The sequence below is a fragment of the Cricetulus griseus genome, chromosome 2 (assembly GCF_003668045.3).
Source record: "Cricetulus griseus strain 17A/GY chromosome 2, alternate assembly CriGri-PICRH-1.0, whole genome shotgun sequence".
Taxonomy (NCBI): domain Eukaryota; kingdom Metazoa; phylum Chordata; class Mammalia; order Rodentia; family Cricetidae; genus Cricetulus; species Cricetulus griseus.
Genome location: NC_048595.1, coordinates 118,949,517 through 119,093,695, shown reverse-complemented (window position 1 = coordinate 119,093,695; position 144,179 = coordinate 118,949,517). Strand labels below are relative to the sequence as shown.

The window sequence follows — 144,179 nt, the reverse complement described above, 5'->3', positions numbered from 1 at the left end:
TTCATCCCAGCATTTGGGAGGGGAATGTGAAAGGAACAGAAATTCAGGGTTGTATGGAGGGACCTTCCATGCTCTGGGATAGGCAGAATTACTATCGGAAAAATGGTCTTATCTACAGGTTCAATTCAATTCCCGTTAAAATTCCAATGACATTATTCACAAAACAAAACAACAACAACAACAACAACAAATCAATAAACCCCAACAATTTAAAAACTCACATAGGAACACAGAAGGCTACCCTTAACCAAAGTTATTCTGAACTGAAACAAAAGTGTTAGAGGTATCATAACACCTAACCTCGGATTACACCAAGCAGTCCGGCATGTCATGTTCGAGTTGGATTTGACTCAAGCCTACAACCTTTGCTTCACATGCTAGTCTCTGCCCCATTCTGTAGCAACTAAAGTGTCAGGGTCATCATCATTCAAACTGTAAAGACTTGTCAGCGCTTGCAGGGAGAGGGGTACATCGGGAGACCGTCCGTAAACAGTAGCTAAATGCTCTCCAGGGCTTTGTGTCTCGTCTTCATGGATTAATAGCCATTCTTCCTCCTTTGCCATGCAGGTTGTATAGTGAACTTAACTAGAAAGAAGTATCTGGAACTATTGTGTTCCAGGAGTAGCTAAGTTAACAGAGTCCGGCGCTAGGTGGTTGAGCTTCTTGATTGAACTAGACCAATGATTCATTGTACATCACTGTTTATGTTCCTTATTGTCTATGTCTCACGACAACCTCCTCACACCAGAGCTGGTGACGTCAGTCCAAAGCATAAGCAGCCTTTCCACAGTGCCTGCTTCTCTTTCAGCTGTTTTCTCCCTGGCAGTGGACTCATAAGAATGCCTGTCATGACTGTTTGCTTTCCTAGGATCAGTGAGTGTTCAGCCACACAATTTGCTCTCTGGAACCTCTCAGTCAGGCCACTGTGCATCTCTGCATTTCTGAGATGCAGGAACAGTAGAGTTGAACTGGAACGGAGTCACCCACTATTAGAACATAGGGGCTTTGATGCCTTCAGTGTCTCAGTTTTATTATCCAATTATAAAAATGGGGGACAATAGTTACATCAACAAGGGAGTGTGTATTTCTTTTCCTCATCCAAGTTTATGAAAACAGATGCTTTTTTGTTTCCATCACAGGATGATAGTGTAGAGTTTTTTCATTCTCATTTCCCCTTTCTGGTCTTTTACACTTTCTACTGTTGAGCTATCTCTGTGGTTCTGAAATGAATCTATCATTTCTTCTTTAATACTTAAAGCTAAAGTGATGTTGACCTTATCATTTTCTTACCAGTTTTGTGTCAGCTCTTTAGGGTGTCCGGTCTGAAGTGTGTGCTCACTTGGTTGGATGGATGAAGGCGTCAAACAAGGAACACAGACAGCTCCTTTCTTTATCTATGTCTTGAACCAATTTATATGGCATAGAAACAATTCATTCCTGGAAAGCTTGAAATAAATTGTTTGCAGAGCCATCTGGACCCTGCACATTTTTGAGGAGTACCTCTACAACTTTATTTTTTTCCATGAAAATTGATTTATTTAGGTTCTCTACCTCTTGAAGGTCCAATTTTAGTAATTTATAATTTCCTAGACTACTGTTCATTTTGGGGGTTTTTACTAATATAGATGTATGCAAAGTAATTTATTGGAGTTATTTTAATATCTTATCTGCTCCCTTTTAAGTTCCAGCTTTGAAGCCAGTGTAATTACAACAGCATAATTTGTTCTTCTATGATAGAAGTCAGGTAACGCTTAGGTGAATTCTTTTCATCCTATACATTCAACACTCCAAATTAGAGGTCAGATCCATTCATGCGGTAACAATACTATGACAATAGTAAAAGTAAATACAAGGAAAGTACAGAGCATACTTGGGAACTAGAGATGAATAAATACATAGATGAAATATTTAGAATAAAGTGCAGTTTTTAAATATTCTCCTCAAAGGGTTTTTCTCTCTGTAATTAGACTATGTAAGATTCCTCAAAAATGAATTCAGAAAGTTTTGATTAGAATGGCTTATTTGTTTCATTTTTCTGAAAGATTCATTGAAGTAAATAGAAGCTGTTCTGCTTTGAATATTTCTACTATACAAAACTATTAAGTCTTGGATGTGAGTTATTTTATGCTATTTCCATATGGGTGATCCTAGGATGTAATGGGTAGAGAAGAGTCTAGAGATTGGCAGGGCACAGCACCCTCTGTGTCATGTATGTATTTATAGTGCCATCTATAAAATTTGGGGCCAGCATCTGTAGATTGTAGGAAGCTCTTTAAGAGCTACACTCATTTGTGAAGCTAGATCATGGTGCATCAGTAGTGTCCAGTGGTGACAGCACAATAGGGTGTGGCTTAGAAAAGCGGAGCATGAAGTCAAGGATCCGAGTTACTGCAGTGTTGATACATTACATTTATTTATGCTGTGGAATATTTGTTTAATGGTGCAAAGATGTGTGGCTTTTTTCTATGTTGCTATTGTTTAACTCTATAAAGCTGTGTTACTTTGCTGTCTAAAATACTTGGTTGGTCTAATAAAGAATGGAATGGCCAATAGTTAGGCAGGAGAGAGAAAGAGGCAGGACTGGCAGGCAGAGATAATTAACAGGAGGAGGAATCTTGGGAAGAGAACCAGGAGCCAGAAAAAAAGGAGAGAAGGATGCCAGGGGCCAGCTACATAGCCAGCCATGGAGTAAGAAGGAAAGAAAAATAAAAGAAAGGTAAAATACCAGAGGCAAAATGTAGCTAAAGAAAAACAGGATAATTTAAATGAGAAAAGCTGGCTAGAAACAAGCCAACCTAAGTCTGGGCATTCATAAGCTAGAATAAGGCTCTGTGTATTTATTTGGTAGCTGGGTAGTGAGCTCCCAAGGGCTGAAGAAACAACAACTACACTACAGTATAGAAATGAGTTTGAAATCCAGAGGGTCAGACACAAATATCACTTAAAAAACAGAATAGCAAGTTTTTGAGAAACAAACTGAATGTGAGGGTTAAGGTAAAGATGAAGTTATTCACATTGGTTTCTAGATCACACAAGACCCAAGTCTTTGGGTGGATGACAGCATCAGTAATTAAGATAATTTGGAAAAGGAGCAGGCATTTATAGGAAGACGGTAATTGGCTTTGCAAATGTTGAATTTATGCTCAATCAATATTATTTAGAACATTTAAGAACCAGCTGTAAATTTTAAAGTTCAGACAGGAGGTTGCAGCTGGGCATTTTGGTGTGACTAGAGTGACTAGCATAGTCTAACAATTTAAGTGAGTTTGTCTGGAGAGAGTGTATTATGCAAGTGAGGAAAAAGGTCCAGTTCCAAAGCCTGACAAACACTGGACTGTAAAAACAACTTTGTTTCAGTGAAGGAGTTTCCATTATTCCTTTTCCAAACTGGGTCCCCATTTTCTGGTAAATTTTTCCCCAGGAATTCAGATCTGAGCCTTGTCCTCCTTCTGTGCTCATTAAAAACTACTAGTAAGTCTTTTTTTTTTTTTAACCAATTTCTTACCTCTGCACCTTGCTTTCTATTTCCCCTATCTTATCCACCTGAGAAGAGACTTCTAGACATGGAGGACTCTGATCTGGGCCACTGGACAAATAGTTTATCAGTTCTGTTCAAGCAAGCCTTCTGCATGGCCCTTTTCTAAAAATCACTTCCACGATGCACAAAAATAATAGTTTAAAAAAACTATATGAAATATTCTTTTATAAACTTTAATATTTTAACTATATTAGTTGCTTCTATAAGACATGAAGTAGGTATTGTGAGGAATTCTAATAATAAAATAAACCATAGGGCATAGTAGTTAAGTGACTTATCCAAACACTTATAAACCACAAATGATATGTTTGAAACTTGATTTACCACGTCTTGCTCTGTTGGCTCTAACTCTTTGCTACGCCGTGTGTCACCTCCTCTGAAAATGCAAAATTTTCAAAGACCATGAAATCCAAATGACTCTACTTTTCTTCCCAGTCTTTTACCTCTGTCTCGATCATTCTTAATTACCCATTCAGTCTTTCCTAAGCAGATAGTTTGGATCTCATAAAAACACCCTTTTTCTTTCTGTACTCACAATTTTTAAACATACTTAGTTAAACTTTTTTGTTTGTTTGTTTGTTTGTTTGTTTGTTTTGAGACAAGGTTTCTCTGTGGCTTTGGAGGCTGTCCTGGAACTAGCTCTTGTAGACCAGGCTGGTCTCGAACTCTCAGAGATCCACCTGCCTCTGCCTCCCAAGTGCTGGGATTAAAGGCGTGTACTACAACTAAAGCTCAGAAAGTTCCATGAAAGCATGGGTTCTGACTTGCAGAAAGTCCTCCTCTGGAAGGAGAAAACATAGAGCTGGTGTACTAGCCTATGAATATTTCTTTTGAGACAGGATTTTTCTGTTCTTGTGAGTGTGTGATCCTCCTGCCTCTAATTCTTGAGTGATGGGATTGTACATGTATATCACTACACCCAATTCAGTCTGTGGATTTTGGAGACCACATTGAGAGCAAGGTTAAAACGGCATTTAATCAAGAAGAGGTCAGTTAAGAGAAACTCTATGGGTTTCTGTTTCCAGACTTGCCAGGCTGATTCATATTGCTCAGGACTTTCAGGAAGAGGCAATTTTCTAATGGTTATGTCATTCACTGATCAAAGAGGGCATCCATTTCTCCATTGCCACAGAACAAAGTCCCCGAGGCCAGCATAGACGCACATTCTCAGCATGGCATTTAAAACCCTCAGTGATTTATCACAAGCCACCACTCCAAAGACATTTGTCCCTTATCTCTTCTATGCTCCAGGAATATTAATCTAAACAGAGTTTAAACTTTGAGAATCCATTAATAAACCTTACTAATAATTTCCCTAAGCAAAGACCGATCATATTTAAATCTTCTGCCTCCATCTTACTTCAAATAGTAAGAGATATTAAGGGTGTAGGAAAAGGAGGAGAAGGGAAGAAACATAGTATTAATCTTTAGGGCCCTATATCAACTTGAACTTTCCAAATACATCTATGACAATATGTCTGATCTGCCTACTTCTACTATTATTTTAAAAAATGTTTTGTTACTTTGTTTTTGGTGTGTGTGTGTGTGTGTGTGTGTGTGTGTGTGTGTGTGTGTGTTCATATCACATCGTACATATGAAGTAGTCAAATGGCAAGTTTCAGGAGTCATTCTCCACTTCCATCATGCAGGTCCTAGGACTGAATTCTGGTCATCAGACTTGGCTGCAGATACCTTTCCTTTACCTGCTGAGCCATCTCGACAATCCCTACTTCTGCCATTCTTGGTTAGGCGTATTCTTACTCACCATGTATCCGGATCCTCTAAACACTTCCAGACAATGAATATGACATAAATACCAGCACTATTTGATTTACAAAGGTAAGATACTGGACAAGAGGAAGCTACACTTCACTTGATCCTTGGCCTTTGGCTTTTGAACTCTGCCAATATATTGTAATGAAGGCAAACTAGACTTTTTGCAAGAGTGCTTCATGGAGAAGCACAAATGAGAGGAACTCAGGTCTCCAGCTATTACCCAGGGTTGAGCTGTGAGACATGAGATGAGAATTCCGGCTATAGACTTCAAAGCCAAGAGTGGGATTGAGACAACACAACCTCATTATCTTGTTCCAAATCCTGACCCCCTGTTTCCAAGCACATAGACTGTCTTGCTTTTTTAGTTTTTGAGTGATTTATTACAGTCACGGTAAGAATAAGTCCTTTAGGCAAAGAAGCAGATAGACAGCATTTTAGTCAGAAATTTGAGCTAGAAGTGACTGAGAAGTCCTTCTGTTTGGGGATTATCTTTATTACTCAGCATTTCACACTGAAGTTTGAAGTGCTACCTGGTGCCTGCTAGTCTTCACTGACAGACTCTCAAGCTCTGCTCACCGTCTCTGTGTTGCAGGTTTGTCACATGGTTCCTTTGGGTACCACTATGTCCCTGGTGAGCACTAGAAATGTTATTGATTACAATCCTCAGTTGTTTTGAGTCATCTGAATAAGTAAAGTTATTTTGTAAGTGTGCTCTAGAAAAATCAGTTTGGGGTCTGTGAGATAGATCAACAGGGGAAAGTTGCTTGCCACAAAGTCTGAAGACTTGAATTCCATTTCTGGGACTCACATGGTGGAAGGAGAAAATCAACTCCTATAAGTTGCCCTTCAACCACCATGTCTGCACACACACACACATACACACCACACACACACACACACCACACACACACACACACACAGAGAGAGAGAGAGAGAGAGAGAGAGAGAGAGAGAGAGAGAGAGTAACAAACAAATAATTGTAATTTTTTTCTTGAAGCAGACCTTCTCCTGTCTCTCTGTTCCCCCATTCCCAAGCCAAAGTCTTGCCCATAGACCTGCAATAAACAGCTGCTGCAGCTTCTCAGCCCACCCCCACCCTTCCACACACACTCACATCTCCTGTAGATCCCACAGACCATCCCTTCCTAACCACGCTTCCCCCACTGCCCTATTCATTGCTGTATCTCAGACTGCAATTCCAGAAGGCACCCCCTGCTAACCCAAGGGACCTCTCCTCCCAGGGCAACAAGTAGGCTAAAGACAGACCCCTATCTCTCCTACTGCTCCTGAGAGCCACTCCCTCCAGTTTCATCCCCAGCTTTGTAGTCTCCTTTTCCTCTTAGATCTCTTTCCCCAAAGGACCACAAAGACCTTCTCCTTCCATTTTCCTTCCCCCAAGTCATCCCAATTATCCAGCCTCCAGCAGCCTTTCTCGGTGAATGTACCACCTGAATAGGCCAGGAAAACAAGCAACACACAGATATCACACACTGAAAATACAGGGAGGAAACAGAAACCCAACAAAAAGGAACAAATACCCAATCAAAAAGACAAACCCAGAAGTCAGCTCCTTAACCATCCCAAACCCAGATGTGGGCAAAGGTTCTTCAAAATAGTAACTGCAGGATCTTCCTGACTCTGGGTAACCACAGGATATCCCAGGGGAGTTTTCATGAGGGCCCAGTGATGATGGTGTGCCAGAAACCAGAGGCCTTGAACCAGATCAACGACTTATTGCAATGAACATTTTGTGGGTAGGGATGATTGGGAAAAAAGGGGTATTTTGTGACACACAGCAGCTCCTAGGACAAATGAAGAGGTGCTGGAAAGATGGAGGATCAAGATGGGGTTTCTGTTTGTTTTATTTTTAACTAATTTGGGGGGATTGAGGGTCAGATATAGAGAGACAAGGAGGTAAGCAGGATTGGGGTACATGATATGAAATTTCCAAAAAAATTTACTTTTACAAAAAGAATTGACAAATCATTGTAAGATCTGAGGGTGAACATTGGAACATCATAAGTGATAGAAAATATAATTTTAAAATTATATTTTAAATTTAATTTAAATAATATTTTTAAAAAATTAATCCTTTTTTAATTCTTACCCTAAATTTAAAAAAAAAATTAGTATTAGCATTTTGCTATTCCAAAGTATTTACTAGATATATTGAAGAGTTTTTGACTTTGGGAGTGAGATAAACTACATAAAATAATTGTTTAGAGCAAGTGTGCATAAAGGAATTATTTCTTACTAACAATATGATATACATCATCCATTCAAAGATATTAATATCAACCCTTTCATTATGCAAGTTTTTCCAGCTATAGCATTCCAATTATCATAATCATCTATTTTCAAAGGAACAGGGGTCGGTGCTAATTTTGCACTAGTTCTTAAAATGAATAATTGAGATATTGGATGCAGGGTGTCAAAGAGGTGTCTGAGAAAAGAAGTTCTGAGCTGAGTTAATCAAGTAAACTATACATAGTCCTTCATGAATATACTAAGAATCAGACCATAGATAACAGCATTACTGCATATCCACATTTAAAGGTGAAAATTTCAGTCACATAAATCACAGTCTGAAATACCAATGTCTTAATTATTCTTCATGCTTACAGGGACTAGAACCTTCCTGTGGAAAGGACACAGGTCTTTTGCATATTTGTTTAGATTAGCCACATTTAAAAGCAGCTGTCCTTATCCATACTTGATAGTGAATCAAAAGGAAGAAGTAACTCGGCCAAGGTCGCAATGCCAGAGAAAGTTCTAAAACACCTGTAGACATCCTGCTGTAATTGGCATACCCTATATTTCTCTATCTGGACCCAACCAGGCTATTTGTGGGGTCTCAGCAGTACTGTCATCAGCCTTTGTTTTCCTCCCAACAACACATGTAGTGAGTGAAAATGGGTGGAGAGCAAATGATAGAGCACACTATGGGAGTTTGGTGGCCCCATGTCAGCAAGTAATAGAGATAGAAATATGTCACACATTGCATATCCAACTACTGTGAGTGATAACTTGATCATAAACACTCGGTATTATTGTTATTATAATGCTCGTGGAGGACCTTGGAGGATTCCATGGCAGGTGAAGGTGACTGAGGTGGAGGGACAAACATGCCTGGCAGGCAGAACTTAAGTGAGTTTTATTAGAAACGGGTGCGGAGGATGGGGAGAGAGAAAAGACTTAAAGAGACAGAGAAAGAGGATAGAAAAGAAGGGGCAGACAGGAAAAGACCTGTCTATCGCAGGGGAACAGGGGGAAGAGAAGAGCTGGAAAGAGAAGAGTGGGAAAGAGAGCAAAGTGGATGGGGTCTGTCTTTTAAAGGGGTCCTGTGAACCTGCATGCAGACTGCACAATCACGGAACACTGGGCTGACCCTGGGCTGTCCGGAGTGCATTCTGCCAGGTGACAGGGGGCAGGCCAACATAAAGCCTGAGTCCTTGCAATTAGGGCTTAAGGATTTCATCACTTGGGCACTCACGATTGTGGAATATGACACAATTCGTCTGGTGGTAGTACAGGCCTCTCTTGAAACCTTGGAGGACAAATGTCAGGAACACAATTCTGAGAAGGGAATTGAAGGTAAAATAGAGGTGCTGGAGTTGCCTAGACAATCGACATGAGCCTAATTTTGGTGTTTGGCTGGTACAGGCATCTAGGTAAAGAGTGGCAGATAATGAAAAGGAAAGAAAATCATGTTCTATAAGTTAAGGTTGGTACTAGTTCTGGATTGAAAAATGAGGCATATATACCCACATTTCTCTGCTCTTTGGCACTGGAAATAAAAATCATTTGTCATCTTGGACTACATGGGCTTCAGGAATCCTTCTACATATATGATTGCCTTTACCAAATCAGATAAAACACTTGTAAAAACTATAGAAAAGTTCAATGTATCCCCTATACTCTGGCTACTTGTTTTTTTTTTTTTAATACATAGAAATGTGGCTATTTTAAGTGAAGCACCATGAGGTCATATCAACAGCACCAAGAAAGAGAACAAAATGTCCTCTGTTTATATATGTACACAGCAAAGTTTGCAGAGAACGTGACCTGACTGATTCAATGTGTTTCCAAAGGAGAAGGGTATATTAGATTCCTGAAGAAAACAAGGCTGAGGAAACTTTGGCCATAAATCAGCAATTACTGGTAGTTATTCAATATCATAGGTTTGATGAAGTGCCAGAGCTTACTAATGGTATGAGAACATTAAGACTTTGGTCACAAAGTCACAGCAAGTCCTTATGCAGATTTACTTTAAAGCTGTCTGGACTTGGAGCAGCTGTTCTGAATAACAAGTGTAATGTTTTTTTCTTATGCCCTCATTTCCAAGGCATCTGGTTGCTCTCACACTTGCTGAAAACAAAAGCAGGCCAGAATGGACAGCAGGTGCAGAGGTGACCTTACTGCACCAGAGCACTGACATAGAAGTTAAAATGTCACACTCAGGTATGAGCCAAAATGTTATCCCCTAAATCCTGCTAATGTTGGCTACTGGGTATCTCAATCACTTGTGAAATTGGGCCAGTTGAAGTCTTCTGAGATTAAAAGACACCTTCTCATGCCATCACCTTATGGCTCTTATCTTGCATCAGGTTTCTTGGTAAATGAACATAAAACATGGTTGACTTTTCCCAGTTGTCAGGACATCTAGAACAGTCTAAAGGAATGAAAATAAATGTTTAACGTGAGTTGATTCATTTGTCCCACTCCAGTCTCTAGTTGAAGTTCAAATATTGCTTTGTAATATTAGTACCTGTTCATGGTAAGTCTTCGCCATTTAGGCACAATATTCTATAAGTCAAATGACCTAATGTTCTCTACTCAATGTGTAATTGAGGATTTTCTTGCATCTATGTCATCTGGGAGGTTATTGTAAGGTCACATTGAAGACTCTGCCATGCCCCAAATCAGATTTTTCCTTTTAGTATGATCTCTAAAAGATTCACAAACAGATGAAGGTTGGACAGTATTTGCTGGTACTCATAAGAGAATACCTAGTCATGTTCTTATCTATAGTTAAAAGCACAAAATATAGACATTGACTATACTAACAATTCGTTTTTGAGATACACTCTTCATTTGAAGTAAGCATAATTTTTAAAATTTGATTTTAATTAAAATAACTACATCATTTCCCCCTCCTCCTCTTCTCCCTCCAGCCCTTCTCATGTTCCCCTGCTACCTCGAGTTCATTGTCTCTTTTTCTTTATTGTTATTGTTTTTTATGCAAACTGCACAAGGCTTTATTGTTGTTTAGCAAGCTAACCCCATGTTAGCTCAAGTCTTTCATCCATCCAGCATGTCGGATGGCTACAAAAGACAGCTCGAAGAGGCTGCATAGAGATCTTATAGGGCAGTGTAAGGGGAATGTCTAGGGGTACGCACAGGCTCAGGATTGGTGTGCCTCCAGGCTTGGAGGGTTTGCCCTGTGTTGATTGGTCAACTGGTTGTTATGGACCATAGGTCCTCCCAAGGTGGTTGCTATGCTCTGCACGTCATTGCTGTGCACTTGTCTGTAAAGCATACCCAGAGCCATAAAGCATAGCACCACCAGCTAACTTCTGATTGGTCCCTTGCCACGAGGCAGGCATCTGACTTCCTAGTGACCAAGGCAAGGTCAGGGCAAGCATGTGTTTGGCTGTTATGGCTGCCAAAAGGGGCAGACATCTGACCTTAGTGACTAAGACAAGGTCAGACAAGCACGTGTTCGGCTGTTACGGCTGCTGAAATGAGGAGCTGGTCCCTTCATTCCCCCATTTTTTTAAAAATTCCAGTCATGGAATTGCTGTCTCTCTAGTGTCCCCATCAGGGAGTGAGAGATATTGGCATCCCCCATGTAAGGGAGTTCCTTTTGACTTAGCATTTTAACCAGGGAAAATGGGCGACATATTCATGAATACGTCCATGCCAAAACTTTATCTCCTTAATTTTAGATGTCTTGATTACTTGTGATACTGAGTCAGCTGAAGGCTTCTGAGATTAAAATGATACCTACTCCTGCCACCTCACTCTTTTATCTTCATCAGCTTTCATTTTTATGTATGTAGATGCCTTTGGAGTTGACCACTTATTATTTGATACTAAGTTTGGAGCTCATCCCTGGGGAAGATTAACTGTCCCTCTCTCATCAGTCATTAATTGTCTGTAGATCTTCATCTGGGGTTGGACCTCTTCGAGATTTTCTCCATCTATGTTGCCATGTCAACTGATGTTGTCATTGTTCACGTCTTGTTTAGACGACCATATTTTGAAATTTCATGGGTGTGTCTTCCTTGTCATATCTAGAAGACATGATCTTGGAGCAGACTTCCCAGTTTTATGTCTCTTACAGTCTTTCTGTCACTTCTTCTATGACATTTCCCAACCCTTAAGAATGAGGATCATGTGACCCCACAGTCATGATATCTTCATTTTGAACAGTTGTGGCTTCCTCTAAGAATCCTATTCTTCTGTAAAATAAAGCATCTATGATGAGCAATGAGAGCTAAACTTATCTGTAGGTATAAGAATAAATACTTAGAATGCAGTTGGGAATTATATTGGCTGGGAAAATTGGCAGTAGTATGTTCTCTTCTAAGATCCAAGATCTCACTATCATGACTGGTTGGCTACATACAGTATCAGACATGATTTCCCTCCTGTCAAGTGAACCTTACATTCAATTAGATAATTGTTGGTTACAAACAAGATATAAATGGCACTATTTCAGTTTAGAGATATCGTCTTATGCTAGACATTGTTACAGCTCATAGGCATCACATCTGGGTAGGACTGTTGATTGATCAGTAGCTTGCATATTGCACATTCCAGTTCTATGAAAATTAGTCCTTGGAAAGGAGGATTTGGGTAGGGTCCCGCTTGACTCCTTCAAGTCCTATGTCTAAAGTACATGGTATCTTCAACTATAGGAACTTAACCTCAACTTGTTAGACATAACCAAGGGCAATAGAAATAGACTATATTATTTTGGGAATCTCTTGGATGGCTCTAACAACTTGAAAGGAGGTTACTCATGCCTAGTACTTGTGTTTTTGTTAGATAATCTATGACTCTTGGGAGGAGAATTATTACCCCAAGTGGTGTAATTTGATTTATTTAAGTTCTCTCTCTCTCTCTCTCTCTCTCTCTCTCTCTCTCTCTCTCTCTCTCTCTCTCTCTCTCTCACACACACACACACACACACACACACACACACACACACAACATACTTTTCTTCCCTTCATCCATTTTTCTGTTGAGGAACATCTGTTGAGGTGGTTTCCAATTTCTGGCTATTATTAATAGAGCACCTTGAATAGGGCTGAACAAATGTCACTGTGTTAGGAGGAAATATCCTTTGAGTTTACAAACAAGAAAAGTATAGCTGGATCTTGAGGTAGAGCAATCCCCATTTTCCAAAGGAACCACTACACTGATTTCCATAGTGGGTGTACCAGTTTGCACTCTAGCCAGCAATGAATGAGCGTTCCCCTTACTCCACATCCTCACCAGCATGAGCTGTCTCTTGTTTAATTGATCTTAGCCATTCTTACAGGCATAAGACGAAATCTCAAAGCAGTTTTTATTTACCTTTCTCTAATGGCTATGGATGCTGAATATTTTGCTTCTCAGCCATTTGAGATCAGGAATGGTGAGACCTCCCACAGTTATTTTATTGTTTAGGATTGTTTTTAGCTACTCTGAGCTTTTGTGTGTGTGTTTCCATGTGAAGATGAAAATTGTCCTTTCAAGGTCTTTAAAGAATTGTGTTGTAATTTTCTTGGGGATTGAACTGAATCTGTAGATTGCTTATGGTCATATGACCGTTTTTATTGTGTTAATCCTGCCAGTCCATGAGCATGGGTACTTGTTCCATCTTCTGATCTCTTTTTAAATTTCTTTCTTCAAAGACAAAGATTTTTTTGTTTGAAAAGTAATTTTTTTCTTTTTTTATTAGAAAGAAAATTATTTTACAGGTCAATCCCAGGTCCATCTCCCTCCCTTCCTCCCCTGCCCCCACAACTAACACCCTACCCATCCCATACCCTTTCTGCTCCCCAGGAAGGGTGAGGCCTTCCATAGGGGTCTTCAAAGTCTGTCATATTCTTTGGGATAGGGCCTACACCAACCCTCTTGTGTCTAGGCTCAGGGAGTATCCATCCATGTGGGATGGGCTCCTAAAGTCCATTCCTATGGTAATGTTAAGTACTGATCCACTACAAGAAGTCACATAGATTTCCAAGGTCTCCTCACTGACACCCACATTCAGGGGGTCTGGAACCCTTTGCTTATCAGTCCTTCTCTGCATCTGGATTTCAGTTCGGTTCAAGGTTTAGTTGTGGGGGTCTGCTTCTACTTCCACCAGCTGCTGGATGAGGGTTATGCGATGTCATATGAATTAGTCATCATTCTCATTATCAGGAGAGGGCATTTAATGTAGCCTCTCCTCTGTTGCTTGGATTGTTAGTTGGTGTCATCTTTGTAGCTCTCCAGACATTTCCCTAGTGCCTGATTTCTCTTTAAGCTTATAATGTCTCCCTCTATTATATTATCTCTTATCTTGCTCTCTTCTGTTCTTCCCCCAACTCAACCTCCCTGCCCCATCATGTCCTCCTCATCCCTCCTCTTCTCCCCTTCTCATTCCCCTAGTTCTCTCCACCCTCCCCCCATGCTCCCAATTTTCTCAGGAGATCTTGTCCCTTTCCCCTACTCCAGGGGACTATGTATGTCTCTCTTAGGGTCCTCCTTGTTTACCAGCCTCTCCAGCAGCCTGGACTGCAGGCTGGCAATCCTTTACTCTATGTCTAAAATCCACATATGAGTGAGTACATACAATGCCTGTCTTTTTTGTGACTGGGTAACCTCACTCAGAATGGTTTCTTCTAGTTCCATCCATTTGCCTGTGAATTTCAAGATTCCTTTGCCCTTTTTTCCCACTGAGTAGTACTCCATTGTGTAAATGTACCACATTTTCTCTACCCATTCTTCAGTTGAGGGGCATCTAGGTTGTTTCCAGGTTCTGGCTATTGCAAATAATGCTACTATGAACATAGTTGAACAGATGTCCTTGTTGTAGGAATGTACTTCTTTTGGGTATATGACTAAGAGTGGAATTGCTGGATCTTGAGGTAGATTGATTAACATTTTCCTGAGAAACTGTCATACTGATTTCCAAAGTGGCTGTATGAGTTGGCACTCCCACCAGTAGTGGAGGAGTGTTCCCCTTTCTCCACAAAATCTCCAGCATAAACTGTCATCGGTGTTTTTGATTTTAGCCATTCTGACAGGTGTAAGATGGTATCTCCAGCATTGTTTTGATTTGCATTTCCCTGATGGCTAAGGATGTTGAACACTTTCTTATGTGTCTTTCGGCCATTTTAGATTCCTCTATTGAGAATTGTCTATTTAGTTCTGTACCCCACTTTTTAATTGGATTATTTGGTGTTTTGGAGACTAGCTTCTTGAGTTCTTAGTATATTTTGGAGATCAGCCCTCTGTTGGATGTGGGGTTGGTGAATATCTTTTCCCAATCCGTAGGCTGTCGTTTTGTCTTGCTGACTGTGTCCTTTGTCTTACAGAAGCTTCTCAGTTTCAGGAGGTCCCATTTATTAATTGTGGATCTCAGTGTCTGTGTTACTGGTATTATGTTCAGGAAGCAGTCTCCTGAACCAATTTGTGCAAGGGTATTTCCTACTTTCTGTGATTCTCTTTCTTTCTTTGGTATTTTTGACGTTTGGATATGAGAGTGAGTTTTACTTTATAAAACATATTGGGCAATGATTCTTCTGTTTCTATTTTGTAGAAAAGTTTGAAGAGTATTGGCATTAATTCTTCTTTGAAAGTCTGGTAGACTTCTGCAGTAAAACCATCTGGTCCTGAGTGTTTTTTGGCATTTCCAAGTTTTTTATGTAGGCACTTAGTGCTGTGACTTTGCCTCTTAGAACTGCCTTTATTATGTCCTATAAGTTTGGGTATTTTGTGTATTAATTTTTATTGAATTCTACAAAGTCTTTAAATTCTTTCTTAATTTCTGTCTTGACCCATTTTCATTCAGTAGTGAGTTGTTTAGTTTCTATGAGTTTGTTTTTTGTTTCTGTTGTTTCTGTTCCTAGCTGACACTTAGGAAGGGGAATAGGACGGGATGGGGGTGCTGAAAGGGTCCACAAGGCAGAGGTAAACAGACTGTTACACCAGAATCTGCTTAGTCCTTTGAGAATGGCAGCATAAGGGGAGGGAAGGCTGTACCACATATTCTGCTGCAAGGCTAGGGAATGATATTTCAATGTTGGACTTGAAGAAAAGCAGAGAGAGGTGAAGATTTTCAGTTAGCCTACCTGCTTCCCTGGTCAGTGTTTCCTGTGGATTCCCAGGGAGCTCCTGCTGGGGTTGGGATGTGGAATAAAGCAATTCGAAGGGGGGAAGGAAGTTAGGAGGGAAAGATGTGTGTGACCCACTGGAGAGGGGGGCAGGAGGAAAGGATTGGACTTGGAGGATCTGAGGAATACATGAAGATCTGTATTCCATCTACCTGCTTTCCTACTCGTCACATGTTCTTTATCTATTCATCCCTTGAAGGACATTTAGGCTGTTTCCATTTCCTAGCTATTGTGAATAGAGTGGCAATAAGCATTGCCTGGCAGGTATCTATGGAATAGAATTTCAAGCTTTTTGAGCACACACCAGAGAGCAATACAGCTGGCTCATATGATGGATTTACTTTTAGTTTATCATTATCACTACTATCTTAGGTCTATTTATTTTATTTTATATGTATGAATGTTTTTCCTGCATGTGTGTATGTACACCATATTCATGCCCTGCACCTAAGGAGGCCATAAGAGGGCACCGTCTCCCTGGAATTGGAGCTATCAGTGGTTCTGAGCCACTATGTGGATACTGGAAATTGAACGCCTGTCCTCTGAAATAGCAACAAGGGCTCTAAGCTGCTGGAGCATCTCCCCAGCCCTATGTTTAGATAGATTTTCTTTACACCAAGTGGCTACACCAGTTTGCACTCCTCAACAGTGAATGAGGGAGGGTTTGTTACTCTCCAGAGTTTGTTGTCCCCAGTATTTGTTGTCTGTCATTGTGTTGATCTTAGTCCTTCTGGCTGGGGCAAGATGAAATCTCAAGGTGTTTATATTTGCATTTCTCTAATTGTTAAGGGTGGTGAACACTTTTTGAGATATTTCTGAGCTAATTTTGTTTCTTTCATTTCTTTCTTTCGAATGCTCTGTTTAGCCCATTTTTAATTTGGGTTACTTGTTTTCTTGATTTTGAGTTCTTTATTCATTCTTGGTATTAGTCCTCTGTTAGATGAACAGTTGGCAAAGATGCTCCATCATTCTGTGGACTTCCTCTTCACTTGAATGATTGTTTCCTTAGATGTACAGAAGCTTTTTTGTTTATTTTTAGATTCCATTTTTCAATTCCTGGGCAATTGGAGTCCTATTCAGAAAGTCTTTCTCTACACCTATACCATGTAGGATACTTACTATGTTTTCCTCTAGCAGTTCCGGTGTTTCAGGTTTCTTGCTTATGTCTTTGATCCATTTGTAGTTAACTTTTATGCAGGTTGATAGATACAGCTCTAATTTTATTATTCTATACATGAACATCCAGTTCCCCCAGAAACATGTGCACCAGCTAAAGATGCTGTCTTTTCTCTGATGTATTTTATTTTAGCATTTTTGTCAAATATCAGATATGTATAGTTAAAAGCATTTGTATTTGGTGGATTTAGAGTGGGGGTTTTCTTATGTACAATATTTTCTGCAAATAGGGATAGTTTGACTTTGTCTTTTCCTGTTTGTATTCTTTTAATTTCCTTCTCTTGCCTTGTTGCTTCAGCTAGCACTTTGAAAGGAGTGAGGAAGGTGGGTAGCCCTGTTTTGTTTCTGATCTGTAATAGGATTGCTTTGAGTTTTTCTCCCCTTAAGATGATGCTGGCTATGGGTTTTGTCACATATAGCCTTGATTTATGTTGAGGGGTGTTCCCTGTAATCCTACTTTCTCTTTATCATATAACTATGTTGGATTTTTCTGTTATCTACTGAGATGATTTAAGTTCATTTTATATAATTTATTACACTTATTGACTTACATGTTGAATCATCCCTGCATCTTCAGAGTAAAGCCACCTCTTGGTTGTTGTAGATGATCTTTTTGATATATTACTGTACTCAGTTTGCAAGTATTTTATTGAGGATTTTTGCATCTATTCTCATCAGAGATATTGTCCTATAGGCTTTGTTGTTGCTGTGTTGTTGCCTGGCTTGAACATAAGTTTTTAATTAGTGAATGAGTAGGCTATTGATATCGTAATTCCCCCCAAATAACCCTTGTTTGATTGAGAAATACACCCACTGGCTCATGTGCTTGAACACTAAGACTCCACTTGGTCATGCTGTTTGGAAAGGCTATGGAACCTTTGAAGTAGGTCACTGGGAGTAGGCCTTGAACTTTAGAGCTCCATCTTGCTTTCTGGTTGATCTCCTGCTCCAGCCTACATGCATTCCCCAACATGATTTGCTGTGTATTACCTCAGTCTGTAGCCAATATGAAGCTGTTTTCTTTGTGCCTTTTACTTTACTGTTGTTGTAATAGAATACTCTGACAAAAAGCAACCTGGGGGAGAAAGTTTATTTTAGCTTGTGATTCCAGATAGATAGAATCTGTTCTGGTGGGAAGGCAACAGACAAGGAAAGCCCATGCTTTCCATGCAGGAGCAGGAAATGGGTTGTTGACATTTCCATCTGGACACCAGACGTAAATAAAGGGAACAGGAAATAAGGTGAGGTTATAAACCTTCAAGGCCCTCCCCATCATGTGATCTTCCTTCACCAAGGCTCGGCTGGCTAATGGTGTCATAGACATCTCCAATAGCTCCACCAGTTGGGAATTAAGTGTGCAAATACATGAGACTCTGGGGGACCTTTCACTTCAAAGGCACTACAGTCCTTTAAGTTGCTTGTCACATTTTGGGTCATGACAACAAGGCAAGTATCTAGTAAAATTCCCATCATTGAGATTTGACTTCAAAGAATGTAGCTCAAAGCTCTGCCCCTAAATGCTTTTGCTGGTCTTCCAGGAAGGTACGTTACAGTGGCTGCTCTGAGGTTTTCTTTCAGCTGCACTAAAAGCCACAAAAACAAATAGTCATCATTGAGGAATGAGGGTACACACATGCAAAATGAGCTCACAATCTCTGCTCTTATACAGTAGCCCAACACTATGTGAATGGCAATGTACTTAATAAACAGTAAATAAAGGGCTGGGTTCTGTAACAGATTGATCCCAACTGGCCATCATTAAATTTTTTCTGGCCCATCTCCAGGCTGTTTGTGCTGTCCTGGCAGCTGCAGGCTTGGGGGGGAGATGGGTAGGGGCAGGAGGCCAGGAGCAGGAGGAAGTAGGAATGCAGCCTACATGCAGCAGATCCTGGCACCTTGCCCTTTTTTGCTCAGTGTCCTCTGTGAGTCATTTAATTTGGAGGGGAAAAAAAAAAAAAACCAAAAAACTCCTGCTTATTTAGCATGAAGGGTGAAATGAAATAGAAAAGAAAAGCACGAAAAGAAATAGAATACTAAGTTTGGAAGTTTATTCTTGGTGATATTGATATTTTTATGTTTACCATAGAAGCAATGATATGTATTTTTTTCATTCTGATAATCTTCTGCCACCAATTTTTTTTTTTTTTTTTTTTTTTTTGGTTTTTCGAGACAGGGTCTCTCTGTGGCTTTGGAGGCTGTCCTGGAACTAGCTCTTGTAGACCAGGCTGGTCTCGAACTCACAGAGATTCGCCTGCCTCTGCCTCCCGAATGCTGGGATTAAAGGCATGCGCCACCACCGCCCAGCCAATTTCTTCTGCCAATTTTTAACCAGGAGGGAAAATGAAAGCATATTTAAAAATAATTTTCAATATTTTTTATTTCATTTTATATTCCAACCACAGTTTCTTCTCCACCTCCCTTACCTCTCCCCTAGCCAATCTCCAACCCACTCCTTCTCATGGGTAAGGGCTCCCATGAGTTTGAAATACAGATTTTTTTTTTTCTTCCAAAAGGTACCAAAGAACTTAGCAAAGAAACTTCAAACTGTACATGGTAGCATAAGTCCCTGCACTTATGAAATTGGAGTCTGAGGCTGAAGCTGGACATGGCAGCATCAACCGGTATGTCCTGGCACTTAGTAAGCTGAAGCGTGAGGCATTTTCTTTTTTTTTTTTTTTTTTTTTTTTTTTTTTTTTTTGAGACAGGGTTTCTCTGTGTAGCTTTGGAGCCTATCCTGGCACTGGCTCTGGAGACTAGGCTGGCCTTGAACTCACAGAGATCCGCTTGCCTCTGCCTCCTGAGTGCTGGGATTAAAAGCGCACACCACCAACGCCTGGCTGTGTGAGGCATTTTTAAATAATGTTTGTTATTTATTCTTGGACAAATGTATTTTGATTTTAACTAGCATACTCCCTATACTTCTCCCCTCAGACTCCTCCACAACTGCCTCTTCTCAAGGAATTCCTCTCCTTTTTTAATTGATTGAGTCCATTCAGCGCTGCCCCCACATGTGCACAGGAGTAGAAATGGGTCAACCTACCAAGAGCTACACCCCTAAAAATAATGTCTCTCCATCCTTCAGTGTCCATCAACTGTAGTAGCTCCCCAGTTGGGGGGTGGTAGGGCCTCACCCCCATCAACATGGGACGTCTACCATTTTGACCTTATGTAAGTCTTATACTAAAGCCTATACAGTTCCTGTGGGCTCATGAGTACAATGGCGCTGTAATGCCCGGAAGATACCAAGTTGCAGCAGTCCTTCCTTCCTGACATCTGACCCTTGCTTTCTGCTACCTTTTCATCATGGTCCCTGAACCTTTGGGAAATGGGGTTATACAGGCGTCCATTTATGTCTGAGCTCTCCATTGGACAACACAACTAACGAATACAGATACTGTAAGACCCCTGAAAAGCTAAGGCTTCCAGAATCTTAGCCCAGGACCGCAGCCACCCCAATCACAGAATGGAGGCGAAAGCTTGATGCAAACTGCATGAGGCTTTATTGTAGTTTAATGAGCTAACCCCATGTTAGCTCGGGTCTTTGATCCACCCGCCTTGTCGGATGGCTAGCAAAGACAGTTCGAAGCCGCTGCGTACAGATCTTTATAGGGCAGCGTAAGGGGAGTGTCTAGGGCTATGCACAGGCTCAGGATTGGTATGCTTCCAGGCTTGGAGGGTTTGCCCTGTGTTGATTGGTCAACTGGTTGTTATGGCCCATAGGCCCTCCCAGGGTGGTTGCTATGCTCTCTGCGTCATTGCTGTGCACTTGTCCTTAAAGCACACCCAGAGCCATAAAGCATAGCACCACCAGCTAACTTCTGATTGGTTCCTTGTCATGAGGCAGGCACCTAACCTCTAGTGACTAAGACAAGGTCATAGAACACATGTTACTGTCATGGCTGCCGAAATGGGGAGCTGGTCCTTTCAATACAACTCTTAAAAAGTGTCACTACATAAAGAAAAGAGAATGTTGGAGTGAGGATTGTAGCCTGGATACTCAAGGTTCTGGCTTGAGTTTCCTGGCTTTGTGTTCCACCCATCCTAGAACTACAGAAGTGACGTAACCAGACTTTTAACTTAAATGTATAAGTTGTATCTTCATAAGGGTTTCTATTGCTGTAAAGAGACTCTATGACCATGACAACTCTTATAAAGAAAAATATTTAATTGGTTTAGTCTATTATCACCATGGCAGGGCATAGTGGCAGGCAGACATAGTACTGGAGAAGGAGCTGAGAGTCCTACATCTTATCCACAGGCAACTGGAAGTGAAATGAACTAGGCATAGCTTGAGCATAGGAGGTCTCAATGCCTGTCTCTACAATGACACACTTCCTCCAACAAGGCTACACCTACTTCAACAAGGTCACACCTCCTAATAGTGCCACTCCCTGCGAGCTTATGGGGATCAATTACATTCAAACTACTACAGGTTGTGTTATGGGGAAAGGATATTACTAGTTGTGAGGAGGTTCAAATAAATAGATAAATATTGAAAGTTCAAGACTAAGTGGCACAGCAAGACTGTGTCTAACAAAAAGAAAAGAAACTCTACTCCGTATTTATACCACAAAATGCAGGGTATTAACCCAACCACGGAAGGTTGATCTGGGTCTGAGGAAGAATAAGTGTGCTGCTCGCCCATTCCCAGCTTCCCAGAGACAATCAGACACAGCAGGGAGTCTAGTCAAGCAGGAACTGGTTTATTACCACACAGCAATCATCTTTTAAAGGAAAAAAAAATGCACTGCAGGAAAACAGCCAGCCAATGGTTTTAAAGGTCAGCCCATCACGCACCTAGGTACTCTAGGCTTTACCTAATGAACACAAGCTGTTCATGCAGTGACCTCATCTGGTTCTATCTAGGCAACCAGTCATCTTTTTTGTAAACAACTCAGGACTCACCCTCTTGATTTCTCCTCAGAGCCATCTTTGACTGATTTGTGTGCCCTACACAAATGATGATGTTTAAAACTGTACCTAATGTTGGGGCCCATAAAGATGGCTCCTCTCCATCTTGCCTCAAGGTCAGAGAGTTCAAAACTGTCCTTAAATAAGTCAAAAGACCTAAAGCTCTGAGGCTTGGCTGCTGCAGGATGTTTTGGCCTTGTCTTATCTAAATAACAACAGACTTGGGCTCAGATGTGTTTACTTTTGACCCTCAAGGCTAGATAACAGGTGTGATTATCAAAAGCTTGGAGGATAAAAGGAAGATAGTCTGTTTGATCCTTATACATGATAATAGAAGTCTGCCTTGTCCCCCTTTGGTTGGGATACTTAAGAATGTTGAAGAATAAACTTGGGGCATTCAGTAGTCACTGGATTTGCCTTCCTGACTCTACCCTGTGTCTCTGTCTTTTTCTTAGCATCATTACCTGCGACAATCCACACTCCTGCTCTCAGATACAAACTGGGCAAGTTGGTTGGATCTGACTGAAGCTCCACAAACACAGGTTTCTAGAACTTAACAGATGTTTTATCTCATTTTATGTGTATGAATGTTTTGCTTGGATGTATATATGTGTACCACATACATGTTTAGTGTCCATGGAGGTTAGAAGAGGGTGTCAGATCTGCTGGTACTAGAGTTATTGACAATTGGGAGCTGTCATGTGGGTGCTGGACCCAGATCCTCTGTAAGAGTAACAAGTGCTCTTACCACTGAACCATCCCCAGCCCCTAAAGAAACACTTTTGAAGGAGATTCTTGTGAGATTATCATTTTCTTCTGACAAAGTACTCATGAGAGACACCAAAGATAAGCATTTTATGAGAGAGACTGTATTGCTAAAATGTACTGGGCTCAGGAGAAACTTCATAATAAAGGCTCATCAGCTATTGTAACGGTTAATTTTAAGTGACACACAGCTCACTTTGAATCATTTCTGTTAAGAATATGAACCATATTACTTATTTCAAGAATATGGAGAAATATTTATGATTCAATAACAAAAAAAAGGATTTATGTCTCACAATCAAGGGAGATGGGTAACCCAGAAAATCGTGATCTTTAGATTTTTTTTTTCATTTAAATGTATAAGTTGTGTTATCACGGGGAAGGGATATTAATAGACCTGTGAAGGTACAAATAAATAGGTAAATATTGAAAGTCTATCAGAATCATCTGCTCTCTTCAAATCTTCTACTGCAAGTCTGGGTAGCACACTTATCAATCATGTGTGAGACCTTGGGTTTGAGACTCAGTGATGATAAGGATCTTCCAATGAGGACACAATGGTGGTGACAAACTCAAGACCTTGATCTGCATCAGTGTCTAAGCTGAAACTGCAGGACCACCTATCACTATTGCTTTAAATGAATGGGGAGTCTTTGTTTTTCTATTGATTATCTTGTCATTCTTAATAAATGACACAACTAAAGCAGACACAACTCTTTCAAAAGTGGCACCACATAAAGAAAAGAGGAACTTGGAGGGAGCAATGGAGCCTGGGTACTCACTCACTCTGGCTTGAGTTTTCCGGCTCTGGGTTTTATCTATCCTGGAACTACAGGAGTGAAGGAAGTTACCTTAGAATAAAAAGACCTAAGATGTCTCATCTTTAATCCCTATGTTACTTCTCTCATATTTTCCCAAGTACTGACAACCTTTATTAATGTTAAGTCTTTCAGTAAATGAAGAAAGTTTCAGAAAAAGAAAGGCTGAAATGAAAACTGTATAATCAGGGTAGGTTTTTATTCCCTTAATGTATTTTAACATATTTCTTTTCGGCCTCTGCCAATTTGGCTTATAGCTTTATGAGGTTGTTTTAACCTATCTTAGTGACTTTAGTTTATGCTCACATATGAAGTATATTTGAAATTTTTCACTGGAAGCTGCAGGGAGGTCTGCATTCAGGTCTCTGCTCTATAAGCCTCTTGCTGAGAATCTAAACCTGGGTAAATCACTGAGTCACTTTAGGCTGTTCTCAAGGCTGATAACCATTTAAAAAGTTAAACTAGAATGATCTTGAAGGCTCTACAGTGACATTTTGCATTGGAGACTCTCAATTACTGATCTTCAACATGTTTTAATAAATATTAATAATATTCCTCCATTTGCATACTATTTTATCACTCACAAAGTGCTTTCACTTATATGATCTCTTTTAAATTTCTTCAGTGTCTGTGAATTAGGCACATTTCACAGAAGTGCCAACAAGCTCAGAGAAGTTCTAACTAATCCAGCATCACAGGTTACTGAACATGGCAACGCTGGACAGACAGCTCTTTCTGCTCCCGAGTTCTTTTCATTTTTCTACCTATTGCACACAGTTACTTCAAGGTTATGGTAATATGGAAACATGATTAGTTGTTACTGAATTGTAAAGTAATTCATTATCATTTTCAGAGAGCCCTTTTGATTTAGAGGTGGAGAACTAGGCATCATTGAGACTTCTGACACTATGATGTAGGCAATTCTTCTAATTTCAGAGCCTGCTTCCATGTCTCTCTGTAAAAAGGGGGCTTGGACTATATGAGCTTGGGGCTTTTTCTTAATGGCTTTCTTCTTGCTTAAAATTCTGATTTTTCTTATTAATTACTATGACTATTTTTAGATTAATATCCCAAAATATTAATACTAAATGAAAATTTTTTATTAGTAGCATGATGTTGAACACATAGACTAAAAGATTCCTAGGATGGCTATGATTCATGCACTTTTGACATTAGCATATTAAAAATGATAAACTGCCACTACTGCTTGAATTCTGCTTTTCAACAAATGAGTTCATTTGAGATTTCACAGAGCCAAACTTGGTGGTAGTGCAAGCCTGTTATCCAAACTACTAGGGAGTATGAGGGTGAGACAGGAAGGTTGCAAATTCAAGTCCTGACTAGGGTACAGAGTGAGTTCAAGGGTAGTTTGAGAAACTTAGGTAAACTTTGTCACCAACTAAAAAGTAAAAAGAACATTAGGTATCTTAAAAGACTTGTGTAACATGTATGATGACTTGGGTTCAATGGCTCAATCTCAACAACACACCACACACAGAGGCATATACACACAGGCACACACACACACACACACACACACACACACACACACACACACACACACACACAGGTACATACAGGCATATAGAGGCACACACGCATACTTACAGGCACATGTAGGGACACACACCAGGGCAAACACCCCCCCCCCACACACACACACACACGCACGCGCGCGACAGAGGGGGCATGTGTGGAGTTGAGTTTTTAAGGAAATCTTGATTGGAGAGAACAACTACTTGAAACTAATGACAGAAAACTAAGAGGAGCTTGTTGTAGGGATGTTTTCACTTTGAATGATGCTTTTGCCTTCCTGGTATATGATCACTCAACCCCATGATCCCAAAAGATAATTAATGGAGACATTTCATTTTAAGATGAAGAAAAGCCACTTGAGAATAGTGGTGGGGAGGATGATACTTCAAGAGGTCAGGACAAAGAGGAGTTTTGAACCTGCTGCTTCTGTGCCCGTCTCCCCACTGTAGTAGAACATTGTAATATTTGAAACTAACATAGATGGATCATAACCAACTTGCTGAGCTGGTGACTTTATTCACAATTAAGCCTTGTTGGGACTTTATTTTTAATAGTGCCGTTACAGCGTGGGATGCTTTTCAACTCTGAAAAACATTCCATTTAATAACTGGGCATTAGTTCACCCACTAAGTGATAAGCATCACTCTTTGGCCTCACTTGTGCCCCTGCCCAGAAGACAAAGTATGGCCCTAGGGAAGGGAGATTTGCCTGAGCTATGATAATTCCACTTAGTTGCAGAAATGAAACTTTTCTCTGAGTGTTTCTTGTCCTTAAATACAAACCTGTCTACTTTGCAAGCAGTATTTTAAGGGATATTCAAAACAAAACTTCAGAGTCCCTGGTTTCAATCCCTATCACCAGACCCCAACACATACTCCAAAAGAAAGTAAACACTAGCACCAACTACATCTTTGAAAGAGTAGAACGTAAAGAAATTAAGATGCATTTGGAAAGGCATGTACCAAAATACATAAACACAAATGCTAAAAGCAGCAGTTTCTAATAATAAAACTTCATTCTTAGTGAGGTAACCCAGACCCAGAAAGACAAATATGATATGCACTCATAAATGGATATTAGACATAAAGCAAAGGACATCTAGCCTATAGACCACAACTCCGGAGAAACTAGGTAACAAAGAGGACCCTAAAAGAGATAGACATGGATCCACCAAGGAAGGGGAAAAGGAAAAGATTTCCTGATCTTTGAAAGCTGGGGGGAGGGGCAGGCAGGAGGGTGGAAGAGGAGAGGGGAGGAGTGAAGGGGACTGGGGAAGAATGTATAGCTCAATTAAAAATTTTTGAAAAAATAGAAAAAAAATAAAACTGCTTGATGTCCATGAAAAGTAGACTAAAGAATGGTTTATTTATATAAGAATTAGTCAAGAAACTACCACTGCATTCAAACACATGAATTGTTCTTACCAACCTGATGTTGAAAGAAATCGGTCAAACAAAATGGATAATGTATATGATTCCATGTACCCAAAGGTCAAAAGTTGGCAATGTTAATCTCTTGTGTTAGAAGTCAGAATAAGTCTAGAGAGGTGGCTCAGCCGTGAAGGGCACTTGCTGTTCTTGCAGAGGCCCCAGGTTCAGTTTCTAGCACACGCATGGAGACTAAGCACCATCTATCACTCCAGTTCTAGGAATCTGACAGCCTCTACTGGCACCAGAAATGCATGTAATGAGCACACATTCATTCAGGCTGAAGGGCACAGACCCTCACCCAGCACCCTGCTTTGGCAACCACAACAGGCTGCAGAAAAGACCAAGCAAGACAAAGGTCCCTGACTCAGTGACATGTGCTGAGCCTGGGACCTTGCCCTAATCACTAGGAAGCCAGATAACCTTCATGTGGCAAGGAACCAATCAGAACTTATCTGGTGAGCTCTGGATGTGCTTTACTGATAATAGTGGAATGCAGGCATAACAACTGCCCTGGGAGGGTCTCTAGGCATAGCAACCTTCCTGCAACTGCAGCTGTCCAATCAACTCAGGTTGCCCAAGCCTGGAGATGTACCAATCCTGAAACTGTTGCTATGTAACTAGCAATCCCCAGAGACTTCTTTTGCTGTACCCCCAATATATGCCCTGCCCTACTGCTCCTCAGGGTCCCTCCTACTCTACCTCCTGTGTTGGTCCGATGGAGGACCTGAGTTAACTCAAAATTAAAAAGACTCTTTGATTTTGCATTGGATCTGGTCATGGAGGTTTTGGGGTTTCAATGTCTGGGCACAACAAGGCAAAACTCTTTCTTAAAAAAGTCAACACCCGTGGTGTTGGTGGTGAGTGCTTTTAATCCCAGCACTTGGGAGGTACAGGCAGGTGAATCTCAGTGATTTCGAGCCCAGTCTGGTCTTCAGACTGAGTTCCAGGAGCAGGATTGTTAAACAGGGAAATTTTGTCTACAAAAGAAAACACACAAAAAACCCCCAAAATCATCAGGATAATAGTTCCTTTGTGGGAGGGGTAATGGGAAGACTCAGGAGGACATATGGGGCCTCCTCCTGCTAGTGATCTGGTTTTGATCTGAGTGCTGATTGCATGAACATGTTCCTGTTTTTATCCAACTACACAGTCACTTTTTGTGCCACTTTCTTCTTCATTTTCTCTTTCCTCTCCATCTTTTCCTTCTTTGAAAACAGGGTCTCATGCACTTATCCCAGGAAGGCATAGAATTTCCTATGTAGTTGAGGTTTACTTTGAACTCCTGATCCTTCTACCTGTGCCTCCCAAGTCCTGGGATTGTGGATGCACAATCACTACATCCAGGTTTTGTGTCCCTTTCTGAATGTATTTGTCTTAATTAGGGTTTCTATGGCCATGAAGAGAGGACATGACCATGGCCGTTCTTATGAAGGAAAATATTTAATTGAGATTGCTCGATTACAGTTTCAGAGGTTTAGTCCATTATCATCATGATGGGGTACATGGCAGCCTGTAGGCAGACATGGTGCTGGAGAAGTAGCTGAGAGTCCTACAACTTGCAGGCAACTGGAAATGGTTTCTGACACTGGGAGTAGTTTAAGCATAGGAGGCATCAAAATCTACCCCCACAGCTCATACTTTCTCCAATAAGTTCACACCCTCTCTAACAAAGCCACACCTCCTAGTAGTGTTATTGCCTTTGAAGGGTATTTTCTTTCAAACCACTACAGTATTTTACCTTTTAGGTAGAAATCATACTTCATTTTCGAATGAGAAACTTGTGTAGTTTAAATAGGGTTTGAGTTTCGTACAGGCATTAAGGTCTTATCAGGATATACAAAAGGGTCAGTTTTTTTTAATTTTTACTTTTTAATAAATGAACATAATTGTAACCCAAGTTTTATTTTGTAATAAATTCAGATTTACAAAAAACCAGTGGTGAATAGATTGAGATATGGTTACACCTTTCTGTTAACAAGACAAAAAACCCTTCCTGCCTCAGACTCACTGCCTCAGCCTCAAGAGTTGAGTTTAAAGTCATGCACCACCACACCCAGCTCCAATATTCTCTTCCCAGGAAGCATTTCACCAAGTACTAAGTGTCACGATTAAGTGTGGAAGACGAAAATTCAGTTAGAATTCCTTGATAAAAATTTCACTTTTGTATAGTTTACACTGTATACCATAAATGGTTCACTTTATGTCCTGGTTTAAATATTCTATGGCATTTGGATATCTGGTTCCCAGTTGTTTTTAGCGAGGTTTAGGAAGTATGGCTTTGCTAGAGAAAGTAAGTCACTAGGGCTTGATTTTAGAGTTCAAAGACTCATGACACTCCCAGTTTGTTCTTTCTACTTTATGCTTGCACTTGGAGATGTAAGCTCTCAGATGTTCATGTCACCATGCCTAGTGCTAGCTGAAGTGCTCACTGACTGTAATTGTGTTGGATTCTTAACCATTTGGAACCCCAAGCCCCAAGTAACCCTTACTTGCATGAATTGCTTTGGTCATGATGTTTTGTCACAATAGACTGTTAGACACCCAGAAAACTCAGGCCTCCAGGGTCCCAGCCCAGGATCTTGGTCACCCAATCACCAGGCAAATTCGAAAGCTTGCTGCAAACTGCATGAGGCTTTATTGTTGTTTAATGAGCTAACTCCATGTTAGCTCGGGTCTTTCACCTACCCACCATGGTGGATGGCTAGCAAAGACAGCTCGAACCGGCTGCAAAGAGATCTTGTAGGGCAGCATAAGGGGAGTGTCTAGGGGTACGCAAAGGCTCAGGATTGGTATGCCTTCAGGCTTGGAGGGCTTGCCTTGTGTTGATTGGCCAATTGGTTGTTATGGCCCATAGGCCCTCCCAGGGTGGTTGCTATGCTCTGCACTTCACTGCTGTGCACTTGTACGTAAAGCATGGCGCCACCAGCTAACTTCTGATTGGTTCCTTGCCAAGAGGCAGGCATCTGACCTCTTAGTGACCAACTAAGATACTATGTGTATAAAATTAACAAGCATACTTTCTGTTTTGCTTCTTCAAGAGCAATTTGGAAATGATGAACATATTATTGAAAGTTTCCCATTAATGGGGCTGGAGGGATGGCTCTTTCAAAGAACCTGTTTGGTTCCCAGTACCCACATCTGACGGCTCACAACTGCTTGTCATTTCAGCCCCAGGGTATCTGTCCTCCATGGGCACACAGGGGCTTGGGGACACACAGATGGAAGCACACACACACCACACACACACACACACACACACACACACACACACACACACGTGCTCGCTCTAGCAAGAAATTAAAATAAAGCTTTTGAAAAGTTTTTCATTAATTGAACCTTGTGAAAAGACAAATACAATGCCAGCTAAAGAAAGGTTCATCTGAAAAGAAATGGAAGGACCAAAGCATCTTCCTCAGAGATAGCAGTCATGGGCTTGTGGATGTTAGGGGGACTATGAGCCTGCAGGAAAGATTTATTTCTGGGGCCGAAGAGTTTGTTAACTAATTGCTGGATTGTGTCTGCAGAGCACTTAGAACAAACATTCCACCGCTCCTGTGCAGAAGTGTGCTTTGCATAATACAGGAGTTGAGTCACGAACTCGGAAGAAGGCCCAGCAGAAGCACACTCCATATGGAGGGCTGTCCTTGGAGGAACGAGCTCCGTGAAGGCTCTGCAACTCCCACCAGGAGCAAAGTAGGCCATTTATAGATCACCACCAATGGCTTGGCTAAGCAGCTCAAGACGCTGGAGCAGTTCACTAGCCGCCACTCCTGCCTGGCCCCAGCCGGCCCGGCCCCTCCCTCCTCAGGCCCCGCCCCCGCAGGCCCCGCCCCGCCCCGCGGCCTCGGTCTTCCTTCCGGGTCGCGCTGGGCCGGGCTCGCCGCGCCGGAGCGCGGGATCCTGGGAGCGTTCTCCGGCTGCCCACGCCGCTGGCTAGGGGCGAAGCCCTGCGCGCGCCCGACCGGGACCCTGCAGGGTACGGCCCTTTCTTCCTTCTTCCCTCCCTCCTCAAGGTCTCCGCGTCTGCTCGGCCGTGGGCGGGGCTGGGAGAGCGCCACTCCAGGGCGAGCAGGGCGGAGGCCCCCAGCCCACGGCGACTGCGCTGGCCGGGAGGAGACGTGAGTGCTGCCGCCTCTCCTCGCGCCTTTCTTGGGCGCCTTTCTTGGACCTGGCGCGCGCAGGGCAAGCTGCGGACTCGGGGACCACTCCCCACCCCCTCCACCCCCGCCCGGAGCCGCGCAGCCCTGACTTTCCCTCCCGCGCCGGGCGGTTTCTGTCCACGTAGGCCCATGCCATGAGATGCCAGGCTGCAGCCTTCTTTCCACCGTCAGGGGTGGGCCCAGCTACTTGCCATTATGTTTGGACCTGGGGCTGGTTCTGCATTTCCCTGGTTTTCCAAGTGCTTTCGGCCGTAGAGCTTTGGGGAAGCTGCCGTCCTACCTGAGATCTGCAAAAGATTAGGAAGTTAGATGGGCAAAGCCTGGGGTCACGTGCTCTTTGCAGGCTTGTGGCTCACTAGTCAGCTCTGTTGGAAGCCACCTGCTCTCTCTGCCCCCCCCCCACACACACACACTCCCGGGTGTAAGTTCGGGAGGCAGGCACATTGCTTATCTTGCAAACTCTCATCCTACACCATATTGAGTAGAGGGTCCGCCCCTCGGAGCCCCTTATCCTGGAATAAGTTCTTGAGTGGAAGCGCAGTCTAACTAGTGGGCCTGAGAGCCACCTTATTAGACAGTCTTAGTATTGATTGAATTGCATTATTTTCCCACTTGAGTACCAGTTTTCAAAACTCCCGTCCCACGTTTTAGCTCTTTTGAACTCTGTTCTGTCTTTTTATTTGAAAGTCGGAGAGGTGAGCACATAAGATGGTTAATTCTTTTACTTACACCGTGAAGCTGTTTATGTCCCTCTCGCACTATCTTATAGTGTTGTTTACAGCTGATGTTTTGCTTCGTATTCCGTCCTTGAATAGAAACGATCCCATCTTTCTTCAGCATGCCAGTCTCGTTGCCCAGTCCTCTCAATTTTGGTGCTTAGTATTGTCCTCTTTGGTCTTTCTTCATGTGAATTGTGTATGAAGTCTTTCAACCCTCACGGTTCGAAGTTTTACTCAGTTTTTGGTGTGAGATTAAAAAAAAAATGCCATGCCTTTTTGGTTATCACTAGCCAACAACTTAATTGTCATTTGTTGAATTCTGGTAGACACTTGTTCCTGTGTATTCTTGAGACTTTCTGAACTGTTAGCAGTGACCTACTTCCTGTGGTAATGCCATGCTGCTCTTGTTACTCCAGCTTTAAAATGTGTTCTAAAGTCTGGTGATTTGAACCTTGCCTGCCATGTTGTGAACAACATCCCTAATTTTTTTTTTTTTTTTTTTTTTTTTTTTTGTAGTGAACTTAGTTGAGGGTGAGTGAGTTGGATTCCTTTCTTTTGTTTGTTCAGATCGAGCAGACTATGTAGCCTGTGGGGGAATAGGGGCTGGAGTGAGAGGTGTGTAAACCACACCCAATTGAATTCCTGTGTATATCTTGATCCTTTGGCTAAAATGCCTTGCCAGTGTTTGGATTTCTTTTCTTTTTTTTTTTTTTTTAAGTTTGTATTTCCCTTGGTCAGTTGAATTAATGTCCATTACTAAAAAAACCTTCTGTTGCTCATTCAGTTCAACCTGTAGAAGTACTCCTCTCAGTTGTACAAAAACGCAGATTCACAATCTGCATGTCTGTTGACTTGTGTGTCTGTCTTTATCAGTGATGTACAACATTCTGTGCTTGCTTTTAGCCCTGCAAGCTCAATGCTTTCTCAGATGTCCCCTTGAGTCTAACCTTTCCATAGGGTATCACAAATGGAGTCAATTTCCTGTGTTGCTATAGTAGATAAGTAAATAATAGACACTGCTTAGTATTTTGTTCTTTCCAGACATAAAAATATGAGTATTAGTGTGTTTCATATAGCTTGTAGTATAGCTTTCTGCAGCTTCTAGTTACTAATAATTGAAAGACCCCGGGAGGCTCAGTCCCCTAGGATCTCGGCCCAGGACTGTGGTGACCCCAATCACTAGGTGGAGGCGAAAGCAAACAGCAAGAGGCTTTATTACAGTTGTTTAACGAGCTAACCCCATTAGCTCCGACCTTTCATCTATCCACCATGGCGGATGGCTGGGAAAAGACCCCAAGAAACCATGGGGCAGAGATCTTATAGGGCAGCGTAAGGCGAGTGTCTAGGGGTACGAGTGTCTAGGGGTACGGTAGGCACAGGTTCAGGATTGGTGTGCTTCCATGCATGGAGCACTTGCCCTGTGTTGATTGGTCAACTGGTTGTTATAGCCCATAGGCCCTCCCAGGGTGGTTGCTATGCTCTGCACGTCATTGCTGTGCACTTGTCCGTAAAGCACACCCAGAGCCGTAAAGCATAGCACCACCTGCTAACTTCTGATTGATTCCTTGTTAGAGGCAGGCATCTGACCTCCTAGTGACCAAGGCAAGGTCAGGCAAGCACGTGTTAGGCTGTTATGGCTGCCAAAACGGGGAGCTGGTGCCTTCATAATCACTGATGAGCATAGCTTCATATAGATACGTAAAACATCCTACCTTTTAAAGGTCTTTTTGGTTCATTATTGTAGGAGGAATCTAGCATTTTCAATCTTCTGATATTTAGAATACTACAGATTTATTTCTGTAACAAGTGAAATTACAGGATCATTTCCATCTGTGAGTAGCTCTCCTTGTTTCTTGTTTCTCTTTACTTGGTTTCTGTTAGTCCTAGTTTGAAGATATTAAGTGGAAAATTCCAAGGGTAAATAGTCTTTCAGTTTTACATCGAGTACTATTCTGAGTACTGTGATGGAATTGTATGCCCTACTGATCTGTGAGCCTTCTCTTTAGTCCATCTACACACAGTGTACCTATTACATATTCAGTGACATACCTGGCCATCACATTAGCTGTGTTCAAGTAAACTTTTTTTTATTTAATGATGCCCAGTTTGGCTCAAAAGGACTAATGTTAGAAATTCAAGTGTATCAAGAAACCAGCCATTAAGTGCTTCCTTAGATAATTATGTATGTATAGGAAGTATGTATGTTTAGAAAGATGCATAGCTACCTAGGATTTTCTGCTACCCACATGGTCCACAGTGTAATCTTACAACATCTTGAGGGACATGACTATATATTTGCATATTTGTTTATTTTCTTGGTGCAAATGATTCAATAGACAGATGAAAGCCTATTTATAGCTTTTAAATTTGCTGAGATTCTGCTGTGGTGTTCTTTAAATAGAGTGTTGATAAGGAGACTAAGGAGATGGGTCAGTGGTTAAAAGTGTTTGTTGTTTTCAGGAGTCCTGGATTTAGTTCCCAGCACTTAACAACCACCTGTAACTCCAGTTCCAGAAGATATGATGTCCTCTTCTAACTTCTGCAGTCACCAGACATGTACATGGTACACATGCATACATATAGTCAAAATACTCATACACATAAAATTTATAAATCTAAAAAATAAATTTAAAAAATATTTTTAATTCCAAATGTATACAATTTATAATGCTGCCTTCGTCATATCATTGCCAAGAATGGTTACAAGTTTGTGGTTATGTCCTACTTGGAAGTCAAGAGTCTGTGGATGGTTTTGGAAGGCATGGGACTCCACAGATTGATGTCACAGGGCCATATGATACAAGCACCTGTTGTCAACTTTGCTAAATCCTGAGTCTTTCATAGTGAACCCCAAGTAAACCTGCCTTAAGATGGAGGCATGCTATGCCTATGGCTGTAAACACCTTCACTGTGCCAGACATCACAGTGGGCAGGAAGAGGCTCTCCACATCCACTCCTCAGAAAAATAACACTCATCTCATCCTTCAGATCTCCTTTTTTGTTATTGTTGCTGGTTTTTTTTTTTTTAACTAAACCAAATAAAAGTGTGATGGTGAAATGTTTTAGAAATTTAGAGGTGCTTGTTAAAGAAACCTGGATAATCAGAGCAATGAGAGCAGATTCTGCAGAACTAACCTTTATTAAGTCTTCATTTTAGTTGAGTGTGAGTCCAAACTCATGCTTCACTTTCTCATGAGACACCTCCTATAGACAGTAGGCTTCTGAAGAGCCTATTGTAGTCCAGACTCTGTGAGATACCTCTTGTAGACAGCGGGAGGGCTTCTCAAAAGCTTATTGTAGTCCAGACTCTATGAGACACCTCTTGTAGACAGTGGACTTCTCTAGAACCTACTGTAGTACAGACTCTTTGTATCACCTCCTTCCTTCTTTTAGGGATACTTTGAAAACTGAAGGCAAGACCCACCCCCCCACCCCCCACCCCCCACCCCCCACCCCCGCTGCCAACTCCTTTTAAGTTTTGCATTATGTGGATTCCCTTGCCTTTTCCCCTTATTTCATTTGCCTGGATTTTCCAGAGGCTTCAAAACTGGGCTGGAGTTGTTTTTCTTCATTAGTCCATTTAAGAACTCCTCCTATATATTCTATATTGGAGCTCTGTGTTTGTCAGTTTTTTGTCACTATGACTGAGAAAATTTAAGAAGAGGAAGGATTTATTTTGGATCAGAATTTTAGAGGCTCTAGTCACAGTCATTTGTCCTTGTTACTCTAGGCCAGTAGTGGTGTAGAACATCATGACAGAACATGTGGTAGAGACAGCCTGTTGATGTCATGGAAGTTGGGATCCAGGATCCCCATATTCTCTTCAAGGCCTTGTCTCTGGTGACCACTTTAATTTACCTCACCCCTTAAAGGATCAAATATCTCCAATAGTACTTAGAGGCCGGCAACTAAGCATTCAACACATCAGCCTTGTGACAGGGGCAGGTGACACTGAGCCAAATCATAACAGGCCTTGGTGGAACTTTTTAAGAAAATCTTTTTGTTCTTAAGACATTTAAAAATATTCTGTTTTAAATTATGCTTGTGTGTATTTTTCAGTATGTGGATTTATGTACATAACTACAGTATTCTTGGAGGCCACAAGAGGTGTTGGATTCCTTGGAGCTGAAGTTACAGCTGGTTGTGAGCCACCTGAGATGGGTGCTGGGAATTTAACTCCAGTCCAGGAGAGGGACACACTTCTAATGGCCCAGCCATCTCTCACAAACAAACAAACACTTAATAAAATGCTGAATTGGAACATTTACTTAGAGGAAGAGAGGCACTGAAAGGTTTAAGGTGCTGTCTTCATATCTTTTTACTGTGCTGTATGTTTTTCCACATGTTTTAAACATGTAGATTGGAATGTAAATAATTGTGATAAAAGAAAAGAGAGGCTAACTCTTGAGCTTTGCTACTGAGTAGCATATCTAATGCTTAATGGTGTTAACCTCACTTTTTACTCTGACCACCCTAGTCTTGCCTCTTGGTTTGTCTCTTGTCTTAGGCTATTGCTCTTAGGTTCTTTCTTTTTCTTCCTTCCTTCTTTCCTTCCTTCCTTCCTTCCTTCCTTCCTTCCTTCCTTCCTTCCTTCCTTTTTTTCTTCCTTCCTTCCTTCCTTCCTTCCTTCCTTCCTCCCTCCTTCCCTCTCTCCTTCCCTCCCTCCTTCCCTCTCTACCTCCTCCCTCTTTCCCTTCCTCCTCCCTTTTTTGAGAGCTTTGCTTTGTATGTTTTTTTTTTTTTTTCTAGTTCTCTATAATCATCCTGAGGCCTTATCACAGATTTGGAGTGCTAAAGCTGTTTCATATTTGAGAAAATAGATTCCCTTTACTTCTCCAATCTTATCTTTTGTGACTCTTTCTTTAATTTCAGAGTTCCTTTGTGTCCAGAGTCAGGTCTCTTTTATGTATTCAGGGGCTGCTTTTGTACTAACAGAAGTTGCCACTTTTTTACATTCCCTTTGAACAGTAAAATTTCAATGTGCAGTCTATTCCTTCTTGGATGACTTCAGGGAAGTTCATGCATTTGATTCTTTCCTATCAGTTTTTATTACCCATTTTCCTCCTTTTTGTTCTTATCAAGATACACTTTTTTTTTATATGAACCTTATCTTAAAGAATCCCTGATTGCATTTTTCCGTTTATTTTAAAGTTATTTCCTAATTCTTCTTGTGGTAAATCTATATAAAACAGGAAATGTTTATTGAGCTCCTATTGGCATACTCTAGATCAGCCATAGTTAAAAGTAGGATACATTCTTCAAATTTGAGGAACTCGTAGTCTGTTGGGAAAGAAACATATCTTTGCAGGCGAGAAATAGGGCTAAGAGAAGGTGAAGGAAACATGAATGGTACCTGTCCTTGTATGAGAGGAAGGAGATTTGCTCAGCCTCACTTAGCTGAAGACTTGAAGATACCAGGCATGGATACTCAGTGCCATTGTGGGGATGGCAATGGGTCTGCAGGAAGGAGGGGGTGCTGTAGAAGAGAAGGGATGGTGAAGACAGGAAAAGTGGGGGCTGTAGAAGAGAAGGAGCGGGGAAGACAAGATGCTAAGGGAGTTTAATTCTGAAGTACCTGTCATACCACAAACCCTTCCTTAAACATTTTCCCCGTTTGTACAGGGGGTAGAACACCTGGGTTGTGTGTGTGTGTGTCTAGGGTGGGGGGGGTGAAAAGAAGTTCCTAGAAAAGCAGAGAGGCTATAAGGATGTTTGTTACTGTACATGCCTAGAGGGGGCGGGGGTGAGTGTTGGAAATGATTCAAATACAACTAACTAGTTGAATACTGTATGGACCACACACAAATATAATTCCACTCTCATAACCTTTCATCCGCATGTTTGGATTTCTAGACTGAACCCCAAAGTCCTTTCTTTGAATAGCATTTCTTGACAAATTTCAGATTCAGAAATGATAGACACCTTTTCTTGATTAGTTTCCTCATTGTTCATGCTGCTGCTTTGGTATGGTGCTATGGATTGGACTCCATCTTTTCCCTGTCACTTATGGGCACATCTCTGCATAGCTTTTTAAATATTTTGTGTGGCCTGCCTGTTCTTTATTCCTGGCATCCCTCTTTTCCTGGATCTTTTTACTTTTTTGTAAGTTGAGAATCTACTTTGGAGTTTCAACTGGTTTTCCGGCTTCTTACATTGTCTGGCTGTGGATCATTGTGTCGACACTTTTTGTTTATTTTTGTGAAGTCCGTTCTTTCTCTCTCCTGTGCCAGAGTATGAGCTGTCTGATCCAATTTCTAGTGGCTCCTGCCATCCTGCTTCTCTTTGGTTCATCAACTTGCATCTCACTTCAGGTCTCACTAGGAAACATATGTCCTTCCTTGTCTATACCTCTTAATTTCTCTTTTCCACTGTTAATGCTTTCTGTGTAATTGTGTTATTTAACTTGATTAAGCATTTTATAATGTGGAAGATGTGATTGAAAATAAAGTTGTGTTATGTTAAGACCATGTTGTATAACACAAGATGTTTCCCAAGGAATACAAGAGTCTCAAGATACTGCTTAAAGTGGCAGTTGCTTTGTGTTCTTTGACTGTACCTGTGTAGTTTGCTGTGTCCTGTGGAGTTTCTTGCAGAGGGCAAGCTCTAGAGAAACCAGGAGTGTTCAGCAGGAAGCCTTGTCTCTTTGACACAAGGCTGGGAGTGAATGTAGTTAAGAGCCTGGTGATCTGTGCTGTCTGTAGGACCAAGTCACACCTGAATCCCCCAGACTGTTAGGTTTATCCCAGACTCTCCTTCCTTAGACCTTTATCTTTAGCTTTGTTTCTCAGTCAATAGAACCCAGCCTTTGGGGAGATGTCACATATACTTTACAGCCTGGTGACCTCTACACCATCTATATGTCCAAGACCACACAAGATCCTAGGCTCTTAAGCTGTAGAACTCACCTTCATGATAGAGGTCACATGGACTCTGCAAATAATTTTGATGTAGTCATGCCTTAAGCTTTATTGTGCACATGGTATTGGGATAATTGTTACCAGGAAACTTTTTTTTTTCCAAAACTGTACTGTTCTTAAATATGTCTAAAATAAACTGTCTGGTGTCAGACTCTAGAAGCTTGAACCAGCTAAGTTGTGTTTAGTTGGATTTCCTTTATTTTTCCCCATGAGGATTGTTCCTATGCTGGCTGTCTGTAGAGACCCCTACAGTTTCTTTCCTTATAATCATTGTTCATAAGAAACTGGATTAAGCAACAGTGAGGGTCACTCTGTTGCTAATTTTTGCTTATTAACTACAAAGTCATATTTTTATAATGCTACCAGAGTCTTGAAAACAGCTTTTTGTATGAACTTGAAAATTTCTCCCTTTAGGTACACTCTTTTGTAGGATTCCAGTGTTCCATCAGTTTTTGTCTTTATTTTACAAAAATTAACTAAAGATCTTTTTATTCTGAAATGAAGAAAACAAAACTTCCACTTTCCATTTCTAATCTGAAGAAACTTGACAGTATAACATATATTTACAATTTATAACTCAGGTTTTACATATGTTACTTCAATGCAAATTTTACTCAACTCTTACACAGCTTAAAAATAATATTGCCCATATGACAGTCTTGCTGATTTTTATATTATCTGTAATCTGCAATGGTAAAAACTAGCTGAGAAACTGTTGTAAAATTTGTGCCATGGTACATCAACTAAAATTTAACTTTTACAGTTTGTCTCCGTCTTTTTGCCAAGAGTCATTGTGTGGGTTGACATAAATGAAGCTACTTTGTTTTGTAGGTGTTTCCTAGGTTTCATTCAACTGACTGCTTTCTGAGAGACAGTTTTGAGAAATGAAGGAAAAGGAGCTTAGTTTGGAGTGAAAGGTGATGTCTGAAGGCTGTGTTGATTGTCCATGTGACCAGAGTGCTGTTGTATGGCACATGGCTCTCCTTCCCTGAATGCCTCATTGCCTTTCCACACAAGGTTTTGCTCTGCTTGTCCCAAATTTCCTTGTTCCTGAGGATTCAAATTCCTCTCTGCTGGATTCACCAGCTGACCCCTTTGTAATTCATTTTACAGTGACTGACTTTTCACTGGCAGGCACCTTCCTTAAGGGTTCGGTTTTTTTCCACTGTGAAAACAACCTTACAAAGAGTCTTCATATTTGTGCTTTCCATCTCCAAAAAAATGTCCCCTGTTTGGAACTAGTTTTGCTTTTCATTTTTTTTTTTTTCACTCTGTTGGATGAAATTCCAAACTGTGGAGGTGGTGTGGTGCAAATTTAGGTCCCGTGCATGGCACGTATCTGATTGAGTTGAGGCTGTGCCTGTGGACTTCTGAAAAGTGAGCTGGTTTTTATCCCTGGCTCCATGGACAGGATTCCTCCTGAACTGGGGCTTCGTGAAGGTCCTTCCAAGCATGACCTGCATTGGTAGACATCAGTAATTTTCTCTCTGGTTCGTGTGTTCTGCTGTAACCATTCTGGCTGATAATGAGTAGCCCCAGTCAGTCCTCTTGCTCTGGAGTTCGGTTTCTTAAAACTTCATTTGCTACCCTTGTTTTAAGCGTAGCCCTTTATGATTGCACGAGTTAGCATTTTATGCAGCATCTCAGTGTGTTTAGACTAGGATGGCTTTGAGAGGCAGAAGATGCTGCTGTGTATTTTCAGATTAGTTTTTGTTCTTGGGGTTTTGTTCCACATCACCTTTCCATCATGCTGAAATACACAGTATGCAGCAAGCCACATACTAAGAAATGAAGACCTGCTGGGTTGCCTCACCCGGCCTTAATGCAAGGAGAGGTGCTTAGTCCTCCCTACCTCAGCTTGATATGCCATGCTTTGTTGATACCCTTGGGAGTCCTGCAGAGGTGGAGGTGGGGGAGATGGGGGAGGGGATGGGAGGAGGAAGGAGGGAAAGCTGCAGTCAGGGTGTAAAACAAATGAAATTTTAATTAGTTAAGAAAAAGAAAATAAATGGAGACCATTGTCTGGGTTCACTACTTAAAAAAAAAAGAAAAAAAGTATTCCTAAGTATAAACCCTGCTAAAAGTATTCTGAGCAAAATGCAGGACCATTTGGTGCCAGAGAGTAAACTTGCTACCACCAGGCCTCGTGGGTGGAAAAGAAGCAAGTATTGAGACATGCAGTAAAATGTAAGGGTTTAGAACTGGGTTTTCTGCAGGGTGGTGCGACACACACCTTTAATCCTAGCTCCTGAGAGGCAGAGGCAGGTGGATCTCTGTGAGTTTGAGGCCAGCCTGATCTACAGAGCGAGTACCAGGACAGCCAGGGCTACACAGAGAAACCCTGTCTCAAAAAAACAAAAAAGAAAACAAAAACCAAAAAACTGGATTTTCTAGGTTAGCAACAAAAGTGCTTTCTGGCTTGAGGGAAGCCTCAATGTAAGGGATGCAGATTGTATCTTGCATATCAGAAAGAGTTACTGGAGGGTTGAATCAATTGGCCCATGTCATATTTTGTAATCTTAGTGCTAGTTCTCAAGTTTTGGCAGCTAGAGCAGTGCTGTCGTAAAAAAGGGTAGGGGGAATTTGTGTATTCACCTTCTATTTAGTTCTACTTCGAGGAAGCTGGAGCCAGGAATTTACAAGAGTTAGAGTTCCTTGTCCCTATTGACAGGGCATTGCCTTCTCGGTGAGGATGTGTTGCAAGTGAGTAGAGTTGGCTTGAAACAAGTGTGGCCTCTTTGGGTCTTCTTGATTGTTGAAGTTACAGATTAGTCTAGAAATGTATAAACACTGATTGGCTCTCCTGTGGTATTTCCTCAGGCATAGTTTGAAACAAAACCATGGTTTAAAACCTCTAGTTTGGTATGGTTTGTTATACTTTTGTTAAATTCTGAGAAACACATTTTTAAAAAAATTATTAATTCAAGATTGTCTACAAATTCTGAGAAATATAGCCTAATTGGAAGGTTTTATTTTTTAGTAATTTTATGCTCCCTCCCACTTCACCTTTCTATCAACATGCCAAAATTTTGTAAGTGTACTTCTCTTGGAATAATTCCTAATTTAGGAATAAAAATGTTTGTTTAACTCTGTTTCAGGCTGTCTTGTTTCCACATCTCTACCTGGAAAGCAGCATGTGTGTGTCAGACACGTGGATGGGTGCCAACGCCTGCACTTCCTGTGTGTGTTCCATGACCATTCTAGCTAGGGTGAGTGATTCCGAAGAGTAGCTGGCAACAAATCAGATGCTAGGCAGCTGAGAACTGCCCTAACAAATAACACTATGGGTAGAAATTAAATACTGTCTATTGGTCTGAATTAACTATCTTCTCAAAAAACTGTATTCCCACAATGTAGAGTCTCCACATATCATGTTTAGGAGAGAAGAATAATTAAAAACAGGAACCATAGGACCAGGAGGTTGGCTTAGCAGGTAAAGATGCTTGCTGTGCCTAACAATAGGGGATTGTCTGTTAAAATGTCCCAAGTATGTCAGGGCCCAAGATGATTTGAGGTAAAAGTATTTAACACATGTTAAATAACTTTAATTTTAAAAGTTCAAGGATTTGGTGTTTCTTGAGTGGTGACTATTTTATATAAAATACAGCTTTGGGATTCATATGTCTTCTATTGCCCCCTTTAGCATGAAGTTATATATGTAAGCTTCTTACAAGTTACGTTTGGTAAATTGTTTATGTCAGAGATCAAATTTATAGTTGGAAACTTGCATTTTCAAATTTCATTTTGGGAACTGACACTGGGTAAAAAGCCTCTTTGTTTCTGTATCCCTGCATTTTTTTTTTATTATTTAAATTATTTTACTTTACCAAGCCATTCATTTTGTAGACCATCCTTCAGAGTTCATGCCTTTCACTGAGGACATCTGACCTTTCGAAGCTTCATAATTCACGACTAGATGTCACCAGTCTTTCCCATGTTAACAGTTCTGACCATGTTTTATTATATGTGCCTTCGGCGCCGAGCCAGGACAGCTACAAGAGGAGATATGATGAACAGCCATAGGACTATAGTATCCAACAGCCGGACTTCACCTCACAATGCAGAGGTGGTCCAGTACGCCAAAGAAGTGGTGGATTTCAGTTCCCATTATGGCAGTGAGAATAGCATGTCCTATACCATGTGGAATTTGGCAGGTATACCAAATGTCTTCCCAAGTTCTGGTGACTTTACTCAGACAGCTGTGTTTCGAACTTACGGAACATGGTGGGATCAGTGTCCTAGTGCCTCCTTGCCATTCAGAAGAACACCGTCCAGTTTTCAGAGCCAGGACTATGTGGAACTTACCTTTGAGCAACAGGTATATCCTACAGCCGTTCATGTGCTGGAGACCTACCATCCTGGAGCAGTCATCAGGATTCTGGCTTGTTCGGCAAATCCCTACTCCCCAAACCCCCCAGCTGAAGTAAGGTGAGACTGATTTTCTCATTGTTATTGACCCCAGTCATGTGGATGGAAGGTTGTGTTATGTCAGCACGGGAGGTGGTTGGTTTTTATTTTCTCCTTTTGGTGGCATCCTCTTAAGTCACTTAAACACCTATGGCATTGAAATTTATTTTCTTAAGGTCCAGATGAAGAAGAGAGATCACTCACATGAGAATTTAATGCACATTTTCTACCTAAAACACCATACATTATAATCATAGATTGTGTTATTTGGTTACCATACAATTTACCATAAATGAAAAGGCACAGTTTAATGTAGTGGGGACCAGGTGCAATCTGCAATGTCAGTAGGTAGCAGGACTCCTAAACTTATTTTTATCATGTTAATTGCTTTTAAATACTTATAAGTACAATTCAAGGTAGGCATATAGAGTGATGCCATAGAGGGAGATTAGCCTTGATGTCAGGTGAATGATTTCATAGTCCATTCATTTAACAATAATGATAAGTTTTAAGCAAGTCTGTTTATATCATTAGCCTACAGTGTAGAGCAGCCCCCATGACTCTCGTTTTTTGTACAATTCCTTGAGGAGGTGATATACTCACATAGGCCATTCATGCATCTGCGCTCCACATACCTGTAACCCACCCTTTCCCCTAAAAAAAAAAAAAAAAAAAAAACTTGTGAAGTTTTCTTTGTATCACTTCATTTCTCTGTGCAGATATAAGGGAATCAGATATATGTTGTATTTTTCTGTATCTATACAATAGTATTACTACTTAGGTCATTAGATATCTGATTTGTTTCATTGCTGAGTAATAGCCATGAAGCAGAGTGCTCCTTTGTTTCTTTCCTATAGTTGCATGTAATGTGTCTCACCTGTGTGTACTGGTTTTTTAACTGCTCTTTAAGTGATAGGTGCTTATTAGCTCTTGCCAGTCTTATGCTATTATAAACATTAATGTAGAGAATAGTCACCACACACCACTTCACTGTCCTCTAAGTCTTTGTGTGGGCTAAGAGTCTCAAAAGAATTGCTTGGCCAAAGAGGTACATGCTTGTAATTTTGATGCCGGGAGCCAGGTTTTCCTCTAAAGTGTCTGTACCTGTTTATATTCCCACAAAAAATGTAAATATGGACATGCTTTGCCAAAAGATGCATGGTATTAGTAAGTTTCATACTTTTGTAATTTATTAGGTGAGAATGTTATGTTTTATTATCTTTATTAAAATTCTTTCATTGTCTCTGAGGTTTAATATCTTTTCCTATCTCTAAGACCCATTTATATAACCTTTTCCTTGGATTATCTGATCGTTTTATTGGCCTATTCTTCTGTTACTTGTTGATCTTTCAGATTTTAGATTTTTACATCAATCTTAGGTTACTCATTCATTAACTATCTGTCATGTTCTGTATTATTCTGTGTATTGAAGATACATCAGCAACAATGTAGAATAAAAACCTTTGCCCTATGAGCTTATTCTAGCTGACAGTGGTTTGTAGATACCTTTTAAAGAACTGTGGGACTCCAGATGCTAGTGTAGGAACTTGTATTTCTGTCCTCTGTTCTCAGGGAATGTGTGTTCCCATCTTGCCAGGAAACAAATACAGAGGTCAGCTTAATTACTGCTGGAAACTGCTTTGATAATTTACTATGTTTGGTGGTGTTAATGAAAACACAAAAGTATCATCCTTTTATACATAGGGTGTTGCTGAAAGAAAAGAAACAAGCAGGAATTGGGACAAGATTTTTTCTCATATGAGAATGATTTATAATATTCTTAGCCTTTCTTATAAGGTTATAAGCATTTTTAAAAATGTGAACAGATTTGACATCTATGAAACATGCAAAGTCTTTTCTCTGATCCCAAACATTGCTGCATAACCGATTTGATTGTGTAATTTTAAAACTTGGTTTGTAGATGCCTCTGATTTGCTTTACTGATTTTTAGCTTTATCCCTCACAAAATTTGAATGTCAGATCAATATGTATTTCTGCAGTATAAGAAATTTTGTTTTGTTTTGGTTTTTGGAGACAGTTTCATTCTAGCCCCAGGCTGGCCTGGAACTCACAGCAATCCTCCTTTCATCTTCCAAGTGTTGAGCATACAGACGTGAGCCTCCATTCTTAGCTCAAAGAATCCTCTTTATATCTTACTGATTGTGAGTTTAATAGATGCTTCATTGTGTAAAAACAAAATGAAAAGGTACCTACAGCTCTTCTGCTCAAATTCAGTGACTATTGCTATTTTGGTGACTTTCCTTAGACAGTGGGAATCATTCATCGAACATCCTTTCTCTGGGAACAAAACAGGGAGCCACACAAAGATGGCTTTTGTTCTGAGCTCATAGCCTATCCTTGAAGAGACTGTGACGTTTTAGGGGACATGTACTGGCCAGGGGGAAAACCTAGTGTATGTAGGGCTCTGGGAAGTGAATTCACTCAGGGTTGAGGGTGGCTCCAGCAGGCCTAAGAAAAGTGGAGAACAATATCACCTTCGATGGTGTGAGATCAGTGTTTGAAGAAGTGCGAAAAGTCCAAGCTATTGGTGGCTGCAAACCTGGGAAGAATGATTTAAGTTCTAAACAGGGTTTTCTGGAGTTTGAGATCTCAGAGTTGTTTTGGCTGTAGCTTTCCAGACACTACAGGAAAATCCCCACTCCTGTACAGCTATTTCCTGTGGAAGTGTTCTGGGAGATACCAGCAAGGAAGGGGGAAGCCCAGGTACAATTCTGTGTGGGCATGGGCTGGAGGCATGGAAGGGGAACTGCAAACACTGGGCTTTTGCTGCTCAGGAGCACATGATAATTTTGTGAACAAGGTGGCAGAAGAAGGTCCCAAAGAGCAAAGCAAGACTGGTGGATGGATACAAGAAGAGACCAGAGACTGTGAGTGGGAGAAAGGAGTCAGCTACTGCCAACTAGATTGTATGGTAATTGTCAGATCACTTACTTAGTTAAATACACAGGCATTAGAAGACAAATGAAATAACAATACCATTTATCATCAAATTACTACCACTTAGACCAAATTAGCATGAATCTTGAATAAAGAACAGCTTTACAATAATTTCTGGATCTTTGTATGTGCATAACCCAGTAATTACCTTTCTTTTGTAGTCAGGAGAGCTCTGTCTTATTCTGGACTGTTGCCTCTTCTTTTATTTGACATTTAAGAGTTGAAACAGACTCCTGGATAGAGTGTGTTGGAGTGGTCCAGGAATTGTAGGAAATAAACTTTGTATAGTTTCAAACATTCAAAGATTTAAAAAACATGCTTTCCTCTTGTGATTTTCATTGTTAGCCACCAGCATGGGAAGTTATGGGCAGTTCTGCTGGATTTCAGTGTCTTTTAGGCTTTTTTCCTAGTGCCTTCTTTTTAAAAAAATTTTATTTAAATAAAAAACCATCTTCGTTTACATACCAATCCCAGTTCCCTCTCCCTCCGATCCTCCCATGTCTCCCACCAACACCCCCCATCCCATCTCTCATCTACTCCCCAGGGAGGGTAAAGCCTCATATGGGGGCTCATCATATCATCTGTCACATCATTTGGGGCAGGACCTAGGCCCTCCCCCATGTATCTAGGCTGAGAAAGTATCCCTTCTTGGGGAATGGGCTCCCAAAGTCCATTCGTGCTCTAGGGTTAAATACTGGTTCCACTGCCAAAGGCCCCATAGACTGCCCAAGCCCCCTGCAACTGACACCCACGTTCAGAGGGCCTTGTTTGGTCCTATGCTGGTTCCCCAGTCTGGGGACCATGAGCTCCCACTTGCTCAGGTCAGCTGTTTCTGTGGGTTGTTACCCTAGCCTGGTCTTGACCCCTTTGCTCATCAAGCCTCCCTCTCTACAACTGGATTCCAGGAGTTCAGTTCAGTGCTTAGCTGTGAATCTCTGCCTCTGCTTCTTTCAGCTACTGGATGAAGGCTCTAGGATGGCATTTAAGGTAGTCATCAATCTCATTATAGGGGAAAGGGCATTTAAGGTGGCCTCTCCACTATTGCTTAGATTCCTAGTTGGAGTCATCCTTGTGGATCCCTAGTGCAAGAATAGAGAAAGAAAGCAAGAAAAGAGATACCTTAAATCTTGTACTAGTGCCTTCTTTAAAAAGAAAAGAAAAGAGATAGTGAAGAGTGACCCATGGCTGAGGATTAGAAAACAGGCTAACTCAGGGTTAGGGTTTAGAAAGAGATAGGAGGTGGGGAAGAGGAGGAAACAACAAATAGATGTCATACTACAGAAACTGGGATTATGATATTTGGGGGATAAAGTTTAGTGATTTGTTTGTTTGGGTTTTGAGTGCTCAAAACGCTTCTATAATACAAAGAAATAAGGAAAGCAGAGCAGTTGAGACCTCCATGGAGAACTCACTGCCAAAGGAAGTTGCTTAAGCAACAGTTTCATGGATTGCCAAATCCCAGTTCCCTTGTCCTTGTAGCCCAAGGACCATGATTTTATCATGGAGTCAGAATTGACCAGGCCTTTTCACAGACAATGGCAGCTTGTTACTTTCCAGTTAGCAATGGGCTAGACTGTCATCTCTAAGAACAAATGCAGGGTCTTTTGTTTGATGTGTTTTGTTTTTAATCTTCAGAAGTTCTTCAACAGATACCAAATAGAGTGGTGGTTTTTATGGTCTGTAAATAAAGGTTGCTATTACTGCCCCTTGTTTTCTGGTTCATGATCCACTTGGGGATAAGTTTATTAGAATTCCTGTGCCACTTCTGAATCTATCGAAACAAAATCATTTTACCAAAAGCATCCGTACTCCTATGTCCACTGCAGCACCATTCATAATAGCTCAGACATAGACTCAGCCTAAGTGCTCATCAACAGATGAACTGATCAAGTAAATATGCTCAGTGGATATTAGTCAACAATAAAGAAGAATAGAGTTTTGTCATTTGCAGCAATATGGGTGGAACTAGAGGACCTTATATGTTCTTCAGTTAAGTGGAGTAAGCCTGACAAAGAAAGATCAGCACCTTGTGTTCTTTCTCAAATATGCAAGGCATTTATTAAAGTCAGTGTAAAAGGGCAATAGTGATTGTTAGAGATTGACAGTTGTATTATGGAGATCTGGGGTAGAGTAGGGAATCTAAGTTTGATTACTGTGTATTGTATGCTTATTTGAAATGTCACATGATCTCCAATAAATACATGCTAAAGAATTTTTTTTTAAAAAAAAAGATTCCCATTTGAACTTACGCTTTGATTCTTGAAGTAGTAATGACCTATTTTCCATCTCTGTTCTCTCAGGGTTGAGGCCGTATGTTCTTCCTACTTCCACTTTGGCTTAACTGAAAACTGTCAGGATACTTACACATCAGCGGCTTCCCTCTTTTAGATTTCTTCTGGAGTTTTATAAACCTTTGTCTATTTCAGATTCTATATGCCTTACTCTAGTTTATTTTTCCTCAGGGTCAAGGAAATAAAGAATTTTATATAATATGAACAGTATTATTAGATAACATATTAAGAATTTAAGTGTTATTAATATCCAGATTCTATCATAAGGAGAAATGGCTCCCTATGATATTAGAGATTACTACAAGCAATGTGTGATTCTTCCAATGCTACTTCTTTTATACTGCCTGCCAGAAGCTTTTTGGAAAGCAGCATCTTAAATAGTGTTTGTTGAGAGTCAAAGTATTCATTTTGTATTATTGAAATTAGATTCTTTCCTCACATAATATATCCTGGCTATAGTTTCCCCTCCCTCTTCTCTACCCAGTTCCTCCCCAACTCCCCTCCCATCTGGATCCACTCCCTTTCTGTCTCTCATTAGAAAAGAACAGGCTTCTAAGAGAAAACAACCGAACGTGACAAAATAAAACTTAATAAGATAAAACAAAAACTATCATATTGAAGTTGGACAAGACAAACAAACAGAAAGAAAAGAACTCAAGAGAAGGGACAAGAATCTGATAGCCATTTGTTCACACCCTCAGGACTCCTATTAAAAACACTAACCTGGAAGCCATAATACAAACACAGAGGACCTGGTGCAGACACGTGTAAACCCTGTGCCTGCTGCTTCAGCCCCTGTGAGTTCATATGAGCTTTGCTCATGGAAATTTAGAGGGCCTTGTTTCCTTGGTGCCTCCATGTCCTCTGGCTCTTGTATTCTTTCTACCCCCTCTTCCTCAGGGTTCCTTGAGCTCTGATGTCAGGGATTTCATGGAAACATCCCATTTATGTCTGAATGGTCCAAGCAAGGTGTCTCTCTCTTCCTATCCTCTTCCATTTTCCCCACCCCCCTCACCTAATGTCTGGCTGTGGATCTCTGTATTTGTTCCCATCTGCTGCAGGAAAAATTCTCTGATGATGTCTGAACAAGGCATTGATCTATGAGTACAATATCATTTGAGTCATTTTATCACTACCTTTTTTTTTTTTTTTTTTTTTTTTTTTTTTTTAAGATCTGTAGTATATGGTTCCCACCCAAGCAGTGTCAGGTATGGGTTCCATTTTGTGAAGTAGGCCTTAAGTCAAATCAGTTATCGGTTGGTTACACCTACTAGCTTTGTTCCACCTTTGCACTAGCATATCTTGCAGGCAGGACACCATTTTAGATCAAATGGGTTGTGGCAGTCTCAATGTTTACCTTTCTCATTTAGTAATACGCAGAGTACTTTCCTCTGCCAAAGATGTTAGAATGTAGAGATGAAGGCTGTATAGGCAGCAGCTCAACTTCTCCATGTTTAGTGAGTTACGTAGGTGTTGTGTTGAGCAATGCACCCTTGCTGTCAGTTTGTGGAGAGCAATATATTGTCCTGGCAACAGTCTGGGTTGTTTGAGGCTAACAACTCTATTATATGTGACCTGATCCTGCTTCCTATGGTGATAAGTTGGTACTCTGTCTCCCCCATTATTTAGTGATATCATTTTCCTTCATATGTGTACATATTTTAGGAAGTTTCCATACAACTCCTCAAATACCACTTAATTTTAGTTATCTGTCCCTGTATTTCCTCCTTTGACCCCCCTCTTCCTTTACCCTCCCACTTTAATCTATTCCTTCCAACCCTCCCATCCACCTATAATTATCTATTCTATTTCCCTTTCCTAAAGAGATCTGTACACTCTAGTCCCATATACTATATCTATTCTCTGTGGTTCTATGGATTATAGCTTGTTTATCATTGACTTAACAGTAATAGCCACATGTGTGAACCCCATAGGCTCATATATTTGAATACTTGGTCGTATTGGAGTGGTACTACTTGAGGGGGATTAGGATATAGTCATATTGGAGTAGGTGTGGCTTTGTTGGAGGAGGAAGTGTGTCATTGGGGTGGGGGGCAGGGAGAGGGCTCAGAATTCCAAGCCAGTCTCAGTGGCACTCTGTCTTTCTGCTGCCTGCCAATCCAGATGTTGAAGTCTTGGCTCCTTCTCCAGCACCATGTCTGCTTGCGTGCTACCATGCTTCCAACCATACTGATAATGGACTAAATCTAAGCCAGCCCTAATTAAATGCTTTCCTTTATAAGAGTTGCCATGGCATGGTGTTTCTTCACAGCAATAGAACATTGACTAAGGCACCACATGTTAGGATAAAGTTTAAAGGGGGAACCTCTTCTCTTTCTCTCTACTCTCCTCTTTTTCTGCTCTTTTCCAGCTCTCTTCCTGCTGTTCTACTGGGGCAGACAGGACTTTTCTTGTCTCCATCTTCTCTTCTGTCCTCTCTGTCTCTGTGTCTCTTTACCTCTTTTCTCTTTCCTTCCCCCTCCTTCCCCTTTCTAATTGAACTTCTCACTTAAGCTCTGTCTTCCTGGCATGTTTGTCTGCTGCTTTGGTCATCCTCGACTGCCATGGAATCTGTCATGGTCCCCCACCCCAGGTCTCCTTTAATCTTTATCCTAGCACCACAAATACGTGAATACATGCCATTTTGTCTTTGGGAGGGTCTGGGATAACTAACTCAGGATGTTTTTTTTCTAGTTTTATCCGTTTGCCTGCAAAATTCATGATTTCATTTTTAAAAACTGGTATAATAATCTATTGTGTAAGTGTACCATATGCTCTTTATCAATTCTTCTGTTGAGGGCATCTAGGTTTTTTCCACTTTCAGCAATGAAATATAGTTGAGCAAGTGCTTCTATTGGTAGGACAAAACATTCTTTGGGTATATGCCCAAGAGTCATAGATTCCCATCTTCCTGAGGAACCACCACACTGATTTCCATAACAGCTGTACAAATTTGCACTCCTGCCAGCAGTGGGGAATTGAGACCATTGATATTTAGACATATCAATGCCAGTGATTGTCTGTTCCTGTTTTTTGGTGGTGGTGGTGGTGATGGTGGTAGTTTTGTGTGTGTGTGTGTGTGTGTGTGTGTGTGTGTGTGTGTGTGTGTGGTGTATGTGTATGTATGTTTCCCTTTTTTGACATTGCTGGTCTGGGATTATTTCTTTCCTCTGTTTTCTTTTATGTAGTTAATCTCTTTTGGTTAGAATTTTTCTTCTAGCATGGCTGGATTTGTATATAGATACAGCTGAAATCTTGTTTTATTATGTAGTGTCTTATTTTCTCCATCTATGGTGCTTGAAAGTTTTGCTGGGTATAGTAGTCCGTGCTGGCAACTGTGATTTTTAGAATCTGCAGCACATCTGCCCTAGACCCTTTTGTCTTTTAGAGTCTCCATTGGGAAGTCTGGTGACATTCTAATTTTTTTTTAGGTTTTGGGAGCTGACACTTAGGAATGGGAATTGGCTGAGGCTAGGAAGAGAAGGTGATGAGGTCTGCTTTAGTTCTCTGGGAGTGGGGGCAGAGAGAGAAGGGAAATTGCTGCATGTATGTTGCAGAACTGGGGATGAGACTTGTGGAGTTTGGAGAAGAGTTTTATAAGATGATTCACATGGACATGGGAGAGTAATAGAAGTACATTGGATGTTCCACTGGAGAAGACATCATGAATTTAGACTCAAATTAGTTATAAATGTATTGTGAAAAAAGTAAGGATAATTTGCCTGAAAAGTGGAGTCCTGTTGTAAGGACAGGAGAGAATGTTATGCTTTTGTTATTTGTTAGATTCTTGTTAAGTATTAGGGATATACGTGTGACTAAAAGAATAATGAAATGGCAATTCAGGATAAGGGCATATATAACAGTTCCCTGAAATCTCAACAACATTTAATGACTGAATTTCAAAAACAGGAAAACATTGCTTTAAGGTTAGGGTAGTGGCTCAGTCAATATAGTGCTTGAGGACCTGAGTTTCCTTCCCAGAACCCATGTGAAAACTGCTGGGCATGGCAGTGTATACTTGTGAGCTCAGTGTGGGCAGAGATGGAGACGGTCTATACAAACAAAAGAAAACATGGTGGGTGGTGCTTGAGCAACAATACTTGTGGCTATTCTCTGGTCCTCACATACATACACCTGCACACACATACACACCCATACATAGAAAGACCATGGGATTTTGAGTTTGTAAGAGGCCAGAAACAAAAATGGAAATGCTGGAGAGGAGACGTTTGTGAGGTAGAAGGATCTGCTTGGTTTCTGACTTGGCTGAGAACATGCACACTGGACAGCTTTGTCCTCTGTGTGTTCTCTTTCTCAGTGTGTAGTATTCTGTAAAACTCAATTTGATTCTTCAGATACCTTTAACTGCTGATTCTAGTCTTTAACCAAGGGGAACTTGGAGAAAATACAAAGACATTTTGGAGGGCTCGTGAAAATATTTTAAGTAGAGACATCTGACATTTAGTTTTTAAAAATAAATTATTGAGGTGACTCCTGTGTTTGATTCTATTCACCTTATTTGTTTCCTTTATTTCACACTGTCTTAGTTGGGTGGGGGATTGTACCCTAACAGTAACAGTAGATCTCATTCTAAACTGCTGGGACATTTCTTTCTTTGGCAGATGGGAGATTCTTTGGTCAGAGAGACCTACGAAGGTGAATGCTTCCCAGGCTCGCCAGTTTAAACCTTGTATTAAGCAGATAAATTTCCCCACAAATCTTATACGACTGGAAGTAAATAGTTCTCTTCTGGATTATTACACCGAATTAGATGCAGTTGTGCTTCATGGTACCAAGGACAAGCCACTGCTCTCTCTCAAGACTTCACTTGTTGACATGAATGATCTAGAAGGTGATGACTATGAAGAAAAGGACGGCTGTGGAATAGATGGTCTTAACAAAAAGTTTAGCAGTGCTGCCCTCGGGGATGGGCCAAATAATGGGTATTTTGATAAACTACCCTATGAGGTAAGCCAAACGTAGTTGCAAATTGTATATAGCACTACAGAGTTTTAATGCTGAACTGCTGTTTGCTTTGCTAGGTATCAGAGGAATAGCAGCATTGGTGAGACACATAAAATCTGATGTGTAAGAGATTTGCAGATTGGAAACATCTAAAGAAACTTATTTTAAATAATTTTGTTTTAGATTGACTTCAAAGATGCTGGATAAACTATTAAACGTGTGTTGTTCTATCACTAGTTAGTAAGAACCCAATACATACACCAATAATAAACTGTATTCACTTTTCTTAATTGTATAATATAGTAGTATGTGCTTGATTTCATACCTGTTAGATTGAAGATTAGTAGGCTAATGCCTACCCCATTTAATAGTCACAGCTTCCATGAGGATCATCTTTACCAGCTCCAGTCTGTATTCTTAACTATAAATTTTGGTCTAGGCTGGCCCAGTGTTCCTTTTATTGGAAATGCCATTTGATATCTAGTTTGAAATCTTCTTTTCAGTGTGTCTCTTTGGGAGTCTTTCTGTGTCTATTTAGCATCCCTAGCTCCAGACATCAAATGCCAGGAGTTGTGTGATGCCAAAATCTCTCCCCACCTGTTTCTAATGCCCTAGGGTCAAGTGGACCAGGCATTTATGTCTTCTTTTGAAAACTGTGTGCATTTAAAATACAATATGATCCTTTTTTAAAATGAAGATTTTAGATACAAATCACCCATCTAGATATCATTCTTGTAAGTAGATGGGTATTTTACTTTTCATTGTACTGACACAAGTAGCTAAACTTTCATGGAGTGATTAGGCAGCTTCTTGAATGCCAGAGTCATAGCAACCACATTTATTGAACAGTTTATAGTTCAGTTGCTGTGGTACATTTGTAAAGTGGCTAAAGTTGTTAGATATAGAATTTAAAGGTCTAAGCCGGGTGTGGTGGCACACGCCTTTAATCCCAGCACTCTGGAAGCCGACGCAGGCGGATCTGTGTGAGCCTGGTCTGCAAGAGCTAGTTCCAGGACAGCCTCCAAAGCCACAGAGAAACCCTGTCTCAAAACAAATAAACAAACAAACAGAATTTAAGGGTCTAAAGTACCAGTCAGTAGGCACAGACCCAGGGTTTTACCAGGCCTTTCTGGACAGGAACATTGAAGATTATGCAAGATCATCGACCATGTAGGAGGGAGACGGAGGCACTATGGGAAGATTAAGTTGGGAGAGAGGGACATAAGATGGTAATAATGCTGTTCCTTTGGGGCACTGAGATCTGTTTGACAGCAGTTTGCCTCTAGAAAGTGAGTCACTTTTCATTTTTACCTGCTTCCAAAAACTATTAAGATGGGAATTTAGATTTAATATATTCGAAATGATTTTGAGTTTTTTCCAAGCCTGATAAAATAGCTTATAGCATCGAAAGGAGTGATGGAGGCAGAGAGAATGAGTATTCAGAGATGAGAAGGACAACTCTAGCCTGCTCACCACACCAACATTTCTGCATGCCTGCAACATTAGATCTGACAGTGAAAGTACAGGGCGTACCACATTCACACAGACAGCAGCTGTAGGGCCACTCTGGCATTGCAGAACCACCTGCTCTCCTCCACCAAAGAGTATCCTCAGACTTTACCAAGAGCTTTGCATTTTTTCCATCTAGCCAGTGGTCTTCAGGTTGCAGTGCTTCTCCAATGCTTAGTAAAAATTGTTGGGATGGGGTCATAGATAGTTTAGAATTAGTAAGTAATTTGCTAAAATTCTAGAGAAGATACATATAATTTCATGCTTCATGTTTTCTGTATAACTTTTTGAATGGGAGAGGATGAAGAATAATAGCTAATATTCCAGAAATTTCCCATAATGTACAGGCAATTTTATTTATATGCTTTATTCTACAATTAATAACATATAAACGAGCCAGTCAGTAGTGAAATTTGCCTAAATTCTTGCACTCAGGAGGCAGAGTCAGGCAAATCTCTGAGTTCGAGGCCAGCCTTGTCTATAGAGTGAGTTCCAGAACAGCCAGGGTTACACAGAGAAACCCTGTCTGGAAAAACAAACACACAAAGAGATATAAATGGGAGAGAGGGTGTGTGTAAATTTATTGTAGGTATAATCTGCCTCAGTGAAAGGAAGCAGTGGGGGCTTCAGTAGAGTAGGAAGGTCTCTGTGGAATGGATTGTGAAATTTTAACTTCTTTATATGGTGAAAGGTAAGAGCCTGTATAGAGTTTCACATACATAATACAACATAGTCTATAGAAGAAGCCAGGACACAAAACCTGTATTCTTGAAGGAGGCACTGAATACGTGTGATGAAAAGAGTTTCATGTAAAGAATCAGTGTCATAAAATAGCCTGAACAGTCTGTGGACTAGATTGAGGTTCAAGAACAGGTAGATCAGCTGTGTTTGGGATCCTTTCGAACACATCACATCCTCTATTGCTCCTCTAAAGGTGCTTCATGCTAAGATGTCCCTAGGAACACAGCTTGGTAGACATTAGATACTGTACTAGTAATGATTAAGAACTGCATCTAGCTGGGCGGTGATGGTGTACGCCTTTAATCCGAGCACTTGGGAGGCAGAGGCAGGTGGATCTCTGTGAGTTCGAGGCCAGCCTGGTCTCCAGAGCGAGTGCCAGGATAGGCTCCAAAGCTACACAGAGAAACCCTGTCTTGAAAAACCAAGAGCTGCATCTATTTGGTCCAAAATCTGTCATCTTTTATTTAATCACACTCCAGAAGAGCTTCTTCCCATATTAGTGTCATAGCTTTGGTAACTTTTCAGCCTTTTTATGTTTTGATATTTTCTCACAAGGTTATATGAAGTATCAGAATGTCATTAGTACTATATATCTTCACAGGGTATATACTTTTTAGTATGGAGGTTTTGTTTTGGATTATGCAAGAAGATGCTAGGGGATATTTAAGTAATGACTCCCCTGGAAGAAATGAACTATTCGTCTTTTGGTTCAAAGTGTCTTTCTGCACTAACTGTTTAAAAGGTCTATGGAACGAGCATGGTAATGCACACAGTAATCCCAGCACTCAGGAGACAGAGGCAGTGAATCTCTGAGAGTTCAAAGCCAGCCAGTGCTGCATGGTGAGACCCTGTCTCAGAAAAGGAAAGAAAGAAAAAGAAAAACCCATGTAAATAAATTTGAATATTTTTGTTAAAAAATACACTATTAATTTTGTAGATTTTAAGGTACTTAAGTTGCCAAGGTCAGATAATTTGTATTTTTGTTTAAACATTTAACAGTCTATCCCTATTAAACTTACATTTAATAAGGAAAAATTGATTTTTATGAACCAGTATATTACTATGTAAGACTAAACAGTAGATAATTTCAGACCATTTTTCTTAATATTTATGCCAACATAAATAAAATAATGCCAAATAGAATTATTTTAAAGTAGTACAAAGATCTTCAAGGATGTATCATTGATACTTAAGCATATTTTTATATTAGAGAGTCAAGATGACAATACCATAGTACTAAGTCAAAAGGGAAAAAAACCCAAAAAATCAGGGTCTACTCTAGTAGGTAATAAAACTAGCTGGCAAGGTGAAAGCTGGGAAGTATCTGTATTTTTACCTATTTTAAAGTAAGTACTTTGTTATTTGCTAATCTAGCTAATGTATAGTTATGAAACACTAGAAATACCAGGTCCTAGATAGTAGCTACTTGAGACACTTGAAAAACATAGCTGAATTGAGTACAAAGTGAGTTTCAGGCTAGCCAGTCCTGCAGAGACTATGTCTTTAAAAAATAATGTTTTTAAAGTTTTGAAACTACATATGTGTCTCACCTTCATGGTTCATAATCAAGTGAACTGAATTCATTTGACTCTCAAAACAGCATTACTTAATACCATTCTCAAAGTTCTAGTTAATACTGTAGACATGTGACATATAAAAGGTGTAATCTTTGAAAAGGAGGCTATAAAATTATTTGCAGACAAAATGATTATATATTAGAATATTCAGGAGAACTAGGAAATAAAAGTAAGTTGACAGTTACAGATATATATCCATAGCTTTAGAAATTCCTGGGCCATAAAAGGTTATTAAATGTTAAGTCATACCATGCCCTTGAGTAGAAAGACGCAATAAGACAAAAGTGTCATGCGTGTGTATCCACATGAAGATGGATCCCACACAGTGTCAGCTTTTCTTAAAGGTATAATGTTTTTAATGAAGTCCCAATTGAAATATAAAGAGTTTTTTTTTGAAAAGCTCACCTAAGAAAAGTGAAAATAATGAAGAAAATTCTGGAAAATTCATTCTAACATATCCACTTAAACTGTAGAGGAAAACTTGGTTCATGTTAAAGTTTAATGAAATGAGAGAAGTGATGAATGAATAGAAAAATAGTTGAGTCCTTGAGTAGACCAAGAGGAAAGAAGAAAACATTTGGGATTAAATTTCTGTAATTAACAACAGTAGTAAAAATAAAAAGGAATATGAAGAGGATGTGAGGAAGAAGACTGGAGGAATAAAGACAGTTGAGTATGTTCCCTGCTTTTGTGCCTTTCAGAAGGGTAGAGTTTTAATACCAGTAATATCAAGTATGTAGGTAAATGGATACTTGTGTACACTATGAATATATATGTTGATGTTAACATTCAGAAGAACATCTTAAATTTGTGTAACTTACTGTAAAGATACATTGCCAGTTTGCCAAGATGAACATGCATACATAATGCATACACACAATGATATTGCAGTATTATTTGCAATAAGAAAACAGCAGGAAATACATCAATAAACAACTATTTTATTGTGTCATGTGTGTGAAATGGAATAAGGTGAGTTTGTACAGATAGAGAAAGATCTACAGGGTATGTTACTGAATCCGAAAGCAAGATGATAAATAGAGAATATAGTCTCATTCTTCTAGTGTATACCCAAGAATGTTCATTTATCTGGAAGAGATCAGAAAAAACTGTTAGTAGTGGTTTTCTCTGGTGTATGTATGTGTGTGTGGTGGTGATGGGCGGGGTTAACTCATTTTCCACATTTCTTCTTTGTTTGGCTTTTCTAATTTTTTACCTTCATTTTGTTTGTATGTGTCATCAGGGTTATCTGGATGGTGGAAACTTGTTAAAGTGTTTGGTTATGATACGGATTCTTCGGTGGTACTTTTCACTTGAGGGGATTGGGCACTTACAGCCAGTGAGCAGGTTGAGGATTGAATGATGGGAAATTGCTAAGAATCACTTTCAGGAGAAGGGACCATTTAAGCTGACCTGAAATAATGGGATTTGTACTTAGAGACAGGTGATCTAACTATACCTACATCATCATGGAGAGTGATGAGCATTCTTGCTAACTTAATGATTCCATATTTTGTTTGTTTTGGTAAAACTGAATTTTATAAATCAGCATAAGGTAGGCCTAGCAAAGTCTAGAAATCAGACTAAGTATTGGTAAAAGAGAGAATCATTTCTGCTTTTACACAAATAATTTTTATTTCTGTTTTTCTAATAAGTATGCAGACATACAAACATCTTCAATACATTTTTACAGCCTAGTTTAAATGCTAAAAATAAACAGCAAGCCTTATTAGATACAATATGTTATCAGCAACTGCTGTTGTTTTATAAGTAATCTTGAAACTTATTTTAAAGATTATATTGTTGTTCATCTGAATGTTGGAATATTTGGCTAAGAATAGTGAGATTCTGATCTAATATTAGTACTGAGTTTACATGATGAGTTGAAGATCATTTATATTAAAGAATATAATTACTTACAGAGAAAATTCAGGTAGATACTTTGTGTTAAATTTTAAAAACCTCTCACTGAAGATTTTTTTCATCATTAAACACATATGCAATTTCTCATTATGATTCTTGGTTCAGTTCAGGCCACTAAGACATTGTTCTTTGAAAACTAGGTTAGAAAGCCTCAACTGGAAAGTGAATCTTGGACTAGTTCAAAGAGATAATTGTAATTAAAGTTATCTTTTGTTTTCACTTTGTTAATAATGTGTGTGGCAGCATCATTGCTACCAGCTGTCTTCAGTGGGATCCCTCGTTTTCTCCCTTTCGTGGAATTCTGTGTTAGCTCCTGGGAATCCCCTTCCAGTTTCCTGGGAGACTCCCATGTTCCTCTTTGTCTTTCACAAGCTTACTGTGCCACTGTAGTTTGAATCCTTTCCATGGTCCTCATTGCTTTCAGGAATAATCCAAGTGAGGCTCTATGTGACCCCATTCCCACCACTAGACTCTCTTCACCTACTTTGCTCCTCACCTATACATGGCACTTGTCTGGCAGGAGTATACTTGTTCTCTGGAGTCAGCTTCTGGTAGCTCTTCAATGACACTGTGTGCTTCTCTTTGTCAGTGTTATGAAAACACTCTACTCACCGATTCCACCAGAACTGAAGGGAAGTGCCTTGCTTTTGTTGTCACCAGTATCTGGTTTGCAGAAAATGTTGTTTATGAAAATTTTTATTATTCAAAAACTACCAGTGTATATATCTATGTACAGAATGAAAATGAGTTGTCAACATTAGTTGAGAATTTGAGCAGCTTTTAAATTCAGTAAAGTCTAATGTATGTGTAGTTTGTTTCTATTTGGGTACTTTAGTGAATGTTGATTTAACTATTTTGTGAAGATACTGTTTGAACTTGACACTGCTCTTTGTTAGACCACATTCTGTGTTTATAAAAAGTGATACTGTCCTTCACTCTTGATGATCTTGGCTTTCTGTTTTATATAGCTCATTCAACTGATTCTGAATCATCTTTCACTACCAGACCTGTGTAGATTAGCACAGACTTGCAGACTTCTACACCAACATTGCTGCGATCCTCTACAGTATATCCACCTCAACCTGCAGCCATACTGGGCAAAGCTAGACGATACTTCACTGGAGTTTCTACAGGCTCGCTGTGCTCTTGTCCAGTGGCTTAACCTGTCTTGGACTGGCAACAGAGGTTCCATCTCCGTGCCAGGATTTAGCAGGTAGTTACAAAACCTTGTTAAAGCTTTTTATCAAGAGACTGGACTTGTGTATAAGTGCTTTCACAGTACAATTTTTAACCATATTTGTATATTTTATAAGAACAAAAAGAAATAGAGTTCATATTTAGAATATTGATGCTCAGAAAAAAACGGATGAATGCTAACTATCCTCTTCAGCTAAACTTCATAATGATGTAAGGGCCAACTGTATCCTTTAGTTCTTATTTAAATCTCAAGTGACTTTCAACTGAACTGCTTTTTTTTTCTCATATTTTCAGCACAGATGATTAACACATTTAAAAAACTATTTCCAAATCAAAATCTACCTCTCTAATGTGATTTGTCAGAAATGGAAAACAATTTATTACAGAACATTTTTAATTAAATCTTAATTACATGTGCAATACATCACCCAAATTTAGAAGCTCATTTAAGCTAATTATGTTGAAAATGAAATTGCATGCTAAATAGAGGACGGCGCTTGCAGACCTGCCCAGGTGTTTCTGCTCCTTTCTATTTAAGCATTTAGTTTCCTTACTATTAAATGTCACCTGTTAAACATTTGAAAGCTTGCAGAAGTGCATATTCATTTAGTAATGCCACAGTAATTTTCCTAGGATACAAACAGGTGCTTTTCTCTTAACCTTGATGGTTGTTCTTGTTATGTGCCTCATGATCCCATCATTTTCATAAAGTTAAAGATGGAGTAGAAACTTTGGAGACACTATCTGTTGTTTTAAATTACTAAATGTTCTTTTGTCCTGTTGTTGGGGCTGAACCTAAGGCCTCACACATGCCAAGCAACTGCTCTTGCATGGATCTGTATATCCTCAGCTCATCTTGTTGCTGTTATTTGCTGTTATTTTACTTTCTATTTTGAGACAGTCTTGTTAAATTATCCAGGTGGCTTTGAACTTTCTTTGTAGTTCAAGAAGATATATGACTTGGAATCTTCCTGGTTCAGCCCCCTAAGCAGCTGGGTTCTAGGGGCTGTGCTGCTAGGGCCAGCCAGAGAGCCTCACTGTGGATCTGGAAGGTCAGGAAAAGTTAGAATAATAGGTTTTGTGGTGAGTTAGGAGCATGAAGTTAAATTTCCCTAACTGTCTTGGGTAAGAGGAATACTGCTGTCTATGGCATAGTCTATGGGGAAGAGAAAAGTGGGGAGGAGAAACCAGATAGACTTTGCTTCTGAGGCCACTTTTGAGCCTTTCCACTGCCCTTACAAAGTGCTTTGCAGGCCAAGTCTCTGTATTGGGGTCCTTGAATTCCAGCAGGGTCTTAGTTCAATGCTAGTTCTCTCTGCATCAAACATTCCATCTGCAAACTTTCCTCACTGCCAATGCGACTGATAAGAACTGAAACTAACGATGGCTGTTTGAGCATATACTGTTGATCATAAACTTAAGACACGCAATATAAGATGGAACAAGTGCTGCCAGTAAAGATTGGTTTACATTATAAAGGCCCAGCTCTTGCCTCAGGAATTTCCACTGGAGAAATTAATTTTCTGTTTTTAAATTAGGAATTTAGGGGCAGGCAAGATAGCTTAGTGGGTAAGGGTTCTTGCTGCCTAAACTGAAAACTTGAGTTGAATCCCTGGGACCCACAAGATAAGGCGAAATGGAATCCTCAAATTGCCCTCTGACTTTCACAGACTCCAAGGAATGCATGCATCCACACAGATTGACACTCATGATAAAATAAAATAAAAACAATTTTAAGTATAGCCTTAATGTTTTCATCCTATGGGTCAAGGCATGGTAGCAGGTATTGTTGACCATGTAGAAGGATATTTGCAACATCTAATATATCCCTTTCTACAAATGAAGGTAAAGATGTGAAGATAAACATGTAAGCATAGTCTTTGCATACTTTCATAAAAAATGACAGGGTGCTGAGTAGTGATGGTGCATGCATTTAATAACAGAACTTGGGAGGAAGTAGCAGGCAGATCTCTGAGTTCAAGGCCAACCTCGTTCCAGGATAGCCAAGGCCACACAGAGAATACTTGAAGAACCAAACCATAACAAAACAAAAAGATGGGGTGGCAGCTGTTAACTGTAGACATTGAGGAAAACAGGTGGTGAGAAACTGAGGTATGAGTTTGGCAGTTATATGCGTTATTGTGACAACAGTGAATGCACTGTAAAAATTGTATTAAATAGTTTTTAGAAACTATAGTTGGAATAACCAAGAGAAGAAGTGCTCCCATTTAGACTGGTAGTGGATAGGTTCTTGTTTACAGTTAGAGCTCCAGTTTGTTTTCTCACCGGCACTTCTGCTTCTGGTTTTCAGTTTACCTAGAGTTGTTGTGGTGGGGCTGTCTGCATGATCACAGAATATGTATATCCATTTAAGTTACCCATATCTTATGTCACCCAGTCAATCCATACATTTTGCTAGCATTCCTTTCACATTTAGAAATGTGTTTAAATACAAAGAGAGAAAGGTAGGGGTAGGGGCATGCCACAACTTTGTCTGCTGATTGCTTTTACCTCTTCGACTTGACTAAGCTGACAGTCATTATGACTTGGAGGCAGCCTTCTCAGAATAAACAATAAATATGCATGGCTTGATTATTAATGAATCATCTATGAATAAATGGTGCTCTATTTATATGCATTACTGTGAAGATTTATTTATATAATACTTCAAAGAAAAAAAGCACATTTTTACAGTAGAGGCCACTGGTGCTGTTGTGGATGAGTATTTGGGAAGACTCATACTGTTGTTTGTGGTCTAAAAGCCTTATTTGTGACACTTAGAACTGGGCAGATGTTAAAGAACTTTTAATCATCAGAAGAACAGAGAAATTTGTTAAGTTGGGATAAAGGAAAATTTAATCAGTTATTAAAACCTACTTCCAGCCCCAGATTTACGAGTATTGCCATGCATATCATTATTTGCAAAAATCGATTCTGTTTAATTCCCCTTTGCTATACACCCCGTCTGGTGTATTCACTTGCCTCTCTGCCTGTTTGTGCTTTAAAACTTAATCATAATATTCTACTTAACAGCCTAGGGTCCACTTTAGCAGTGACTTTTTTTTCAGTAGATGCCAAGTCTCTCTGATACCCTTCCCTCTCTGTAGAATTTTATCCCTGACCTCTAGGTCTGTTCTAAGTCATTTATACTCATTTTGTCAGGAAATAGTTTTGGATGCTTTTTAGATTCAGTGATGTTATCGGTTATTGTCTTATTTGCTTCCTTGTTGCTAGGCTAAAATACCCTTTGGGAAGGGGTTACTTTGTTTTATAATTCTAGAGGGGTATGGCCCATCATGGTGAGGCGGATATGGCAGTAAATGAGGAAGGCATGGTAGCAGGAGGAGAAGGCTGGCTGTACATCTACACTGAGGAATCAGATCTGTCAAGCCACATTTCCCTGCTCCCCAACCCACGGCCAGTGGCCCACTACCTCCAGTGAAGCTCCATATCCTAAAGGTTCTATAACCTTCCAGAATAGCTAGGGACCAAATATTCACACACATGTGCCCATGAGGGCCATTTCACATGCAAGGCACAATGACTGTCTTGATAGAGTGTGAGTTTTATGAATTAGCCCTTTGTGTACTTAACTTTTGACTACTTGTGTTATAAGTGGTTTTCTCTTGGCTTCTAGTAAGTACAGTTTTGATACTTGTTTCTCTTCTATCTCTATGTGCTGGCTAGTTTTATGTCTACTTGACACAAGCTAGAATCATTGGAGAGGAGAGAGCCTCAACTAAGAAAATGTCTCCATAAAATCATTCTGAAGGCAAGCCTATATGGCATTTTCTTAATTAGTGATTGATGGAAAAGGCCCAGGCCATTATGGGTGATGCCATCCATGGGTTGGTGGTCCTGGGTCCTATAAGAAAACAGGCTGAGTGGGAGTGGCTCCCGATGGAAAGAATGGTGGGGAAGAACTTGGAGGAGTAGAGGGAGGGGAAACTATAATCAGGGAATAGTATATGAGGAAAGAATCTATTTTCAGTAAAAGGGGAAAATTAAAAAAGGAAGTTATAAAGAAATAAAAGTAAATAAAACCCTTAAGATCAAGCAATACTAGATGAGAATTCACAATGCAGAACAACAAACAAGCTAGGGGATATAAGTTACTTTTCTTCCAAGTCATATGATCCATGTTATAATTGAGATAAATAACTAGTTGGCCAATGCAAAAATATCTGTAATTTTGTTAAAATAAAACTAACAGGGTGAGCATTAAGTAATGATTCATGTATGGTTGGTTGAGTCTGTTGCTGCTGCTTTTGTGGGATTGATATATTATGTAAAGTCAGAAAAAATCAACATATTGATTAGATAACCTACTCAGAGTAAAAATAATGCATATCTGAATCTTGGACAGAAGGAAAAAGGTTAAAAAAAGCAGTATAAGAATGGCCATTATCATGTAGAAGACTGTAGATAGATCCATGTCTATTGCCATGCACAAAACTTAAGTCCAAATGGATCAAAGACTTTAACATAAACCCAGCCACACTGAACTTATTAGAAGAGAAAGTAGGAAAAACCCTTGAACGAATTAGTACAGGAGACCACATCCTGAACATAACACCAGTAGCACAGACACTGAGATCCACAATTAATAAATGGGACCTCCTGAAACTGAGAAGCTTCTGTAAGGCAAAGGGCACAGTCAGCAAGACAAAACGACAGCCTACAGATTGGGAAAAGATATTCACCAGCCCCACATCCGACAGAGGGCTGATCTCCAACATATACAAAGAACTCAAGAAGCTGGTCTCCAAAACACCAAATAATCCAATTAAAAAGTGGGGTACAGAACTAAATAGACAGTTCTCAATAGAGGAGTCTAAAATGGCCGAAAGACACTTAAGAAAGTGTTCAACATCCTTAGCCATCAGGGAAATGCAAATCAAAACAATGCTGGAGATACCATCTTATACCTGTCAGAATGGCTAAAATCAAAAACACCAATGACAGTTTATGCTGGAGAGGTTGTGGAGAAAGGGGAACACTCCTCCACTGCTGGTGGGAGTGCCAACTCACACAGCCACTTTGGAAATCTGCATGGCGATTCCTCAGAAAAATGGGAATCAGTCTACCACAAGATGCAGCAATTCCACTCTTAGGCATATACCCAAAAGAAGCACATTCCTACAACAAGGACATCTGTTTAAGTATGCCCATAGCAGCATTATTTGTAATAGCCAGAACCTGGAAACAACCTAGATGCCCCTCAACTGAAGAATGGGTAGAGAAAATGTGGTACATTTACACAATGGAGTACTACTCAGTGGGAAAAAAAGGCAATGGAATCTTGAAATTCACAGGCAAATGGATGGAACTAGAAGAAACCATTCTGAGCGAGGTAACCCAGTCACAAAAAGACAGGCATTGTATGTACTCACTCATATGTGGATTTTAGACATAGAGTAAAGGATTGCCAGCAGTCCAGGCTGCTGGAGAGGCTGGTAAACAAGGAGGACCCTAAGAGAGACATGCATGGTCCCCTGGAGAAGAGGAAAGGAACAAGATCTCCTAAGCAAATTGGGAGCATGGGGGGAGAGGAGAGGGAACTAGGAGAATGAGAAGGGGAGAAGAGGAGGGGTGAGGAAGACATGATGGGACAGGGAGGTTGAGTTGGGGGAAGAACAGAAGAGAGCAAGATAAGAGATAATATAATAGAGGGAGACATTATAAGTTCAAAGAGAAACCAGGCACTAGGGAAATGTCTGGAGAGCTACAAAGATGACACCAACTAACAACCTAAGCAACAGAGGAGAGGCTACCTTAAATGCCCTCCCCTGATATGGAGATTGATGACTAATTCATATGCTATAGTATAGCCTTCATCCAGCAGCTGGTGGAAGTAGAAGCAGACACCCACAGCTAAACTTAAACTGAACTGAAATCCAGATGCAGAGAAGGAGGACTGATGAGCAAAGGGGTTCATACAAGACTGGTGAAACCCACAGAAACAGCTGACCTGAACAAGGAAAAACTCTTGGTCCCCAGACTGATAGCTGAGAAACCAGCATGGGACTGATCCAGACCCTCTGAATGTGTGTGTCAGTGAGGAGACCTTGGAAATCTATGTGGCCTCTTGTAGTGGATCAGTACTTATCACTACCATAGGAATGGACTTTAGGAGCCCATCCCACATGGAGGGATACTCCCTGAGCCTAGACACAAGGGGGTTGGCCTAGGCCCTATCCCAAAGACTATGACAGACTTTGAAGACCCCCTATGGAAGACCTCACCCTCCCTGGGGAGCAGGAAGGGTATGGGATGGGTAGGGTGTTAGTTGGTGTGGGGGGCAGGTGAGGAGGAGAGGGAGAGGGACCTGGGATTGACCTGTAAAATAATTTTCTTTCTAATAAAAAAAAAAAACAGGAAGAAAAAAAGCAAACGTGGAAGAGAATCAGAAAAAATTAATATTCATTAAAAATTGTCTAATTCAGCAAAAAAATAAAAAAAATAATGGCCATTATCAGCTGGCAGTGTGGCACATGCCATTAATCCCAGTACTCAGGAGGCAGAGGCAGAGGCAGGTGGATCTCTGAGAATTAGTGGTCAGCCTAGTGGTCTACAGAGTGAGTTCCAGGACAGGCCGGGCTGTTACACAGAGAAACCTTGCCTCAAACAGAAAGAATGGCCATAATCTTTTGTGCTTTCCAGTTCTGTCATTCAATTCATCTTGAAATTTTCCTACCTGTTAATGATGAGTTTTTTGGTGATTAGTTTCATACTCCTCTATAAATTCTTTGGAGGAAAAGTTTCCCATAATAAGAGGAAAGAAAGAAAAGAAATGTCAGGTCATTCTAACTCAAGTATGAAAAAGAAATGTAGGTAAAAGTGTTTTGCCCAGTAGTGAAGACCATAAAGAGATAAGAAGACTAAAGCATCTAGTTCTTAGAATTCACATACTTCCATCTAACTTTTCTAATCTGCAAATCATTTTAGAAATTATTAGGTTAAAAATAGGGCTTTTTGATTTTTGAAACACAACATTCGTTTTTAGATTGCTAATTTATAAGTGAATGACTCATCATAACTACTTGTGTACCCAAAGTGAAGTAACAATGTTAATTTGTCCAATTTGGGGCAGTGGTTTGAGTCCATGAATAGAAAAGTACTTTTAGTCACTAGAAATTTAAGAATGGTTCTCGAAAGGTCTAAGCCAGATAGGGCCCCAGCACTGATGGGGAAATGGACACAAGTGTCCATTCCTAACCCGGAAGCTATCTCCAGTTGACAACTGCCACCAAAGGAAAGATTATTTTTCTTCTGTGGAGTCTCACTGGGTATGCAAATCCCACACAAGGGCAAGCTCCGTGTCTAGCAGTAAATGACCAAGACCAAATGAACTCAAGGGTATTTTTGGAGGGCTTTTTTTTCTTACAATGCTTTGTTTGGGCAATTTTTTTTGTTACCTTACAATGTATTTTGCTTATATATCTGGTTTCTGATTTTGTGTTTTTATGAGATTTCTATGTGTCTATGGCTATATGTGTTTATGTTCTTTCTTTGACTTTTTTTCCTGTTTGTTTCTGTGTTTTTGTTGTTGCTTGTTTGTTTTCTTAGGAGAGGGAAAGAAAAAGAGAGGGGGGAGGGAGGGAGGGAGGAAGGGAGAGAGGGAGAAAGAGAGAAAGAGTATGGATATGAGTGGGTCGGGGGAACTGATCAGAATATATTGTATGAAAATCTGTTTTCAATAAAAAAATAAATGTATGAAGTGAATTTTGACAATTGAAAGATTTACTCAATGGCTTTTGAAATGCCACTCATATCTCTTACTTATCTTGATGCACGGCAGAATGCTCTGATAAAGCAGCTTAGGAAGGAAGTTTCTTTTGGCTCATGGTTCGGATGTAGTGTGTGATGGCAGGGAAGGCATGGCAGTGGAAGCTTGAAGCAAGTGGTTGCCTTGTGCCTGCAGTCAGGAAGCACAGAAAAGAATGCTGGTTTGCAGTTCTCTTTCTCCTTTGTATTTAGACCAGGATCCCAGCCCTAGGGATGATGCTGTCCTCAGTTCAAGTTGGGTCTTCCCACCTCAGTCAGAGTAATCTAGATCATCCTCTATAGGCCTGCCCAAAGGCTAATGGGATCTCAATAATGGCTCACAGATTCCCAGAAGCTGATGTAGTCTAGATAATCTCTTATAGACATATCCAGAAACTTGTCTTCTAAGTGATTCTCAGGCTGTAATGTTGATAGTATTAGCCATCGTTCTATGCTAAGGACTGTATTTCAGTTGCTGAAGGACATGAAGAAGCTTATAGAACTCAGTATAAAATGTTAGTAAATAGGTAAACTGTGGTTAGAAAAACAGTAGGAAACAGATTGTGTTAGAGCTGGATCTGCTGTGTTGGAAGTCTGTCACTGTTCAGCACTGCCAGTGTGTAGTGGACCCAAAACTTGGCTATCACCATGTTAGGTACTACCTTGTGGATATAGCGGGCTGTCCTCTTTTCCTTAAGTGTTGGGGAGTGTCTTGATGGCACCCTGCTCTTGCCCCTGCTTCTCTCAGTTAAATTATATGCAAACCCAAGCAATCTTGTTAGAACATAAGTATTACAGCACTCATCTGCTCAAAGGTTCTGGCAAATATGAACCTTTTTCTCTCAAGATGAAAGGCAGAGCTTTCATAATGACACAGTAAAGTATTTCATGTCCTGGAACATTGCCCCTCAGGACCAGCCTCTTGCATCAGTTTCTGCCCCAGCCAGTATGCTTGCCCTTCCCTTTGACTGGAATGTTCCTTCTCTAGATGCCTGCTTTGGTTACCTCCTCTTGCTTCAGTCCTAACTCTACTATTTGTTGAGACATCTCTGACCAGGATTCTGTTGCCCTTTTTTTGCTTTTATTTTTCCCTTGACATTTTTCACTCTTTAATATACTTTTTATTCTACTTAATTTTCTTGTTTCTAGTCTCCTTTCAATAGAATGTAAGTCAGCTTTGTGAAAGTGGGATCTATGTTTTATCCATGATGTCTCTCAGTGTACTTTGCATGTCATAGTGGAAGTTCAATAAATATTTACTGAGTGAATGAATGTACTGCATGAACACAGCAGTTTAGTTATTATAATTAGCAGAGGAAACAGAGCTGTAGCAGATCCGGGTAAGGGAGTCACAGGAGAAGCATCTGAATGTTAAGAAGTGAGCAGTTGTGTGAAATGTCATGGATAATCACACTAATAAGATAGGCTGCTTGAATGTAGAGTTTAAAAGGAAAAGGTGAATTTAGGAAGAGCTGAATACAGATTGCAGAAGATTAGCAGGCAATAGGCATTTCACATGCAAAGTGTGGGCTACTAGGATTTTTATAGTATTTAAAGTAAATCAGGAACAACCAATTTGTTTGTTTAAAAATGAGGTATGGATGGCAAAATGGTTCAGTCCAGTAAAAGTCCTTGCTGCATAAACCTGAATGCTCATGTTCCATCCCCAGAACCAGCAAAAAAGGCAGAAAGAGAGCTTTGACTTCACAAAGTATTCTGACAATGAACATGTAGACACAAATTTTTCAAAGATTAAAACTTTGCTAGTCAAGACTTAACTTATATTTTTAATGTTTGTGGGGTGCTTTGTTCTTTGCAAACTGCTTTCATATACCCTTTAATGTTCAAACCCATGAGGCAATATGGTGAGTACAACTGTAGTCTGCCTTTGATAACAGAGAAAATGATGAAATGTGGTGTGGTGGTTTGAATAAAAATGCTCCCCATAGGCTCATATATTTGAATGCTTGATCATCAGGGAGTGACACTACTTGACAGAAATTATGAGATGTGGCCATGTTGGAGGAAGTGTGTTGCTGGAAGATGGGGCTTTGGGGATTCAGAAGCCCAAGCCAGGCTTAGTGGCTTGCTCTCTTCCTACCACCTGCCAATCTGGAGGCAGAACTCAAAGTTGTCTTTTCAACACCATGTCTGTGTGTGTGCTACCACGTTTCCCACCATGACAATAATGGATTAAACTTCTGAAACTGTAAACCAGCCACAACTTACTGTTTTTCTTTATGAGTTGTCAAGGTCATGGTGTCTCTTCACAGCAGTGAACCTGAATAAGACGGTGGTGAATCCTACCCCCATATTTGATAGAAAAAGGAGTACAACGGGACAAAAGAAAAACAATCTATATTTGATATCCACCCCATGTCATGTTTTAGAAATTTGGGTTATCTGATTTAGTTGGATTTTATTTTGAATGTATATTGGTAGGTTCTTAAATTGCCTAGAAGAAAATTGTGATGGAAGTTAAGAGTGCTAGGGTTGTTTATGTGACACTGAAGGATAGGCACTGGCTGGGGATAGATAGTTGGTACACTGACTCTTAGATTGTTTTCTATGACAGCTATGAACAAACAATTCAACACTAGTTTTTATGCAATCAAGATAAATAATGTGATTTCTATTCTGACAAGACATTTTCTATTCTTTTATCTTTTCTTGTTTCTATATATTTGTAGGAAGTGACAATAATATAAAAAGTGATATTTTATATTAATTCTGAAATCTAGCAGTCCATTTACAAATGGCAACAGCTAGGGAGAGTATAGTACAGTTAAACCAACCTAGATATTTTCCAAATTAAGAGGAAGCCAATCTGACTGATTTCAAGGCCATTTAATTAAACCTGTCATTTTGTATGCTTTATTCAAAATATGCTAACCTATTCTGAATGGGCATTGTCAAGACAGTGGTATATTCGAAGAGACTGGGGTTTTCTATTTTTGATTTTACAACTCAGGTGTGACTTACAAGTATCTTCTCTGGCATCTTAATTTCCACTTAATAGTGGCTGACTTTGTAACATGTGAATCCAGGAGAGTCCATTATCTTCTCAGCTTGATTCATGTTAGTTAGCTATGAACGTCAGCATCAGTAAGAACTTCAGTGAATCAATTTACGTATTTTATTTAGTAAAATCTGTTCTCCTAAGCATGTCTGTGAAGCAGTGATGTAATTTCAAATTTCTTGCAAAACTATTTCATAAATTTTATAAAATTTTCATGGAATCTTGTTTTCGCAGGTTTCTAAATGTGTGTGGGTCTGAATTGGTACGCCTTGAGTTATCGTGCAGCCACTTTCTTAATGAAACTTGCTTGGAGGTTATTTCCGAAATGTGCCCAAATCTACAAGACTTAAATCTCTCATCCTGTGATAAACTGCCACCTCAGGCTTTCGGTCACATTGCCAAGTTATGTAGCCTTAGGCGGCTCATTCTCTATCGGACAAAAGTAGAGGTAAGAATAACTCATTTGTGTTTTTCCTGATGAAACATCCAGGTGAATATTTAATTGCCTCCAGTTTTTCATGTGATTTCTCATTTTAAAACAAAGGTTATGCTATCATCTGGATACTCTTAGGGTCATTACAGCTTGGTTAGTTGCTTCAGAGTTATAGCATGTTGTGGTTTTAAATGACAAACTTTTAATGTTGCCATTTGGGGGGAAGGGAGGATGGTGAGCCAAGGGGATAATTTAGAGGTAGGGGCCAGCAGGTGCCATGCAGGAGGACATTTGCATAGAGGGGGAGGAAACAAAATGCACAGTATTAGAAGTAGCCATAGTAAAATTAATGTCACCATAGTTCCCAGTTCTCATGTTAGTAAAACAGAATCATGTCATATATATGCTTGCCCTCTTTACATACACCTGTAGGACATCTTTCCAGGTCAGTATGTGCTGGTTTCTGAGTTTGCATGAGTTGTGTACTGTATGTTATACTACTATTTACTAACCATTCTCTAAATGAAGATTTTATTTTTCTAGGCATGTCCATTTGATAAAATGTCTAACTAGTAACAGTTACTCCTCTGTTTGGTTTCCATTTGCTTGCTGTCGTCACTATGGGACAGTGATACTTCTGGATTAAAAGAGAGATGCAAAGATACCATAGCAAACAGTGAATTTCTGTTTATTTTTCCTTCTCCTCCAGACACATAGGTCTGCTTTTGGTTCTTTCAACATTCTTACTTAGTGCCAACTCAGTTCTTCCTTCATCTCTTTATCTGTACTGTATTCCCAGCTTATTACATTTCTTAATAATGAGCAGGGTTCTAACTCATTTAAATTTTTTACGGATGGCTTCTTGAACATTGGTTAGAAGGAAGCCTCTTTTCTGGCTTGTGTCTCTTGTATTACTCAGTTTTATTTCCTTTTTAACATCTCTGCGGTGCTCTAGTACCATCATTATTTTCCTTCTTGTATTCTGTCTCTTCACATTAAGATATGTAATTTTATATATGGTGTATTCATTGTGCTGTTTCCAGATTCTAGAACAGAATTTGGTCAAGATTGGCCATCAGCAAGTATTTACTAAGTGAATGAATGAAAGAACCCAGTTACATTTCTTTTTTACCCCCTGTTTTTATTAGAAAGAAAATTATTTTACATGTCAATCCCAGATCCCTCTCCCTCCCCTCTTCTCCTCCCCCCACAACTAATGCCCTACCCATCCCATACCCTTTCTGCTCCCCAGGGAGGGTTAGGTCTTCCATAGGGGGGTCTTCAAAGTCTGTCATATTCTTGTGCCTAGGCTCAGGGAGTATCCCTCAATGTGGGATGGGCTCCTAAAGTCCATTCCTATGGTAGCGATAAGTACTAATCACTACTACAAGAGGCCCCATAGATTTCCAAGGTCTGCTCACTGATACCCGCATTCAGGGGGTCTGGATCAGTCCCATGCTGGTTTCCCACCCAGTTCAATTTATTGAAATGGTATTTCCCACTATAATGGACCTTTATGTGTCTTGACTGTTACTTGGTCCAAGGTATTCAGCATCTTGATATTTCAGTTTCTCTAAGATAAAAATGCAGATCTCATTGGGTCATTATGAGTACTAAATGTAGTCATTCCTAGAGAATGTATTAAATTTAGAGGTCATGTAACATTATCAAGGAGTTTTATAGTGTAATGTTTTACTGTGAAGGGAAAGACTTTCCTCACTATTGGATTCAAAGACTTTTTGGTGTGTCTATAGACTTGTCCTACCTGATGTTTCATCAGGGGTTTCATTTAGAAGTCAGTCATTCCATTCCATTTTACTCTCCAATAAAGCTTTCCATCTGCTCCTTTAGGTCTTGTTTTATGTCTGAAGGCACATTGTAGTTTTCATTTAGATCCACTTATGTGTTGCGTGTTACACTTTCAGGTGCTATTTTTCCTTTTCATTTAATTTTCACTGGTTATTATTAATATATAAGGAAGCTTGGGTCTTTAAATGTATTTTTTCTCATACCTGTCCCCCTTACTGATACTTTTAATTGTTCTAGTAATTTTTCATTTGCAACTTTTGGATTTTCTTATAGTTACATAATCTAGAAACTAATACTAGTATTTGAAGTATTACTTACTAGGTAGACTTTTGTAAATGATGTAGAAATGTAGGGTTTTAATGGACGACTTATCAGTGTTTTTCCTAATGTGCTGGGATTCTCTAATTCTTTTTTATTTACATACCATGTGCTTCGAACTCATAGTGAATTAAACAAACAACATCTCATACAGCTTACTATTTTTATACTTTTTGGTATTGCTTTTAATAAGATGTTTTGATTATCCTTATTTAATTAAGAATATTATATAAAATATAATAAAATTTTGGGCCTCAGCACCGTTCTTACATTGCTGGGTAATCCCTTTGTGGCCCTGGTCTCCCAATTGTCACCCACGTTCAGGGGCCCTGGTTCAGTCCTATGCTGGTTCCCCAGCTGTCAGTCCTTGAATTTCCACTTGCTCAGGTCATCTATTTCTGTGGGTTTTCCCAGCATGGTCTTGACCCTTTTGCTCATCACTTATAGGTTTAAAGAGAAATCTGACACTGCCTCCATGTTTTAAAGTTAGTGCATAGCTGGGTTGGTTACCTAATATTTTGGAACCATATTATGTGGGTGTAAAATTGTCAACTGTCTATAAATTTGTTTTCAACTGTCTTATCTTAAGTAGGATTATCCATTCTGAAATGTCATTGTTTTATTGTTATATGTACTAAATATAATATTTACGTGAAACTTGTTGATATATATGCTTTATGCTATTGTACTTGATAATTATATTTTATGTGACTGTGTAACAGGAAAAATAAATGACCCAGAGACTGATATTAGGGTTCAAGTTTCAAGCTGAGTATCAGAAAAGCAAAGCAGCCAGCCATTAGCTCTCACCTCTAGCTCAGGCTGAAAGGGCTGATCCATGAAGGAGCTCTTCACCAAATCTTAAACTGCTGCCTCTCCTCAGCATGGCTAGAAAACGGATCCTTCCCTGAGACCTTGCTTCTGTCTTAAATACTTCCCTAATGCTGGGATTAAAGGTGTGAGCTATAATTCTCTTTTAGACTGATTCACTCTTGTGTAGATTTGGGTGGTCTTGGACTCACAGAGATCTGTCTATCTCTTAATCCTGAGTCCTAGGATTAAAGGTGTGTACCACCACCTCCACCACTGCCACCACCTCCTCCTCCTCCTCCTCCTCCTAGATTCTGGCTGCTGGGATTAAAGGTGTGTGCCTGGCTTCTAAGGCTTGTGGCTAACTTTCTGAATCTTCAGACAAGCTTTAATAAATCATAAATAATATATCACTACATGACTGTATACTTTAGATTAATAAACTATAGTTATTTTAAAAGACAAATCTGTACTTTATTGGTCAGTGTACTATGTAGTTTGAAACCTTCTGAATGAGATAATACCTCCATTTATTTATTTATTTATTTATATTTTCAATCCATTACTTTTTAAAAACTTTACTTAGAATTTCTGCATGCAAACCTTTAATTCATTCACACTGAACTTAGAAAATTATCAACCTTATGACATAAGGAAAGCAATAAGTAATATTAATTGCACAGTTACAGTGTTATTTTACCATACAGTTCATTTATTATGAGCTCCCATATTGCTTTCATAATATTCGGATCTTATTGTCCCTACTCTGACTTCCTGAAGTTTATAATTCATTCATGCACATGTTTTAAAGGACAAAACAGTTACCAGTTTCCAAGCTTTCTTTTACAGTTTGTGGATTTTTTCTTCATTTACCCACCTTTCAAACTTTGTAACAAGACTGGCTTTTTACTGAACAAAATTATAGCCCCTAATATTTATCTATCTATCTGTCTGTCTGTCTGTATTATGTACCTATCTATCTGTCTATGTGTATATGTATGCATCTATTTATCTATGCTTTCATATGTTACATCCCAACAAGTTTCCCCTCCCTCCTCTCCTCCCAGTCTCACTACCACCACCACCACCTCTCCCCCAGATCCATTCCTCCTTTCCCTTCAGAAAAGGGGAGGCCTCCCAGGGATCTCAATCATGCATGGCATATCAAGTTACAGTAAGTCTAGGCACGTACCCTCATATGAAGGCTGAACGAGGCAACCCAATAGGAGGAAAAATGTTCTAAAAGCAGCAAAAGAGTCATAGTCACCCCCACCCCCACTGTTAGGATTCTCCCAGAACACCAGGCTACACAACCATAACATATATGCAGAGGAGATCTGTCTGACCCATACAGGCTCTGTCCAGTCTGTGAGCCTCTGTGGGCCCTGGTTAGTTGATTCTGTGGCCGGTTTCTTGTGATATCTTGGTCCCTCTAATATCTCCTTTTTCAATTCTTTGATTATTTGACTTTAAGAAGAAATATAATAAACTTAACTATTAAAGATTTCTATTAAAAGAAAATAAGGTAACCAAAATTGAAGGGCATCTTAAATTGGTGATGATTTGTGATAATAAACTTTTGAAATGTTATATATTCATATGATCTGATGAATTATTAGTCTGTGGTTTTCTTAAATGCACTCCTAGAGACGGATGGACTGTGACTGTTTTATAAAGTGTGACTTAAGGGATTGAGATCTCCTGTCACAAGAGTAGACATTTATATGTGTGTACTGACATCTAGATAGTGCCAGTTCTAGCTTTCTCCGTGTACTTAAATACTCATTGTATGGATATATTATATAAAATTTAGATATAAATATTATATAAAATTTAGATAGTACCTTATCTTATCTCTTACCTACTTTTTGGTGAGCCATCTGCTAAATTAGCAATTTTAATGTTCTATATATAATGGGTTTACTTTTTTATTTTTTAAAAGAGATTCATTTATTATGTATACAGTGTTCTGTCTGCATGTTTGCCTGTATGCCAAAAGAGGGCACCAGATCTCAGTATAGATGCTTTTGAGCCACCATGTTTGTGGTTGGAATTGAACTCAAGACCTCTGGAAGAGCAGTCAGTGTTCCCAGTCATCTCTCCAGCCCCCAAATTGGTTTTCATTTATCTGAAGTTCATGTACAATAAAATTTGAAAATGATGTTATTTTAGTGGTAGAAATGGTAGATTCAAAACTGAGAAAAACTTCCCCAGGCAGTGTTTTCCTTTAATGCATCTCACATATATTTAAATTCTATCTGTGCTTTTCTCAGTTTTGTTACTCCTCATTCGGGGCTGTCCACCAGAGTTCTCTATGGACACTAAGTGATGCCTTGTGAAGAAGAGAAGGAGTCTGTCAGCTGACTTCTTTCCAGTCAGTCTGCAAACATGTCCTTATTGTTTAAGCATTTGTCCCCTCCTCCCTTATACTCCCACAGCCTTTGAATGGCTTAATGGTTAATGGTATTGGTGGATGGAAGTAACCAGAGATAAAGAAGGCAGATAAAGGGGGCTGGCCTCTCTCAACTTTCTACATAATCGTCAGCCACATGTTCTGATGTTAGGATCCGATTTCAAATGCACCTCACTGCCCTGAAGATGTAAATGAGGACAAAGGGTGAAACTGAGCTTTCTGGGAGAAGCTGTTTTGTTCTTACAGGGCTATGTTTAATTGCTTAAGATAATATTTCACTATGAATCCCAGGAACTCCTTGAACTCCTGGACTCTAGCTGTCTTTTTGTCCCTGTCTCCTGAGTGACTGGGATTACAGGTATGCACCACTGTGCCACATACAAAATAAAAAACAAGAAAATATGAACATTATAGAGTATCCACTCCATTATGAAGTATTGATGCTATATGTCAAATTATAATACAATAAGATTATATTTTTATGTCTGTATAATTCATATTAGTGAGTATAGTATGCTTGTGTAATTTTGTAAATCTTAAGTCTGTGTGTATAACAAGCAGAGACTTAGAGGAATTTGAAGACATATTTTAGTGCTAAAGTTTTATAAATTTGGGGGTGTATTCTGTTTGCTTTGCCAGACACTCTGCATTGATATTTAACTCAGAGTAGGCAGTGTTTCCATTTCATAGATGTTGAAATTGAAGTTGCAGAAGATATGACCTGGAACAATATTTTCATTCAGATTTGAATCTAGGTCTGCTATCCATGGTGATATAGTTAAATTTGTAAGAGTACATAAGGCCATAGAAACATTACTCTAAAAACTTCACTGCTTCTGTTGAAAACAAACAATGCAATCTCTTTACCACTTATGCCTGTTCTGAGTGCTTGTGCATTAGGAGTGTCTTGTGCATTAGGAGTGTCTTGCAGATAAGTCCTGTGCATTTCCTAGAACAGTCTGGGTTACTGTTAACAGTTTGAGCCTGTTTACACTTCTTTCTTTCTTTCCTTCCTTCCTTCTTTCCTTCCTTTCTTCCTTTTTTCTTTATTTTATTTTATTTTTTTTGGAGTGGGAAATCAGAATGGAATGATAGATTTCTCAGTGAGGATGCCATCCTGTTGCTTAGCAGCAGGCAAGAAAACCAAGAGTGCTTTTTAAAAGTTGGAGTTATAAATGGAACACCTGCATCCAGTTTTGATTGCCTCACTTCAAGAATGATAGAGCATAAATTGAAAGAATCTGAGGAAGTGAAAAAACTGATTATAGGTTTGGTGGGATACTAGTATATGTCAGTAATCCGCAAGTATAGTTCAGCAGCTGTTTACCGGCCTAGTAGGCTGTGTCAACAGTTTCAAGGGCCCCTTTGCCTACATCTTGATGAACTAGCATACAACAAAAGTAGCTGATCTTCACTTCTGTTGGGGAGTAGCGTACCTCTTTTCTTTTTCATGTGCCACTTTAATCTGCAAAGTAAAATTCCATACAGCCTATTGGTGAAAGTGCTTTGATTTTTTTTTTTTCTTTTCACAAAAGACATGAATTGTCTATCAAAAGCAGTGTGATTTGATTTGGTACCGTGAACTCGCTTTCTGACATACAGATATGGTGGTCTGTTTGCTGCTTTTTTACCTGGTTTAAAAACATATTGTATGTTGGCAGGCACAATTCAGCTCTCAGACAGCACTATAAGGGAATGGCCTGTCACGTAGCAGAACCAATGCTGATGGCTAAGATCAAGAGTTGAAATTAGTAGGAAAAAAACGACTTTGGCCGCCTATGTTAACTAATGCAGGCTGCTATTAGTTGTCATCTATTTCAGGTAGGTTGATTTAGTTAGTGAACACGGGACAAAGGAATACTAGTAATTTGTTTGTAAAAGAATTGTTTATTTATTTTAACGGTTAAATGAGGAAATAACCTTCATAGGATCCAGTATTTGAACATTTGACCCCATTTGGTGGCATTCTTTAGGTAGATGAAGGGTGGGATGTGAGAACTTAAGTCTTTGTGCCATTTCCATCTTACTCTCTATTGCTGTGGTAAAACACCATGATCAAAACCAACATGGATAGAAAAGGGTTTGTTTGGCATACACATCGCATTCACAGTTCATTGTTGAGAGAAATCAGGGCAGGAACTCAACCAGGAAGCCAGAAGCAGAAAATGACACAGAAGCCATGGGATAAAGTTGCTTACTGGTTTCCTTCCATGGCTTACTCAGCTTGCTTCTTACATGACTGCACATCAATCAACAATCAAGAAAATGTACCAGAGACTTGCCCACAGGTTGGTCTTGTAGAGGCAATTGCTCAATTGAGGGTCCATGTTCCTAGGTGACTCTAGTGGTGTCAAGTTGACAGAATGAATAAATAATAAATATTGAATAAAATATTCAATGAATAAAATAATAAAGCTAACAGCCAGTTTTGTAGTCCTTGATACATGTCTCCAGGCTAGAATATATCTGTACTCTAGTCTCCTGATTGGCCTTGTAGAAGTCTTGAAGGAAGCACTGAGGCTTTTAGTGGCATTAGTTTTTGTTACTTAAGTGAGTGGGTTGTTGTGGTTAGGATCACAGGGCCTGATTTGTCACCACAGTAAAAAAGGAGGTTATTCCTCATTTACAGACTCTTTGACCATAGTCATGACAGTGACCAGAAGCCAGGTATAAGAAATCTCCAAAAATTAGCTTGTGGTGGTAGTTGATTCGGAATTCACAGAGTCTGGATGCAACTGGAGAATGGTACTCTAGGAGAGGCTGTGAGGGATTATCTTGGTTGCATTGACTGCGGTGGGAAGACCCACCCACTTAGGGGGGTGCCATTCCCTGGCTGGGAACCTGGACTAAATAAGTGGAGAAAAATAAGGGAGCAGAGCAGCTTTCATGTTTATCTGCTTCCTGATTGTGGGTGGTTTGTTTGTGACCAGCTGTTTCCACTTCCTACTGCCTTGACTGACTTGTTTACCTTCTGTTACCCTATGAACTTCTCCTTACCCTTTCCTCTTAGCGTTTCTGTTGCTGTGATGAAACACAATGATTGAGAGCGCCTTGGAGAAAGGGAGTTTATTTTAGTTTACACGTCCAGGTTAATAGTCCATCACTGAGAGAAGCCCGGACCTGAATTCAAGCAGGGCAGGGATCTGGAAGCAAGAAACCATGGTGTAGAAACTATGGAGGAACTCTCCTTGCTGCCTTGCTCCTGATGGCTGCTAAGCCTACTTTCTTACACAGCTCAGGACCACCTGCCCGGGGTGACACCACCTACAGTGATCCGGGCCCTCCCATGTCACCCATTGATCAAGAAAATGGCCCTCAAGTTTGTCTATAGGCCAGTCTAGTGGGGGCCTTCTCTCAATTGTGATCCCCTCTTCTCAGATGACTCTGGCTTGTGTGAAGTTAACAAAAAATTAACCAGGACATCTGCCTTGATGGACTATATCCTTGAACTAAGAGTCAGAATAAACCCTTTCTCCCTTTAGTTGCTTTTATCACAGTAACAGAAAAAGAAAGTAAGGTACACATTCTCTCATCAGTATGTCTTAAGGGCAAACAAACGATAAGACTTGTTTGAGGATGGAAGGACACTGAGAGTTATATGAATTGTCTTTTTAATTAGTGCATATGGTTGGATAAAACAATGGAGCATGACATTTTCATACATACACACTATATAGTTTGATAAACACCATTGCTCCATTAGTCTCTATTGTCCCTCTCTCCACTGTCCCCTTTCTCACAGTTCATCTTCTACTTTAATGTATATTTTTAAAAATCTAGATTGTGGATATGAGAGAACAGGTCTTTCCGAGTCTCTGATTTATAACCATGATTTCTAGTCCCATCCATTTACCTGCAAATGACTTAGTTTCACTCTTCTTTATGGCTGAATAATACTATATTGAAAATATATGCCACATTTCCTTTTTCCATTTGCCTTGTGAATTATCCTGGATGATTTCATAACCTGGCTCTTGTGACACATTGTCTGTCTCTTAGCACCCATTGATTGCTATAACTTGAGCTCTTTGTCTAAGTGTGGGTCTTATGAAACTTCTCCCCAACCTGGTTGACATGTCAGCAAGTGGTGTCATTATGTAGGTCTCATCTAGTGACCATATTGTTGAGGTTTCATGGGTGGAACACTATGTCACAGCAGACATTGTGGGCCTCTGGCTCTACAATTTTTCTGTTCCTCCTTCCATGGTATTCACTGAGCCTTAGGTGTAGGAGTTGTGTTGTAGCTGTATCATTTGGAGTTGGTACTCACTGTTGGTCGTTCTCTGCATTTTGACCACTTACTGATTTCTGTAATGGTCTCCATCTGCTGCAAAAAAGAAGCTTCTCTGATGAGAAATGAGAGCTGCTTTTATTTGTGAGTATAAGGATAAGTATTTTAAATGCTTTTAGAAAGTATACTGGTTTAAGAAGGTGCCAGTACTAGGTTCTTCTCCAGGGTCCATGACTTCATCAGCCACAGATAGTTAGCTAGGTTTACAGTTACAATGTTTTGTGACATCTTAACAAAGAGGAAAGAAGTACTTTTGGAAGAAGATAAAAGGCTTTAGATCAGCATATCTTAGCTGGGCATCATTTAGATGGATAGTGTCAAAACAACCATGTATTTCAGATTCCTCTTTTAAGCTTCTGTGACAGCTTAACCCCTTATCCTTTGATAGAAATGCAACTTACATTTTCAGTAAGGATATTGACAAGTCCATTGTGTAAATGATCATGTCTCTTTTTTTTCCAACTGCACCTTTCTGATTTCATCTGTGTAAATTGTAAAAGAAATCAATCAGTTTACTCATCTATAAGGAAAGGTAAATGCGAGTATTTATGGTGTGTATATAGTATTAAGATACCATGGTAGGATAAGTTCTGATGGAAGAGAGTTGAGCAAGACAGAGGTGTAAAGATGTGTCCCTTTATACATGCAGGTTATTGGAATGTGGCCAGCATCTGAACTTCGTACTGAAATTGGAACTTAAAGATAAAATTTTGAGTCTGGTTTAGAGACTCAAAATGGCTGTGTTTGTCTGTAGTTGGGTTTAGAAAGCATACCTTTTCCCCATTATTACCTGGGTAGCAGTTATTTATGTAATTTATGATCTTGAACCCTTTTAAAAAGAAGTATAATTTTCTACCACAGTATTGATTGATCGTAAAATTCAATGTGTAAAAGATAATGTTTTCAAGTTGTGATTATGTAACATATAATTTGTAGTAGATAGCTTATAGGAGATCTGTTAAATAAATGTAAATCATCTAGAATAATTATTCTTTCTGTGTATAGATAGTTTGAAGTACTCAAAATAGTTCTTAAGAGACTTCAGGTTTTCCCTTTTTCATATTTACTGAATTTGGCATCCAAAGATTGAAAAAATGTTTAGCGAAATTCCAATGTAAGCATGTATTTTAAGCTGAATGACTGTGTTCTTAGGATTTCTTCAAAGATATACATGTACATTTATGAATTTTCATTTAGTGAATATACTTTAATAAAATCCAAATTTATTACTTGGAGATATTACCCTGAAGTGTTTGGAAGATATTATGATTAGAGACATGACATTTTTTTTTGTGATCCTGAGTGTCATTAGTCATATTCTAGGTTCTCTGTCTGTAATATATAAACTTATTAAATGCCCCTTTATCAGTTTACTTTCTAGGAGTCATGGTTTAGAGTAGAGAATACTGATTTGGAATCCTGTCTTCCATATTGAGTGTGTATTTGGAGGCTGCATTTTTTATTACAGATAAGTAATGATTTTTAACACCTAGCTTCAGAAAGGGTACCAGCTAGTTATAACAGTTATAACCCTGTGTTACCATACAGTAAGAAACAAAGTGAAATGTGCATGATATTCTTAGGTAACTCTATTAAGCCATAAATCTAGACTTTCTAAAAGTTATGTAGTATAAATGTTATCATATTAAGTGTTTTTGCTTAGCACTTTAGAAATCCAGAGTACGAGACATAATGAAGCTTATGGGTGGCATTTCTTAAAAACCTGCCAGTGAAGGTTTGAATTCATGCCTTTTTTTACCTATTAATAAATTTCCTTGCAGTAGAAAGGCATTGATAATAATTCTCTATAATCACATGAGACTTCATATGGGCTTAAACTAAAATTTCATGTCTACCAACTGATCTGTCAACACTTTTCTTGAAGTTGTATGTTTTGTAAGAATCTGTTACAGCATCTAACTATTTGGGGGCCTCACTGAAAACACAATTAGTAACTGCTAAAGAACAAAGAAGGGCAGCTGTGAGCAGAGGTTGGAGGATGAACCTTCAGCCTCATGTGATAACTGGAATGGGGGGTTTTAGTTGGATTTCTTCAGTCAGGTGCCTCAGTCCTGTGAGCAGGTCTCCTGTGGTTTTTACCTGGTTGCTTTTTGCTTTTGTTTCTATTCACAACCTTTTACAGTACATTGCCACTTGCTCCTTTACTTTGTGTCTTACCAATAGTCATGTGATCTACATGAATATTTGACTGTATATTTATTCTTATAATATGGTACTGGGTTATAAAGCTGCATTGGCAGACATTGATTTATTACCAATACTAGTCCATTGGCTTCTGAAAGCTGCTGAATAGGTTAAGTAGATTTTAGATACAGTATAGAAGAATTCTTCCTTCTCTGAACATATATTTTACAGATGACATCATTTTCCTAGAGTATGGTTTGATCATTAAGCAGAAAACATGGTTTCAATCACTTGTTAGCATATTCCTTCTTTTAGCAATTTGACTTAAGACTTGAATATAAACTCATTTAAAAGTGAATATGCTGTCTTGCATTCTTTTTTTTTTTTTTTTTTTTTTTTTGGTTTTTCGAGACAGGGGTTTCCCTGCAGCTTTGGAGGCTCTCCTGGAACTAGCTCTTGTAGCTCAGGCTGGTCTCGACCTTAAAGCCACTATTTAAATTATTTCATATGTGACTCTTAACTATATTGCTGAATGTGGTAACAGCTACAGACAATGCTGAAATGATTCCTATAGAACTTCATTTACAAGAACCGGTAGCAAGGTGTATTTTGCCTGTGAGTCATAGCTTGCCAACTCTTCCCCTAAACTGTTGAGACTCCCAAAATCTGACCTCTTCTATATGAAGAGTTAGTTTCTTCTCTTTGCTTTGACTTTAGTAGTGATTCCTTCATTCTAAATATGAATGCCATAGGCAAAAACTGTTGTGTAACTATTCTGTGAGGAAACAGGTTTACTGGTTGTAGAGAGATTGCAAACTGCTGCCACAGACAGTCTCCTAACCCAGGCTTAGCTCATCACTACTTAGCCCTGTTGGAGAGAGCCTTGAAAGTAGAGTCATTTATATTTGCTCCCTTAACCCTTATATTCCAGCCTTTGGTTTATCTTCCTTCAGCTCCCTGTTAAGTCCCTCACAGCATCTCTTTCATTGTCTTCATTCTTATCCTTCTACATTGCAGTCCTCCTTTGATCTCACATGTCTTTCTCAGCAAAGATGAATGAGATCCTGAAACATGAAACTTCTTTTGTTCTATGATTGTTCCTTTTTAAAGTGAGAATAAGAATGATAGTTTTCTTTACTATTCATAACTTTTGTAATTCAGATTTAATATGAAGGCTGATTAAATTTTTGTAAAATATTTGCCAAATATTCAGGCATAACTTCCTTTTCTATATTTTAAAGTTAGTACAGACACTCAGCCCTAAATGGGATGTCTCCATCAAACCCCTCCCCTCTCAGAGTTCAGGGAACCTCTAGAAAGAGGGAGATAGAAAGAGTGTAAAGGCCAGAGGGAATGGAGGACACCAAGAAAACAAGGCTCTCTTAGTCAACATGAACAAAACTCATACAGACTCACAGAGACTGAAACAGCATACTGCAGCATACTGCAGAGGTATGCACCATGGTTCCTGTGTATATAATATCATAGCTTACAGTTTAGTGAGTCTCTAATTCTTATGCCTTCTCTTGAGGTCTTTTCCTTTTCTTGCTTTGTCTTTTCCTTCTTCGATGTGTTAGGTTTTAGGTTTTCCTATTATATTTTGTTTTATTTTTTTGAATGAATGAATGAAAACCTAACCATTAGGGTAAAGGTTAACAACTTAACTGTCATTTATACCTGTTGGGAAAGGGAAAATCAGGTTTCTTCAATAGACTGATATTGGGATATCAATCACTCCAGGGCAGACCTCTTGTTCAAGAATGTTGGCCAACATAAAGTGGACTCCACAGATTTTTTTGTGTGTATACTTTTATTTGATTACAGTTTGGTGTTTTTTGTTTTTTTTTTTTTTTTCCTTTTCGGGTATGGTTTTGTTTGGGGTTTTTCTTTTGGGGGGTTGTAGTTTGGGTGTTTTGGTTTTTGTATTTTGAGAAAGAACTTAAAGTTGTGTGAGTAGGGAGTGGGAGAGGATATAGAAGGTCTTGGGGGAGGGAAAGAATATAGTCAAAATATATTTAGACTTAAAAATTGTTTTAAATAATAAAAATATGATTAAAAAGGAAAAAATTGTTTTGAAAGTTTGTTCAGAGAAAATAATGCATCAAGATATTTTCTAGAGTAGACTGTTAGTTCAAAAGTGAGTTGGACAGGAAGAAGAGATGTCAAGAGCGCTTGCCACTTTGGATAGGGCCTGGGATTTGATGGCTCATAACCTTCTGAAAAGCCAGTTCCAGGAGATCCAGTGCCCTCTTCTGGCTCCACAAACACCAGTCACACATGTAACGAACATACATACATGCAAGCAAACACTTATACACCTAAAATAAAAATAAATAATAAGTTGATTTTTAAATGAGTTGGGAAATAAGTTGGTTTTTTTAAATGAGTTGGGAAGATGTGCTAGTGGGCCTGTGCTTTAAAGTGACAGTCTTTTCCTCGGAAATCTACGGGACCTCCTGTGAGTAGTTCAGTACCTAGCATAGGTATGGACTTTGGGAGCCCATTCCACATAGAGGAATATTCCCTGAGCCAAGACACACGGGGGTGGGCCTAGGCCCTATCCCAAAGGATATGATAGACTCTGATGACACCCTATGGAAGGCCTCACCATCCAGGGGGAGCAGAAAGGATATGTGATAGGTAGGTTTTTAGTTAGGGGGTGGTGGTAGTGGAGGACAGGAGGGAGAAGGGAACTGGGATTGTCATGTAAAACAATCCTGTTTCTCATTCAAATTTTAAAAATCTGAAAAAAAAATTATAGTCTTTTCATGGAACATACCACTAAACAGAGGATGGAAAGATTGTAAGAGCCAAAAGTTATGGAAGACCACTGTGAAACAGTGTCATCTGGTCATGAGAGAACCTTTGTATTCATGAACTCAGTCTTGGTGGTTCTTGCACAAAACCTGTACAAGTACAAGAAGACAATTACTTAATCAGTGTGGGCAGGGAAGGGACTCATAGTCTCACCTCTAACTGAGGTGCTATTGGCAGTAGCTTTCTTTGAGGATTTGGCTCATGTTCCAAAATGGCCCTGCACACATGAACATCATATGCAGCTAATTTGACTTAATGGATTAAAAATTATTACCTAAAGTAGGGAGTGGGAATGAAGTGGGGGAGGTCTGGGAGAAGTAGGAACGGAGAGTGGGGATGGGTATGATTGAAATATATTTTGTACATGTATGAAATTTTCATAGAATAAAAACACACTTACAAAAATTATAGTATTTAAGGTAGGAATCCAGTGATGGATATGCTTCCTCTAAGGCATAGCCTAGACTAGTTAAGATGCTTTTTCTCAAACTATTCCAAGAGAACATTACTGTCCCAGACGGGGCTGGATACCAGGTCTGAGTGATAGTGGGTTTCTAGGCTACTCTGGGCCGGGCTGTTGTTGAATGAGAATCTTAGGGAAAGGAAGGATTTGCCCCTATGAGTATATACCAAAAAGGACTTGCATCTCGGTCATGTGTTATGGTCAGAACTGAGCTAAGATTCTTGCTGATTCTGCAGTGTCCCTGATTCTCCTGCAGAGAGGGACTTCACTAGAAGTCCTGGTCCTAGAAAGGAGCTATCAAGACACACTAAGAAATAATGGGGATTAGGAGTGAGGTTTCAAGAAGGAAATGAAAACAGTTCTTCGAAACAAGCTAAATCTGGATGTGGTGGTGCACAGTCCTAGTACTCAGGAGGCAGAGGCAGGCAGATCTCCCTTTGAGGCCAGCTAGCTCTACAAAGCAAGTTCCAGAAGAGGCAGTGCAATGAAATGAGATCCTGTCTCAAACAACACCTAGAGATTAACAGGAGATCCTGTCTCAAACAACACCTAGAGATTAACAGACTACAAGTAGGCAAAACAACAAAAGCATGTACTTGTAAGAAGGAACTGATTTGAAGTCTAGGAGGTAAATGATACTTATTAGAATTTTAAAGTCAATAAAGGAGATGAATAAATTGCTGAATTAGCACAGTTTGAGGAGTCTGTTCATTTATAGGGCACTGCTATAAATTTATAAAGTTTTAATCCTCAAAGGGAACCCTGTTTCATTTAATAAATGTTAGACTCTCTCTGTATTAGTCACTGTATTATTTACCTCATTATGTATCAGTTATTCCAAAGCAACCAACAGTTTTCGTCTCACACAGTTCAGTGATTGGGAATCTGGAGTGTTCCCCGCTGGTACTTGCCTGTAAGGATACTGAAGGAAGGGAGATTGCAGCCAGGTTGTCTTCTGGGGTTCTGTGCATCTCGAAGCTGGCTGTGGCTTCTGGGCTCACTCCCTTGGCACTGACAGAACTCTTCTTTAGACCTTGGCTCTCTCCTGTATTTGATGGAAGGCTAGCTCTTCTGTCCTGTGTAAGCCTTAAGCTGAATAGATGACACATTAGGGAGGGCAGTCTGCTTTACCCAGCCCACTGGTTTAAATGTTAATCTTGGCCAAAAATCCCCTCATAGAAACACCCGGCACATAGAATTTGATCAAGTATCTGTAAACTCTGTGGCCCAGTCATATCCACTGTACAGTCTTTGTTAATAGAGAGTCCCTCTGAAGAGAGGAAGTCGGCTCTGTGCTTGGAAATGTAGGAGTCTGGATAACATGTAGACATATTTTTAAACCACTGCAAATACCAGTACTTGGGAGAGTCTAGTGTTCATGCAACGGAAAGTTCCAGAAGAAAGGAAGTAGGCCCGTCAGAGAAGTAATATTGGGAGGGAAAATTATTATACAGCAAGTTTGTTTAAAAAAAAAAAAGACCCAGTACTTTAATGAAAACAACTGTGATGTCACACTCTGGTAGTTGGGTAATGTGGTTATGTTCTTCAGAGACTCTCAAATTGACCTATCTTCATATGGCCTGTCTAGTGTTAACATTCTAAAAGTTACTTAGGATTGTCTTACAAGTATTATGTTAGAAACTAGGCATAAAGTCAAGATAAACTTTTGCTTAGCTTTGAAAAATACTCAGTAGGGTAATAGACTTAAGTTTATTATTTTCTAATGCCTTTTCTAATTATTTGTTTTTGGGGTTTTTTGGTTTGTTTGTTTTGTCTTTTTTTTTTTTTTGAGACAGGGTTTCTCTGTATGGTTTTGGAGGCTGTCCTGGAACTTGCTCTGTAGACCAGGCTAGCCTTGAACTCACAGAGATCCCCCTGCCTCTGCCTCCCGATTAAAGGTGTGCGCCACCAACGTCCAGCCTAGTATTTTATTTTTGTTTTAAGTGATTTTACTTTATAGGGAGTATTTCATTATCACATTCCTATTGAGAATTTTCTGGGGTTTAGCCAGACTTTCACCCCTCCCTCAGCAGATCATTTTTAATTCCTGAATACTGAGATTTAATGATTGTTAATATCTTAAATTTGTCACCAAAAAAACATTTAGCTTAAATGTTTAGAAAGTTTGCCATGTACATTTGAATAGTTTTCTTCTGATAAGAGAGAAACTAGAGCATCCATTGCCTTTTGTTGTTGTTTTTGTTTGTTTGTTTGTTTTATAATTTTTCATGATAGAGATATTATGTAATGAATTGGCACCTTGAATATACTTTTTTTGTAATTTTTTATTAGTTCAAATTAGGAACAAGCCTGTTTCACATGTTAATCCCTTCTCCCTCTCCCTCCCCTCCCCACCACCGTTCTCCCCTACCCCCAACCTACTCCCCACCCCATCAACCCTGTACTCCCCAGACAGGGTAGGGCCCTTGACGGGCGCTACGCAAAGTCCACCACATCTGGGCCGGGCCTAGGCCCTCCCCCATGTGTCCAGGCCGAGAGAGCATCCCTCCATGTGGGATGGGCTCTCAAAGTCCCTTCTTACACCAGGGAAAAAATACTAATCCACTACCAGGGGCCCCCTAGAGTGCAGATGCCTCCTCATTGACATCCATGTTCAGGGGTCTGGATCAGTCCTGTGTTGACCTCCCAGAAAGCAGTCTGGGGTCCATGTGCTCCCCCTTGTACAGGCCAGCTGTTTCTGTGGGTTTCACCAACCTGGTTGCGACCCTTTTGATCTTCATTCCTCCTTCTCTGCAACTAAGTTCCAGAGTTCAGTTCAGTATATATCTGTGGGTGTCTGCCTCTGCTTCCATCAGCCACTGGATGAGGGCTCTAGGATGGCATAAAAGTAGTCATCAGTCTCATTATAGGGGAAGGGCGTTTAGGTTATCCTTTCCACCATTGCCTAGATTGTCAGTTTGTGTCATCCTTGTAGGTCTCTGGAAATCTCTCTAGTGCCAGATCTCTCCTCAGACCTATAATAGCTCCCTCTAATATGGTATCTCTCATCCTGCTCTCTCTCCTCTATTCTTCCCCCAACTCAATATTTCTGCTCCTCTATTTCCTCCTCTCATCTCCTCTTCTCCTCCTCTCATTCTGGCAGCTCCCTCTCCCCTGCCCTCATGCTCCCAATTAGCTCAGGAGTTCCTGCTCCTTCACATTCCTGGGGTCCATGAATTTTTCCCTTAGAGTCCTTCTTGTTTCCTAGTTCCTTTGGTGAAGAGGATTGTAGGCTGATAATTCTTTGCTATATGTCTAAAATTCATATATGAGTGAGTACATACCATGTTTGTCTTTTTTGTGATTGGGTTACCTCACTCAGGATGGTTTCTTCTCATTCAATACATTTGCCATTTCAAGATTCCATTGCTTTTTTCTGCTGAGTAGTACTCCATTGTATAAATGTTCTACATTTTTTCTATCCATTCTTCAGTTGAGGGGCATCTAGGTTGCTTCCAGGTTCTGGCTATTACAAACAATGCTGCTATGAACATGGTTGAATATATGTCCTTGTTGTATGAGCATGCATTATTTGGGTATATGCCCAAGAGAGGAATTGCTGGATCTTGAGGTAGACTGATTCCCATTTTTTCTGAGCAACCACCATACTGATTTCTAAAGTGGTCTAACAAATTCACACTCCCACCAGCAATGAAGGAGTGTTCCTTTTTCTACACATCCTCTCCAGCATAGATTGTCATTGGTGTTTTTGATTTTAGCCATTCTGACAGCTGTGAGGTGGTACCTCAGAGTTGTTTTGAGTTGCATTTCTCTGATGGCCAAGGATTTTGAGCACTTTCTTAAGTGTCATTCAGCCATTTCAGATTCCTCTGTTGAGAATTCTCTATTTAGTTCTGTACCCACTTTTTAATTTCATTGATTGGTGTTTTGGTGGCTAGCTTCTTGAGTTCATTGTGTATTTTGGAAATCAGCCCTCTGTCTGATGTGGGGTGGTGAAGATCTTTTCCCATTCTGTGGGCTGTCGTTTTGTCTTACTGACTGTGTCCTTTCCCTTACAGAAGCTTCTCAGTTTCAGGAAGTCCCATTGATTAACTGTAGATCTCAATGTCTGTGTTACTGTTGTAATGTTCAGTAAGCAGTCTCCTGTGCCAATTTGTTCAAGTGTATCTCCCACTTTCTCTTCTAGAAGATTGAGTGTGGCTAGATTTATATTGAGCTCTTTGATCCATTTGCACTTAAGTTTTGTGCATGGTGACAGATGTGGATCTATCTGCAATGTTCTTCATGTCCGAATCCAGTTGTGTCAGCACCATTTGAAGATGCTATCTTTCTTCCATTGTATAGATTTAGCATCTTTGTGAAAAATAAGGTGTTCATAGGTTTGTGGGTTTAATATCAGGGTTTTCAATTCGATTCTATTGGTCTATCTGTCTATTTTTGTGCCAATACCAAGCTGTTTTCAGAACTACAGCTCTATAATAGAGCTTGAAGTCAGGGATGGTGATGCCTCCAGAAGATCCTTTATTGTACAGGGTTGTTTTGGCTATCCTGGGTCTTTTGTTTCTCCATATAAAGTTGAGTATTGTTCTTTCAAGGTCTGTGAAGAACTGTGTGGGATTTTGATGGGGATTGTGTTGAATCTGTAGGTTACTTTTGGCAAGATTGCCATTTTTACTATGTTGATTCTACCTATCCATGAGCATGGACGATCTTTCCATTTTCTGGTATCTTCTTTAATTTCTTTCTTTAAAGACTCAAAGTTCTTACTGTACAGATCTTTCACTTTTTTTTGGTTAGTGTTACCCCAAGATATTTTATGTTGCTTGTGGATATTTTGAAGGATGATGTTTCTCTGATTTCTTTCTCATTGGATTTATCATCTGTATATAGTAGGGCTACAGATTTTTTTGAGTCAGTCTTGTATCCTGCTACTTTGCTTAAGGTGTTTATCAGCTGTAGGTGTTTCCTGGTAGAGTTTTTCGGGTCACTTATGCAGACTATCATATCATCTGCAAATAGTGAAAGTTTGACTTCTTCCTTTCCAGATTGTATCCCCTGATCTCCTTTTGTTGTCTTATTGCTCTAGCTAGAACTTCAAGTACAATATTGTAGAGATATGGAGAGAGTGGACAGCCTTCTCTTGTTCCTGATTTTAGAGGAATCGCTTTGAATTCTCTCCATCTAGTTTGATGTTGGCTGTTGGTTTGGTAAATATTGCTTTTATCATGTTTAGATATGTTCCTGTTATTCCTGTTCTCTCCAAGATCTGTATCATGAAGAGATGTTAGATTTTGTCTAAGGCTTTTTCAGCATCTAGTGAGATGATCATGTGGTTTTTCTTTTTCAGTTTGTTTATATGGTGGATTACATTGTTGGATTTTCATATGTTGAACCATCCTTGCATCACTGGGATGAAGCCTACTTGATCATAGTGGATGATTTTTCTGATGTGTTCTTGGATTCAATTCGCAATATTTTGTTGAAAATTTTTGCATTGATGTTCATGAGGGACATTGGTCTGTAGTTCTTTTTTAGTTGTATCTTTGTGTGGCTTGGGTATCAAAGTGATTGTAGCCTAGTAAAAACACTTGGTCAATGTTCCTTCTGCTTCTATTGTGTGGAACAACTTGAGGAGTACTGGTATTAGCTCTTGTTTGAATTTCTGGTAGAATTCTGCAGTGAAGCCATCTGGCCGTGGGCTTTTTTTTGTTGGGAGGCTTTTAATGACTGCTTCTATTTTATTTGGGTTATAGGTCGATTTAAACTGCTTATCTGTTCTTGATTTAATTTTGGTAAGTGATATCTATCCAGAAAATTGTCCATTTCCTTTACATTTTTGAATTTTGTGGAGCACAGGTTTTCAAAGTATGACCTGAAGATTCTCTGGATTTCCTCAGTTGTTATATCCCCTTTTTTGTTTCTGATTTTGTTAATTAGCATGCTGTCTCTCTGCCTTTTGGTTAGTTTGGATAGAGGTTTTCTATCTTGTTAATCTTCTCAAAGAACCAACTCTTTGTTTCATTGATTCTTTGTATTGTTTTCCTAGTGTCTACTTTATTATTTCAGCTCTCCGGTTGATTATTTCCTGGTGTTTACTCCTCCGTGGTGAATTTGCTTCTTTTTGCTCTAATGCTTTCAGTTGTTCTGTCAATTCTGTAGTGTGACTTTTCTCCAGTTTCTTCATTTGGCCACTTAGTGCTATGAGCTTTCCTCTTAGCACCGCTTTCAAAGTCTCCCGTAAGTTTGAATATGTTGTGTCTACATTCTCATTAAATTCTAGGAAGTCTTTAGTTTCTTTTTTTATTTCTTCCTCAACCCAAGAATGATGTAATTAGGTTTTCTGCAATTTGTATTGGTGTTGAATTCTAGCTTTAAAGCATGGGGATCTGATAAGCTGTGTTTGTGCTAGTACCATTCCAATCTGTTACTGTGGTTCTGTAATTTACTGTTTGAGGTTACGTATTATGATACCCAAGAATTGCTCTTTTCCTTAGGATTGTATGTGTTGATTTGTTTGTTTTGGTCTGTCTTTTTAAATTCTGTATGAATTAGGATACTTTTTTCCTATTTCTTTCAAGAATATGATTGGAATATGGATGGGAATTGCATTGCATTATACAGCCATTTCTGAAATATTGGAGGCTTACAATTTCCATATATAATTGTGTATCCTGTTGTTGTCTAGAATGTGTCAGACATAACTAAGAGAATTCTGGTGGAATTATTGGGTCTTTTAAGTACAAGACAATGTCTTCTGTAAATAAGGGTACTTTGACTTCTTTCCTGTTTGTATCCCTTCTGTTTCTTAGCTGTAGCTAAGACTTCAAGTGTTATATTGATTAAGAGTAGTGAGAGTGAATTCCATTGCTTCATTTATATTTTTGAGGAAATTCTTTTGAGTTTTTCCTCATTTACTGTATTTTGTCTTTAGGTTTGTTGTATATAGCCCTTATTATGTTGATTTGTTTCTTCTGTTTCTAGTTTCTTTAAGACTTTGATCATGAAGGGATATTGAACTTTATTAAAGACCTATTTTATGTCTTTTGTGGCTATGTTATTCCTTTCCTTTAGTCTATTTATGTTTTATATTTGTTGATTTGCATGTTTTGAACTATCCTCGGATCCCTGAGATAAAACCAACTGAGTATAGTGTATGATCTTTCACATGTGTCTTTATATGTAATTTGGAAGAATGTGGGAGATATATTTAATTGGGTTTATTTTGGAGGTGCACACTTGCATGTGGAAAACAGAGGCCAATGTTGAGTAACTTCCTCCATCACTTCTCCATTTTGCTTTTTGAGACAGGATCTCTAAACCTGGAGGTCCCTGATTTGGCTAAGCTGACTGGCCACTGAGCTCTAGGGATCTGCCTATCTGCACCCCAAGCTTAACTACCATCTGTAGGTTGGGGAAGTTTTCTTCTATAATTTTGTTGAATATGTTTTCTGCACCTTTGAGCTGTATTTCTTCACCTTCTTCTATACCTATTATTCTTAGGTTTGGCCTTTTCACGGTGTCTCATGTTTCCTGGATATTTTGTGTTAAGGATTGTTGGACTTGAGATTTTCTTTGGTCAATGATTGTATATCTTTTAGAGAGTCTTCAAAAACTGAGATTCTCTCTTCCATCTCTGTATTCTATTGGTTATATCACATCTTTAGTTTGTAATCGTTTATCCAGCCTTTCATTTTCCAGCATCACCTCATTCTGTGTTTTCTTTATTGTTTCTATTTCAGCTTTCATGCATTGAATTGTTTCAAGTGCTTCCTTCGCTTGTTTGGTTGTTTTTTTCTTGGCTTTCTTTAGATTCTTTGAGAGATTTGTTTACTTCTTGAATTCTTTGGTTTGTCTTTTCCTCCATCTCATATAATTTTTTGCTTGTTTTTTCTTCTATTTCTTTAAGGGATTTTCTTGTTTCCTGTTTAAAGGACTCTATCATCTTCCTAAGATAATTTTAGAGGTCCATCTCTTCTTCATGCTCTGTGTTGGGCTTTTCAGATCTTGCTGTTGTGGAGTCCCTAGATTCTGGTGGTGTTATATTGGTTTTTCTGTTGTTGAGTATGTTCTTACTCTGTCTTCTTCCCATCCCTTCTTCCAGTGAGTGCAGGTGCAGTCTCTCCCCCTGGTGGCAGGTGGAGGGCTCAGCCTCTGGTGGCAGCCGGATGGCAGAGGTCGGTGGGTGGACAAGGGTGGGGTGTGTCCGGACTCATGGTGGGCCTCTCGGTGTGGGCAGGTCCACGCTTGGCCGGGTGGCCTCAGGCAGAAGTGAGCAGGGGTTGATGGGGGAGGTTGGGGAGCAGAGCAGCGCCCAGACTCACCTGAGTCTCTGGTGCCCGCCGCCGCTGCAGGACAGAGGGCAGAGTGTAGACAGGGGTGAAGTGTGTTGAGACTCAGGGTTGGCCTTCTGGTCTGGGCAGGTCCACTCTTGTCTGGGTGGGCTCAGGCAGAAGCGAGCAGGGGTTGATGTGGGAGTTTGGAGGGGCAGAGCTGCACCCAGACTCACCTGAGGCTCAGGCGCCTGCCACAGGACAGAGGGCGGAGTGTCGACCTTGAATATACTTTTAGGGACTGGGAGTGTAACTCATTGGTTAAGAGTACTTGACATGCAATTATGAGGTCTTAAGTTCAAACCTCTGTGCCTGTGTGACAAGTAAAGCATGACTGCATGTGCCTGGAACCCAGCAGTGGGGTGAAGAAAGGAGAGCTCGCCAGATGAAAGCTCCTGGCCAGCCAGCCTGGCTCACTTAGTGACAGATCCTGTCTCAAAGGTATAAGGTGGAGATAGGGGAATAAAATAAATAAAATAGACACCTTTCTCTGGCCTTATAATGTACATTTGTGGGCACAGGTGCATACAACACACACACACACACACACACACACACACACACACACACACACACATTGAAAATATATTTTATCTAAGACTATACAGCAGTCTAGCATACTGTGGATGTTTAATGGTCAGATATTTTCATTGCAGAGGACAGAAGGATTAAATGGCAGAAACATGACTAGAAAGTGCGTGTTAGAAATGTTTCCGTCAGCATCTGCTACTGACAGGTGCTCAATGGTTGTTGGAATCCTTGTCAGCAAAGAGGATCCTTTGACATTAAAGTCACCAGCTCAGTCCTGATTTGGGGTGACTCTATTGGCAGTTCCATCAGACTGCAGCTGATCAGTGAATGTCAAAGCTGCAGATGCTTTTCAGGAGTGTCACCAGCCCCCTGTGGGGTTGCTCCCCTCCCTCTCCTTTTCCCTCCTTCTTTCCCACTCTCTATCCTTCTTTCCTTCCCTCTGTCCCTCTTTTTCTCCCCTGCCCTTTCTCCCACCCTCCTCTGTGTGTGTGTGTGTGTGTGTGTGTGTGTGTGTGTGTGTGTGTGTGTGTCTGTCTCTCCCTCTCTCTCTCCCTGTCTCTCTCCCTCTCTCCCTCTCTCCCTCTGTCACTGTTGCTTTTGCTCTGTTGCTTTCTCACTCAAGCCCCAGCTCTCTCTCATTGCTCTCAAATAGACTTCAAATGCTTACCGAGAAATAAGCTGATAGGCCATGGGGAATATAGATGTCTTTAGAGTATGTAAAACCATACTAAGTGATGACTTACATGGAGACTGCTAATGATTACCTGGAAACCAAGCCAGTCAATGGTGGGAGCACCTGGGGACTCATTAAATGGCATCTGTGGACTCTGTAACCTAGGTTTTCAGCTGTGTTTCAGGAAAAGCAGTGACAGCCTTTAATGTCTAATTGACCTCTTCTCTTTGTTTCACGTTCGTTCATTTTCTGCCTTCGCCTCTGATGTGGTCCCTGACGGCAGCAAACAGCACTGCTGAGCATTTTGAACTTCTGTGCAGAGCTTCGGCACCTCAGCCTGGGCAGCTGTGTGATGGTGAGTGCTTGAAAAATCCTTCATTCTCAATGGCTTATTCTCTTCTTGTTCCCATGGGTGAGGTTTACTTGACCCACCCCACCAAATACATATCCACATACTTTGTACCCCACATTCAAACATTCTCCCCCCCCTTACTTTGGAGGGTATGTCTTTGAAGCAGTCTTTTTGGTGGAGGGAGTGCTGCTGCAGGCTGTTTACCTGTCTGGATCCTTTACAAAAAGTGTTGGGCAGGTATCTCACCCACATAGCAGTGGTTTAGTGAGGTTTTCACAAAACTCAATTTAAATCTTGAGATTAATTCTTATAGGTATAATAGAAGATAGGTGTGTTGTTTCTTTGTGGTTTTTTTTTTTTTTTAAACACTTCTTTATCAGGCACAATAAAAAGATGGATGCCCCGTGTTAGGACTCAGTGGGATTTTGTTTGTTCTTTTTAAAGTTTTCCTAGTCTGAAATTCAGATGCCTGATTCTTAAATTAGGAAACTTCTCAAGGCCTTCAATGTTTAAACTGTGGCTTTATATGTCCTGGTAGCAGTAATGAGAAAATCTGAATTTGCTAATCTAAACTATATAGTTAAATTGCTTATAAATTATTCTGACATTTAAGGGATAGTTGAGCTGTTGGGATGTGTGTGAGCACACCTACATATGCAGAGAAGTGAGTCTTCCTGTGAGCAGCCCACTGTTATGTCCTCCAGTGCTTGTAACCAAAACAGATGTGGGTTCCCAGACGCGTCCAGCACTGCATCCACTTAGGTGCAGGCCCTCAGTAATTGGACAGTTGGGGAAGTCTGGAATCCTAGGCTTCCCTATAAATTGGACATCTTCATAGGTTAGCAATTACTTCAAAGATATCCAAAAAGTTGACAGTGTAGTCTAGACAAACCTCTTAGAGTGATGTATGTAAGGTAGTTTCACAGCTCGTGCTCTCTAACCTCCATGCCTGGGTCTTATTTAAGTGCAAGTATGGACACAAACAGTCCCAGTTCCCAGAAACAATCTTGAGAAACCACTGGATTCTCCTATGTCAAGTCAAATTCTTACTTTTATAAGTCATTTCATAGACTTCTTTAGATCTTACCAGTAGCTAGCTGTTCTAGAGGAGCCCAGTAGCCCTTGATGCCAATTTCTGTGACAACAGATTTGCTGCTTTTCGCTTTCCATATTGCTGTCATGCTCCACTAAGATTGATAGGGCCCTATCACATTTTACTGAAAATATTCTATTCTGTTTGTTATCTCCACCCCTTTCTTAAACTGGAGCACCATTCTCTGGGAAAGCAGACCTCTGGCCATAGCTTGAGTCAGAATTTGTGTGTTTGTGTGTGTGTGTGTGTGTGTGTGTGTACATAAATATTTATAGTTAAAATCACAGTGTTTCCCAGAATTTGTCTGTGAAAAATTAGCCCTGAAGAATATTCAGTTATAAAAGAGTTTACTTGTAAGTAAGAGCAGCTCAGGGATTCTTAATCAAACTTAGGAAATGACACTGGTGTGTTTTCCTTTGGAGTATTACCTTAGTATTTTTCCCTATGAAGAAACAGTTTGTGTTTGCTTAATCCTTGCTTTCCAACCTTGCTCAATACTGAACTCACTTTCCCATATTACATATATTAAAACGTAGCACCCTGTAGGAAATGGAGCCTGTCAGTAAACAGGCGGTTTTTTAAATGAAGTTTGTGGTTACCAGTGAGATGCTGCTACACTGATCCATCCTGCTAACATGCCTAGGTCCTCTTCTAGTTGCCAGCACTCTTTGGAAACTCAGTTTTCCTGTAATGTGTGAAGAGAACAAAATGATTATTTTGAAGAGATGTTTGGGTCTTCAATTTAAAGTCATGGGGATTTGTTTTATTTTTAGAGTACAAGTTTACTTTTGTTTATTTTTTTCCATTAGCTTAAATCCCCACGGAGTATGGTACCACATGAACTCATGTCCAGTAGCTTTGGCAGGAAGGTTGTTTCAGAATTTGGCAAGAACTGCACCCCTGTTTCCAGATTACTCTGGTTTTGCTTGGTTTGCCACTAGGCTTTTCTGTGTTTTTGGTCTGGTGTGCATCGGCACACCTCTTTCCCAAGGAGAGCTCAGCTTTATTTCAAGCATAAACAGCATCAGCTCTAATTGTCTGTATCCTTTCCCTTTGGAAATGGACTTATAGCCAGCACCACATAGAAGCCGTGTTCCCAGCATACCTGCAGAGGTGCTGGGACACCATCCATATGCAGCCAACTTATCGTAATATTTCTTAATGTAATTTTTTTATCATAGTAAAACAGTAGCCCCATAGGTAATAAAACCTCATAGCAATCTGGAACTTGCCTTAATAATTCATTTCATTTTTTCATCTTTAAAAATCTTTCAACAAGTTTATAAGCATATTGGTTAACACCAGGTGAAACCTAACAATGACTTCGTCTACAAGATTGTTTATTTCTCTTACCTGTAAATGGAGTATGGGAGTAAAGAATCCAGGCTGACTTGTCAGCTTGACAGCTCATTCCTCTGAGAGATCTAGACTCTACTCTTGAAGACTGTATGGTTCACATATTTGACCTCAAGGTTAGGACCAGAGCTCCAGCCATCTCATTCCCATGTCAGACTCTAAGGAAGGGACAAAGGCACTGTACTCTCCCTTCAGGCTCTTTCTAGAAGTTTCATGTCTTTTCAGATTACTTCATACTACCCAGAATTCAGTCGTATGGCACACTTTGTAGCATGGAAGCTAAGCAATATAGTCTGTGTTCTGAGTAGTCATGAAAGTAGTAAAAGCAAAAACTTCAGTGAATGGATTTCTGTCTTTACTTTCTACCCGGTAGGTACCAGGAAGAGGAACAAATGTGTAGAAAGAGAACACATGTAATACCCCAAGTACTCTACATTCATCAGTAGCTTCTCTTGTTGTGCTGAGTAGTCTAGTAGCTGATGGCCAGATGAAAATACACTACTTTCAATTTGTGCATGATGCAAATGTAAGATACATGCCAAATTTTGAAGGCTTAGTATCAAAAAATGTAAAACATTGCACTATCTTAATGTTGAATGGTAGTGTTATGAATAGAGAATGTGTATTGTTGAAATTCATTTTCTTTCTTTTTGCTATTTAAAGGATGATTAAGTGTATGTGCTCTTTGCATTATTTGGTGTTTCTTGGAGTAACTTAAAGTTGTCTGGAACCAGCTTGCATTTCCTTAGGTTTCCTGTTAAATGTTTGCCCCTAGTCAAGTTAGCTGTCTTCTTTCTGATAGTTCCTTGGAGACATCTGTCATATTTTTAAAAAAATAGATAATGAAAGCCAGACATGGTGACACATGCCTATAATCCCAGAATTTGAGAGACTGATACAGGATGATTGGGAGTTCAAGGCCAGCCTGGTGTAGACACTGATACCCTTTGTCTCAATAAATAACTAAATAAGAAAGCTGTGCCTAAACACTTTTCACTTATTTCAGCAATTTAGAATAAGGTGTAATTATTAAGAAAAGAGGTAGGTTGCTTTTAATTTAGCAAAGCTAAGCAGTTAGATTGTTATGTTTTTAGCCATGTTGTTCTTGTTTTTTAATGATGGTGTGGAAAACTTGCAACCAGAACTGTTGGAGTAATTTCACATTTGTGGTGTGCTGGTAGAGAATCATTCTGCGTGTGAGTGAGTTTCCCAGAGGCAGAATCAGCACCATAATAATCATGGCTGTCAGAAAGTTCTGTTGCGTCTTTTAAAGATACTAATTGGATGTGCTAATTACCAGCTGTGTGTTATTCAGGTAAATTCACTTGTAGAGGTGGCTATGTTCCCCCAACCTGTTTGTTGTAGACTTTACTTGAGTCCACCAGATATGCTTGATTTGTTAGACCAGAAGCTTAGAAGTCACCTACCTGCTGTGTCAGTCTTTAGTTCCTACTCAGAAGCATAGCCCCAAATTTATTCAGTGTTTTCTTCATCAGGGACTGTTTTGTTTCCCTCTGACTTCTGGTGGTAACTTTGGTACCTGATTATAATGAAATCACATGACCTCCTTAAAAGAACCTCTTTCAAGAAACATTAAAGCATAGAAAATATAAGAGTAGGAATGTTTAATCCTTGGTTACTAGATGTTTATCATTTTTATTAAATTTACTTATTTTTAATTTCATTTTACATTCCAACCAAAGTTCTCCCTCCCATCCCTCCTCCCACCCTTCCTTGCCTCCCCTCCAGCCCACCCTCCATTCACTCCACCCATCAGGTAAGGGCTCCCATGGGGAGTCAACATAGTCTGGCACATTAAGTTGGGGCAGGACCAAGCCCCTCCCCCTGCATTAAGGCTGAGCATGGCATCCCTTCATAGGGGATGGACTCCCAACAAGGTGGCTCATGCACCAGAATAGATCCTGATCCTGCTGCCAGGGGCCCCTGAGATAATCCAAATTTCACTACTGTCTCCCACTTACGGAGGGCCTAATTCTGTCCCATGGAGGATCCACAGCTGTCAGTCCATAGTTCATGAGTTTCCATGAGCTTGGTTCTGTAGATTTCTCCATCATCATTTTGACCTCCCTTGCCCATATATCCTCTCCTCCCTCTCTTTGACTGGATTCTTGGAGCTCTGCCTGGTGCTTGGTTGTGGATCTCTGCATCTGGTTCCATCAATTACTGGATGAAGGTTCTACAATGATAGTTGGGGTCTTCACCAATCTGATTACAGGGGAAGGTCAGTTTGGGCACCTTCTCCACTATTGCTAGGAGTCTTAGCTAGGGTCATCCTTGTAGATTTTTGGGAATTTCAGTAGCACCGGGTTTCTTTATGTTTGTGTGTGCATGTCTCTGTGAAGATGTGCATGTATAGATTAGAGGTCATTGTTAATTGGACGTTAACGTGGGCATCTTCCTCAATAGTATTCCACTTTATTTTTGAGACACAGTCTCTCACTGAACCTACAGCTCACTTATTTGGTTAAATTATCTAGCCACCAAGCCCTTATCCTCCTGTTTCTTCTTTCTCCAGTGTTATGATTAAAGAGATAATAGAATTTTCTAAGCAGCTGGGCAGTGGTAGCATACACCTTCAATCCCAGCACTTGGGAGGCAGAGGTAGGCAGATTTCTGTGAGTTCAAGGCCAGCCTGGTCTACAGAGTAAGTTTCAAGACAGTCAAGACTATACAAAGAAAACATATCTCAACCCCCCCAAAAAAGAAAAAGAATGTTCTAAGAAGTTTATATTCCTGCATTTAATGTGTAAAAGATTGGAATTGTTTGATTTCCAGATTGAAGATTATGATGTGATAGCCAGCATGATAGGAGCCAAGTGTAAAAACCTCCGGACCCTGGATCTGTGGAGATGCAAGAATATTACAGAGAATGGGATAGCAGAGTTGGCTTCTGGGTGTGTGCTTCTTGAGGAACTGGACCTTGGCTGGTGCCCCACACTTCAGAGCAGCACTGGGTGCTTCACCAGACTGGCACGCCAGCTCCCAAACTTGCAGAAACTCTTTCTTACAGCTAACAGGTCTGTGTGTGACACAGATATAGAAGAACTGGCATCTAACTGTACCAGATTACAGCAACTGGATATATTAGGTAAGGGTACAATATATAAATATTTTTAAGTTTGCATGCAAAATGATGGGTTTTGTTACAGAATTTTCATACTATACACTAATTTACTGTATTCATACTCATTCCCTTCTCTGCAAAGCCCTTCATTACACCATAGCTCCTTTTCTGGTACCTACCTTACCCCGGATAGTACACACCTGCTTTTGCCTTCATATCAAATGTAATCCATTACTCATATTTTCCCTCCTGTCCTCTCTTAAAGTCACTTCTCTTCCTCTCACACTCTCCTCTCTACTGTTGTAAGAATTCCTAGCTAAACATACACAAGTATGTACGAATGTAAATCTATGTACACATCTGAAAGAGAACTTGTGATGTTTGTCTATTATTTTGCTTAACATAATTCTCTTCAAAGGCTTCCTGTAGGGGAAGCTGTAGCCACGCCTACTTAGGGGCTGGCTACAGGTGTGCCTGACCACGCTTGCAAGGGCATGGTCAGGGTGAACTAGATCGAGACTTGAAGGGGACTGCGTTTTCTGTTTCGGTTTCTCTTTTGGGCTTGCGTACAGACTGCTGTTGTGCCGGCTGGCTAGGTTGCTCTGTAAGTAAGGCTTTTCCCTATTAAATACCCTTATATTTCTACCTGACTCTGTATTGGTAATTTCCCACTGTAGCTTCCATTTCATGCAAATGTCAGGGTTTTATTTTCTGTCATAGCTGAATAAAGTTACATGTACTTACCAGAATTTCTTCATCCCTTCGTCCATTGATGGACATCTAGGCTGGTTGCAGTCACTGCTGTGAATAGTGCAGCAATAAACAGATATGAAGGAATCTCTGGTGTGCTGCCTTGAGTGCTTCAGATATATTCATAGGAATTGTGTAGTTGGGTCATATGTTAGTTCTGTTTTTAGCTTTTTGAGGAACCTCAGCACTGACTTCCATAGTGGCTGCACTGTTTACATTCTCACCCACAGAGTATGAGGGTTCCTCTTGCCCGACATCCTCATCAACATTTACTGTCATGTGTTATCATTTATTTGCTTGATGTTGGCCATTCTTCAGGAGTCAGGGATGAAAGTTCCCATCAGCATTTCCTTGATGATTAAAGATAAACACCTTTTTCAGATATGTGGTGGATAACTGTATCTCTTCTTTTGAGACTGCCTGTTCAGTCCATTAATACATTGACTGATTAGGTGGCTTCCTCTTTGGGTGTTCTTTGTGTATTTCTTTATTTCAATCTCCTTTCCAATGTTCAGTTTGGCAAGGATTTTTCCCCATTTTATAATCTGTCTCTTTAATGATTATTTCCTCTGTTGTGCTGAAGTTTTTAAATTTCAGGTAATCCTTTCTGTCAATATTGGAATAAATTTCTGTGATTGGAGTCTTTCTTCAGAAATTCCTTGCCTATTACCTGTATTTTGGAATGTTTCCCTTAGCACTTTCATTCAGTCTTTGGTCCATTCTGAATTGATTTTTGTAGGGGATAAGAGAAGGGATCTAATTTCATTATGCTACAGGTGGGTAGCTAGTTTTCCTAGAACCATTTATTGAAGTGCTCTTTCTAATATATGTTTTTTGACAACTGTGTCAAAAATATGTCATTTTATTTAATAAATATTCTACCCCATTGGTTGTTGTCCTGGTTTGCTTTCTATTGCTGTTGATAAACACTACAACCAGAAGCAACTTGGGAGGGAAAGGTATATTTCATTTTACAACTCTCAGTTCACAGCCCATTGCTGAGGGAAGTCAGGACAGGAATTCGGGTAAGAACATGGAGGTCTGGGCTGGAGCAGAGACTTTTGGGGCATGGTGCTTACATAGTCTTTGTTCTAAATCCAAGACCACCTTTCCAAAGGTGGCACTGCCTACAGTGAGCTGGACCCCTCCTCATCATCATCTTTTAATACAGAAAATGCCCCAGAGACTTTACTACATGTCAGTAAGATGGAAGCAGTCCCTCAGTTGACATTTCTGCCCTCCAGGTTTGTCTAGGTTTGTGTCAAGTTGACGAAAACCAACAAGCACAGTCTGTGTATCTGTGTTTGTGCTAGTACCATTCCAATCTGTTACTGTGGTTCTGTAATTTACTGTTTGAGGTTACGTATTATGATACCCAAGAATTGCTCTTTTCCTTAGGATTGTATGTGTTGATTTGTTTGTTTTGGTCTGTCTTTTTAAATTCTGTATGAATTAGGATACTTTTTTCCTATTTCTTTCAAGAATATGATTGGAATATGGATGGGAATTGCATTGCATTATACAGCCATTTCTGAAATATTGGAGGCTTACAATTTCCATATATAATTGTGTATCCTGTTGTTGTCTAGAATGTGTCAGACATAACTAAGAGAATTCTGGTGGAATTATTGGGTCTTTTAAGTACAAGACAATGTCTTCTGTAAATAAGGGTACTTTGACTTCTTTCCTGTTTGTATCCCTTCTGTTTCTTAGCTGTAGCTAAGACTTCAAGTGTTATATTGATTAAGAGTAGTGAGAGTGAATTCCATTGCTTCATTTATATTTTTGAGGAAATTCTTTTGAGTTTTTCCTCATTTACTGTATTTTGTCTTTAGGTTTGTTGTATATAGCCCTTATTATGTTGATTTGTTTCTTCTGTTTCTAGTTTCTTTAAGACTTTGATCATGAAGGGATATTGAACTTTATTAAAGACCTATTTTATGTCTTTTGTGGCTATGTTATTCCTTTCCTTTAGTCTATTTATGTTTTATATTTGTTGATTTGCATGTTTTGAACTATCCTCGGATCCCTGAGATAAAACCAACTGAGTATAGTGTATGATCTTTCACATGTGTCTTTATATGTAATTTGGAAGAATGTGGGAGATATATTTAATTGGGTTTATTTTGGAGGTGCACACTTGCATGTGGAAAACAGAGGCCAATGTTGAGTAACTTCCTCCATCACTTCTCCATTTTGCTTTTTGAGACAGGATCTCTAAACCTGGAGGTCCCTGATTTGGCTAAGCTGACTGGCCACTGAGCTCTAGGGATCTGCCTATCTGCACCCCAAGCTTAACTACCATCACTATCTCTATCCATAGTCCACTGGTGTTGGAGTGACAGATGGGTACTGTTGTGTCTGGCTTTGTGTGGTTATGGGATGTCCAAATTTAGATCCTCATGTTTGTGTGGAAATCTCTTTACCAACTGAGCCATCTTACTGGCCCCATAATTTGGAGGAATCTTATTGGCAATTGTTGGATCAGAAAAAAAAAAAAAAAAAGTTGTTCTGTAGTGTGTTTGTCATTGTTGTGGCCTTATCCAGTTTTAATAACAGGGTAATATTGGCTATATATAGTGAATCTGGTAACTTTCTTTTCCATGTGGTGGAGTAATTGGAGGAGTGTTCATCTTTAGCTCTTCCTTAAGGGTTTGGTAGAATTTAGTGGTGAATCCATCTGGTCTTTGGCCTGACTTTCTGGGAAGACTTTTTTCTTATTATTGTTTCAATCTTTTTGTTATGAATCTAAGTTGCTTATATGTTCTTGATTTAATTTGGGTACATCATGTATATCTTGAAATTTATCAGTTTCTTCTAGATTTTCCTTTTCTTATACATTTTCTAAGCATTCTCTAGTCTTCCTGGTTTCCACTGGTATCTATTCTAACATCTCTTTCCAACTTTGATTCTATGTACTGTTATTTTCTGTTGATTTCTACCTTGATCTCAACTGTTTATCTACTTGTGCTTTTGAGTGTAGCATATTCTTGTTCTTCTAATGCATCAAAGTATCAATAGGTTTTTTTGTTTGAGGGATCTGTTTTTTATGTTAAAAAGGATATTTAAACTTTTCCTTTTAGAATTGCCTGAGATGTTTGCCAAAGTTCTGGTATGTCGTGCCTTAATTTTTGTTTGGTTATAGGATTTTTAAAAAATTCTTTCTTGAGTTGTTCTGTGACTCTTAATCTTTCAAAAGTATATTGTTCAAGTCCCCAAGAATTTCTATAGTGTCTCTTCCTGTTGATTCCAGTTTTATTCCACTGTGATGAGGTGGGAAGTTATTTCAAGTCATGGATATGTTTTAACACTTACTTTGTGGCCTAGAATGTGACTACCTCTAGATGATCTCATGGGCTGATGAAAAGACTGTGTATTCTATTGCTTCTGGTTAGAAGGGTCTGTAGACATTTGCTAAACCTGTTTATTCCACAAGATAGTTTAACTTAGAAATTTCTTTGTTGATTTTTAATTTAGCTTAACTAAAGATAAGAAGAGGATATTGAAATCACTCAGTTTTGCTACATGAGTACCTACCGTATCTTTTATGACCATTAGTGCTTATTTTATGAAATAATGAGCTCTAACATTTGGTGCAAACATTTTTACGTGTATATATTTTACTGATGTATTTTCATACTTACTAATGTGCAGTGGCCTTTATCTATTCTGGCTAGTTTGGTTTGAAGTCTACTTTATTGGATATCAGAACAGTTATACCAGCTTGATTTTGGTTTTGTTTGCTCAATAGATTGACTTTTGTCCTTTGATTCTCAGTCTGCAGGTGTCTTTACCAACTTTGGTAAAGGTGTGTTGCTTGAGCACAACAGATGGTTGTATCTAGTGTTTTAGTCTAGTCAGCCAGCCAGTCCATGTCTCTTCATTGATGAGTTGAGACTAGTTACCATTAAGGTTATTAGTGAGAGGTACTTACTAATTCCTGTCATTTGATTGGTTGCCTTCTGGTTGATTGGGTTATTATCTGTTCTTTTCTTTCTCCTCCATTAGTATTAGGGGATTTTTATTATTGTTGGACATAATTAATTCCTTCCATACAATTGCTATTAAGCCTGTCTCTTTGACCTAAAACCTATCTGTTGACCCTTTGGAAGGAAGCCAAATCAACTTGAAGTAGACATTTGTCCTGATATGACTGCTTGGTAGATAGTATAAGGTGGATGGATACATTGGCCTAGGGCGAGACAGAAGCAGAGAGAGAATGTATTGGTGAGTAGAGCAACGTAATCTCATAGTTGAACTTTCCAAAAGCTTTACATGCTCTAAATAATTGTCAAGTTTGGGTCCAGTCAAAAGTTTACACTTTTTTTACATGAGTATATTCTCCATTTTTATTAAGGACAGAAAATGAATCCTTTGTAAATGAATTCAAGTTAGATTTTGAAAGTTTTTAATGTTAAACTCTTGATTCAAAAAAGAGTCTGAAATCTCTCCCCCTAGCAATTCTAGCTTTTAGGAATTGTCCTACCACAAGACCGATCTGTCGATAATTCTTCAGAGTCTTAGAATTCCATGTATCTTCACTGCATTCATTAGCAAGGAGCTTGCGCCAGAGGTGCCAGCAGTGCCATCCTCATTGCCCACATCATCCCAGAGTGCATGAACTCATAGCGCTTGACCTGTCCCTGGCAGTGTGTCAGTACTGATAAAAAATTACTCTCTAAAGTACTTACATGACCTTTCCTCTTTATTGAATATTCACCAAAGGAAAAACCTGAGGGTTTTCAGCCTCTGGGTTTGGTTTTGGTTAAAATTTCTTGATGTCTGCATTTATGATACATTCCTAGATGGTGCTTATATTGTTGTATATGACTGACTCTAAGTAACCTTAAGCAGGGAGTCATACATAATTTACACACTTTGGACAAAATGTTTCGTTTGTGTTGTGTTGCATTTTACCCTATCTTCCCAGCTAAGGAAGTTGTACCATTGTCTTCTGTAGCTGAGTCCAGCATTTGCAAAGAGATAGAACAATGCCTCAGACTGGGATGTTGAGTCTATAGTCAGTGGTTCTTTGTGCTTCAGTGCAAGTCTCATGCCCAGTTGTTCTCTTTCTGACTTATCTTGTTGGCTCTCTCTCTCTCTCTCTCTCTCTCTCTCTCTCTCTCTCTCTCTCTCTCACACACACACACACACACACACACACACACACACACACACCAAAAAAGAAAAAAAAAATTTCCCTCAAAACAGAAGTCAAAAACCATAAGCAAAATACAATAAGACAAAAAACAAGCAAGCAAACAAACAAACAAAAAAGCAAACTAAAAAGTCCACAAAAATACCATGGAGTCTGTTTTGTGTTGGCCAGCTACTCCTGGGCCTGCTACTCTGGACTGTGGTTGATATGCCCAGTGTCACTCCATTAGAGAAAATCAATTTCCTTTGCCAGTAGATATCAATAGTAAATAACTTTTTGGTTAAGAATGGGAGCCTGTGTCCTCTTCTACCTCTCAGTGCTGGACCACATCTGACTTGAACCTGTGAAGGTCTTGTGTGTGCTGCCAGTTTTTCCCTTTCCTGTCTTACATTCTCCTCCCTTCCCTGACCCCTGCACTGCCCTATACCCGTGTGTATTCACAAAGACTTCCATACATGCTTCCATCCTGGTTATGCTTGTTCTCTTTTCATAGGCACCATCCCTGCTTCTCTGGGCACACAATCAAACATCACAGTGCCTGCCCAGCTTTCTACATCCTTGAGGATTGGGAATTGATATTTATGGACAGTAAAGGCTTTGCTGAATCCCAATTCCAGGGGGAATCTGGGCAGGTATAGCTCAGGACCAGGTATACACAGGTGGCAGGGAGTGCTGTATAATTACAACCTGGGAGCCCACCAGAGTAAGGGGTATGGAAAAGAGTTACACAGAATGAGGTTTGTGTTATCCTGGTGTGGAACTGTAGACTAGCATAGAGCACTTGTTTAGCGTACACAAGTCTCTTGGTTTGATCCAGCACTACAGAAAATAAGTAAATAAATAGATAAATAAACAAATAACACAGATCCTAATGTCTCTGCCAGTCAATGTGCATATGTATTATGATAGTGATTTTTTTTTCTCCCAGAAAAGCTGTAATTAAATCAGGGTGTGTTCTCTATGAGTATTGCTTAGACTTATGTAATATATGATATTTACTAAGTGCCTATTGTATATTAGATGCTTTTCATAATTTATTAATTTAGCTTCCAACGGGATATCCAAATTTAACACAGGCAGAAATCACTTGTCATCCTTTATCTGTCTTCCACCCTCCCATTATAAGACAGTGGGTGTGTTGTGTAGTTTATTTTATGCCTTGCTCAGTAGTTCCATAGGCAGATATGTCTTACTCATCTTTCCATCTCCAGGCCTAACACAGATGCTCAGGATTGTTGGGATAGTTGCTCAGTTGTAATTAGAGGGTGAATTATCTATCAGCTTCCCTGTCAAATGGGCAGCAGATGGGTTGATCATGGGTTAAGTGAGGTGAGATGTGAATAGCCTTGTGCACTGGGGTGAAGATGGGGGGAAGTGAGGGGACAATCAGAAGGTGTTAAAGTAGGAATGGAAGTAGTAGATAGTAGGGAATTGACAAGGTTCATGTTCTCATTGTCAAATTGTCTGAGAATATTCAGTTTTTCTTTTGTTAAGCAAAACCATTTAACATATTGTTTTAAAAATGCTTTGCTTTAAAATTTTACTTATGTCATATAAGCTTAAAATAGAAATGAAGAAACTCATTAGTACATTTTAATAGACCTATGTTTGTGTTTTTAATAGACCTTTCTTTTCTTAAACAGGAACAAGAATGGTAAGTCCAGCGTCATTGCGAAAGCTCCTGGAGTCTTGCAAAGATCTTTCCCTCCTCGATGTGTCCTTCTGTTCCCAGATTGATAACAGGGCTGTGTTAGAACTCAATGCTAGCTTCCCGAAAGTGTTCATAAAAAAGAGCTTTACTCAGTGACTTCATAACTGTCCTGTCACTACAATCAACATGCTTGGGGGTGGGTGTTTATTTGGGAGATGGCTTTGTCTTTGTTTTGCTTAGTTTTTTAAATAGTGAGAATTAAGACATTTGTAGAATTTAAAGGAAAATGTAAAATTGCTCATTAAATCAAGTTAAAGTATAAAGAATGTAAAGAATGTTCTTTAAAATACTGCAGGCACTTTTCTTTAGGAATGTGTGACTCGTGATGTTATTTTGAATTATGTTGGTCAGTGGTATGCTTTAATCAATAATTGTATATTAGAGGAATAATATGGAAATACTCTAATTTATTTTAAAGGAATACTTTGAACAATAAAATAATCATAATATTTATGAAAAATAAAGTTGATTTTGCACATCTCCTCTTTTTAAAGAGTCTTTTTTAAACTTTCTGACCTGGCAAGTGTTTTGTTTGCTGTATACAAAATTGGGAGAGCCAGTTAAAACTAGCTACACTGAGAAAAGAGCTCAGAGTCATAGAGCTCACCTAGCACCAAAACAACAAGAAATTAAGTGAAAATAATAAATTGAAGAGACTTGTTTCTGTCAGGGACTGTTGTTTTAAAATATAATTGGTTTTATTGTTGTTTGGCTATTTATTTTGAGACAAGGCTTGCTGTGTCACCCAGGCTAGCTTCAAACCCAGCATCATGCAGATTCTTAACTCCCAAGTGAGATTTTTTTTAAAGCTGATATATTAATTGTTCAGCTGGAAAATCAGTGCTTTTCTCACTTCTCTTTGCATCTTTCTTTGACTGCTGGACATATAAAAACACAGGCATGTCAGAGTACAAGAAATAAACTGCCAAGTGAAGCCCTTCTCCAGCTACTGTGTAGTCACCCTAAAGACTTGCTTCTGAGGCTGAAAGCTGCTCAGTTACATTTATAGCAACATTTATGTGGACTTCACTTAAGGCTGCTCAGTTACATGCATTACAACAAATATGTGGATTACACTTAGGGTTGCTCAGTTATATAACAACATATATGTGGGCTTCACTCAAGGCTGCTCAGTTACATGTATAACAACATATGTGTGGATTTCATTTATCCTTTTTTGTGTTTCGAAACTTAGTTAGAACTTAGCTGTAGTTCAGGGTCAGGAGGAGAGGAAGAATTTGTTACATGATGAATTGGTTGAATTTTCCTCTTTAGAAAGTAGACAAAAATGCTTCCTGGCCTTCAGATGTAGGACCCTAATAACCCTATAGTGTAACAGGGTTTTCTACTCAAGGCAGAAATGTGATATTGCAACTTCCATGTGCCCTGCAGTAATCCCGTAGGTCTATGTTGTCTTATTATCCATTTAATTGTATTTTAATTTAAAATGCTGTCCCTCAATTTGCATGGCCCACATCTCAGTGGCTCATTACATGAATGCAGCCAGCTTGTAGCTACCATGTTGGACATGTGGGTGTAGAATATTTTCATCATTGCAGAAAGCTTTTTGGATAGCAATAACTGAAATTTTTCATAGTATAAGTCACTTCTAACTCTCACTAGTACATATATAAGGGCACTTTTTCCTTCAAAGGTGTTAATCAGTAAATTTATACATAAGCAAATGGCAGGCATTCAGCATATATTTATTTAACAAGTAATGTATGTATTTTGAGTTGTCACATTTAAAAAGTGTGAATATCATATATTCCTATTACTGTATTTATTCTTATTTAGACTATAAAGAATGTAATATGAAATTTAAAGTAGTAAAAAGATTAACACGGTCTCTACTGAAATGAGGGGTCTGAGAATTATCACCCTGGTGACATTGCAGTATGCTCTGCCTGGTCTTCTATTTGATGGAGACAAGAATGGTGGGCAAAGTTTTGGTTAGCTCCCATCTTCATGCACTGGGTAGGACTTTATATTTTCATATTTGTCTCTGAATGAATGCAAACATTTCTGATGTTTTATCCAATGAGTAGGAAATGTGTGTTTGATTACAAGCTTTTATCTTGAGCTTATAGCTCACCTTCCCTGCAGCTTGTGCCAAGCACTGCTACCAAGTTTGTGTTTACTAGTTCACTTCATCCTTATACTAACCCTATAAAATTTATGCCATCGCTTACCCATATCTACAAATGAGGAAACTTCAGCAGGAAAAAGCTTAATGAGCAAGGATGATCAGCTGGTGACAAAGCCAACATGAAAACACAGGTCATTTAGCCTGTGCTTTGTAAATGTTTGGTGTGGCTTCTGTTCTAGAGCAGAGGCCAGGAAACCTGTTGTAGGGCTACAAAGTGACTGGGAGGCTTTGGTAGCTTAGAGGAAAAATTGGAAACCTTTTGCAACATGGCTCTACAAATGAAAAGAATTAAATACATTATGGGAAGACTTCACTTAATTGTGTTCTAACCCCAAAATTAATTACAGGAACTAAGGATGGCAGTTTAGTGGCAAAGAGCTTTCCTAGTGTGTGTGAGTTCCTATGTTCAATCTTCAGCACATATGCACCACTTACCCGGACATACACAAACCCTCAAGAGTTTGTTTGCTGACACTGGTCTATAATACGAACCTCTCTCTCTAAGTCTCATTCTCTCGAGAGAAAGTGAGTGAGAGAGTCTTTTTACAGATAGACATTACCAAATATTTACATGGGTAAGTGAAAAAATGGTTTTTATGACCCATGTTCATTACCTGGCAGGAAGACATTGATGGAAGTTTTGGTTAGATTGATTTTTTTTCTCTTGATATGTTTCTCTTAGCATGTGATAGATTAATCACTTCCAATTAAAGGTTGCATAGAAGCCCCTGTATCACATTCTTGGGCAGATTTAGAAATGGAAGTTACGTTTACATTTGTATCAAGGCCCCTAACATGGTGCTCAAACTAATTTGAACTACAGCTTTATGTGAGGACACAGGCCTTGCTATAAAAAAACTAGGTGTTTAAATGTGTTTCATATATAAGTATTATTTGCCCTACAGTTTTGGGTTGAATTTATTGTAAAACAGTATCAGATCTGCAGCAAAGGCTTAAGCCATTCAGTATGATACATTCATTTTTATAGTATTTCAGGATATATTAGCCTTGAGCTCAAAACAAACTGTCATAAAATTCAGCCCATTAATGCTCTGGGTAATCAGGATATTCAATGTTCGTTCGTTCATTCATTCATTCATTCATTCATTCATTTGGTTTTTAGAGGCAGGGTTTCTCTGTGTAACAGTCCTGGCTGTCCTGGAACTCACTTTGTAGCCCAGGGTGGCCTTAAACTCACCAAGATCTGCTTGCCTCTGCCTCCTGAGTGCTGGGATTGAAGATGGGCGCAACCACCACCCTACAAGGATGTATAAACTGTGAGAACAGACAAAGGTCACTGTTGACATTCCTGGTTCAATAACACAAGACTGAATGAAATGCATTTCACAAAGACACTGCTGATGAATGACACTGCAGACAAACACAGGTTGTATACACCTTACATTTTCATAAGGTTTATAAGTCTAGTCAACACTGTTGTACCAAACATAATTTTATTACCCCCAGTGACAGCTATTGCCAGCTTCTGCTGTAGGCTGTGTGAAATCCCTGCTTCTTAGAAAGCATTCTTGCCTGTAATGTTCCATAAAAACTTTGGAGACCACTGCTTCAGTCATTTCCTCCCTGGCATTAATTCCTCAAATACACTATAATCCTTGATTCATCAATACCCAAGGGATACCATTTCTCTTGTTTTTAATTACTATTATTGGCTTTTGATGTTCCTTAGTGCTCTCCATTCTTCAAATGTTCTTGCCAAAAAATTAATAGTCTTAAGCAAGTTGACTCTGCACACATTACTTCATCTGATAAAACCAAACAAAAGTAGGTTACCATTGGTTACTTCTGGTAAAAGGCTTGGGTTGCTGTGCCTTGGGTGAAATTTTCATCTTTTTATTATGGTATGTTCTGCCATGATGAATTACCTTATTTTAAATTTTTCTAGCCACTAAATCCTATGGGTGAAAAATATCCCGATGAAGTCTTTGTTAATCTCAGTGCATAAAAATGTTCTTTTAGGACATTGATTGTATCATTGCATGTTAAGTATCAAACTTTGCCATCTAATTTTATAATAAGATAATCTTTACTCGTCTGTATCTTTAACACATGGTACTTAAAGTTTACTGACTTTCTTATTTTGACATGTTGGATACTGGTGCTGAAAGTAAAGAAATATTGTGATCTTCGAGACAACCACAGTGCTGGAGATTGCAACATGGTCATTATAGTTTATAGTGTTCCAAACAGCTGGGCGAAAATGACAAGAGTGTGTGATGAGAGAGCACCATCTAAGTCTCTTAGGCTTTTCCTAAACTGTGCCATTTCAGTGTGAAAGCAATTCTGGTCAACATGTAGCAGAGGGATGGAGCCATGTTACAGTAAAAATTTTTGTAGTGTAAGACCAACACAGGAACAATATACCTTACAAGTTAATGGTAAACCAAAAATGGGAAAAATATGCCTTGCAAGTTAAGGTGTCTATCCACAGTTAATAAATTCCTGCTTGTGTTGCTTTAAGTCCTTGCAACTTATAATTTCTATTTGAAATTAAGAGTAAGTTCCTGCATGGCTCACAGAATCAACTAACCGGGACTCATGGGGGTTGGCAGAGAACAAGGATCCTGTAGGGCTCTGACATAGTTCCTCTGCATATATGGCCGAGTGGCTTGTTTTCTTATGGGATTCCTAACAGTGGGAGCAGGGGCTGTCTCTCTTGCCTTGTAGTATATGCCTGGTCTTATTGTGGTTTATTGTGCTGTTTGGCTGTCTCTTGGAGGCCTGCTCTTTTGGGGGGGACACAGGGAAAGATAGTGAAGAGAGGGGAGGCTATGGTCTGATTGCCATGTATGAATGAAGAATAAAGGAGGAAAGAAAAAGTAAAAAATATAAAAAATGTAGTTTCTATTAGTATTTATAAAAGAAAAAAAAGGGTTCCTGTTTTGTAAATCTGGTGTGTACTAAAACACATGTTTTAAGACTTACACAAAATGTGAGACCGATTCCCATGATGTACATCCTAACCCTTGTTTTTTCCTTTCATTGTATCTTTCTAACAATGTGTAACAGCCACCTCTCCTTTGTAAACAGTTTATCTCTCCTATAAAAGGGACCTCAAGAAGCCAGCAGGGGCTGCTGTCTCAAATCCTGACAAGGTGAGACAACCAACTGGCCAGTCCCAGGTGCACCTCAAAAATACAGCTTGCTATAATGGGGCAATCAGGGATTTGGTCTTTCTCCTCACTATTTTCAGTAGCCAGAAGAACTTGGATTTCTTGCTTTTCATTTCCCTGGTGCCAGGTTTCTCTTTAAATCTATAAAGGCCCTTTCTATTAAGGTATCTCTTTTCTTGCTCTCCTCTATTCTTCCCCCAACTCAATCCTCCTAGTCCCTCATGTCTTCCTCCCCACTCCTCTTCTCCCCTTCTGTTTCTACTAGCTCCCTCTCCTCCCTCGGCCCTCATGCTCCCAATTTGCTCAGGAGATCTTGTTCCTTTCCCGTTCTCCAGCATACCATTCATGTCTCTCTTAGGGTCCTCTTTGTTTCCTAGTTCTCTGGCAGTGCGGATTGTAGGCTGGTATTCCTTTGCTCTATGTCTAAAATTCATTTATGAGTGAGTACATACCATGTTTGTCTTTTTGTGACTGGATTATCTCACTGAGATGGTTTCTTCTAGTTCCATCCATTTGCCTGTGAATTTCAAGATTTCATTGTTTTTTGTTTTTGTTTTTGTTTTTGGTTTTTTTCTGCTGAGTAGTACTCCATTGTGCAAATGTACCACATTTTTTTTATCCATTCTTCAGTTGAGGGGCATGTACATTGATTCCAGGTTCTGGCTATTACAAATAATGCTGCTATGAACAAGTTGAAGAGATGTCCTTGTTGTATGAATGTGCATTGTTTGGGTATATGCCTAAGAGTGGAATTGCTGGATCTTGAGGTAGACTGATTAACATTTTCCTGAGAAACTGTCATACAGATTTCCAAAGTGGCTGTTTGAGTTGGCACTCCCACCAGCAGTGGAGGAGTGTTCCCCTTTATCCACATCCTCCCCAGCATAAACTGTCATTGGTGTTTTTGATTTTAGCCATTCTGACAGGAGTAAGATGATATCTCTGAGTTGTTTTGATTTGCATTTCCCTGATGGCTAAGGATGTTGAGCACTTTCTTAAGTGTCTTTCAGCCATTTTAGATGCTGCTATTGAGAATTCTCTGTTTAGTTTTGAACCCCAATTTTTAATTGGATTATTTGGTGTTTTGGAGACTAGCTTCCTGAGTTCTTTGTAAATTTTGGAGATCAGTCCTCTGTCAGATGTGGGGTTGGTGAATATCTTTTCTCATTTTGTGGGCTGCCATTTTCTCTTGTTGACTGTGTCCTTTGCCTTACAGAAACTTCCCAGTTTCAGGAGGTCCCACTCATTGTCAATCGCAGTGTCTGTGCTACTGGTGTTCGGGATGTGGTCTTTTATACCAATTCATTCAAGGGTCCCTCCTGCTTTCTCTGTTCAGTGAGGTTCAGTGTGGCTGGATTTATGTTGAGGTCTTTGATCCATTTGGACTTAAGTTTTGTGCATAGGGATAGATATGGATCTATCTGCAGTCTTCTACATGCCAGCATCCAGTTATGCCAGCACAATTTGTTGAAGATGCTTTCTTTTTTCCATTGTATAATTTTAGTTTCTTTGTCAAAAATCAGGTGTTCATAGGCGTGTGGGTTAATATCAGGGTTTTCAATTCAATTCCATTTGTCTACCTGTCTATTTTTTGTGTCAATATCAAGCTATTTTCAGAACTATGGCTCCATAACAGAGCTTGAAGTCAAGGATGATGATACCTTCAGAAGTTCCTTTATTGTACAGGGTTGTTTTAGCTATCCTGGGTCTTTTGTTTTTCCATATAAAGTTGAGTATTGTTCTTTCAAGTTCTATGAAAAATTGTGTTGGGATTTTGATGGGGATCAAGTTGAATCTGTAGATTGCTTTTGACAAGATGGCCATTTTTACTATGCTGATCCTGCCTATCCAAGAGCATGGGAGATCTTTCCATTTTCTGGTATCTTCTTTAATTTCTTTCTTTAAAGACTTAAAGTTCTTGCCTTACAAGTCTTTCACTTGTTTGGTTAGTGTTACCCCAAGATATTTTATGTTGTTTGTTGTCATTGTAAAGGGTGATGTTTCTCTGATTTCTTTCTCAGTCCATTTATCGATTTGTTTGTTTGTTTGTTTTTGAGTTAATCTTTTTTTTCTTTTGAGTTAGTGAGATGAATTTTATTCTGGTTCCCCTGGTTTCCACTTTTCCTCTTGCCTTTTTTACTGACTTGAGTTAATCTTATATCCTGCCACTTTGCCAAAGGTGTTCATCAGCTGTAGGAGTTCTCTAGTAGACTTTTTCAGGTCACTTTGTAAACTATCTTATCATCTGCAAATAGTTAAAGTTTGGCTTCTTCCTTTACGATTTGTATCCCCTGATCTACTTTTGTTGTCTTATTGTTCTGGCTAGAACTTTAAGTACAATATTGAAGAGATATGGAAAGAGTGAACAGCCTTGTCTCGTTCCTGATTTTAGAGGAATCACTTTGAGTTTCTCTCCATTTAGTTTGATGTTGGCTGTTTGTTTGCTGTATATTGATTTTATTATGTTGAGGTATGTTCCTGCTATCCCTTATCTCTCCAAGACCTATATCATGAAGGGGTGCTAGATTTTGTCAAAGGCTTTTTCAGCATCTAGTGAGATGATCATGTGGTTTTTCTTTTTCAGTTTGCTTATATGATGGATTACATTGATGTATTTTCATATGTTGAACCATCCCTGCATCCCTGGGATGAAACCTACTTGATCATTGTGGATGATTTCTCTGATGTGTTGTTGGATTCGATTTGGCAGTATTTTATTGAACATTTTTGCATCAATGTTCATGAGGGATATTGTTCCGTAGTTCTCTTTCTTAGTTGTGTTTTTGTGTGACTTGGATACCAAGGTACTTATAGCCTCTTAAAAAGAGTTTGGCAATGTCCCTTCTACCCTTCTGCGTCCATTGTGTGGAACAATTTGAGAAGTGTTGGTATTAGCTGTTCTTTGAATTTCTGGTAGAATTCTGCACTAAAATCATCTGGCCATGGGCTTTTTTTGGTTGGGAGGCTTTTGATGACGGCTTTTATTTCATTAGGGGTTATAGGTCTATTTAAATGCTTATCTGTTCTTGATTTAATTTTGGTAAGTGATATTTATCCAGAAAATTGTCCATTTCCTTTAAATTTTCAAATTTTGTGGAGTAATGTTTTTCAAAGTATAACCTGAATTTTCTAGATTTCCTCAGTGTCCATTGTTGTGTTCCCCTTTTCATTTCTGCTTTTGTTAATTTGCATGTTCTCTCTCTCTGCCTTTTGGTTAGTTTGGATAAAGGTTTGTCTATCTTAATGATTTTATCGAAGAACCAACTCTTTGTTACATTCTTTTAATGTTTTCCTAGTTTCTACTTTATTGATTTCAGCCCTCAATTTGATTATTTCCTGGTGTGTACTCCTTAGGGGTGAGTTTGCTTCTTTTTGTTCTAGAGCTTTCAGTTGTGCTGTTATTTCTCTAGTGTTACTAATCTCCAGTTTCTTCATGTGGACATTTAGTGCCATTAACTTTCCTCTTAGCACTGCTTTCAAACTGTTCTGTAAGTTTAGGTATGCTGTGTCTTCATTCTCATTAAATTCTAGGAAGTCTTTAATTTTGTTTATTTCTTCCTTGACCCAGGAATGGTGCAATTTCGATTGTTCAATTTCCATGAGTTTGTACAGTTTCTGCAATTTGTGTTAACATTGAATTCTAACTTTAAAGTATGGTGGTCTGATAAGATACAGGGGATTATCCCAATTTTTTTGTACCTATTGAGGTTTGCTATGTTGCTGAGGTTCCATGTGGTGCTGAGAAGCAGGTATATTCTTTTGTGTTTGGATGGAATGTTCCATAGATGTCTGTTAAACCCAATTGGGTCATAACTTCTGTTAGTTCCCTTGTTTTTTTTGTTAAGTTTCTGTCTGGTGGTCCTGTGTAGTAGTGAGAGTGGGGTGTTGAAGTCTCCCACTATAAGTATGTGAGGTTTTATGTGTGATTTGAGTTTTAGTAATGTTTCTTTTACAAACATGGGTGCCTTTGTATTTGGGGCATAGATGTTCAGGATTGAGACTTCATCTTGATGGATTTTTCCTGTGATGAGTATGCAATGCCCTTCTTCATCTCTTTTGATTGATTTTAGTTTGAAGTCTAATCTGTTAGATATTAGGATTGCTACAGCAGCTTGTTTCTTGGATCCATTTGCTTGGAAAATCTTTTCCCAACCCTTAACTCTGAGGTAATGTCTGTCTTTGAAGTTGAGGTGTGTTTCTTGTGTGCAGCAGAAGGATGGATTCTGTCTTCATATACATGTTGTTAGCCTGTGTCTTTTTTTCAATGTCACTTAATCCAACAGTTCTTTTTATTTCCTTCTTTCTTTTATTTAGAAGCAATCTTATTTTATATATCAATCCCCCATCCCCTCTCCATGCCCTCCCTCCAGGCCTCTCACATACCCCCAACTCACCCCCCACCCACTCCCCAAGGATAGTGAGGCCTTCCATGGGGATCATCAAAGTCTGTCGGGTCCTCCTGCATGTATCTGGGCTGAAATAGTATTTCTCCATAGGAAATGGGCTCCCAAAGTCCATTTGTGCACTAGCAATAAATACTGGCTCCACTATTAGAGTTCCCATAGACTTCCCAGTCCTCCTAACTGTCACCCACATTCAGAGGGCTTGGATTGGACCAATGCTGGTCAGTTGTTTCTGTAGATTTATCCAGCTTGGTCTTGACTGCTTGCTCATCCCCCTTCCCTCTCTACAACTGGATTCCAGGAATATGGCTCTGTGCTTAGCTGTGGGTGTCTGTTTCTGCATCCATCAGCTACTGGATGAAGACTATGTAGGCATTTAAGGTACTTATCATCCTCATAGGGGAAGGGAATTAATGGATAGTCTGTGTCTTTTTATAATCCAGTTAAGACAATTAATATTGAGGGATATTAATGATCACTGATTGTTAATTCTTGTTTGTTTTGGATTTCTTGGTGGTGGTGGTGGTATTATATGTGGATCCCCTCCCCCTTTTTTTTCTTTTGCCTGTTGCTAAAGTGGGATTATTTATTGCCTATGAATTTGTGAGTGTAGTTAACTTCCTTGGGTTGTAGTTTTCCTTCAAGTACTTTCTGTAGGGCTGGATTAGTGGATATGTAGAGTTTAAATCTGTTGTGTTTTTTTTTTTCACAGAATCTGTTGCTTTCTCCATCTATATTGATTGAAAGCTTGACAGTCTTGGCTGGCATCTGTGGTCTCTTAGTGTTTATAGAATATCTATCCAGGATCTTCTGGCTTTCAGAGTTTCAATGGAAAAGTCAGGTGTAATTCTGATAGGTCTACCTTTTATATTACTTGGTCTTTTTCTTTTGCTACTCTTAATATTCTTTCTTTATTCTATATGTTTGGTGTTTTGATTGTTATATGGCGAGGAAATTTTGTGTGTGTGTGTGGTCCACTCTATTTGGTGTTCTGTAAGCTTCTTGTACTTTTATTGGCATATCTTTCTTTTGGTTGGGAAAGTTTTCTTCCATAATTTTGTTGAATATGTTTTCTATACCTTTGAGGTAGGTTTCTTCACCTTCTTCTATACCTATTATTTTTAGGTTTGGCCTTTTCACGGTGTCACATATTTCCTGGATATTTTGCATTAGCGATTTGTTGGACTTAAGAATTTTCTTTCTTCAATGAATCTGTTTCTTCTAGTTTATCTTCAACACCTGAGATTCTCTCTTCCATCTCTTAAATCTGTTTGTTATTCTTGCATCCATAGTTCCTGATCATTTACCCAGCTTTTCTATTTCCAGCATTCCCTCAAACTGTTTTTTTTTTTTGTTTTTTTTTTTTTTTGTCTCTGTTTCAGCTTTCAAGCCTTGCACTGTTTGAAATGTTTCCTTACTTGTTTGGTTCTTTTTTCTTGGCTTTCCTTGTTTTCTTTAAGAGATTTGTTTATTTCTAAAAAAAAAATTTTGGTTTGTCTTTTCCTCCATTTCTTGAATTTTCTTGTTAGTTTTTTCTTCCATTTCTTTAAAGGATTTTCTCATTTCCTCTTTGAGGGTTCCTATCATCTTCATACAGTTGTTTTTAGGGTCATTCTTTTCTGGTTTATCTGTGTTAGGATGTTCAGGTCTTGTTGTTGTGGAGTCCCTAGACTCTGGTGGCATCATATTGATCTTTCTGTTGTTGGATGTGTTCTTATACTGTCACCTTCCCATCCCTTCTTCCAGTGGGTGCCGGTGGAGTCTCTCCCTCTCCTGTTGGGTATGGGTCCAAGTTTCTCTTCCAGTGGGTGCAAGCAGGTCCAGTACTCCAATGACTCTCCTCTTTCCATGGGTGGAGGTGGGACCAGCACCACAACGTCAGCAGACTCTGGATGGCCTGGTCTTCTGGGATTCGTTCCCCCATGCACAGTCCCAGGCCTCAGGAGGCTCTAAGCAGGGCACTGGAAGACCTATACCCAACTTCTTGATGTAGACTAAAAGTCAGAAGGGCCTAGATAAATGGCTTGCGGATACCAAGAGACCACAGATGCCAGCACAGACTACTATACCCAGCAAAACTTTCAATCACCATAGAAGGAAAAACAAGATATTCCACGATAAAGTAAAATTTAAACAATATCTACCCAAAAGGTCAGCTCTATGGAAGATCTTAGAAGGAAAACACCAACCGAAGGAGATTATCTTCACTCAACAAAGCACAGGAAATAATCTCACACCAACAAAACCAAAGAATAGATGAACATGCAGACACACATTCACATACAGAGAGACACATACCACCACCATTAACACCACCACCATCACCACCACCAATAGCAACAACAAAATAACAGTAGTCAGCAAACACTGGTCATTGACACCTCTCAACTTCAATGGACTCAACTCCCCCAATAAAAGACACAGACTAATATAGTGTACGTGAAAATATCTGCTTCATACAAGAATCACACCTCAATATCAAAGAAGATATTAGATATTACCTCACAGTGAAGGATTAGAAAAAGAATTTTCAAGTAAATGGAACTAAGATGCAAGCTGGTATAGCTATTTTAATATCTAATAAAATAGACTTCAATCCAAAACTAATCAAAAGATGGAAGGACACTACATACCCATCAAAGGAAAAATCCTCCAAGATGATATTTCAATTCTTATCATCTGTACCCCAAACTCAAGGGCACCCACACTGTAAAAGAAATATTACTAAAGTTTAAATCACACACTGAAAGTGGAAGACTTCAATATCCCATTCTCACCAACAGACCATACAGATAAAAACTAAACAGAGAAATACTAGGGCTAACAGATATTATAAAACAAACAAACCTAACAGATATCTACAGAATATTTCACCCAAACACAAAAGAATATATCTGCTCAGCACCTCATGGGACAGTTTCCAAAATTGACGATATACTTGCTCAAAAAGCAAGTCTGAACAAATAAAAGAAAACTGAAATAATCCCTGCATCTTATCAGACCACCATAGATTAAAGCTGGATTTCAACAACAGAAAGCCTACAAGCTCATGGAAACAGAACAACTATTGACTAATTACTGAATCAAGGCAGAAATAAGAAAAGAAATTAAACACTACCTATAATTTAATGAAAATGAATGCAGAACATACCCAAACTTATGGGACGCAATGAAAGCAGTGCTAAGAGGAAAGTTCCTATCACTAAGTACCTACACAAAGAAAATGAAGAGATCCCATACTGGCAACTTAGTACACCTGAAAGCTCTAGAACACAACCAAGATGAGTAGATGGCAGGAAACAATAAAACTGGGGCTGAAATCAATGAAATAGAATCAAAGAGAGCAATATGAAGAATCAATGGAACAGACCTGGCCTTTAGACACAACACGATAGACAAACCCTTATCCAAACCAACTACTAGGCAGAGAGAGAATATACAAATTAACAAAATCAGAAATGAAAAGGGGGACAAAAAAAAACACTAAGGAAATTCAAAGAGTCATTAGGTCATACTTTAAAAACCTATAATACACAAAATTGGAAAATTTATAAGAAACAGATAATTTTCTCAGGCTGGAGAGATGGTTCAGAGGTTAAGAGCACTGGCTGTTCTTCTAGAGGTCCTGAGTTCAATTCCCAGCAACCACATGGTGGCTCACAACCATCTGTTATGGGATCTGGTGCCCTCTTCTGGTGTGCAGATATACATGGAAGCAGAATGTTGTATATATAATAAATAAATAAAATCTTTTAAAAAAGAAATAGTTAATTTTCTCAATAGATACAACTTACCAAAGTTAAATCAAAATCAGGTAAACAATTTAAAGAGATCTATAGCCCTAAAGGAAATAGAAGCACTGAATAAAAATCTCCCAATCAGAGCGGACCCTGCACCTGGCCAGGGCAGCATAATTAGAACTGACTCTGTTGATGTGTGTATAGGGGAGGGGGCAGGTGATCTGGCCTTGTGAACCTGGGTGGGAAATCTGGCAGTTGGGAGAGCTGGCTGGCCCTGAGATCATGAAAATGGAATAGCTGGCACTGTACTTCACCAGCTGCAGCACATGGGGGAGTGGCCTGTACCTCACCTGGGCAGCACAATAGAGCTGATCTTGTTGGCAGGAGTACAGATGAGCTGGCCTAGAGGCCAGGAGAATAGGAGAGCTGCCCCTGCCCCTCCCCATTTCCTTCCCCCTGCAGCAATCAGGAGAAATGGCCCTGTACCTTGCCTGAGCAGAACAGTAGAACTGGCCCTAGTGATGTGAATGTTGGTGAGCCAGACCTGAGGGCCCAAGAGCAGGAAAACTGGCCCACTCCTTGTTGCCTGCTGCATTGTGTGAGCTAGCCTGCGCAGTACTGGAGAGCTCAACTGAGTGGAGACAATGAAAAAAAACTGACCAACCCAACTGCCACCCAAGGCCAGAACCAGGGCTATGAATTGGCCTACCCAACATTCACCTCATCTGTGAACTACAGGAGCATGTGAAGAAACAAGACCTGCAGATTCAAAACTGCAGGACCTTCATGATGCAGGACAACAGCAGGATATCCAAGAAGAGTCACAGTGAGGGCTCATTATCAATAGTGCAGCATAAGCCAGATGTCTCAAACCAGACCAATGACTCATAGCAATGATCACTTACAAGTAAAGATGTATGAACTAAAGGGTACACAGTGTGACTCACTGGGTCACACTACAGCTTCCAACTTAAGAAATTTTCTTGTGCATTTGTGTTTGGTTGGGTTTTGGTTGTTCTTTTAAATTTTGTTTTGTTTTGGGTGAGAGGTTGCAAGGGCAGAGGATGAATGTTAGGGGATGAGGAGATGAATGGGATTGGGTTGCATAATGGGAAATCCATAAATAATAAAAAAGTTTTTTTTAAGTTTAAGCAAAATATAAAGAATAATTCTCTCAAAATACTACTTCAAAATGTTTGCATAATATTAAAAGTAATCATTATACAGACATTTGCTTTATAATATCATAGCTTACTTTTGTTAGTATAAAATACATGCTTACAAAGAAAATAAGTAAAAGCCTCCAAACCAAAAGAAGCCCAGGGCCAGATGGTTTTAGTGTAGAATTCTACCAGATTTCCAAAGAAGACCTAACTCCATTACTTCTCAAGTTATTCCACAAAATAGAAACATAAAGAATACTGCCAAATTCATTTTATGAGGTCACAGTCACCCTGATACCCAAACCACACAAAGATTCAGTAAAAAGAGAATTACAGACCAATTTCCCTTGTGAACAGAGATGCAAAAATACTCAAAAAAAAATAACTGCAAGAATACATCTAAAAGATCATCCACCATGACCAAGTAGGCTTCATGCCAGAGATGCAGGGATGGTTCAACATAGAAAAGCAATCAAGATAATCCACCATATAAATAAACTGAAAGAAAAAAACCCTAATGATCCTCTCATTAGATGCTGGAAAAGCCTTTGATAAAAATCCAACATAACCCTTTGTTACAATAAATCTTTCCACCATAAGCCCCACTGCCACGTGTGTGCTTTACGCCAGCCACCCGCCTGAGTTAGGGCCCAAATGAATACACAGAAACTTGTATTAGGTTCAAAGCTGCTTGGCCAATGACTAGGACTTCTCATCTGCTAGCTCAGTCTTAATTATCATAAATCTATATATGTTATAAGACTTATCTTATCGGACGCCTTATTGGTGTCCCTCCTTGCCGGTGGATCCCATCGCTCTGCTGGAGGAAGAGTGGAGGGGCAAAAAGGGGCCACTTCCTGTTTCCTCGCTTAGATATGAGTCTCCTTGCTATGTCACTTCCTGCCTGGATCACCACTTATCTACTACATTTCCCAGAATCCTCTTTGACTCCTAGTCCTGTCTAACTTGCTGTCCCATTGGCCAAACAGTATTTTATTTAACAATCAATAAGATAAACATACATAGTACATTCCCCATCAACCCTTCATTATAAAAGTCTCGCAGATTAAGGACTATGCAGGCCAAGGAGACCAACAGGCAGGCCTGGAGCAGTCCACAGTGGGTGCCAAGGAGGAAGGAATTATGGCATTGCTCAGTGCCATTATGGACAGAGTAGGTCCAAGGAGATCCACATGCAGGCTCATGTCACTCTGTCCTAGGTGCCAAGGAGGAAAAATGAGCTGGCCTAGTACTTTGCAATACTGGGCAGTTGGATACTATTATGATGAGCAAATGTATGATGTGGTATGGGAGAGAGACAGACAGACAGACAGACAGAATGGTTCATGTCCAGTAGACAGAGACTTATCTGAAAAGGTGGAAGCACTGAGGAGTAGGCTGAGGTGGGTGGCCTGACTGCCACCCAGGGCCATGGTAATGTCTAGGCCTGGGCTGCTACCAGGTCCATGTCTGCGTTCATATCCATGGCTCCTGGAATCATTGAAAGCAGAGAGGAAAGTGCTGTATAGAGTTGGCCGTGCCCTCCTTGGCTGCTACACTAGGGAGAACTGGCCCTGCTGCTCACCTAATGCAGTACTCAGGAAAGTGGGCCCTACATCTCACCTGGGCATCACAATAGAGCTGAGCCTGTTTGGGAAGTCCTGGGTGAGCTGTCCCTGAGGGCATGAGAATGGGACAGCAGGTCTACCCCCCTTCTCCACCATGAGGTTTCATAGGTGAAGAAAACATGCCTCCCCCCCCTCACCCCCTGTTGCCTGCAGCAGGTGGGGGAGCTGACTCTCCCCCTTTCCAATGCAGCATTTGGAAAAGTAGGCTCAGCACCTTACCCAAGCAGCGTACTAGAACTGATGCTGTTGACTGGCATGTGGGTGAACTGGCACTGAAACCATGAGCTTGGAAGATCTGGTCCTACCCATCATCTGCCATATGGTGGTGTAAATGCCTGTGGCAGTTGGGAGAAATGGCCTTGAAGTCATAACAGGGGTGGGGTGGGAGGGGGCTGCCCCTGCCCCTCTAACCCTGAGGACATGAAAGCAGGTTCTCCTGTTTACACTGCAAGGGGTGAACAAGCCAGGCAATGCCAGAGAGTTCAACCTGGTGGGGAGGACAGGAGAGAACTGGTGGGCTGCTGACCAGTACTGCAACTACCTAGGCCCAGAACCAGGTTTATAAGTTCCAAAGCTACAGGATCTCCATGACACAACAGACTGTCCAAGAGGAGTTCCAGTGAGGGCCCAGTATCCATGGTGCAGCATAAACCAGAGGCCTCCAACCAGAGCAATGACTCCTTGAAATAAACAGTTGCAAGTAAAGATATGTGGACTCACTGTGTCACACTACAGCTTCCACAATGAGGTCTTTCTTTTTTTTCCCTCTTTCTTCTTCTCTTAAATTTTATTCCATTGTATTTTGTTAGGGCGGGTGCAAAGGCAGAAGATAGATATGAAGGGAAGGGAAATGAATGAGATTGAGATGTATGATGTCAAAGACAAAGAATAAATAAAAATAAAATAAAAAATAAAAATAAATAAGTGTTGGAGAGATCAGGGAGATGGGGGTGGGAGGCATACCTAAACACAACAAAGGCAATTGAAAGCAAGCCTAAAGACAGCATCAAATTAAATGGAGAGAAACTCAAGAAATTCCACTAAAATCAGGTGTAAGACAAGACTGTCCACTCTTTCCATATCTATCCAATAGAGCACTTGAAGTTCTAGCTAGAGCAGTAAGACAACTGAAGATCAACGGTATACGAATTGAAAGAGAATGTCAAAGTATTGCTCTTTCAGATGATATGATAGTATATATAAGTGACCCCCAAAAATCTAATAGGGAATCCCTACAGCTGATACATACCAGTGAAGTGGCTGGATACAAGATTAACTAAAAATAAATAAATTCAGTACCCCTCTTATATACAAATGACAAACAAACAGAAAGAAATCAGGGAAACAACACCCTTCACAATATCCACAAATAATATAAAATGTCGTGGGTTAGTTCTGACCAAGCAAGGGAAAGACTTGTCTGATAAAAACATCAAGTTCTTTGAATAATGAAACTGAATGTGCGTCGCAGTTTTATTCTTAATAGCCTAGATGTTCCTCAACTAAAGAATGAACAAAGACAATGTGGTATATTTACATAATGGAATATTACTCAGCTGTTTAAAAGATGACATCATGAAATTTGCAGACAAATGGATGGAACTAGAAAAAAAAAATCTTCCTGAGTGAATTAATCCATAACCAGAAAGACAAACATGGTATGTACTCATTAATAAGTGGACATTAGGTGCTAAGTCTGTAATTATGCTACAATCCACAGACCCAGAAAGGCTAAGTAACAAGGAGGGCTCTGGGCGGGCATATGGATCTTCCTATGAGGGGGAAATAGAATAGATTTTGTGGGTGGATTTGGGGTGGATGGGAATGGGAGCAGGTGGGTAAAGCGGGATGGAAGGAGAGAGTGTTAGGAGAGAGGACTGGAATTGGGGGACATTTAGGTGAGGGGGGCAGTGATGTTGAAACCTGGTTCAGTAGAAACTCTCAGAATTCTCTGAAGATGACTGTATCAAGGACTCCTGGTAATGGAGAGTCAGCCATTCTCTGTAACCAGGCAAGGCTTTCAGTGGTGGGACTGGAACACCAAGGCAGCCATAAAATCTTCAACCTATGTATAATTTGAGGCCCACACCATGAGAGGGAGCCCACATTGTACACTGCTTAGATGACCAGGAATTGGAGGCTGGACAGCTCAGAGATCTATGACAGAAAACAAAAGTCTTGACGTCAGAGATGGTGATGCCTCTAGCACTGTGCCAGCCATGGAGGTCATGATGGGGGAACTCACAGAGTCAGCTGACCTGAGCTTGGGAGAGCTCATTGACACTGGATGAACAACAGTCAGGGAGCCTGCATGGGACCCCCCTAGGCCCTCTGCATGTGTGTACTATCTTGTAGCTTGGTCTCCTAATAAGGCTTCTAACAATGAGAGCAGGACCTCTTCCTGGCTTAGCTGGCTTTGGGTAACCTGTTTCCCATGCTCAATTACCTGCCTCCCCTCCCCCACACCCACATAAGGGGAGGAGCCTGGTCCTGCTGCAACTTACATGTGCCATGCTTTGTGCAAGCCCTTGGGAAGCCCTCCCTTTTCTTAATGAAGATGGAGGAGGAGTGGAAGGAGAGGGAAGTAGATGGGAAAGGGGAAGGGATGGGAGGAGAGGAGGGAGGGGAAACTAGTTGGTATGTAAAGTAAATGAAAAAAAATGTTATTTAAATAAAAAAGAAAAGAAAAATCAATAAAATGATTCCTAAGATACCCTTATATACTCAGAGATCAGTGTCATCAAAGAGGCTACAGAGACCCAGAGATGCCGAGACCAAGAGCCAAATATTAGGCGAAGAGAGAGCCCAAATTGGAGGTCTCTATCGGGTCCCTCTCCTTGGAGCTCAGGTAATCCTGTGGAAGAGAGGATGGAGAAATGTAGGAGCCAGAGTGGTAGAGAATACCAGGAGAACAAAGTCCATAGGTTTCAAATAAGCCTAGCTCATGGAGGCTCACAGGGACTGAAGCCGCAAACCCTAAACCTGCTTGGGTCTGTGCTAGGTCCTCTGAATTAGTTATGTTTGTTAGCTTGGTGTTTTTGTGGGAAACCTAACAGTGGAAGTGGGAGTATCTCTTTTTCCTGCTCTTGGGACCCTTTTCTTCCTACTGGGTTGCCTTGACCCAGCCTTGATATGAGGGTTTGTGCCTAGTCTTGTAACTTGTTACATGCAGTGGGTAGATACTCCTTGGAGGCCTGTTCTTTTCTGAAGGGAAATGGAGGAGAAAAGGATCTAGGGGACAAGGGAGGTTGGGATGTATTGAAGACAAACAATGTTTGAAAAGTCTTTGTATTTGTGAGTAAATGAAACAAGGAAAGTCAGTAAAATTAATTACACATGACTGCTATATGTATTAGTAATGAATGTTTGTCTTTCAGTATGCTTGAAGTTGTAGAGAGTGTTACTGCTAGCAGGCTTTTTAAAAAAATTGTTAAGCCATTTATCAGCATTATATTTAGTTTCATTTCTTTTGGCACCTTTGATGCGGTATGTCATAACTTGGTAACTGCTCTGAAAATCTTGTCAGTGATCCTTAAATGCCAGTTATGCCTTATTTGCATGCTTACTATGTATTGCTATATTCCTGGGCTTCAACTATGACACTGTTGGGAGAGCTAGCCTTCTGTCAAAGGTCATTATTTTAATCACATATCATAATAGTTATATATTTTATATAACCATTGATAGGGTCCAGGTTTTTTTCCTTGGCACAGCAGAGTACATCCAAGATACTTGTTTATAAATGTGAATTTTGGATGTAAGGTTTTTGTACTTGACAGTTTTTGAAATGAAAAGGGTGTTTCTGTCAGAAGTGACACTTTCACGGGGAGCTTTTCAATGTGTTTTGTAAAGTGATATAAAGAGTGGAGACGTCACTGTGAAAACAATGAGAATCGTTACAGCAGCAGCATCTTATGATGTGATAGACTGTAGAATATACAAAAACCCATTTCTTTTGGCGCAAGTAAGGTTCTGCAGATAACTAAAAGACATTCTGCATTTTGTTTACATGAATATGTTCGTGTCTAATGGTTCCCACTGCAATGTGTATTTTTGGAATAATATGTATCCGTTCAGGAACTGGAGAATGTAGTGGAAAGGTTGGGCTAAGAGATTTGTATCATAGCCCTTATGGTCAAGACCTCAGCTTCTTAAACCATGGGTCGTGATGTGTAACTGAATGCGGAGGGTGGTTCCTCGCAATTTGGCTGCTGCAAAAATCTTCCAAATGTACAAACACCAAATATTAATTCCAAATCAAATGTACTTTGAATCTTCAGTGTTTCTAGCAATACTTAACCATGCTGCATTGTGCCATCCTTGCAGACTTAGGTCTGAAACCACCTGTGCACTTTGCACTGTGGGTACCCTCAGATTCACAAAAATGAATAAGACCTGCCTGGAACACCTTGGTGAAGACTCCAGACTTTTGTATATTGTGAATTACAGTGTTTTTTTTTTACTGTGCATATGTATTTTCTGATTTTATAGAAGCAATGATATAATTATGGAGAAGAAGGATTTTTAATATTGTCCTGTCATCCCTTCATAGGTAAGTATCAAACTAATCATCTTTAAATTATATTATGTCAGAATGTTTGATTTTTAACAACTGTTGTTTGAGTTACTGGCCAATTTCATACAAAATCATGAAACAAATTTTAGCTTAAGTTTAGAAAATAATTTCCAACTATGTCTGAAACATACCCCTTCTCAGTATTGACAATCATAAATATGGAAGATGCTGAAGAATCAAATATTCAGCTAAGTTTTAATTCTTCATGTAAAAAATAAGTCACATTCATCTGATCTGTGTGCAACACTTGCTTTCATCTTAATTAATAATACAATTTTATATTTACAAAATAATCTTAAAATAAATTTATGATCTATTATCAGTAAGTATTTGACTTCTATACCTACTTTATATACCAGTATATACTCTGATTCACATAGAACAATGGTTCTTAACCTTCCTAAATGCTCTGATTCTTTAATACAGTTCCTCATGTTGAGATGATCCCCCCAACCATAAAATTATTTCCATTGTTACTTCATAACTGTAATTTTGCTACTGTCATGAATTGTAAACATTTTTTGAGATAAATATTTGGCAGAGGGGCTATGATCCACAGGTTGAGAACAGCTGATATAGACATTTCTGATTGCAAAGGAGTCAGTTATGGACATTTTTTAAGAAACAGAGATCTAGAAGAGGGTAACCTCCCACAATGGAATGGCATTGTTTGCATGCATACATTTTAAACTCTCATTATCTGTGTTTGCCATGAAGTAAACTTTAAACTGGTGTTCAGGGGTACTTATTTATTCTCTTAGTGATAAAACCTTGTGTAGTTTGTAACCTTAACTAAAGTTTGATACAATATTGTCCTCTTTTACTTAAACAAAGTGTCATGTTGGGGCTTGGAGAGATGGCTCCGCTGTCAAGAGTACTTGTTGCTTCTGCAGAGGGCTTTTGAGTTCAGTTCCCAGCAACCACATACCAGCTCAAAAACACCTGTAACTACAGTTCCAGAGAATGTGATGCCTTCTTTTGGCTTCCATGGGCACCAGGCAGTGGTGAACATACATACCCGTAAGTGAACACTTATGCACATAAAATGAAAATTAGTATTTTAAAGTGAGTGTGGGTGTCATGATTTCAGTAGACCCAATATAAATGATAAATGGGTGTTTTATTGAGGAACAACTTACACAGAACAATAAAAAAAAAAACACTGCAGCCTTTCTCTGCCCTTCCGAGAGAGAGAGAGAGAGAGAGAGAGAGAGAGAGAGAGAGAGAGAGAGAGACACGCTCAAAGGGGTGTGGCCACTGTTACAGGTTCACAGGCAAGATGCCACTACAATTACCGTTTTAGTCTAAAGAAGAAGGTTTTACTTTGGAAATCAGTATGGCGACTCCTCAAGGAAATGGGAATCACTTTACTACAAGATCTAGCAATTCCACTCTTAGGCATATATCCAAAGGAAGCACATTCATACAACAAGGACATCTGTTCGACGATGTTCATAGCAGCATTATTTGTAATAGCCAGAAACTGGAAGCAGCCCAGATGCCCCTCAACCGATGACTGGATAGAGAAAATGTGGGAAAATGTGGTACATTACACAATGGAGTACTACTCAGTGGAAAAAAACAATGGAATCATGAAGTTTGCATGAAAATGGATGGATCTAGAGGAAACCATTCTGAGTGAGGTAACCCAATCATAAAAAGACAAACATGATATGTACTCACTCATATGTGGATTTTAGACATAGAGTAAAGGATTACCAGCCGACAATCCACACTGCCAGAGAAGCTAGTAAACAAGGAGGACCCTAAGAGAGACATACATGGTCCCCTGGAGAAGGGGAAAGGGTCAAGATCCCCTGAGCAAATTGAGAGCATGGGAAGAGGGGGGAGCTACGAGAATGAGAAGGGAAGAAGAGGAAGGATGCAGAGGTCATGAGGGAGCAGAAAGGTTGAGTCCGGGGAAGAATAGAAGAAAGGATATGTGATAGGTAGGGTTTTAGTTGGGGGGCTGGTAGGGGAGGATGGGAGGGAGAAGGGAACTGGGATTGGCATGTAAAACAATCTTGTTTCTAATTCAAATAAAAAAATCTGAAAAGAAAAAAAAAAGAAGGTTTTAAGCCTGATGCCAAAACTATATACAATGACAACAAATGTCAAGTATATTCCAGGAAAAGGAAAGGTAGGTAAACACAAATTAAAAGCTACAACCAGCAAAAGCAACATTTCGTAAAAGACATATACTACATTAAAGTATCATCTTGTTTCTTTTGCAGCAACAAATCTCATTTCTATCTAGTTCTGTTGCTAATCCAAAATTCTTCTTCATGTGCAAACTACTGGTGACCTGGGATGAATTGAATGTCACAAAGTAAAGCAGTTATACATCTATCTGGTCTGTATATTGATAGTTTTGTGCCAGGCACAGGTTGTGGCAACAAAACTTGGTATTGATAACTGTCCCCTGGGAACTTTTCAGAATCAGTGTGTGCCAGTACACAGCACAGCACAAACAAACAAAACAAACCAATCAGTATGATGTTTCTCACTGTGATTCAGTAACTAAGTTTAATTTTTGTGCTTGTATTAGATTTCACTTTTGATATTTTAAGGGAAATGATAGTTGGGAATGTCTAAAGGGACTTCTGTATTATATGAAAGTAGTTTCTTCTAGAACTGTTAATATACAACTCTGGCATATTCTTCTTACTTGAGACGTTATAGTTGACAGATACTGTAAGTAAAGTTCATGTGTTTTAAATTTCTGGTAACATTAAAATTCTAAACATAATTCTAGCAAGTTAAGCCACAAATAATATTCCTAAGTACTTACAACTAGAGAAATTGGGAAGCTTTACAGTGTATATACCTAGCATGTATTCTCACTGTCAGTAGTATTTTTGTGACCACCTAAAATTAGACAGCAGAGAGAAAATGTTTAGGATGCTGGTGGAGTGCTGGCTTTCTCTTGAACACCTTCTGCTTTCCACCTGCACACAGTTTGCCAACGTCAGGGGCTTCATTTCCTCCTCTGGGCGAATCAGTTTCCCCAGGGCCTAGACTGTGAGAAAGTGCTTCTGGCACTTTGTCAGACCACATTATTTGGCGTCTTGAGTTTTGTATTTTTACCACTCACTAGTGCTAGTTGTCAATCCCCAGCCTGAGACCCCATTCATAAACCAAATCCAGCTGCTTTCATAACTCTTTTAAAGTTATGTTAAATGTTAAAGAAGCCGTGATGGCTAGTCTTGGACCTGGCATCAGCTGAGAGTCACAGCTCTGACTGAGTCTGTGAGGGTGTTTTCTGTGAAGGAGAAGATCCTGCCCCAATAAGGGCAGCACCTTCCTGCTAGCACCAGATACAAAGGGGTCAGAAACAGTGCTGCTGCTGCCCAGTCACTGAATCAGAGCCAGTCTCCAACAGCTCCCAGGAATCCTCAAGGCCTTCTATTGGGAACACAAATGTCCTTGATCCCACAGATCACCGTGGAAACCAGAAATGTTCAGCACCTGTGGAGTTGTCTTCTCATAGAAAAGATGTATAACCTGTTTTTCACCCAGAAAGCTGGGAATGGGGGCTAATTCAGAGCCTGGGAATAAGCATTAACTAAAGAGCCAGGCCATATCAAGCTCCAACAACCCCAACCAGAGATACTTGATTGTTGAAATGACCCTTACATTATGTGTATAGCTAGGGGCTGCCCCAAGTTCCCACAGCCAGGACTGGAGGTGGCTCATAGGCCAAATGATCTCCATGCTATCTGTATGACCAAGACCAAGCCAGATCCTTCCCTAAATGTTTAAGCTAATACATGTAGTCTATCGCTAAAACCCATATTCCTGGAAGAAATGACACATACTTTGAGTTGAATTTCAATGGAATTATGCCTCCTTGTACACAGGGGATTTCATTATACCAGGAAGCTATTCTTTTTTCAAATTGTACTGTGCTTATGCTTACAATAAACCTCTTGGCATCAGACTCCATAAGTTTGATTTAGCCTGGCTGACCAAGCAAGGCTGAACCAAGTTTTCCTTCTTGCCTCTTCACTGACTGTTTGTTTGTTTGTTTGTTGTTTTTGCTACAAGCTGATGCTCTCAGGGAACACCTTCATCACCAGCCTGCAATTGCTGAGGTATCTCACCTCGTGAGCTGAGCAGATACCAGGTTTTCCATCTCTGCAGCATGCTCATGGCTGTTATTGGACTACTCAGCCCACGTCATGTAACCTAACAAATTCTCTTTGTAATACTCCCTTTGCAACCATTCTATTTGTTCTGCTTTTCTAGAGAACCATGGCTAACAGAGATTGTGGTGCCGGACATGGGGCCAATGCCATAATAAGTCTCACTATGTAGCTTTTAGGACTTTGGTTTGTGGAACAGCACAGCTGTGAGCTACAAAGGCACCAGAGACATGGAAGTAGAGCTTAATGGACCATCATGGTAGGAGCCTGGAAGCAGGAACACTGAGAGAAGATGGACCATGGAAGCTCAGTTCATGAGGTTTCAGCAGTGAACTGAGTTCATTGAAGAGCTAGGCTAGGTTGTGATGGTTAACATTATTAGCTTGATGGAGTCCAAACTCACCTAGGATATTTCTGGACATGCCTGTCTCTAGGTTAATTGAAGTGGGAAAAGCATTCTGAATGTGTGAGGTGCCACATCCAGGGGACCTAGACTCCATAAAAAGGGGGAAGCCAAGTGGTTATGGTGGTGCAGGTCTTTAATCCCAGCATCTGGAAATCAGAGGCACATGGGTCTTCCTTAGTTTGAGGCAAGCCTGGGCTACATAGCATGACAATATCTTAAACAAACAAAAATAAATAAGAAAGAGAAGAAAAAAGTGTAAGTAGACTTATTACAAACATCTATCACTCTCTGCTTCCTGACTAGATGTGTTGTGACCATCTTCCCCACATTTCTGTCACTATGACATTCCCACTGAGATGAACTGTACCTTCAAAATATGAGCCAAAATAAACTCTTCTGTTCTTTAATTGCTTTTGTCAGTATATTTTATCACAGTAACAGGAAAAGTAGCTTACACAGACAGTGAATTTCTTAAGCCAAGATGCTGGCCCATAAATGTTAACTAACACTTTACAGTGGAAAAGAAGCCCTGGTGTGTAGGCTTGCCAACTTTTGTTATGCAAATGTTCTCAGTGCTGATTGGAAGCTGTCTTTGATAAAGTCACTTAATGCTGAGGCATGGTGACATCACAGCCTTTGGTCTCCTGAGTTGATTTCAACTGGCTCCAATCACCACTGCCAACAAAGTTCTTAAACATTCATCCCATAATTTCTGGGCAAGATCTTAAGATAGGCAGCTTTGCTTGAGTGGTTGCATTATTGGTAGTCAAGTGGCCCTTCAAAATCTGTGGAATCTTTTGCCATTGGATGTATTTGAAGAAAAAAGAAAAAGAAAACTTTCTCAAACATGTTGAGTAATTATCTGAAGCAAATGCAGACTCTTGAAGAAGTGCTTTGAAAACTGTTAAGTGCTGGATTCTCTGTCATGTAGGGCTGTGGAGGAGCTGGTTCTGTTGGTCCCTCCTTGGGGCTGAGTGGGATGGAGAGTGTTGACCACCCAGACTCCCACTCCTAGTCACCAGAGAGAACCACACTGAATCTGGAAACTTGTTGAAGCAGGATCTCGTTTTATTGAAACAGGCAGGTATTTATATAGTACTGAGAAGCTGAGAAGTGGAGCCGGAGTCTAAGGGTGGGGTGAGGTGGTGTGAGGGGTAAGGGCCAATGAATGATATTTCACCATGCTAGTGATAACTAGGCAGAGGCGGCTTTAGGTTAGGTTGTGCTGAGTTACTCTCATTTGAAAGGTACAGACCAAAGACAGGCTGTCAAAGTTGAGTCAGGCTCAGGAAGTTATATCAGGCCTCATGTCAGTGCCTCTTGAGGCCCAACATATAAGGAGAAGCAAATTATTTTTGCTGATGTAAATCTAGCATAAATCATGTAAATTGACAGAACATTGCATGTTTGTGGGCTTGTAACTTTTTGTAAAAGCCCCTGTATTTCCATTGTTTGAAAATTGCCATTGACTTTGAAAATTGTATCTCTAGAAAAATTGTGACATTTCCTTTCTACATCTTGGTATGATTTTGCATTATGGAATTGTCATATAGATTCATTACTCTTATTTCTAAGCACAAATGATCATAATTTAAGTATGTATCATGAACCAGGCTCAAAGCTACATAAAAACATTCTATCACTAATGAATTTGTAGGCACATTGATATGTACACATTTTCATAGGAAAGATTCCTGGTCTTGGATTTCATCGTTGTTACTTTTGATAGCTTTGCACAATGACACCATGTCTTTGATTCAGAGTTAGACTTAGGCCCATTTACACATAGGTTTTATTAAGCACAGTGAGTAGCAAACCTCAAATTCCAGTGATGTTAAACAGAATTTTTTTTCACATGTGTGACATACATGTCCTATGTTGCTGTAGCTACTGTGCAGAGAGCAGTCCCATATGCTTGTGTCATCTGGGGCCTAGTCTGAATCAAAGGTTCTACCAAAAATTTGGTAGTGTAGATGGCTGATAACTGGGAATGATTGAAATGAATCATGGAAGCCTCTAAGTGGATACAGTGGTTTGTTGATGGAAGTTTCTATTCCATCCTGTCCTACAGATGTTTAGATCCAAATAAACACACAGAGGCTTATATTAATTATAAACTATTTGGCTGATGTTTGGTTAGCTCTCTCCTAATTATTAACCCATTTCTATTTATCTGTGTATCTACATGGTATTGGCTTCTGGATAATGCCTGGGCATCCTACCTTCCGGGTAGCTACATGGTATCTCTCTTGAGACTACTCTCCATGCTTCTCTTCATAGAATTCTCCTAGTCTGGTAGCCCTGCCTATACTTCCTGCTGCCTGACTACATTCTGCCTGTCCATTGGCCAAAACAGCTTTATTCAACAACCAATAAGAGAAACATATATTTACAGTATACAGAAGGACATCCCCCATCAGTGGTTATCATGTCTGTTTACACTCTACTGGCCCAAGATCATGTGGTCAAACCTATCATTAGATAATAAGCTCCTGTTCTTATAGTAAATCAGTATACTAAGAGACACATACATGGTCCCCAGAGAAGGGTAAAAGGACAAGATCTCCTGAGCAAATTGGGAGCATGGGGGAGGGGAGAGGAAGCTAAGAGAATGAGAAGGGGAGCTGAGGAGGGGTGAGGAGGACATGAGGGAGTGTGGGGAAGACTAGAGGAGAGCAAGAAAAGAGATACCATAATAGAGGGAGCCATTATAGGTTTAAAGAGAAATCAGGCACTAGGGAAATGTCCGGAGACCTACAAGGATGACATCAACTAACAGTCTAAGCAACAGAGGAGAGGCTACCTTAAATTCCCTCCCCTGATGAGATTGATGACTAACTTATACGCCATCCTAGAGCCTTCATCCAGCAGCTGATGGAAGTAGAAGCAGATACCCACAGCTAAACACTGAAATGAACTGGAATCCAGTTGCAGAGAAGGAGGAGTGATGAGCAAAATGGTCCATACCAGGATTGTGAAGCCCACAGAAACAGCTGACCTGAGCAAGGGGGAGGTCTTGGTCCCCAGACTGATAGCTGGGAAACCAGAATGGGACTGATTCAGACCCCATGAACATGGATGTCAGTGAGGAGGAAATCTATGGGGACTCTTGTAGTAGATCAGTACTTATTCCTAGCATAGGAATGGATTTTGGGAGCCCATTCCACATAGAGGGATACTCTCTCAGCCTACACACATAGGGAAGGTCCTAGGCCCTATCCCAAAGGGTATGACAGACTGAAGGTTCCCCCCCCCCTGCCATGGGGATCAGGCCTCACTCTCCCTGGGGAGCAGATAGGGTATGTGATAGGTAGGGTGTTAGTGGGGGGCAGGGGTTGAGGGGAGGGAGAGGGAACTGGGATTGACTGTCAAAGAAGCTTGTTTCTAATTTAAATTAAAAAAATGGAAAAAAATAAATGACATGCAAAGGATTTGGGAGCCTGTACTTCTTCTGAACAAGAACTAGCAGATAGCACAGTAGATTGCAAATACTGCATCTCACTCCAAGTACTCAAAATATGTTAGCAGGAAAGAAAATAAATAAATAAATAAACATTCCTTAATTGTTTGAGATTATACTACAATTGCATAATTTCCCCCTTTCTATTCATCTCTTAGACCCCCTCCCCCATATACTCATCTTTCCTTTGCTTTCACTCAAATTCATGGCCTCTGTTTTCATTAGTTGTTGTCATGTTTCGTGTGTGTGTGTGTGTGTGTGTGTGTGTGTGTGTGTGTGTGTGTGTTCCTGAATACACATAACTACAACCTGCTCAGTCTATATAATGTTACTTATCTGCATGTTTTTAGGGCTGACCATTTGATATTGAATAAGAAATTGTGCTCTTTCAAGAAATGTACCACTAATTACATTGGGTTAAGGTCAAGATTTTTTAAAGGATCCTTGTTATTTGCATGTTGTAAAAAACATTTTCCCAAATATGATCACCACCAAATTTTGAGGGAAGTTAGAAATCAGATAAACCTCTGAAAATGCTGCTAGGTCATTATGATGTAACAATGAAGCAGCTGGAGAGAAGGCTCAGAGAGTACTATCTTGGTTTTCAGCCTTCATTTAACTTGGAGTCACAGTCTCTTCATTCCTTACATAAGGAAGTTGTGCCCAAGCTTACCAAGGCCACTGCCACTGTAAAGTCCTCATTCTAATGCTGATTTATTGACATCTTGTTAACCATGCACATTGTTCTCCAATTTTTATTGAGTTTTGACTCATTATTTTTCTTAGAATTGTGGCAGATCCATGGCATTTTAATGTTTCTTTATTCATATGCCACCTTATTAAAATGGATGGGAGATTAAGTAGTAGAATGTGATATTCCTCTTGTTTTCAATTTTAATATTCAATTCAACCCAACTAGCTCTAAAATATGCAAATTGCTAAAATACTGTTGTTACTGGGAAGTTTGTTTACATCATTATTTACAGGGGGAAAAAAAACCTGAAAGAGTGTCTAAAAGGTAAATTTCTAATCCACAAACACTTTGAGAATCTGGTGGCAGATAGAGAGAGACCACACGGCTCCAGCTGATTTGGGGCATGGTAATTTCCTTTCTAGCATATATTAACTGTTCAAAACAATGTTTCATCATGGCAGTGCTGTATAGGCACACAGTATACTCGCCTCACATTCACTGTCAATATATTTTTTGGTTCTACTCTCTGGAACCTCTAATGCCTTCCTTTCCCTCAGAGAGACCTTCTGCTTCCATGTCTTCTTTCTATCAGGGTTCTGCATGTGAGAGAAAGTAGACAAGATTTGTTTTTCTGAATCTGTCTTTGGTTTAGCATGATACTTCTAGTTTCATCCATTTTCCCAAATAATCTGATCTTATTCTCCTTAATGGCTAAATTTGCTATTGGATATATGTTCCATGTTTTCTTAATGTATTCATCCATTAAATGGGCACCTAGACTGATTCTCTAACTTGTCTAGTTCGAGCAGCACAAGAATAAATATAGATCAGATATGTGGGTAAAGCTTTTTCATGCTGGTGAAGAGTCTTTCTGGTCCCTGTGCAGGGATGGCATACCTGCATTACGTGCTATTTAGTTCTATAGGGAACATAAGCAACAGTTACATGGCTGGTCTGGGAGCATTAACATCAATAATGAGTAAGAATTATTTTTCCCACCCATGTGCTGGCAAGGATTTGTTGTTTTTACTTTTTAATTTTTTTATGATAACCATTCTTATCAGGGGCTGGAATCTTAGTATAGATTTAATGTTCATTTCCCTGATGGCTGGATGGCTGAGACATTGAAATTTTTTTCTGGGCACTTATTAGCCATTTATACTTCTTTTTAGAAATATGTGTTCAGTTAATTTGTTTATTTATTGCTTGAATTACTTGGCTGTTCAGTCTATAATTTTTGAGTTATATATTTTGGATATATACATATATGTTGATGTTTTAAATTAATTTTGTTTTGTGTATTTTATTATTGTTTATTCATCATACATAGTAATAGGTTTCTTTGTGTGTGTGCATGTGTTTGAGTGTATGCTCTTTTACATGTGTGACACATGCATGTGGAAGCCAAAGGTCAACCTTGAGAGTTGTCTATTAGGTTCTGTCTACCTTATTTTTTGAGACAGTCTCTCATGTAATTTGGAACTCAGTGGTTAAACTAGTTTGTCTAGCCAATGACCCCCAAACATCCACTTATTTCTGCCTTTCCAATATTGAGATTACAAGCATGTGTAACCGTGAGTGAGTGTGTGTGTCTGTGTGCGTGCGCGCATGCGCACTCGCTGAAGAGATGAGATTATGTCCATACATGTGCACAGAGGTCAAAGGAGAAGACTGGGTATCTTACTCAATTACTCTCCACTATTTCTTTGAAACACAGTCTCTCACTGAATCTAGAGCTAGGCTGGTCCTATGTTCTGCACATCATAGGACTTGTGTTACAGATGTTCATATGGCCATACCCAGCTTCATATGTGGAGGTTGAGATCCAAACTCAGGTCCTCATGCTTATGTATCAAGTAGTCTAACCCCTGAGACATCTCTCCAACCATCTCCCTCCTTTGAGGGGCAGTATTATGGACTGGACCCAGGGTTCCATGTATGCTAGACAAGCCCTCTATCACTGTGGTGCAACTCCATCCCTTACTTTTTCAAAAGTATTCAAATTGGGATGCCTGCTTGCTTCTTCATTCCAATTGCTCTAGGTGTCTTTTCTCCTCCTTTCATTCTAAAGCTGTGAATATCTTCCCCAGAAAGTTCTGTTTCTTACAGAAGACAAAAAGATGGTTCCTGTTTGCCAATTTACTCTCCCCATTTATGTTATTTTTAAATTGGAAAATTAAAAACATTAACATTGAAAGGTATACATTGATTCCTGTCATTTTGGTGGTGGTGGTGGTGGTGGTGGTGGTGGTGGGATGTGTGTGTTTGTGTGTGTGTGTGTGTGTGTGTGTGTGCTAATACTTAGTGTTTTCCTAATCCTATTGCTTCTTTGCTCTTCTTATGCAGTTGGTTCTTTCCTGTGACCTAATGCATGTTCTTATCTTTCTCTTCATGGATTCCTTCAACTTCCATCTGTAACACACTGACTTAGTTGCCATGAATTATTCTGGTTTGCATTTATCTTGGAAAGGTGCTTTCTTTGTATTTTTTGTTTGTTTGTTTTTCGAGACAGGGTTTCTCTGTGTAGCTTTGGAGCCTATCCTGGCACTCGCTCTGGAGACCAGGCTGGCCTTGAACTCACAGAGATCTGCCTGCCTCTGCCTCCCGAGTGATGGGATTAAAGGCATGCGCCACCAACCCCAGCTTCTTTGTAATTTTTGAAGGATAACATTTTCTTTGTACTGTGATTAGGACTGGCAATCACTGTCTTTGAGATCTTGAAATGTACCACTCTAAGCCATCCTGGAATTGATATTTCTGCTGCTGCTGCAATGGGTTTGCCTTTATATGTGTCTTGCTACCTTGTGTTTCATTCAGTTTTGCTCTGTGGAACTAGCATTTTAACTATATTAATCAGGAGCTAACTTTTTCTTGTCCATCTGACATTATAAATTGGCACTAGCCAATATGTGTTCCTTAAAGAGCGGGTATCAGGTCATTGCTTCCCCTGAAATGTCTTAAGAAGTGTGCTGTTCTATTTGTAATAGCCAGAAAGTCGAAGCAGTCTAGATGCCCCTCAACTGAAGAATGGATAGCGAAAATGTGGTACATTTACACAATGGAGTACTACTCATCGGAAAAAAAAAATGGAATCTTGAAATTTGCATGAAAATGGATGGAACTAGAAGAAACCATTCTAAGTGAGGTAACACAATCACAAAAAGACAAACATGATATATACTCACTCATATGTGGATTTTAGACATAGAGTAAAGGATTACCAGCCTACAATCCACACTACTAGAGAAGCTAGTAAACAAGGAGGACCCTAAGTGAGACATACATGGTCCCCTGGAGAAGGGGAAAGGGTCAAGATTCTTTGAGCAAATTGAGAGCACGGGAAGAGTTGGGAGGGAGCTACGAGAATGAGAAGGGAAGAAGAGGAAGGATGCAGAGGTCATGAGGAGCAGAAAGTTTGAGTCAGGGGAAGAATAGAAGAAAGGATATGTGATAGGTAGTGTTTTATTGGGGGGTGGTAGAGGAGGACAGGAGGGAGAAAGGAACTGAGATTGTCATGTAAAACAATCTTGTTTCCAATTCAAATAAAAAAATTTGAAAAGAAAAAAAAAGAAGTAGGTTTTTGTGTACTCATAACAGATTGGTCCAGAATACAGTCTGTTAAATGTTTGCCCAGGTGTCAGGAGGGTTTAGTCCCTCTTCCCCAGGAGTTCTTGGCCCTTGGGGTAGAGTGCAGGCCCATCTTGGTTTCCACATGGAATGGTAGTTGGATCTTTTGTCTTAAAAACCTGTTTATGCCAGGTGGTGGTGGTGCACTCCTTTAATCCCAGCACTCGGGAGGCAGAGGCAGGCGGAACTCTATGAGTTCGAGACCAGCCTGGTCTACAAGAGCTAGTTCCAGGACAGCCTCCAAAGCTACAGAGAAACCCTGTCTTGAAAAAACAAACAAACAAACAAACAAACAAACAAACAAACAAACAAACCAAAACCACCACCACCCCCAAAAACAAACAAACAAAAACAAAACAAACCTGTCTTACCAGGGCTCTGATTAGTTAGTTGTCAGCATTTACAGACTTAATTTGAGTTTGACTTGCTAGGTTTCAGTTCAGGTCATCTGCTGGCAGTATTCATAAGGTCTTGTGCTGTAGATAGAAGCAAGGTTTAGAGCCTTTTTAAGACTCAGTTATGCCAACTTATTACCCTTTCTGGGAATTTCCTAGCTGCCTTTTGCAGCTGGTGGAGGCTGTTTTGAAAGATTTTGGTTCAGTTGTCTTTGTTTCTAAAGATTTTTATTTCTTTTCTTTGTTAGCCAAACCTGAGAGAGGGGAATTCTCCCCTTTGCTGCTGTTCTGGTCTACGCTTTGGGTTAGAGTCTGTTGCTTCTCTTACGAACATAGCATTTAGTACTTCTGTATTTGATCTAATTTCAGTTTGCTAATTATTGCTCTCCTCCATGCACTGTCCAGGTATCACACTTTAAGAGAAATGGGACAGAGGTCAATACTGTTTATCTCTAATCGTCCATCTTCCCATTTTTTTCCAATTTAGACATAGTTTTACAGTATTGTCCAGGATGGCCTCAAACATACTGCAATGCTCCTACCTCAGCCTCACAAACCCTAGTAACATCGGCATGAAACAGACCCTCAGCTGTAAACCCTCAGTCCAATACAGAGCTAGCAATTTTTTTCTCCTGGTCTGTCTTTTCACTCTGGTGATTGTTTCCTTTGCTGTAAAGAAGCTTTTTAATTAATCTTATTTTATTTATTCATTTATTTTGTTTTATGTGTGTAAGTGTTTTGCTGCATGCATATGTGTGCATCACGCGTGTGCCTTGTTCAGGTAAAGGATGAGGATGTTGGATCCCCTGCAAATGGAGTTACAGACCATCATAAGTGGCCAGATGGGTGCTGGGAATAGCACTCAAGGCCAGGGAACAAGAGCTCATAACTTTTGAGCCATCTCTCCAGCCCCAGAGGAAGCTTTTTAATTTCACACAATCTCATTTGTAACTTGTTTGCTGAGCTGTTGGGGCACTTTTCAGAGAGGTAACTTGTAGTGACTCCTCTGTTTCCTTGGAGCAATTTCAAAGTGTCAGGTCTTGAATTAAGATCTTTCACACATGGTTTGTGCCCAGAACGCTAAGTTAAAGTCTCTACTCTGTTTTTGTAGGTCCATAATCTTGGACAAATATACACTTTCTTCATATCTGAGGCACTTAAAACAATGGTATATACACGGTTTTCCAAGTTAGGATTTATTAAGGCTTATTTTTGTCTTATTGTCTTTTTTTTTTTTTTCAGAAGGTGTGTTTCTGTGTAATCCAATCTGGCCTCAAACTTGTAATCCTCTTCACTCAGCCTCCAGAATACAGGGATTACAAGTGTACATTGCCACACCCTACTGGAGTTTTAGTTGGTTCATTTTTAGAAATGTTTGCTAAGTTCAATAAGTTTATCTATTGCAACTTTATGGGCTATATAACTTTTTTAGTAATTTATTTTGTTGAACAATTTTGAAATAATTGAAATTTGGTGTACACCTCAAATAATACATATTTACTCATTTAAAAGATGTGATCCATTTGAGCTGTTTTTGTACATGATAAGAGGTAAGAATCTCATTTCATTTGTTGACAAATGACTGTCAAGGTTTCCCAGAATCCTTGTTTACAGAGGCTGTCTTTACTCCAACATCTGTCTTTGGCACCCTTGTCAGAAGTCATACGGCTGTAGCTGTAGGACTTTCTTT

The 144,179-nt window shown here is 39.7% G+C and overlaps 1 protein-coding gene across 4 annotated transcripts; it reads left to right on the top strand.

The window, feature by feature from the left end:
* The first annotated feature begins 30,164 nt into the window (after window positions 1–30,164).
* Window positions 30,165–109,447, top strand: Fbxl4 (F-box and leucine rich repeat protein 4). 4 transcript variants are annotated; one of them, XM_027403448.2, is made up of 9 exons: window positions 30,165–30,296; window positions 41,215–41,325; window positions 41,963–42,544; window positions 52,395–52,740; window positions 59,456–59,700; window positions 70,705–70,918; window positions 95,748–95,819; window positions 101,062–101,374; window positions 108,902–109,447. In XM_027403448.2, exons 3-9 carry the CDS (start codon window positions 42,033–42,035, stop codon window positions 109,063–109,065), a joined length of 1,866 nt encoding a protein of 621 aa, XP_027259249.1. In that variant the 5' UTR covers window positions 30,165–30,296; window positions 41,215–41,325; window positions 41,963–42,032; the 3' UTR covers window positions 109,066–109,447. The 4 variants fall into 4 exon arrangements, with proteins under 4 accessions (XP_027259249.1, XP_027259251.1, XP_027259250.1 ...); XM_027403450.2 differs by having other exon boundaries at window positions 41,948–42,544; XM_027403449.2 differs by lacking the exon at window positions 30,165–30,296 and adding an exon at window positions 30,319–30,438.
* The last annotated feature ends 34,732 nt before the right edge of the window (window positions 109,448–144,179 follow it).

Excerpts from the sequence above, each read along its gene's own strand:
- Fbxl4 (XM_027403448.2), top strand. The coding sequence starts at position 42,033 with ATGTCACCAGTCTTTCCCATGTTAACAGTTCTGACCATGTTTTATTAT. Across the intron at positions 52,741-59,455 it reads TTGATAAACTACCCTATGAG|CTCATTCAACTGATTCTGAA; the intron begins GTAAGCCAAACG and ends TGTTTTATATAG. Across the intron at positions 70,919-95,747 it reads TCTATCGGACAAAAGTAGAG|CAAACAGCACTGCTGAGCAT; the intron begins GTAAGAATAACT and ends CCCTGACGGCAG.